This window comes from Thermobia domestica, chromosome 3 (assembly GCF_964235325.1).
Source record: "Thermobia domestica chromosome 3, izTheDome1.hap1.1, whole genome shotgun sequence".
NCBI lineage: Eukaryota > Metazoa > Arthropoda > Insecta > Zygentoma > Lepismatidae > Thermobia > Thermobia domestica.
In genome coordinates, this window is record NC_137456.1 from 341,556,332 (window position 1) to 341,686,245 (window position 129,914).

Consider the following 129,914-nt stretch of genomic DNA (forward strand, 5'->3'; position numbering starts at 1 on the left):
CCTAAAAGGGAACGAGGTGGACCACCCAAATTTATAGTATTATATATTAGGGTCCAGTACTATTATACCAAATGTTTAAATTGGGCAATTTCTAAAACTTAAGGGGTGGGCCAAGGTACCATTCCCAAAAATTTCAAGGGGTGCATCAATATACCTATGTCTTATGATAGGGAATGAACACCTATACATTACCATATAAGGTAATAGGACCTCATCCAAAGGAATAAATTAGGTAAAAAACGAAACACGTGGTACAACGTATTGTTTACGTTTATATTTTGGCAATTTTGTACCCTAAAAGGGAACGAAGTGAACCACCCAAATTTATCATGATACATATTAGAGTCCAGTAGTATATGCTTAAACTGGAAAATTTCCAAAATTTAAAAGATTGGCCATAGTACTCCTCCCAAATTTTTAAAGGGGTGCATAAATGTACCTATGTCTTATAATAGGAAATGGACATCTGTATACGTCCATATAACTATATAAGGTAATAGGACCTCATCCAAGGTGATAAAATGAGCCAAAATACCAAATACGTGGTTGTAGTAAAATTTGGTAATTTTGTGCCCCTAAAAGGGATATAATAATACATATTAGGGTCCTATACTATTATACCAAATGTTTAAATTGGGCAATTTCCAAAATTGAAGGGGGTGGGCCAAAGTACTCCACCCAAATTTTAAAGGGTGCACAAATATACCCATATCTTATGAAAGGTAATGAACCCCTGTATACGTCCATATAACTATATAAGGTAATAGGGCCTCATCCAAGAGGATAAATTGGGCCAAAAGACCAAACACGTGGTACAACGTATTGCTTACGTTTATATTTTGGCAATTTTGTACCTCTAAAAGGGAACATGTTTTCTCCTGTTTCGTCCTACCAAATGTTTAAATTGGGCAATTTCCAAAATTTAAGGGGTGGGCCAAGGTACTCCCAAATTTTTAAAGGGGTGCACCAATATACCCATATCTTATGAAAGGGAATGGAGCCCTATACATGACCATATAACTATATAGGATAATAACACCTCATCAAAGGGGATAAAATCGACCAAAAAGCAAACACGTGGTACAACGTATTGCTTACGTTTATATTTTTGGCAATTTTGTACCCCTAGAAGGAAATGAGGTGGACCACCCAAATTTATCATAGTACATATTAGGGTCCTATACTATTATACCAAATGTTTAAATTGGGCAATTTCCAAAATTGAAGGGGGTGGGCCAAAGTACTCCACCCAAATTTTAAAGGGGTGCACAAATATACCCATATCTTATGAAAAGTAATGAACCCCTGTATACGTTCATATAACTATATAAGGTAATAGGGCCTCATCCAAGAGAATAAATTGGGCCAAAAGACCAAACACGTGGTACAACGTATTGCTTACGTTTATATTTTTGGCAATTTTGTACCCCTAAAAGGGAACGAGGTGGACCACCCTAATTTATTATAATACATATTAGGGTCCTATACTATAATACTCAATGTTGAAATTGGTCAATTTCCAAAATTTAAGGGGTGGGCCAAGGTACCCCTCCCAAATTTTTAAAGGGGTGCACAAATATACCCATATCTTATGAAAGGGAATGGACCCTATACATGACCATATAACCATATAAGGTAATAACACCTCATCAAAGGGGATAAATTGAGCCAAAAAACCAAACACGTGGTATAACGTATTGCATACGTTTATATTTTTGGCAATTTTGTACCCCTAGAAGGAAATGAGGTGGACCACCCAAATTTATCATAGTACATATTAGGGTCCTATACTATAATACCCAATGTTTAAATTGGTCAATTTCCAAAATTTAAGTGGTGGGCCAAGGTACCCCTCCCAAATTTTTCAAGGGGTGCATTAATATACCCATGTCTTATGAAAGGGAATGGACCCCTGTATACGCCCATATAACTATATAGGGTAATAAGACCTCATCCAAGGGGATAAATTAGGTCAAAAACCCCCGAAATTTGAATTTTTGGCAATTTTTTACCCATAAAAGGGAACGACATAGACACCCAATACTGATAGAGGTACATACTATGGTCCTAGGCTACCATACCAAATTTTTAGATTTGGCAATTTCCAAAATTTAAGGGGGGTGGTCCTATGTACCCCTGCCAAAATTTAGGGGGTGGGCCAAGGTACCCCTGCCAAAATTTAGAGGGGGTGGTCCTAGGTACCCCTAGGTCATTGACCCCGGGCCAGGTCATTGACCTTTCACCCCGGTCATAAAAGAGAGTGAGGATGAGTCATTCGCGCATAACGGGGTCCCTACTACTCCTATGTCTTATGATAGGGAATAGACCCCTATACATAACCATATAACCATATAAGGTAATAGAACCTCATCCAAGAGGATAAATTGGGCCAAAAGACCAAACACGTGGTACAACGTATTGCTTACGTTTATATTTTGACAATTTTGTACCCCTAAAAGGGAACGAGGTGGACCACCCAAATTTATCATAATACATGTTAGGGTCCCGTACTATAATACCAAATGTTTAAACTGGGCAATTTCCAAAATTTAAGGGGTGGGCCAAAGTACCCCTCCCAAATTTTTAAAGGAGTGCACAAATATACCCATATCTTATGAAAGGTAATGGACCCCTATACATGACCATATAACTATATAGGATAATAACATCTCATCAAAGGGGATAAAATTGTCCAAAAACCAAACACGTGGTATAACGTATTGCTTACGTTTATATTTTTGGCAATTTGGTACCCCTAGAAGGGAACGAGGTGGACCGCCCAAATTTATCATAATATATATTATGGTCCTGTACTATATTACCCAATGTTTAAATTGGTCAATTTCCAAAATTTAAGGGGTGGGCCAAGGTACCCCTCCCAAAATTTTCAATGGGTGCATTAATATACCCATATGTTATGAAAGGTAATGGACCCCTGTATACGCCCATATAACTATATAGGGTAATAATACCTCATCAAAGGGGATAAATTAGGTCAAAAACCCCCAAAATTTGAATTTTTGGCAATTTTTTACCCATGAAAGGGAACGACATAGACACCCAATACTAATAGAGGTACATACTATGGTCCTAGGCTACCATACCAAATTTTTAGATTTGGCAATTTCCAAAATTTAAGGGGGTGGTCCTATGTACCCCTGCCAAAATTTAGGGGGTGGGCCTTGGTACCCCTGCCAAAATTTAGAGGGGGTGGTCCTATGTACCCCTAGGTCATTGACCCCGGGCCAAGGTCATTGACCTTTCACCCCGGTCATAAAAGAGAGTGAGGATGAGTCATTCGCGCCAACGGGGACCCCTACTACTGAAGGTGTGAAAACCCCTTTGCAGATCAGCTATCTTGATAGGTTTTTCTTCATTCGCAGCACGCAAATATCGGAATAGTGCCTGACTTATAGGTTCTAATTAGTCTCCTTTGCAATGTCTTTAACGAAGAACCTATCCCTCTGACATCTTCGTGATCAAGTCAGAGTTGCCATAACAACCTTTATAATGTGAAATGAATCAATTAATAAATAAATGTACTTACGTCTTTTTTCTAAAGTATGGCAAATTAACTTGTTCTTTCTATTTTTCTTCCGTATTTCTCGATATCTTTGTTTTTATATTTTCGTCAGCGGAATTTACACAGTTATTGTCTCTTTTCCTTTTTAACCAATTTTCTAACACCTTCTGTGACATCTTGCAAATTGCGAAGCCACTCTTAATTCGTCAATCCACAATAAATAAATAAATAAATAACAAGTTTAAACACCACTAAGCAAATTTTTTTTGCTGCGGGTGTTCTGATAGTGAAGTTTAGCTACTACAAGTGAAGGCTCTACTGAAATGCTCAAAGATTGCTGACATGCTTATACGCTAAGTCTGTCCTGACTTTTGTTTTCTACCTCCTCCTGTTAACAAATTTTCTTCAAATATTTTTTTTTATTTGAACGAAAACGAAACAACAAAGAAAAGTGTTTATTTTTACCCCATCCTTTTGTTGGTGTTGTTGTTGTTTTGCCCAGTAGGTTGCGGAAAAACTACTACTAGTACTACCTGCTGAATATTTATGAAAATCAATCGCCACTTTCTTTTATGTCAATTGCGGCTACAAACAAGTAGTACTAATCCGAGGTTCGCTGTTATGCTTGATGGTATCGGAAACGACGGTGAAAATTTCAACTAGATCGAGGATGGGTCATACTGTTTTTGTTATTTTTGTAGGGGCCAACGATTTCTTGGCGTAAATATACCCATTTAATTTCCTCAAACTATTCAACTAAAGTAAAGACTCATTTTTTCGGAACCTCCTTCCACGACTGGAAAGGATGTGGTTCCATCCCTTTTGCCTTGCTCAAATTGTATCCAATAGGTAGACTTTCAATTTAGATCAAAGAGGGCGTGGAAACTGGTATCATTGCTTTGTCAAAACCAGAGCCCTGCAAACCCAGGCCCGAAGACGGCCCGGCCCGACCCGAATGGATCTGAATTCTGTGCCCGGCTCGACCCGGCCCGGCCCGAATCTCGAGCCGGGCTCTAACCGGGCCGGGCACATTCCGGGCCCAAACGGGCCGAGCACAAACCGGGCCGAGCCGGGCCGGCCCGAACAGTGTAAAAGGTGGATCGGAAACTAATGTTGGCAGCCTGTGTTAATCGTAATGTGTTTGGGAAATTAACTCTTTATTCAAGACTGTAAAGTACTGTACTTCTACTACTCTTATTATTACTACTACTGCTACTGCTATTATTATTATTATTATTATTATTATTATTAATATTATTATTATTATTATTATTATTATTATTATTATTATTATTATTATTATTATTATTATTATTATTATTATTATTATTGTTATTATTATTATTATTATTATTATTATTATTATTATTATTATTATTATTACTTCTACTACTACAACTGCTACGACTTCGCGTCAGAGTTGACTTGTCTGGTGGTACATACTTTACAATCTAAGTACAGAAGAAATCGGAGAAATACTAGTTATTATGGCCAGTCTGCGAAGAACAGATGCTTGACAAGGGGCAATGGTGGATCAGTAGGTAAAGCACTCATCTGGTGTTAGAGGTCGTCGGATCGATCCCTCCTCGTGTTATATGAGCTTTGTGGTGGACAAACATCGTGAGCGTGGGAGTTTTTGGATTAGCCCGTTTTCGTCCACTGTCTTCATTCCACCAATTCATCAATCATCATCCATACGTTTTGAGCCGTAATTGCCCAAAGAACATATGAGAAAGTCAAGTCCTTGACCTACTAATTAGAATTTGTTCCGCTACCATTAGACCACGGATACCGAAACCATGAACTGGCGTGTTCATAAGATTAGCGCAATTTGTAGTAATGTTCAATTAGCACGGCAGATTCCAAATCATATTACATGTTCCTGTATTCTTTATAATTCGATGCTACAATAATAATAACAAAAAACAGTGATGAAATAAATCACCCAGACCCCGGGATTGATGAAGTGTTAATGGAACGGTTCGTAACAAGTAAATAACAGAGCTATATGACGGAATGCGAGGCAGTAAATCAAAACAAAATCCACACATATCATTGTTGAACGAAAAATACGTCAAAAGTCCCCTGAATGAAAAATGTATAGATATCAGCTATCAAAAATACCTCTTAACATCACATATAATAGAAGGGATAGTTGATATTAAGAAAATGAAATTATAAGGTTTCCTAAGAAACCAATAGTGTAAAATGAACATCGCTTTACTGTATGTCCTTGTACGCATCGAATAGCACGGAAACAGTCAACAGTTTCAGGCTTAAGAGCATTTCTCCGTTCCTGAGTACTGAAAGCTCTTTCAGTAGACGCACTAGAAGCAGGGATGACGAGATACTGACGCGCTAATTTACACAATTTTTGTAATGTTTGTTCTTGTTGCTTCCACCACTGCAGTATATCTAGTTCTCTTACACATGATGACATGTTGAGGTAGATGTCTACTTCATCATCAAATTCACCAGAGACTGAATGTCTATCTTCCCAATCCATTAGTTTATTCTTCTTGGTAGGTGGTCCCAAGTTATGCTAACTAGCCTAAAGGAGACGATGGTGATGAGAAATAAATGAAATAGTGGAATAAATAAAGTGGAAGGAAACAGGAGAACGCCGCGAACCCCCCACACGGTGTTTGTGCACCACAAAGTTCACTTGGCTAGAGCTCGGATCAAACCAGGGACCCCATACACCAGAGGTGAACGCTCAACCACTGAGCCACCGTTCCAGGAACACCTAATCGACCCTGACGATTTGGTGATTTATTTGATCATTACATTTTGTTATATTTGTAGCATCATACTATAAACAATACATGAACATGTAAAACCATTCGATATTTGCCTTGCTAATTGAACATTACTACAAATTGCACTGATCTTATGAGCACGCCAGTTCATGGTTTTGCCCTCCGTGGTCCAATGGTAGCGTACCAAATTCTACTTACTAGGTCAAGTGCTTGACTTTATCATACGTTCTTTAGGTAACTACGGCTCAGGCTGTATGGATGATGATGGGATGAATTGGTGGAAAGAAAACAGTGGGAGGAAGCGGGACCACCCCAGAAACTCACACACACACGATGTTTGTCCACAACAAAGCTCACATAGCATGAGTAGAGATTGATCCGACGACGTCTAGCACCAGATGTAAGTGTTTTTTCTACTGAGCCACTGTTCTCCATCGTAGATCAAGCATCGGTTCACATTCTACGCAGATCGGCCATAATAACTAGCATTTCTCCATTTTATTCTGTACTTAGAAGGTAATTCGGTACCACCAGATATGTCAACTCTGACGCGAAGTCGTAGCACTTGTAGTAGTATTAGCAGTGGTCGTAGTAGTAATAGTAGTAGTAGAAGTAGTAATAGTAATAGTAATAGTATTACCAGTATATCGCAGTCTTGAATAAAGAATCAGTTTCCCAAACACATTACGATTAACATAGGCTGACAGTAAGACCGTACAAACACGGCAAAAATAGAGATAGTGGAGGACATTAAAAAAACAAAAAGGCGGACAACATTAATTTCCGAACCGTTTTTCAGAGTATCCGGGCCGAGCCGGGCCGGCCCGGTTAGGGCCCGGTCCAGTTTGATATTACTTGAAACGGGTCGGGCCGGGCGCGCCCGGCCCGTGCAGGGCTCTGGTCAAAACAGAACAACTTCAATGTCACCACTTGGACATACGCTCTACTCCTTACCCTCCTTACCACTCAACTCGAAACAAAAGAGTTTCTAAGAGTTTCCAAGAAAAACATTTAGAAACAGCTTTATTTTATTTTATGTTATTATAATACGAGAGGTCAGCTTTCAGAAGGTAAGGACAGAACATGTGACATCTTGAGGAAAAACCACTCCAGGTTCAGAGTAATGTTTTCCCTTATAGAAGGAATTATCAGAAAACTCAATTCCCATACCCCGAAAACGGAAACAATTTTTTAAAAATTAGACATTATTCGCGACAACAGCCCGACGATCAGCTATTTAGTTATTATTATTATTATTATTATTATTATTATTATTATTATTATTATTATTATTATTATTATTATTATTATTATTATTATTATTATTATTATTTGAAATACAGTACATGAAAAGTAGATGTTTTTTCCAATTAAGTCAGTATACTATGAATCGAATGTAGCGTATATACCCACGTACTTCCTAAATTTTAGGTGGCTATACGATAGTTTCCGAAACTTAGAGGTGGGTATACGCCGCATACCCACGTATACTCTCCATTAGATCCCTATGTGCACATTATCGCGAACTAAAATGCGGAAACAAACCGTTCCGGAACGGAGTCTAATTAGGTCACATTTTCACAGACTTTACGTATCACAACAGAACGAAAAGATAATTAAAAAAATGATTGTAATTATTACGCCGATTATATTGCAACTAAAATGTAAATTTTGCGTTATTTTGACGCAAACCGCTAAGGAATCTGGCCCCGGAGCGTGTTTCCTATGTTGATCAATTCAAATATTGTTTATTCTAGTTGAGTAATGAGTGTTTTGAAGAATGAAGTAGATTTGCTCCTCTGTGAAAGTTTGAGTTGTCTGTGACCATTGACTAAGGGGACGTGTGTGATTCGTGTGCTCGTGTCTGTCTGGTTAGTATTGTAATTAATTACAGTATTTTCAAGAATAAAATTATGTAGTATTATTGTACGTTTCGTTTACGAACTTCAATTAAAGTGGCATATTGCATTTGAAATCTTGGTAGTTGCATATATAAGTGTTTAATTTATGTCCATACTGTTGCATGTAAGGATAATGTATAGTTAACTATCCATATGATGGATGAATGAATGGTTGAAAAAATGCCCCTTGAGCAGTATTATTATAAACAAAACAAAATTTTTTGTTAATATATATCCTGATTTCATTGCAGGTGCAAAATAGTTCGTGAAATTTAAAGAAATCTTTTGTTCTACATTTCATGCTTTAAATGATTCTTTATTACGTTCTGAACTGTTATATTACGTTCTGGGATATACCCAAATTACTTGGTACTGATTGATAATATAGGTGCAAACTGATGTATTCCTCGGATGCGTCCAAACGAAGCAGGCAGTTTAGCAACGGAGGGTATACGCATAAATTAGGCTATGGCAAGATTGTACTTCAGTCATTTCGTTGAGTGAATTGATTCCTAGGAAATTGTATCGTAATAATCTTAAATATTGCCAGAATAGAAAGTCGAATAAATTAGAAAACAATAGATGGTGGTTCGCACTGTAATGTTTTCATAACGGGTTCACTCGAGCAGACGGTTATAACTGAAAATTTATAGGTAAAACACAATGTGAAACATTTCTCGTGAAGGAATGAAAATGTGAATGTAAGTAATTAATGTCAATACACAGCATATTGAAATTAATTTTGAGTGATAGTGTTCTCTCAGTACCCTTAATTATGCGTATGATACCCGTGCGCCTGCTCCCTACGGACGCACCGTCTTACTATCGCTCGGACCCCCCTTCCCTACTGCGCTCCTGCTCTGACCGGTTAGATAGCATTCGTTTTTTTTAGTGTCCACTTAGCACAAGTTGGTTCGTATTTTATGCACAGTAGTTATGTCATGCGTCCATACTGTGCTTACTGAGCTCTCCTGAAGTCAGTCTGCAAGCAGCAATGGAACTCTTCATTTAGTGCATGCTCTGCTGAAAGAACTACAAAACTCTAACCTGACTTGAAAATGTGTCAAAATTTGGTAGAACCGTCTGGTCGAGTAATGCCTCTATAACAGTTTTAAATGTCCCATGTTTCAAATGATGATAAATTTAGAACCATGCCAACTTACTATCGTAACATGCAGTTCTAAATTTATCAATACTGAAATATTCAGTGTCTAAAATAATGGTGTAGGTGTAGTTTTGGCGCACCATATTTTGGAAGATTTACGGGTAAACTTGAATGCTTTGATGAAAAGACATGAAAAAATTTCTGCAAGCGACAGAATTAAATATAAAATAACTCAGCAGTATTTTAGGTTTACATGTGCTTTACGACAGTTAAAGTCAGTACATACGAAAAATGACTGTATTAGGTGCTATATTTTAACGGCGGTGTAATTGTGCATAGTGTACAGAAGTTGTATTTTATGTTTACAAGTGGAGAGTTACTAGTATGAAACCATGACAAGTGCTATTAAAACTCGTATCTTTGCCAAAACCCACTTACACAAAACCCGAGGTTTTCAGTACCCTCGCTTATGCGTATCCCCACCATTGTTGACGTGTTGGTCCCTTCAGATGCACCCACATACTAGCCCACCAGTTTCACCATGCTCTAATTAGGTTAGATAGCATTCGTGCTTTTTTTTAGTGGATACCTAGCACAGGCTGGTTTGTGTTTTGCACTAGTTTTTATGTCATACATTCGGAAGCCGTATTTATAAGCAAATTGTAATTTTTCAGCAAATTACTTCTGGTGGCCCCTTGAATTTTATCTATGCTAAGTTAGATATTTTCATATTGCCCAAGCAAATCTTTTAGGAGACCATAAGAAGGATATTAGTGAAAGAATTATATTTTTTCAATAATTATTTCGAGTGGTGCGCCAAAATAAGCCTGCACGAAAATAACAGAAAAATTACGACATTCTTGAGCCTTCTCTAATAACTAGAGACGGATGTTTAGGCACTAAAAACCTGGAAAATAGGCACTAGAAATTTAAAAAATTGGCACTAAAATGTAACTCGAAATAATGAAGATAAATACTCAACACCATTAATAAATAGATTCAAGTCATTGATAATGTTCAAAGAATATAGAAACATACTTGTTTGTTAATATCTTATTTTATTGTATATATAAAAACGAAGCTTGTTATGCAGTCCATACATACTGGGTGAATCAGAAAGATGTGCACATACTTCGGGAGCTGATTCATGACATCAAAAGAAGACAAAAAAGTCTTGTAGCATGTTGTCAAATTCCGCTTCGTGTATGAGTGACAGGGGGTCAACTTGGAATCCAAAATCGAATCCTGACAATTGCAACGAGACATAAAGGTGTTCACATACTTCGGCAGGTGATTCGTGACATTCAAAAATTAAGAGGATTTTTTGTCTTCTTTTCATGTCACGAATCACCTCTCAAAGTATGTGCGCATCTTTCGGTTCCGTTCCAATAGTCAGGATTCAATTTTCGATTCCAAATGTGCACATATTTGAAGTTCACCATGTATATATATCGTACCACGTGCTTGTGTTTACAAATAATTAATATATGTGTATTATTTATGTTATATAAATTATATATTTTCCCAATGAAGGCTTATTTTGAAGAAAATGCAGAGAATAGGCAATATTAGGTACTAAACCAATTATTTAGGCAGTAAAGGTCAAAATAGGCAAAATAAAATTGGCTTAAATCGAAACTATAAACCCCCATATAAGCTTTAAAACGTTATTTTTGATCATATCTTTAGTAATAAAGAATAGGCATTTTGCCTAACGTCCGGTCTCTACTAATAACCATTACTTTTCCCGATTGCTAAGGGCATACACTAGCCAATAAGAAAGGAAGCAAATTATCAAGACCAAAAGAGGAAACCTATTATGTATAAATCTGGTAGTCTCCCTATTGCATCAGGTAGTCAGTAGAAATAGAGTGGTTTTACGTTGTATCGATGATAATACATATCTATATGCTTGGACCATCTGCATGCAAGACTCTAACTTTTACATTCATTTTTCTACCATTCCTTGTTTTGTTCTCTGCATGCCAGTTATTTATTTGATACATGTAATATGCATATTATTGTCTTTCTTAAACTGATGTGTAAATATATTTCCCTATAGACGTTCCTGAGTAAATTTGGAATGATATAAGCTAATTTCTGGGACGTGTGTTAATTTCCAAAACTGAATGTTTCAAATGACTATCAGTCACACGATACACAGAATTGGTGGAACAGAACTAAGGTGGAAAAAAACGATATTACCCTTTTTTTTTTAAGGAATAATTTTTTTAAGGAATAATTTTTGTTGATTTTTTAGATTTAAATCGATTATTTTTATTTAAATCAAATCTGTCTCATGTAATACAAGTCGCGAACTATAGAAAAAGCATTAGGAATTAATATTAAATGTTATTTATGCCATTTAAATGAAAGCATTGGGATTGAATTTTGAATTAATTCTCAATCGTTAGCCTGTTTCAATCCCAATGTTTCTTAAGGATTAAGGAAAAAGTACAGCAGCATTTATCAACGTGACACTTTTTTTTTTTTTTCGCAAAAGTTATTGATACTTGGTAGGGGCATATTTTTAAAAATCGGTCCTGGCTTAGAGGCACGAAATACGTAGAAAATACATAAATTTCTCCTAAAGTTATAAAATCTTTTTAAAAAAATCAAGAGGGGATCGGATCTCTTTAAATACACCGCTATTATCTGCGAACAAATAAACAGACGCGCACACAAAAGAATTTTCGTCTTAAACGTCGATGGTGATTTCCCCGTTGGTTTGTTACGAAGAGAAGAAAGCAGGATTCCCCCGTTACCCGTTCAAAACGGGATTTTCCCTAATCATCCTCTGCATGATGATACTCGTATTCATACTGCGGTTACATACATTTGAGTTTCATTGTATTATGGTAATTATCTTCCATAATCGAAATAACAGAAGAGAAGCGGGATTTTACTTATTTTCACTTTAAATTAATTTGTTTCGGAATTTGATTTAAACCAGTCTGCCCTGAACAGAACCAAGTATAAATGATGTTAGACATACCGATCTTTAATTCTATGTAAAATGCGAAGCAAAATTAGAGATAAAAATCAAACACAGTTGTCTGTGAAATAATGAGAAATAAAAGAAACGAAGGTACACAATGATTATTTCCATCTCTGCAAGAAGCATTCAAAACATGAAAATAAAATGACTTTTTTTTTTTTTTTTTTTTTTTTAACGAAGCCTTAAAGCAATCAGGAAATGAAAAATAATATGCATCCTTTAGTTTAATGTCCCACGATGATGAATCCAAGTACTGATGATCGATGAAAGTGGGGGAAGGGATAACCTCGAAAAACTCACCGTCAGAATGTTGGACCACTACTAAACTTACATCATCGGCCACTATGCCCCTACTTATGAGCAATAGAGACCGAAAATTAAACATCCTATTAATAGTTGGTGTAATCACCATGTGCTGCAATTGCGGTATACAGTTGTTTTAATATGTTCGCAACAAGTGCAGAACTGTGACGAGGTTATTGCGATAGTACTGTCGTACTTCTAGAACATGAACGTGTGATTTGATAATACTCCGCAGGGCATTGTCTGCTGTCGTAAGGGCCGGGCTTCGAGGTGGCCAAGGATAAGGGCTAGTGGATTTAGGGACTCACGTCCTATCCACCGGCCAGGGAAAAGTGCGTTCGGGTGTTCACGAACCAAGAGTTCCATCGTGTTCGTAAGCAGCCGTGTTGTTGAAGTCCAGATTCTTCAAGTGTGCAAGAAAACAGTCGTTCAGCATCTCCAGATAACTAACTTGGGTCACAGAACCCTCAAAGAAGTAGGGACCAAAGATGTATTGTTAGTCGTTCCCACACAAAGCATGACGTGCAAAGGATTATTATCAATCACTTGATAAAGACATAGGTTTTCCTTTGCTCATATGAAGACGTTCCTGTCCCGCGCACTCCGATAAATAACATATTCATCAGAGAAAAGAACGCAGGACGAGGCAGGAATGGTGGGGAAGGCCTCCAACAACCTTGCATGCTTCCTGCCGGCAGTTTATGTGATCTTTTATTTCATTGATGGCCATTGAGCAGAATGCGTGACTGGTTTCTGGTCGACTTGTAGGGTGAACGCATCACTGACGCACTGACTTCTGCACACTTTTCCTTTCGGATTGACTGGACTAAAACGAATATGCAAAACATTTCCCAGGCGAAAAGCTTTCTTCTCTTACGCGATCAGAGTCTGACGACGTGGTAGCTCCTTACCAAACCTGTCCATCACCTGCGGCATATTTTCGTTATTGTGTTTCCGTTCATGAATCCACAAATTTGCCACTAAGCGCTCCTCCAAAGTGAAGTCACTGGTATCTGCCACTGTTGTTCACTAAACATTTAAAAGCGAGACACTGAACTTGTCAATGCACAGACTTTATTCTCGTCCCTCCGTGAGCAGTTACGCGGCAATCACGTGGCAATTCACGTGAGGAGCAGTGTTGCCATATCAATAATTAGGTTGGGAAATTTAAATTTTTAAATATCTTATGCAATTTAGTTAGGGTGTAAAGAGACTTTCTGGCCACACTGTAGTTCCTATGTACATCCTTGAACCCTTTGCAATAGATACCGTAGTTTTCAAGCCAGAGTGTTTTAAAAATGTAATGTTTGGCATTTCTGCGTATAGGAGGCGTTTTCGACTTGTGTTTATTAGATTTTTTTTTCTTTTATTTGATATAAAGGTTTATCTCCCGGAAATTGGCATTAGATTTGTCAACATACTGTTCGGAACGTTTTCGTTTAGCTCTTTCACACCTGTATATTGTTATTAAATTATTTTAATGAATAACAACAGAAAATGTCCAAAAAGTAGGAGAGTCGAAATGTTACTACATAAAATAATAATTGTCTCAAACCTTTTCTTATAGACCGAAAAGAACAACTGGATGATGCCACTAGTAAAAGTGTCCACGCTTGGATTAATTTCTAATCACTGTTTTTGTACTAATTTGAGGATGAGTCCAATGGAACTATATTTTAAGCATATCCCTTTATGAGGCCACGAGGTAAATGATTTCAAGGTTGAAATCTTTGAAGTACCAGTTATGCCAATAGTGAATGTGTCCACGCTTCGATAGTTTGTAATTACCTTACGTTTTTGATATTAATTTTTAGGGTGCTAAATGCAGTGAACTGCTTTTAAACCTGTCCATGGCTTCAAACTTGGGATTTACATGTTTGCTTTATTGGATGATGAAGAGTGGCATGGGAGACCCGAGTTCGATTCCCGGCGGGAGCTGATGTGATTCGGATTCCTCGTTAATCAGTAGGCCTACGTCTCATATAGCCTCGCTTCTCAAAGAGGCGTTAAACTCAATAATCAGTCAATGGTGATCATGAAGATTGAATTCATAGAATATGTCGTACTACAAATCATATACATGTCGTACCGTCACTTAATTGCATACAAACACTTTTCTTAATAAAAAAAAAGAAAGAAAATGAAGAATGTAGTTAGAAATGTATCGAAGCGTGGTTACTTCCCCTAAATAAACGGTATTTTAAACACCCGAAATTTGAGGTCATTGTTTTTCCTGATGCGATGGACGATAACTTTAGAAATAGTTATTTTGGATTCAGGGATCTCAATTTAATATAGAAAGCGCAATTAGGAAACCCAAACATGCATAATTTTTACTAGTTGCATAGTCGGATGTTCTTAAGGTGTTTAGCTCATCACATTATAAATGTTAGGTACTCGAATTTATACACTATACGAAGGATGTTGAAAACAATTAGTCCATATAATAGATTTTGCAGATCCTATCTGGCCCACTTTGTACATTTTTTTTTTCTGGGAAGTACAGTGACTCAGTAATAGAGCGCTTATCTCTGGTGGGTGGGGTCCCAGGTTCGATCTCTGCCCAAGTATGTGGTGGACAACATCGTACACATGGGTCTTCTCGTGGGGTACTTCCATTTCCTTTCACATAGTCATTCCACCAATTCTTCCATTATCATTCCTTTGCGTTAATCAGCCGTCTGCCTTAGCCTAAAAGGGGAAGGTTCTGGAACACAGGTCCCCCTATATAATGTCACGGACGATCATCGATATCATCGTTAAACTTTGTCCGTGATTGTACTTTTAGTTCAATATTCTTCAAAGGACATTCAACGAACAGCGAAAGGAAATGATGGATATTTCAGAACTAAATTGTGATTAATTAATGAATTCTTTATCTGTAAAACTGCTATGTAATTCCGTTTTGAAATCGTTGCCAAGCACTAAAGTCAGCTAGCTAGCTTTCACAATTCAACATGTAAGATCCATGCATTGACAAATATGATGACAGAAGTGAATTTCAGAGGTTCACGTCTTTACGTATTTCACCACGAGTACAGGAAGTTCAATAACCTCGTCTCGAGTCGAGTAACAAAACTACTGGGCTTTTCCAAAGTCAGGGCAGTAGTCATAGATAACCGCAATAAGTTAGTAGCTAGGTTGGTTCCTTTCTGTAGCAAAGGTTAATATTTATTTCACATAGTATTGCCGAATGAGCGTTACGTGTGAAAGCGGGTTAGAGCCCCGCAGGGCTCGTTGATTTTTGTCTTTATTACAGCTCAATGGGAAGGGGGACCTGTGTTCTACAACTTTGCCGCCTAAAAGGCATAATCGTGGGACGTTAAGCTGAAAAAATTAACTGAAAGTTATTCACTATTTAAAAAAAGAAAAGTGTGGGTGTGCATAACGAAAAGCCTTTATGACAGGGAGGAAGTGATAGGGAATCAGCTTCTCAAAGACTCATTGTGTACACGTATAATTTCTAAGATCAAACTGTTAGACTGTTCAGCTAATGTTCTACAAATTTTTAACGTTTTTTCTTTACTTTTTACTTGTTTTGTAGGAAAGTAGAAAATGCCGCGCAACAAGGCCACGGAAGAAACCGACAAACTGACGAGAATCGCTATCGTCAACTCTGATAAATGTAAACCCAAAAGATGCAGACAGGAGTGCAAGAAGTCTTGTCCAGTAGTACGTATGGGGAAATTATGTATCGAAGTAACGCCGAATGACAAAATAGCCACTATATCAGAAGAACTTTGTATAGGATGTGGTATTTGTGTTAAGGTTAGTATAATGTCTGGAATATGTTCCTTCTGTCTTCTCTAGAAGTATGTATCTGTTCTTTCCCCTGCGACTTCATAGCTTGTCTATTCCATTAGCAGTGCACCAGCTAAACGCAAGGAACATAAAACAATCTCTTGAACTTCTCGTAGCAGCGGTTCCTCGCAGATACTGTTATTTGCATATTAAATTTTCGAATATATAAAAATTTGTACCTTTATCATTTATTGCATCTACTTCATTAATTCAAATTTAGTTACACTTTTTCATCTGATAATGCTGTTACTAGCAATAAGTGTATTTCATTTGTAAGTCTCCTTTTTGATCCACCGGTCACTACATTTTATACATAAATGCATACAGAGTGATGCAAAAATCAGTACACTCATACGCAACATTCAAATTTAATTGCAAAAGTCAGTTGCGTTGTGGACCAATAAGCAATTCACCAGCTTTAGAAATATTGTCCAAACTGTCTTTCGTTCTTTCCAAGACTTTATGTGCAAAGTCAACAACTATAGCACGAAGTGTATTATATTGTAATACAGGGTGTCCAGGGAGAAGGGCTCGTCCTTTTGGAAAGTGATAAGTGAGGTCATTCTAAGAGAGAAAAAAAAGTACTTATTGCCACGTGTCCTATCCTCAACCGCTTGAGAGCTACAAGTTCGTAACCATTTTTTTGACCTTACGCTATGTAAATGTGCTTATTACCTATCCTGTAGTTATTCTACAGAAGTGAGACAACGCATTTGAATAGTAATGAAATGAGTTTTCCAACGGTATGCAGCACGTGGCAATGGTGTCTTTGGAAGGGAAGCTATTGAGGGAAATCCTAGGCGACAGTGTTGACGTTCAGTTCCTTTGAATAATGTTTAAAAGGGAAATTTTTTATGGATGTCATTCAATTTTCCTCGATAACTTTCCTTCCAAAGGTACCACTGCCATATACTATATACCGTCGGAAATGTCGTTTCACGCCCTCTATACATGGTGTCTGTAAAGTCTGAGTACATTGTAAAAAACACAGTTTAGTCAATTTAATGTTAATGAATAATATTTTCAACATGATTTCCGTGCTGTTCAATGCATAATTTGATATGTTTTGCAAAATTAAGGTGAACTTGATGAAATAGGTCTGAATTGCCGTCGATTTCTGCACACTGACTAGTAATGCATTCTGTCTGTTGGTTTAAATTTCTAATGTTCATCGAGTAAACTTTCTCTTTCACCATGTCTCAGAAAAAGAAATCAAGGGGAGAAAGGTCTGGCGAACAAGGAGACCACACTACATGACTTGTCACATTCACACATCTGCATGCGTCTATTGGGGTCACCTTCATTTAAGTAATGTAATATCTGTAACTTCTACGGATAAAACTTCTCTGCCAGGACTTTGTGGATGGTTGACCTTGAAACACCCAATCGTGGAAATCCGACGAAGCTATTTCTTTGGGCTAGCATAAACCTTAGCGAAGACAGCCTCTTTCGGTTCGTCTGAAGTCCTGTCATCTGGAACGGGGTTAGCCCGATACACTGCCTGTTTCTTCAAACTTGATGATTAATTTCCCGACGGCTGTAAAACAAATTGCTCGGCAATGAGGGTGTCGAAGGTTAAATTCTTCCGCAATTTTACGATACGACCATCCTTCGTGTCCACTTAAGAGTTCCAACTCGACGGAAAAAACAAATACATATTATTAGGATTTCCTATGAACCTAGACTTTATAGACACACAAAGTATATTCATACAACATAGGGTCAAAAATGGTTAACAATCTATAGCTCTGAAACGGTTGAGAATAGGACACATGGCCAGAGGAACGTTTTTGCTTAGAATGACTTCCCAAAGGGACGTGGTTTCTTCCTGGTACACCCTACATGAATGTGTTTTAATTTTTAGGGGGCAGCAGGGAGTTAAAAATTGTTTTTTGTACCGCCCTGTGTATCTCGTGAACGTCGTCCATTAGTACTGTTCATGTATTGACCTATTTATCTCCCTATACAGTATCAGTATACCATTACCTCCATACTAATTATTTACAACAACTGATCAAGGCTATGTGGTAACATTATATAAAAACAGACAGAAGGAGTGGAAGTTTGATGAAGACGCAGCCAGTTGTTGAAACTGCTACGTGATTGTGTTCTTATATATCTTTATCACATAGCCTTGCTCAATGTATTGTTGTGTTTAGTTTGACAGTATGCAGGGCTTGAAAAATCCACTCGGCTGCTTGCCAGTGGTGAGTACTTCTTTACATCGGGCAAGTAAAATCCGATCGATCAAAAACGTGTTTTATTCCATACAACAAATAATGAAAAATATATATTACAATTCACTACCATGGTGAACAATCTTTTTCATTCGACTCTCAGCTTCTATACAACGCTAAATAGTTTTGTCATTTTTTTTTTTTTTTTCGCCAAAGAGTGGCGTTAGTTTTGTAGCAGTTTGGTGTCGACGCCTTTTTTTTTTATTGTAATGAACGTGCCAGTAAACAAAACAAAAAAATGTATTGATATGTTTGCTGTGTCGCAGAGTCATTTTCGTTTATTTGTATAAACACTGTGACTGCAAAATGGTCTGGATAGTAGATTTTTTGGCTGGCTAGTACTTGTAAGCAAAATTTTTCAAACCTTGATAATGTGGAAACCACGCCTGATAGAATAGTTAAATTATTTAGCTCCAATATACCTCTTGTCTTAATTAAGCATATTATTACTTAATTTCTATCAAATGACACATAATTTCTACAATTCTACGGTATTTAGCGTTTAATGAAAAAGATGTCCAAAGTTGAGACGTATCCCAATGGATAGGTCTCTCTGAGTAGATTCAAAGTGATATTCGTCAGTGTAAAATCTCATGCTCATGTGAGAAAATATATCAATCGTTAGAACTCATCCAATTTAAGAAAATGACATGGGTAAGTATATATTCTGGTGCATAGTTTCGGAGAAAATAAACGAAAACGAGGGTTTCTGGCGCTAAAAGGTACGTAATTCGTTGCCGATAATAACTTATTGTTTTATTGGAACAGACTGTACATTTATTTGTACTATATACTTAAAAAGGGGACACCATAGTCTAATGTGTTGGACTCACGTCCGCATCCTCGCCGCGAGTTCGATTCCCGGCCGGTGCTTCCCAATTTTCGGCGTCTACCCTGTATCGTGAGGCAAACTGGGGAGTCACGTGAATAAAAGACGTGACAATCACTAGGTCTTGACACCTCTTGATACGCCTGTTACAGACAGGGCGATGCAGTGCGCGGATAAAATGTTAGTAGCTAGGCTGAACGTAGTTCAGCCGATCGCTAACAGATGGCGTTGTAGAGGCTCAGGTCCACAAAGGGCTGTAACGCCAAGCGGTTTGGTGTAATTTATGAAAAAAGAAGTTGACTATCAGGTTGTGTCCTAACATTTACAAGCATATTACTTCTAACAACTTCTGCCGAACAACTCGAACATCAAGCACATTACAGCGACATTATTTCATCAATAACATTATTACTACTGTATTGCGAGCGGTGATAATAATTAGAAATAATGTAAGTAAAAGGCTAATAGTCACTAGAAATAGACATATGTTAATAGAGTATTAACATATGTCTATTTCTAGTGACAAAAAGATTTTTGCTTCGCATATTTTTAAAATCGTTTTTAAACATTTTTACCTATCCATAATTTCTCTCCTGTGGTTTAAACCCTTCTCGAAGTGTGTCTAGGCTGAAAATGAAGACGATGTTCTTCGAAAGTACTTTCTAGTGATGTGGCTTGTTTCTTGCGGTGACTATTGACCTTTTACTTACATTATTTGTTGTTACTACTATCTTTATTTTGTTCTAATTTTGGGGCTCGCGATGGCTAGTGGTAAAACGCTTGCCTCAGGAACGTGGGGTCCCTGATTCGATCCTCAGCCTAGTTAGTGTGTGGTGGACAACATCGTATTCGTGGGTATTCTCAGGGTACTCCCATTTCCTCCTACATTTTCATTCCACAGGGTGTCTATCGGTCACGAAAAAGTCAGGGAATCAGAAAGTGGTCATGAAAGTCACGAAATGTAGCTTTTGGGGCACTTTTTTTTTTTTTTTTTTTTTCAAATGTAAGTACAGATTGAAAAATTTTGTTCTATAAAACGTCAAAGTTCACCACCAAAAATGTCTATGGTCGGCTTTAGACGCTACCAAATCGCAAGCAAAGTATGTTTCTATCGCATGGATGAAAATTCGGCCTAATTCGCACTCACATTCGCTCTTGAAAATGTTAGGAAATTTTATGATTTAGTAAAGAAAAGGTCACGAAATTTAATTTTGGAATTTTAGTAAACACCCTGTTCCACGAAGTTTTCCATCGTGCACTTGCCGTGATCATCCGTCTCCCGTAGCCTACAGAACATAATCATAACACGTTAAAATGGAGGATTTCATTTAATTTCATTTTCGTTCTACTATTACATGTGTATTTCCATAATATATACGTATTCTACTACATTATACAAAGAAGAACCGAAATTGGATTCAGAAGTAAGTGAGAAGAATGCTGGCATACCTTTTGATCTTATAAATATTTATTTTTTCTTTTCTTTCAGAAATGTCCCTTTGAAGCAATTGCTATTATCAATTTGCCGAGCAACCTCGAGAAGGACACGACGCATCGATACTCTCAAAACTCTTTCAAACTTCACCGTCTTCCTATTCCTCGGCCAGGAGAAGTGCTAGGTTTAGTAGGGACAAATGGCATTGGGAAATCAACAGCGTTGAAAATTCTAGCAGGCAAACAGAAACCCAATCTAGGAAGATTCAATGTAAGTAGTTACCTTGATATAAAACAATGTTATTCTTAATACGAGTCGCATTCAGAAAGTAAGTTTTGAAAATCCCAAAATGGTACGAGTAATAGCGGAATGCAGTTACGCAGGGTGGAGGAGGAACACGTAGCCGTATTCTAGTGCGAGGAAGGTTGTGTGGAGTCAGTGGAGAAAGAGAGCTGTGGTACGCTAAACATGGATTGCGTAATCTCCCACCGAGTGCGAAGCATGCGCGATAATCATGTTTTTTCACGCTAAGAAGCTGTCGACGTCAGAGATTCACTGGCAGTTGTGTGAAGTGCATGTACTGGGTGTCATAAGTAAAGGTATGGTCAGAAGATGGAGACAGTACACAGCAGGCTGCGTCATTGTGCACGACGGAAATATTGTGGAAGTTCATGGTTATGCCTAAATTGATGGGAAGTGTGCAGCAGCGGTTCACTGTGTCCGAGCTCTGTAAATTCTCTTAGATCTTTCGTTTCCTGTTCCTATGTGATCGTTACCCTGCAACTGCAGTTTTACAAGTTATGTACACGATTGGTTCCAAAATAATTGAGAATGGAGCACACAAGAAAAAGCGCATAGACTCTGCTTTGGTCTTCCTGATGCTTTACCATCAAGAAGGTAACCAATTCGTCGATCGCATTGTCATCGGGCAGAAAACATGTATGTTCTAGGTGACTTCGCCCTACAGCCGAGCGACTTCCACCTAAAGCGATTTCTAGTCGAACGCTCGACAGCGCAGCTAAGTTGCAAAAGATTACGACATCCTGGTTGCAAGTCTTGCCGGCAGGACTCTTTGACATAGGGATTTAAAAAATAAATAAATAAATAAATGGTACCGTGTTACGATAAACCCATAAACAAGGGTGGTGCATATTTTGAAAACTAAGTTATGCATCACTAATTCTAAGGGAATAAAATCATTTTCTCTCCATGTTTGTGTCTCATTTTATAGTTCATCGGAACTTACTTTCTGAATGCACCTCGTAATATGTAAATGTCTGCATATTTAGCTTCATTCCACGTAATAGAAAAATGAAAATTTTTACCTAAAATCTTATAACTCGTAAAATAATATTAAAAAATAAATAAAACGTAGAATTAATTACTAAATGTTCTTTTTGTGCATATCTTGATATTAGTTATATTGATGTAAATTTAATTAATTGGAGTAGAATTCCTAATTTAAATTAGATTGCATTTGTGTAAATTTAATTTTAGTTTTATATATATATATATTTGTTTCCTGTTATGACGAGTGACGAGGTTTATTGCTTAGATTGCAGAGAGTAGCACAAAAATGTGGATACAAGATGGCATTTAAATCTAGGAGGTCATAATAATTATTATGTGAGTGATCAGTTATTACCTCGCAAACAAAATGATCGCAGTCCAGTCTCATACTGTTGTGTATTTGAAATTATTTCGAGCAGTTGTTTCCCCAAGACAGCCCACTGTACACAATAGGCGAAATATATGTATATACAAGATGTCTCAAAAGTCCCCTAACATAGGGTAAGTATGTTACTATCAGAGTTACAGCAAAATGTAAAAGGGGGAACCGTCTCCAAATATAATGTTTTCAATCTAACGTGAAGGATTTTTTTTAATCGAACAAGTCGTTTGTGTTGTATACTCTTTATGCGCCCAATGTTAAATGAAAATGCAACGTTGCCATTTACCTGGACCAGAACATAAGTGAACGAAATTACTGTTTAATATGAGGGCTGGCCGTCGACATGTTAGCGTAAAAGACAGTAACTTCATTCACTTAACATTGAGCGCATTAAGTGTGTACAGCCCAAATGGCTTGTCCGATTTAAAAAATTCCTTCACTTTAGATTGAAAACATATTATTTCGAAACTGTTTCCTCTCTTACATTTTGTTGTAACTGATGTCAGGGGACTTTTGAGACATCCTATACATATATATATATTAATACTCAACATTGGCTGAATTAAGTAGCAAACGCTATTGTAGATAGCGACATGTTAGCGTGAATGTTTATTATTAGGGATTACTATGACGCACAGACTGAGACGTTTGCCTTTTTGTCCTTTTCTATAGACTTGAGTGCTGTTGTCTGGGATGACAGAGCAAACTATTAAATTAGCAGTGTATGCCGAAATTTTTAGTAATATAAGTCGGAAATAGAACACAAGTAGACGAGTTCATAGATTGCTCTTCGCAAACTGTAAAAACATTTGTATAAGTGACTTTCCTGAAATCCATCTTATTATTCTCTTATTTCGTTGCCTACCCGAAGATCATTTAGCAAACCATTTAAACCAGAACCATTCTCTTAATTCCTATGTGACTCATCTCCTCACTATATTGGATTGATCTAAATATCTGAATAAATTTAGGTACTGTATGTGCATATACATGTGTGGGAGCTCTAGTTAAGGGGAATTTGGTGTTAATATATTCTTTCTCTTCCAGGACCCTCCGGATTGGACTGAAATTCTAAATCATTTTCGTGGTTCGGAATTGCAAAACTATTTCACGAAGATCCTAGAAGATGACTTAAAAGCTCTAATTAAGCCCCAATATGTGGATCAAATTCCGAAGGCAGTCAAAGGCTCTGTACAACAGTTGCTGGATAAAAAAGATGACCGCAACAACCAAGATGAAATATGTGACATGTTAGGTAGGTTTTTAGTATATGTCGCAAGTGTCTCTAAAGTTACTATGTAGGTAAGTGTCTCGTTGCAGATATTGTAGTAGCAGTGATAGCCTTATGGTTTCAAGACCTTTTGGACATGATTTCTCATAACTTTTCCTTCTAGTTTTGTGGTTTATATGTGTGTGCCTTTGGTGCATGTGATTCCAGATTCGATTCCCAGTGGCAGAGCGTTGTAAGTTCAAACACATTACGGGCGTTCAAATTCCATTTTTAAGCTGTAGGTCCATGTCTCATGTAGCCTCGTTGATTAAAAAAAAAAAAAAAAAAAAAAAAAAAAAACTTGAAGAAACAAATAAGCACATGATTTTTCGTATGCCACTTCGAGAGAGGAGCAGACGACAACTTCAAAGCCAACTCTGCTGATTTGTTTACCTCACATTCCAGTGCTTTGTCACTTTTGGGACATTTATTATAAATTTTCATCCAGATATTTTTTGTTTCCTGTCTATTGTCCAATCCAAACGTGTTTCATTGCACATTTAGGTAAATAGGTGGTTTAACCCTTACAGCAGATCGTTCCGTTGAGGATGGGTAGGGTATATAAACACTATTTGAACGGAGTAGACATGTATGGCATATAAACACAAAATCTGGACTCTGACGATACTGGATGACCGTTCTCGGTTGTGGTAAATAAACACAACCTGGACGTAGATTATGGTTGATGCACATAAACACGGAATCTGGACGTAGATGATGGGTATAATAGATAAACACTGAATCTCGACTGACAGATGTGGTAAATAAACACAAAATTTGAACCGACGGGAGTGGTATATAAACAAAATCTGGACGCAGGTGACGGTATGGTTATAAACAAAATCTGGCCCTAAATGATTGGTGTGGTATATGAAGAAAATCTGGACTGAGGGTACAGGTGTGGTTTATAAGCCTCACTTTCATTTAATTTGTCAAGTCATTCAGCCCCCAATGATAGGCGTGGATCTTTTTTAAAGCACAGCCGTCCATAAAGGGTTCCCTTTCATTCAGTATATTTTATTTTTTTCCTGTTAATGTAACAAAATCACGACACTGCGAGTCTTTCGCTAAATTACTTCATTAAATAGGGAGAGGAAGAAGTACAGAAAAAAGAAATGAAGGATGAAAGAATATTCGAAAAGTTATGAATCGTCGAGATAGGCGTCATGTTCAAATGCAGGGTCAGATGATGGTGCTACCAAGCTATAAGCGGGAGAAATTGAATGAAGGATGTGGTATTTAAACTTAATGGGATGGTTAGGTCGATTGAATTACAGGAAAGGAGCTACCGTTTCCGTTGTCCTTTGCTCCTTCCACGTACACCCAAGTGAATATGCCACTGTTTGACCATGCATCCCAACATGCGTTCACCTGGACACTTCACAGTGTTTTCTGTGTCCTTTCAATTTAATTTTTTCTCTTCTCCTCTTAATATTTGATGAAGCGTTTTAGAGAAAGTGCTCATAATGTAGTTTTTAGTGTTGTGACTATGTTTTCACTATTTTATGGTAAATAATATTGTATAAATAAATAATAATTTTATTATTTAAATGATTTTGGGAATATTCTCATGCAAAGCTCTTAACTACTGTGAAACACCCTTAAACATTAATTTTACAGACAGTTTCAAAACATATTCCTTTCTTCATCAGAGTGACTGGTTGCGTTCACAGCTAAACTAATTTCGTACTATACGGACTTATCATTGTTAAATTCTAAAAATTAAAAATAGAATAACTAATTTATCATTAATTTGTGAGAGCTTCTTCATTCTTTGGAAAATTTGTTGACGTTCGCTTTTCTCGAGCACCGTCTTCTTTGATAAGATTTTTTCGTTAATTGATACCTCATCATTGAACTTGATTTCCTATATAGGGTCCATGAGGGTAATTATGGGACACTGCCTATGGAGGGTAATTACCCATTTATCTTCAACCACTGTAAGTTAAATACAAATTAAGAGCAAGGCATTTAGTAATATCCTTCACACTTCAGTTTACTAAAGTTTGGATATACCAGTTTTTTTAAACAAACATTCAATAAAACTGTTGTGAAATTTGAAATCCTGTCATTAACTTTTATATCTACTCGTGTAGTAATCTCACTATTGTGAAAGCAATGGGTGTTGGTGAAAACCTGATAGGTCAGCAGTTACAGGTAAGTTGAATTTGTTCCTTGGGCTTTTGTTTCAGAGTTACAATTTTTGCTGTTGTTGTATCTTATTTTGCTTATATTATAACGACTCTATTGAAAAGCGTCGTTAACCTGGTTCGTCTTGTAAAATATAAGTTACGAAGCGATAATTACTTTTCTTTATGCAAAAATCAACTCAGATATTCAAAGATTATTAGTCTCACCTTTATTGCTTGATATGTCTTAAATATTCTTTTTAAGACTGTAAAATACATAAATTCACTTGACTAGGTCAACACATAACATGTACATAGTCACAACTATCCCATAATAATCTCTTACATATATTAAAAACATTCTTCTTTTCTGTTAATTTAAAATGAACATTCTACTAAGTATATTACATATTTATGAACACTTTTTGCCCAAGGTACAGGTTAATATTATACAAACTAAAGTATTTCGTTATAGAAAATGTCGCCCGAAAAAGGGACTGAATATAAAAGTCATGAGTGGGCTTGGCTTTTATATTCAAGAACCACTGGTCTGATTAGATTAATGTTCGTACATTACATATGTTCTTTATATTTTGATCACACCTCGTATATATCTTCATTACTTTTTTTTGGTTAACCCTCATATATATAAAATATTAGTTATTATCATTCACATAAATACATTTACAATAAATCTTTGATTTCATTAATATTTCTCTTTTATTACCTTATTATTTATTCTTTATCATTAAAAACATCGTCGCTTAGAAATATAATTAACGAGGGTGAAACACAAATTATCAAGATTACTAGTTTCGATCATTATTACAAACGATGATGTGACAAATAATATTTGTTCTTTTCGGGCGCATGGTATAACAAATAAGTTAGATGTTGCAATTGTAATGTATACATAGTAGCACTAAGATGTCCAAAATAAAGAAGAATTTCACTCAAGGTAGTCATTGAATAATTGATTTTATAGAATGGATCTTATTCCTAACATAATCTTTGATAATTAAACACAAATCAATCTGATATAAAATAATTTTTGCCTTTAACTAATTATAAATTGAATTATGATTCTTCACATTAATAAGAAAGAATAAAAATTAAACATAACCTACGTTTGAATAATCAAATGGAAGTAAATAAATTTATTTTACAGAAACAAAAGACACCTTTTTGTTATTAAATAAACACATTTTTCATTACTATTGTTATTTTTCATTCTTATTTATTTGATCAAGAATGTTGGGTGCTACTAACTCTTTAACTAGATGCATTTCAAATATTTATAACCATCGTTTTCATTATTAATATTAACACAAACTTTAAAACGAAAATTCACAAGAATCTATAATCAACATGGGTTTAACCTAATTTCGTTAACGGTAATCATGTTACATTCGCACTGGCATATGAATCTAATAAAGTGCATTGTACCGCACAATCGTGGTTAGGTTCTACATTAGGTTGTACATGTCTTTCATTGTGATTTGAATTTGGATACGAAGTACCATCTCGTGAACAATGATTATGTCTATACATAGGATTGGTAGCATCTCTAGGATTTCGACATGTATTTCTATTATTTTTGTGTCTACTTCGGTTGATTAGGTTAGGCGGATTCCCTACATAGCCTTGTCTATTTTGTTCATTTTGATTGCTAGAGTATACTCGTCTTAGGTTCGGTTCATTATTATTCACACTTCGGATATTCAAATTCCGAACAGGGACCAAATGATCTGAATTATTCTTATTTTTACCCATTCCTGATTGTGTTAGATTCATAGCATGGTATTGAGTCTCGTAGCATTGTACAAGCATTAATAAATGACTGAAACTCATACACTGTGTGGAAAATAAGATCTGCTGTAATTTAAATGGAAGCAAATTGCGAATCGATGCAATTATTCTTGATTCCGATTGCAAGGGATTAACAACCTTTAATTCATTATAGACATTTACAACAAACTCTACAATAGATTTGTGCAATCGAGGATTGAAATGTTGATTTCTAAGAGTGGCATCTCTGTTTGCCAGCAAAAAGTCATTTTCGTAATTCGCGATCAATGCCGCTTTAAATTCCTCATATGTACTAATGTGATCACGTATTGCCTTAAACCATAAGGAACAAGGTGGGAGTAATACATGGGGTATTAATTTCATGTATTGTGATCGGTCGATAGACATTATACTGCATTCGTCTTGGAACTTCTCTAAGAAAGAACTAGCATTTTCATTGCACTTACCACTAAATTTACTCATGGCTTTGATTTCGCTCATCTTGACACTTAACTTTACCTTTCTTTTCTCACTCCTTGTTCTTGTGGTGTGATTGTTCCGGTCCGTAGCGTGCTGTGTCATGATACCATTTATATTTCGTTCATCAGTGATCTTCGGACAGTTTTCCTCTAATATAATATCCTCTTCAGATTCCGGCGAAGGCGTATTTATATCCGGTGATTGGGGTAACTCGAAGCGATCACTGCCCAGATTATTGCGATAAATGTTATCTCTAGCCTGTAACGTTTTAATTTCATCCTGCATAGTAGCCAACTGGATCTTTTGATGTTTAACGGAAGATTCTATTAACGTTAAATCCTTTTTTACAGCGCAGATTTCATGATTTTGATGATCGTGCTTTTCTTGACACTCATCGGCTAACCTTTTTAACTTCTCTTCAAACTGCGAGGATATGTCGTTCATCACATGGACGATTGTTTGTTTCGTATCGTCTGATTTCAGTTCTATCCGTTCTATTCGTTTACTTAATTCTTCATACTGCTTGCTAGCTTCGTTAAATTTCAGTTCTATCTTCTTTTCCATGGTCTGGTTAGCTTCATAGAACTTCAGTTCTATCTTCTGTTCCATGGTCTGGTTAGCTTCATAGAACTTCTGTTCCATGGTCTTGTTAGCTTCATAGAACTTCTGTTCCATGGTCTGGTTAGCTTCATAGAACTTCTGTTCCATGTTTGTGGTAGATTCATTGAGCTTCTGTTCCATGGTTTGTTTTATCTCAGTCGTCATTTGCATAATTTGTCGCTGCACAGCTAACAAAAGTCGATCCTCAGATGACAAACTTGGTGTTGCACTAATTTCACCTGGATTACTGGTATTAGATTCCTGTTGCACTATTTCACTATCCATTTTTCTTTTGATGACCTTACCACTTCGTAATACGGTTAAGTTCGTATTCATAAATGGTAATATCCAAGTAAATTCAGCCCTACTTTCCTTCTTCGGGAACTGAATTTTCAAAAGTCCCGGGTTCGGTAAACCAAATTTTTATAACGACTCTATTGAAAAGCGTCGTTAACCTGGTTCGTCTTGTAAAATATAAGTTACGAAGCGATAATTACTTTTCTTTATGCAAAAATCAACTCAGATATTCAAAGATTATTAGTCTCACCTTTATTGCTTGATATGTCTTAAATATTCTTTTTAAGACTGTAAAATACATAAATTCACTTGACTAGGTCAACACATAACATGTACATAGTCACAACTATCCCATAATAATCTCTTACATATATTAAAAACATTCTTCTTTTCTGTTAATTTAAAATGAACATTCTACTAAGTATATTACATATTTATGAACACTTTTTGCCCAAGGTACAGGTTAATATTATACAAACTAAAGTATTTCGTTATAATATGGAGGGTAATTATGAGACGCTAAAACCTGTCTCTGTATCCGTGTATGTTAAGTTACAAAAAAGCCGTATTCTGTAGTTCAGGTAGTCCTTTAATCTTGTTTCTTAGTAATTTGCAAAGTTGTAGACGTTCACTATTTTGTTGAAAATAGCCAAGGTTGCATATCAATATACTAAAACATAAAGAAATAAAAGTAGCTGAAGTTGTTTTAGTGAAAAACCAAGACCTTGGACTAAATTTGTTTCATAAGCCTGTTTTGTAACCTGAAACCACCTAATATAGGTTTATAAGCTTGTAGGCCTCTTATAGTCAAGTCACAAAAGTGTTAGAATAACATCAGTAACTATTTCCACTTCCTTTCTTAGTTATTTTCTTGTAACTCAGACAAATATTTGTATATCTTTATAATAAACACAACAAAAATACTTTTTTGTCTCATAATTGGACTCCATCATACCCCAATATCACATACAGAAAGCTGGGACAACAGGTGTCTCATAATTACCCACTCGCTGTCTCATAATCACCCTTTTGGAGGGAAATTATGACAGCACAAATTTGACATTTACTCATCAACTTGAGATGACAAGAAATTTCCTGACAGTTAATTGTTACTCTATTGACAGCATAAATTGCTGTCTAGCTTAACTGCTTTCAAAACTAATGTAAGCTGAGTAACGTGGAAAAGTTGTGAAATCTGTCTCATACCTTACCCTCACTCACCTTATGTATTTCGTCTTCATAAATTGATGACTTGTGTACCGTTGTTTGCTGCTAATGTCCATACCAACTTCGTTCTGAGCAATCGAGTTGAGAAATACATAGATCTACCTTTAATCGAAGATAATTTTGTTCACAACCCTGACCATAGATAAATCTATTTCGAAACCTTCTCTGACTGAAAATAAGAACTACGATGCCGAAACTAATTTAGTTTGTTTTTATTAGACCCTGGTAGTTATTATTATACTAAATGGATGTTCAGCTATTGTTGTATGTGATTTTTATTGTGGTGTGTTATGTTTCAGATCTGCAGAATATTAGGGACCGTGCTATAGATGCGTTGTCCGGAGGAGAGCTGCAGAGATTCGCGTGCGCAATGGTTTGCATCCAGAATGGCGATATCTTTATGTTCGATGAACCCTCCAGTTATTTAGATGTCAAGCAAAGATTGAAAGCCGCCGTAACGATACGTTCTCTTATACATCCAGACAAGTAAGGAAATATTAACTACTATATGTATTTGTAATGTCAAAGAAAAAGCACCGTAAATCTCAGAACCAATAGTCATTGCCTAGTAGTAATGGACGCACATTAAGTAATATTAAACAACATCAGAGTTAGATAGGATGAAATTTGACAGAAAATAGGAATACCAAACGTAGTAAAGAAAAGTTACAACATTGAATTGAGATTAGGATTAGGAGTTAGATTTCTGGGCTTTCGGCGTCTATGGCCATGTTTGCCCATCACTAGGATTAGAATTAGATTTCTGGGTTTTCGGCATCTATGGCCATGTTAGCCCATCACTAGGATTAGAATTAGGAATTAGATTTCTGGGCTTTCGGCATCTATGAACATGTTAGCCCGTCACATATGAGGGCTGACGTCCCTCGGCGATCACACTGTCCGGCGAATTAGGAGGGAAGGAAGTGGCCTGGAAACATTTTGTTAGGTACCATCCTGGCATTTGCCTGGTGTGAGTGAGGGGAAACCCAGGTAAAACCTCAGTCAAGATGGCTGGCCTAAAAAAGCTGTTACACTTTTTCGACCGAGTGGCCTCACGGTGAATCGAACCCGGGGGAATTAAGATTATTTTCGTTTACATCAAGTATTACAAAATTATACATGAAAATGGATGCATGAAATATTTAACGAAATCTGTGATTGGTTAAAAAACTTCATTTTGTCAAAATCGAATACTTTTTACTTAGCGATTGGCCCTTCAACCACTTCGAAATGATACCCTTTAATTATTCAATTTTTATTTTTTTATTTGTTTAAACTACATATTCACTGTCATTTGCCAAAAAGACGTGAAGTTTCTTATCAACTTCGAATTACATTAGTTTTACTTCAGAAAAAGCTGAAATCTGTAACATTTTATTGCTCTACGTCATTCCTTCGGATTTGGCGTACAAAATGTGTTTCCGGCTTAAGTGAGTACTCTTTGTACTACTCCAAGTTTTGATCGTTTATACAACGTGTTTCATACAGAACATATGTTATGTTAAAAGTTTTAGTACAGCATTAGAAGTCGTTTTCTGCTTTTATAAATGCGCAAATTACTTATATGATCACCTAGCCATTGACTTGGTTCAAGAAATCCAGCAGTTTTTCGCTTGTACACTCATGTCAAAAATTATTGTCGCATGTCTATAAATATGTTGTTATAGGAATGTAATTTGATAACGAGTTCGCCCGGTATTTCTTACAATGTTACTATATGTGGCAAATTTCTTGTCAAAAGAACAGTAAATAAGAACAATAAAACGAAAATAAAACTTCCTTGTGCATATAGCAAACATTTTGTTTTCGTCATTTTAATTTTCGTATTTATAATTCTTTTCCTATGAAATTTATCCCAAATATACATTTCCCGATTATACATATAGTATCAGTATTGAAAGTACCATGCAAAATCATTAGCAAATTATATTCATACAAGAAGACAGTTATAGATATGCGATAATCATTTTGTACATGAGTGTACATAATAATCCATTTTCTACAAGTCACCTCATAGTACATAGTCATCCTTTTCATAATACAATTAGCTAAGCATCATGTATTTTTTTTTCATCGCAACGAGGACAATGACAATGGATTATTAAAAGTATGTGCAATTTCTCTTCATATAAAGGACGCATAAAAGTGAAAAAAGTGAATTCTCAGTTTTACGTCCCACAGGATACCGTGTAGGCTAATGGAGAGGTTGATAATAAGAGTGAATGAAATGATGGAATGGAGAAAATAGGAAGAAACAGAAGGACTCCAAGAAAAACCACGCACACGAGGTTTATCCACTACAAAGCCCACTTGGCGCGATCTGCGATGAAACCAGAGACCCCTCGTACCAAAGGTGAGCACTTTATCACTAAACCGCCGCGGCCTCCGCATAAAAGTGAGTTTTGTCAGCTGTTTGTCATCTTTGGTCCAAAGGATTATAAGTTCGATTAAAATTTGTGGTGGACATTTTTTTTCCTCTCTCTCACTCTCTTGAGAACATCATAACGAGGAACTACATAATTTATACCGTGTAGTTAACTTCGTTGGGTCATCAAGTCTAGGAGGCTCAGGTGGGCAGGTCATGTAGCTAGAATGGAAGAAAGTAAGAACGCTTTCAAAGTTTTAACTGGAAATCCAATCGAAAAACGATCATTGGAAAGACATAGACGCAGATGGGTGGACAATATTAAGATGGATCTCACAGAAATATGCAAAATAGAAAGTGGATCTAATTGGATAAGGACAGAAGTCAATGGAGAGCTTTTGTGAATGCGGCATTAAACCGCTAGGTTCCATAGGCCATAGAGTTAGTAAGTTCGAAAAAGCCTGTGTGTATATATATATATAAGTTCTCTGATATTACATAACTGAAGGAAAACATGCCCGGGCCTTTGCTTTTTGCTAATTACTTATCGTTTAGGAAGTTGAGCAGGGAATTCTCTCTCCCCAAACTCAAACGCATTTTAGAGTTCTCCTTAGATAGAAGATTAAAAAACTTTATAAAAAGGTAAAGGTATAAATGTGTATAGAAGAGTATTGTAATTCATACTTAATCCCTTTTTTCTTTCCTTTGTTGTAGGTTTATTATAGTTGTAGAACACGACTTGTCCGTGTTAGATTATCTATCTGACTTTATATGTTGTTTGTATGGAGTACCTGGAGCATATGGTGTAGTCACTATGCCCTTTTCAGTTCGTGAAGGTGAGTTTTATTCTTTTAACATTTTGTATGAAATGTACAGTCGGTTCAGAAAGTAGTTTCAATTTTAAAATATCCAAATTGTAAGCAGTCTTTTCAATTTCCTGTCAGTGTAAATTTTAATTTCATTGCTAAGTTAAATAAATAATTTAGTTTCCGTCAGCTGAGCTGATATAAACTTTTACGTGAACACGAGAAGGCTTTTGTGTGTTTCCGGTTACTTTGCAATATAACCCCTCATTGATTCAAAATCTAAAAATGTATTTTTTTAGGTGGATAACTGTAATGGCACTCATAGTTGACCAGGAGATTTACGATCACACTATCAACTGGCATGTACTTCGCAGGGTGTAGGGTAGTGCTCTTAAAATTATTCAAATAAGCTTATTTCTTATTCCGATATTCGTTTTCAATATTCGAACAATTATTCGAATAACGAATATTCAAAGAAGCCATTATTTAAATAACGAATATTCAAAGAATCCATTATTTAAATAACGAATATTCAAAGAATCCATTATTTGAATTACGAATATTCAAAGAATACATTATTTGAATAACGAATATTAGAGAATCCATTATTTGAAGAACGAATATTCAAAGAATTTATTATTTGAATAACGAATACTCAAAGAATCCATTATTTGAATAACGCACATCAAAAAATCCATTATTCAAATAACGAATTACTCAAATTTTAACAGCACTAAGTGTCTACGTGTTAGGGAATGTGTATGATATATATAAAAACATAAAAATTATTCGTAGAGGCTCGTTGGAAAGATCTTGAAACAGCGAATAACGATTACTTCAAAACATTTTCCTGTATATAATTGCGTTTCAAAGCTATTCACAGTTAAAGACTGAAATACAAATTGAAAATACACATTCTATTCACTTTAAGGCGCCATATTTAAAGACAACAATAGTGTATGACAAGAAGTCGTTATAAATAATAATTTTGAATCTATTCTGAGTGAAATGAAGCAAGAATGAAGTCTACGTTGAAATGTTGAGAAGATACGACGTTTTAAAATTTAAGGGATAAATTCTGTCGTCAGCCATCTTGATGACGTCATATCTTGGTTTCCCCAAGTGGGATTTTTTTGGGACTTTGAGTGTGTTGTTTAGAACAACAATTTGAACATCTCTACCAATTTTCAGCTTGTTATTATAAAATTCCGGGTTTGGACCATTTTTTGTCTAATTGCACTGGACTATTTGTTAAGTGAGTGTTGATCGGAATTAAGTTCCAGTTTTACTAGTTGTAAGTAGGCCTTTGAATTTGCGAAGTAGTTCTTTGTAGCAGTTGTACTTTTTTGATCTTGTGCTTTGAATGGATAAGTATTATATTGCAAGATCATAATCCTTTACGTCTTTTAAATGTTGTTTAATTCTAACTGCTACATTCCTTTTGGCCATTTCAATGTAGGTTTGTAGGCATTGATATGTCATGGAGTAAATATCTGAAAAATTTTGATTGTCTACAAATTCATTTTTGTTTTCCGTAAGGTTACTCTCCAATTTCAAAGGAGTTGTGAGTGCTATTTTGATACCATATTTATTTTCAATTTTCTGAAGTCTATACGAAAGTTCAGGTCATAATGGTATGGAGGTCCATTTTTCCAAACTACTACTAATTTTGTTAGTATCTTCAAAGTGTTGTTGTAATTTCCATCTGTCGAGCGTTACTTTAAAATAGCCAGTTAGAAGTACAAACTCTAAAGAAACTAATCAACTCTATAATTGAAACGTGTATTCTTCGCAGGTATTAACATCTTTTTGGATGGCTTTGTGCCGACAGAGAACTTGCGATTCCGCGAGGAGTCTCTAGTGTTCAAAGTAGCGGAGTCAGCAACCGAAGAGGAAGTGAAGCGAATGAACCATTATGAGTATCCACGAATGACAAAGACGATGGATTCGTTTAAACTGCAGGTGGAGCCTGGCCAGTTCACAGATTCTGAAATTCTCGTTTTGTTAGGAGAAAATGGCACAGGGAAAACGACATTCATTAGAATGTTGGCAGGGAAACTGCCAGCAGATGACGGATCAGGTAAGGTCATTGGCAGTTGATATATTGGTAAAGACTTTCCTTACCCAACTAGTATTTTTTTTCTTTTCTTTTTTTATTTGCTATTGAATTTTCGGTGGTCAAGGCAGCTACTTTTTTCCGAGTGTTTTTGCGAGGAATGGTGTAAGGATTTGATAAGTTCTACGTAAGTATTTTATAAGTGGAAGAAGTTACCAATTTTATATCACACCAACTCCTGTGAATTCAGTGATATACAAAGAGTGAAAGAAATGCACAACTAGAGCGGGATTGGAATCCAGGTCTCTTTTAGTATATGTAATATTCTGTTATTTCTTTCGGGATCAGAGCTGTTCTGTAATGTTGACTCTGTGTTGTTATTCAAACATGACAGGAATTGTGGTCTGAGTGGTCTAGCATCGATTTCCAGAGTAAAAGTAAGTATGGCTGTTCACTGCATTGGCACGATAAGCCTGAGATCCGGGTTCGAATCTTGATCGAGTCCTGCGTCGTGCACTGAAGAAGTAACATTGAGAATTTGAATGTACTGTATATTTCTGAATCTAAGGGACCCCCATGTTTGAAACAGGATTTAAACAAAAAGGCATCCACATCACATACTGGGTATACTTGCAAAATTTACGATAAAACCATATTAAAAATCAAACCAGATACAGAACTCTTTTAATCTTCCTTCTTGGAACGGTTCACCGAATCTGCGAACGTTCAGAGCCAAAGCGGTGGGCGAAAAAGGGAAGTGAAGTTAGAGAATAATGGAAGCTTGTGATTTTTCTCAGTAAAGAAGAACTTCACGTCATATGTTGCGAAAGCAAAACGATTCCGTACTTTTGAGCACCAAGTTGCGGGGGCAAAAAATCGTCTCGGATTCGGAAATATACTATATGTGCAATTCCCAGATGGGTTTTCTGTAAGTTCATAAGGGAAACCAAACATACAGCAGAGACGGCCATCTATGAATCGTGGCTCAGAGAACCTCAGACTTACACTCGCTCGAGCCTCCTATCATTAATCAGACTCGCAGAACCTTTATCTTGTGCTCATTTACGTTATTGAGCTCGGGCTCACAGTCGCTCAAACTCAGGCTCTAGCTTGCTTAGAGTTCATGATCATTTATTGAGCTTAGAGTCAACTGAGTTTAACATCTCTTACATACAGTAAAGCGAAGGTAGTAAATAAGAGAATGGTATAGAATTTTTGAAAACCTTTATTTACAAAAGAACAAAAAGTGCTCAGAGACTCTACTGAGTAAATAGTTTCTCCTTATGAAGCAATATATCCAAAAGGCATGCTCTGGAAAGAAATGAACCAAAAAAAAAAAGGTTAATATCGAAATACAGCGGTAGTAATACACACTGTCATTAATATCGAATCAGAATATGAAGACTTATTGAAAATTTAAGTAGCGGGGGGAGGGGGCATTGAAAATTTAAGTAGCGGGGGGAGGGGGCACGGTGGCTCAGTGATAGAGCGCTTACCTCAGGTGCGTTGGGTCCCTGATTCGATCCCCGGCCAAGTAAATTCGTGGTGGACAACATTGTGTCCATGGGTTTTCTTGGGGTTTTCCTTTCTTCCTACATTCTCATTCCACTAATTCTTCCATCATCATTCGCTTGCTTTATTTGTCGTCTCCCTTAGCCTAAGTTAACTGGCATAATCGTGGGACGTTAAGCTCAAAAATTTCCTTTTCAAAATTTTATTATTTTCTATCTTTACACCATTTTTGCTACATTAAAGGGATGTCGAAAAATGAACAAAAACGTGTGATAGAAAATGAAAAATGATAGAAAAAAACATCGTAAGTTCTTTATGTACGTTATCAGTTCAAAAACCTTTCAGCGGTCAGGCAACATTAGTTGTACAGTTTCCTTCTTTCGACTGGTTATATTTAAATATTCCTGTACCTCTGAAGTTAATCTACCTGGAATTTTTTGCATGTTCCGTACACACTTTTTCGTTCCGTGGCTTCGAATGTTTTGTGTCGAATGCTCAATGGGTAGCGATTAATAGATTATTGTTTTCTTCCAGGTGACATTCCCCAATTGAATATCAGCTACAAACCCCAGAAGATCAGTCCCAAATCGCAAGGTATCGTCAGACAGTTGCTTCACGAGAAGATCAGAGATGCTTACGTTCATCCGCAGGTAGCCAAATTCTATTAATATTGGAAAATATTAATTTTAATTAACAGTTGTAATTATAATATTTTTTTTTCTAATTCTTAAAAGTAGGCATCTTCTAGTAGGATTTGTTGCGACAGTAACTTCAAAATCTATCTGGTGAAAATCCCAAATCGGTACACATCCAGTGCTTACAGAAATCTGTTTCGTATTGTATTTTTGAGTTATATGTTACACGATTATCCTGTAATGATAGTGAAGTGTGTAAAGAAAAGACAATATAGTATAAAGAACGCTGAAGGTAAGGTAGTTCAACACATGTATAACATCCAACACATTTGTGTTAAGGAAGGGGGCGCGGTGGCTCAGTAGTAGAGCGTTCACCTCCGGTGCTTTGAAGTCCCTGGTTCGATCCCAGCTTGCGCCGTGTGGACTTTGTGGTGGACAAACACCGTGCTCGTGGGTTTTCTCGGGGTTCTCCCGTTTCTTCCCACTTTCTTCATTCCACCATTTCATTCATTTCTCATCATCACCGTCTCCTTTAGCCTAACCGGCATAACCGTTGGACGTAAAACTAATGATTTCATTTTCATTTAATTTTTTGTGTTAAGGAAACTGCATGAGAGGATAAGATTGTTGTTTGGTTTGAATTTAATGTCCTTTTCAGTATTGAGGTTATATGAGACATGCATTTACAGCTTAATGTGGAATCCGAACCACTTGAGCTCCCGCCGAGAATTGAACCCAGATCTCCCACGGCGGAGACCCATACGCTCTGTGGAGTCACGAGAAAGCTGCACGGATAACAAGGATATCTGCAGGTAAAAACGTTCCTTGTTATTTTTACTCTGCTATTTATTTCCTTTAGCATTCAAGAAGAGAGCTTCAGAAGAACTTGATACATGGTACGGGAGATCTTGCTCATATGGGTGGTGGGTACTTCCTGAGCAATAATGAATATAATTAAGACTTTAAAAAAGCCCAGAAAATTTTGTACAATCACAGAAATAACGTTGCAATTACTGTCTGTTATATTACTTCATGTATGTATATATATATACTTTCCTCTTATTTACTAAGGTGTATTAAGTTTTTTTGTCTGTAAATATGGTACATTTGTAAGTAATGTACACTCATGTCCAAGATGGGAGCTCATGTGGTTCGGATGCCACGTTAATCAGTAGGTCCACGTCTCATATAGCCTCGCTGCTGAAAGGGACGCTAAACTAAAATCAACTCAACTCATGTCCAAAATGATTGTCGCATATCTATAACTGTCTTCTTGTAAGAATATAATTTGATAATGATTTTGGAGAGTACTTTTAATGCTGATACTATGTGTATAATCGGGAAACCTATATTTGTTGTAAATTTCATAGGAAAAGAATTATAAATATGAAAATTAGAATGAGTAAAACAAATTGTTGCTAAATGGACAAGAAAGTTTTATTTTCGTTTTGTTGGGGGCCGCGGTGGCTCAGTGGTAGAGCGTTCACCTCTGGTGCTTGGGGTCCCGGGTTCGATCCCGGCCCCCGCCAAGTGAACTTTGTGGTGGGCAAACACCGTGTGCGTGGGTTTTCTCGGGATTCTCCCGTTTCCGCCCACTTTCTTCATTCCACCATTTCATTCATTACTCATCATCACCTTCTCCTTTAGCCTAACCGGCATATCCGTGGAACGTAAAACTCAAAAATTTCATTTCATTTTTCGTTTTGTTGTTTTTAGTTACTGCTCTTTTGAAATGAAATTTGCCACATACATGTCTTTGCCGATTATACACATACTAACGTTATAAGAAATCGGGCGAATTCGTTATCAAATTATATTCCTACAACAACGCATTTATAGACTTGCGACAATAATTTTGGACATGGGTGTACATCGTGTAGTGGACATAACAACAGGTGAATTCTTGAGAATTCACTTATTTCAGTATAACTGCGAGGAATGATCGGAAAATAAGGTTACAAAGCCAACAGATAGTACATACCTTAAATTATTTTTCGACATGGTCTCCATATTGGTTAAGGCACTTGTCGCATCCTGGGGTGTGTTTGGAGATTCTCTCCAGGTAAAAATTAGTGGTGTGCACAAAACCCGGTTTTTGGTTTTTAGAAAAAACGAAAACTGGTTTTGTAATTTTTCAAAAACCGGTTTTATTCAAAATTGGTTGTATTTCTGACCAGAATAGTGTTCCCTTGTTCTCCGGAAACCGATTCCGTTTCCACAGAAATAGTTTAATGTTTTCCAAAAGTTTTCATCGAAAGTAGTTTTGGTGAAAACCGAACCGGTTTTGAAGGAAACCGAAACCGGTTTCAGTGAAAAACCGAATCGTTTTTTTGGAGAAAACAAACCGGTTTCGGTTGGGGGAAAAACGAATCAGTTTTGGAGAGAACCGAATTTTGGATTTCGGTTTTTCTAGAAACCGGTTTCCGTTTATCCTTGCGTATTCAGCGACGTTTTCATGAAGTGTTTCACTTCCTCGTTTAAAGCGAAGTGACGGCCTCCTAAGGACTCCTTCAAGTGTGGGAACGGTGAAAGTTGCTTAGAGCGGGGTCCGGGCTGTAGGGAGGATTGTCTATGTTGGCCCAGAGAAACTGCTTCAACAGCGTGGTGGTCTTCTGGGCTGTATGCGAGCATTTTCTCTACCAGCCGCAAACTTTCAACACCATTCTGGGACATGATGAGACATTAGAGTCTGACAGTAAACCTCTACCAGCTGCCGGTGAATTTCCGCCGCGATTACATGTTTCGATTTTATTATGCGTGCCCCACGATATGAGAATATATATATATATATATATATATATATATATATATTGTAAAAAAAATATTGTGTGCGCAGTAGAAAGATATATGGAAATAGCGATATTAAGTTTCTTACCTTAACTAACGTTCAGTTGTACTTCGCAATTACATAAACAAAGGAAATGTTGAATTTCCAAAGTGATACTTCATTAACTCCTTGTAACCGAAAATGTGAAATGTTACCGTTTACGTAGCCACTGCATAATGTAATACCGAGAGTCCAAAATATTTATGCGTATATATCTGAGGAAGTAGAAGAGATGCTAGTGAAACGATTGTCAGAACAATTATAAATTAATCACAACCTAACTCCGCTTCCCTCTGTTCAAAGGGAAATAAAAGTTTGTTTAATTGTTAAAATGAATATACTTAATCATTGTGAAAGTAACAACAAATATCTAAGTTCAACTATTGTCATGAGAATTTTTAGCTCAAATTGTAATAAAATTGTTATCTGATAAGAACGTTGTGATAGTTTATTACAGACGTAATGAAACCCCTAAGAATCGACGACATCATGGACCAAGAAGTTCAGAATTTATCTGGAGGAGAATTGCAACGAGTTGCTTTGGCGTTGTGTCTCGGAAAACCTGCCGATGTATATCTCATTGACGAGCCTTCTGCATATCTCGACTCCGAACAGCGTCTTGTCGCTGCCAAGGTTATAAAAAGGTAAGCGCAGAGGGGCCATTAAAGAAATTGTCTGCGCCAGTAGAGGTGAATTCAACACCCCGAGTCCGCAATACTTTTTCAGTTTATTTAGAGTGCAATTAGAAAGTTGTTGGTAAAATAAAGATAATAATAATTCTGGTGCAGAAATACTTTGCTTTTCGCCATAATTAAATGCATTTGTATATAGAAAAAAGAAAAAAGGTTTCTTCTGGATAGATTGGCTGACTTGCTTGACTTTTGTGTTACATTCTTGGTGAGGGTAGTTGTCTTGAACAGAAACCTAAGTAGTACTTCGGATCTCACTTTAGGGAATAGGTCCCTCTCACATGTCCTCGGTGCTGAAAAAGGACGTTCAGTTCCAGTTACCGAGGCTGCTTTCGATTAAACGGAAAAGAAGATAAAATGTTTAATTTCACAGATTATCTATAAATAATAGTATAGTAGACATAAACTACAGTGCATATATCATTGTGTATTGCGAGCGGTGATTGTATTTAGAAAGAAATATAAGTAAGAAAAGAAAACGCTAGTACTCACCGCAGACCATAGTATTCTTTAAGTAGCGCTTTCGGAAAACCCGGTTTTCATTTTCAGCTTAAAACATTTCGAGGTTCCTTTCCATGTTGTAGATTCACTTCAAACTGTTTTACGCTGAAGATTGAAACCGGGTTTTCCAAAAGCGTTGCTTAAAGAATACTGTGGTTTGTGTGAGTACGTGCATTTTTACTTATATTTCTTTCTACGCTACTTATATTTTTAGAGCAACTTATTACAATGTACAGTATACATACTGTATTATAGCGCGATGTTAATATTTTCTTTTTTTTTCTTTCTTTTCTTTTCTTTCTTCACAGTGTTAGTCATTTAAGCCAATTATGTGTATCGATTTCATTTTTTAAGTGAAATCGCCTCAGTCTGATCTCTGATTACTCAATAGCTTTGTATAGGAACAAACTTTTTTGTATTTTTAGCATTTTTTTTTTCCAGTCAAATACTTGGACTGAAGCAAGTCCAGTGGATATCTTAAGAACAATAAAATCATCTAAACTGGTTAGGAAGAGTAAAGTGTGTTTAAAATACTATATTACATTCATAACCCAATAAAACTCATTGCCCGCATTTGTTGGCTGTTGTTGTTCAGGCTCTTGCCCACATTTGTGGACGTCCCATCATTGTATCACAGATGAAGTAATTTCGGTAAAAACATTAGTTCTTAAAGTGTACAACAATGTAATTGCCTTGAAAGCTGCACCGGAAACCGATTTCCGTGTGTTAGCTGTTGAATCGTCTTTTTCTTGGGGAGTCAGGGGGAGAAGCTTAGATTATACTGAAATTCGGATTATTGAGTTTACTGCATACTCGGGGGCACGGTGACTTGATGTGAAGAGTCCCTGGTTCGATCCCAGTTCGTGTGAGTTTGGATGTTTTCGGTATTCTCCCGGTCCCTTTCACATTCTCATTTCACCAATTCTTTCATAACAATTTCAGTTTCAATGTTGTCCGTCTTCTTTGGCCTATAGGACATATTCGTGGAACGGTAAACTAGAAATTCCGTGTCATTTGCAATTCATATTGTAATATTCTCCCCATGTGCTCATCGTAAACATCAACAACGCAGACAAGATCCGACGACAAGGCTCCAACGTCAGCATTATCAGCACGTAATCCGAATTCAACAGCAGCGACACCATCCACGATGGCAGACAAGGGTAGCCGGACTTCCAGGATAAAAAGAGCCTCAGAACACCAGTCGGTGACAGTCTGCTGTTGGTACTGGTCATTTTCTCCTCATCTTCGGCTGCTGTGGGCTAGACAGATTCCTATACCATTCTCGGCTGCCATGAACTGAGAATTATCGTACTTTCTCCGGCTGCTGTGGGCTAGACAGATTCCTATACCATTCTCAGCTGCCGTGAACTGAGAATTATCGTACTTTCTCCGGCTGCTGTGGGCTAAACAGATTCCTCTACCATTTTCGGCTGCCGTGAACTGAGAATTATCGTACTTTCTCCTGCTGCTGTGGGCTAGACAGATTCCTATACCATTCTCGGCTGCCGTGAACTGAGAATTATCGTACTTTCTCCGGCTGCTGTGGGCTAGACAAATTCCTATACCATTCTCCGGCTGCTGTGGGCTACGGTTCTCAGCTGTTGTGGGCTGAGAATCCTTGTTCCAGCTGAAGTTGGCAGAGATAATCCTCTCCAAATACTTCTCACCTCACTACAATTATATTAAAAGATACTTATAAATTTGTGATCTCATTCTGTAAGAACACTGTATTATAGTGTGCATACCTTTTATAAATTTTGTAATAAAAAGGGTGAGGGAAAACTAAAACTTATGTATCATTTGGCTCTACCGAATCTTGGTACATACAATATTACAATATTCCTATTTTTACTGCTGTTTTGAGGCACGGTAGTTCAAATAATAGAGAGCTTACCTCTGGTGTGGTGTCCCTGGTTCGATTCTCGACCAAATAAATTTGTGGTGGACAACATCGTGTCCATGGGTTTTCTCGGGGTATTCCCGTTTCCTCCCAGCATGGGGCGCAGTGGCTCAGTGGTAGAGCGTTCACCTCCGGTGCTTGGAATACTTGGTTCGATCGCAGCTCGCGTCGTGTAGACTTTGTGGTGAACAAACACCGTGCTCGTGGCTTTTCTCGGGGTTCTCCCGTTTCTTCCCACTTTCTTCATTCCACCCTTTCTCTTATCATCACCGTCTCCTTTAGCGTAACCGGCATATCTGTGGGACGTAAAACTTAAAATATTTAATTTCATTTTTCCGTTTCCTCCCACATTATCATTTCACTATTTCTTCCATGATTATTCACTTACCTTAATTTAGTCTCCCTTACCCTAAAGAGCATAAGCATGTGACGTAAAACTGGAAGATTTAATTTCATTTTACTGCTGTTTTGTTCTTGTGGCGTCAAATAATTAGAACACAGTTTAGGCTTGCTCATCCTTCTATCCGCATTTCTTCTGGGTTGGACTACGAGCTTTTCAGCAGACCCTCGTATGTTAAAAATGTATTCTTTACGCAGTATCCTTGTTTCGTTGTAGATTCATTTTGCACGCGAAGAAGACTGGCTTCGTAGTAGAGCACGACTTTATCATGGCCACCTACTTAGCTGACCGAGTGATTGTGTTCGAGGGTGAACCGTCAGTAAGCACAAAGGCCCATACGCCGCAGACGCTTTTGGCTGGAATGAATCGATTCTTGGAACTTCTAGGCATCACATTCCGAAGGGATCCTAACAACTTTCGTCCACGTATCAACAAAAACAATTCTGTTAAGGTAAGTATCGTTAAAGCTTAAGGGCATTTTTTCCCATTACGTAAAAATGTAACTTATTTTTATATGTCTATCTGTGTTTGTCTTTTGAAAGGTGTACGGTGTAACACGAGAGACATTGTCTTGAAAATTTATACTTGCTTGATCGTTGTTTGTAGAGAGCATAAAAAACATGAAAGAAATAATTGAGATCACTTTTAAATGTGCACACTAACTATAGTAAATACGAAGGGAAATCAGAAAGTAAGGTTCCCGCCTTAGGTGTATTATTGATACCAGATATAAAGAGAAATATTTAGACGTGGAAAGATGATATGTCGTACCACTATTTTTTTGACGTAGTCACCTAGGTGAAGAATCCATTTGTCAAAACCCTGCCAATAGAAGACGGGATCTTGACCACGAAACCATGTTTGGACCACATACTTGACCTCATCATATGATGTGAATCATTGCTTTGCAGACGTTCCTTCATTTGGGTGAAAATACTAGGCCGGATCCGGGTTGTATGATGGGTGCGAAAGAATTTGCCAGCTCGATCGTTGTAAGAGATCCGCTGTCGCATGAGTTGTATGCAGGTGCGCATTTTCGTCGAGCAAGTGTATCGACTTGCTAATAATTGAAGCCCTCTGCGTTAAACAGATCACTTCAGTTTCTGGAGTGCTCTCTGATACACTGCATCATTCACTGGGCACAAAAATCTATCAGAAACACATCATAGATATCCAAAAGACCGTTGTTATCACTTTGCCAGTGCTGGGTGATGTCCTGAACTTTTGACTGTTTGAAATCCTGGATTCGTCCATGGTATGGATTGCGCTTTTGATTCAGGGCAATACATGTTCACCCACGTTTTGTCCTTAATAATAATTTGGCTTTGGAAATCCTCCCTATATTCATTAAAGCTGAGATGGGGGAGGTGTAACCATGCTAGTTTTCTTGTGGTCGTCTGTCAGTTGTCATGGAATCCACCTGCTTCAGACTTTTCTGTATCCTATATACGCTGTTGGACAGTGTCCCACATTGTGCCATGTGGCAGATTAAACTGTTCTTGAACTCTGCCAATAATACTCAACGATTCATCCATGCAGGCTCTTCAATTGCTGGGAAAAACTCTGTTGTCACACGAGGATGCCCGCTCTTTTGTTAATCTTCCACACTCGCGCGGCAATCACTGAATTTGCGACATCATTTACGCATATACTGCACTGTCGTCACATTTGCGTCATGCATTTGTTGCAATTCCATATGAATTGCGCGCCAATGTTTACCATAAAAAACAACCACCTGTTCATGTGTCGTAGATAACTTATCTTAGGATCTCAAATATGAAAGTGTGGGCTGGTCAGGAAGCGGAGTGAGTTGGGGAAATTCAGTCCATCGGCACAATATCTGAGAAACAGGTTCGATTCTGTGTCTAGTCTCTTAATTTGTTACCCTTCAGATCAGATGAGATAACTGATTGCTGAAACTACTACGTGTGTGTTTCCTTTTGTTTCAGGATGTGGAGCAGAAGAGAGCCGGTCAATACTTCTTCCTGGAGGATTGAACTGTTGCTGACAGGAATTCTTCGTGCACCCGGAACTTCATTCCAGAGAGAGAGACAGTTGAGCACGCAAAGCGCCTGTACAATCAATTTTATAACAACATTGATCAGCATAATAAGGAGCGTGTTCTTCCATGTCGACTCGTTGGTGATCGAGGTCTCCGGTATGAATCAGTGGACGAATGAATCACTGATTCTTGTTGTATAGACACGAAAGAATGACTCAGGTCCTTTTGGCTACCTGTCTTTTCAAATATTTATAATGGAAACAACTAAATAAAGATGTGCAATGAGCTGGGAATTCTCTGTTCCTTTAATTACTATTCCTTTGGTGTCTTTTAGAAAAGATATTTCAAACTTTAACAAAATTATTTATTGTGTCTTCCAAACATTACTATTTCTTTCTTTTTTTCTGAAAGTACAATTTTTAGATCCTATTTTGAGATTTATAATGTAACCAGCCAGTTATAAACTTTTTATTTGTGTTGTACTTCGGTTTCAAATTTAATTTTTAAAAATAAACAAAACAAGGAAAAGATTCCTTTACTTAAATTTAAATCAAAAATCTATAATAAAATGCTAAAAATTATTATATAATTTGTCAGTGAATTTGTTTTATGTGCTGAAAACAGTTTGACTTACATAATGAACTTCCTCATTATGTAAATCTTGCGTTGACAGATTTCTTTATCTAAACCAAATTCTAAGTTGTACATAAACCCGGTTTTCTGGGTCATGGCGTGGTTCTACGTCACTTAGGGTAACAACCTCAGAAAAGAAAAAAATAGGATATAATCTCACAATATTTCCAAAATAGAAAAAAAGGTAACCAAACATTATATCATCGACAAGTTTCAATATAACTGGTATATTAAAAACACCTCTTGTCTTAAAACTTCAAACATCATAGTCTACATCAAATAAAGTTTAAAAAAGTTATTGTTTTGTCAATAAGGACTTAAGCTAAAATTGGACCTCGAGTAACAGTCGTAAACAATATGTTCAACGAAAAATCAGGTATGTGCTTAAATATTCTGTCAACTGCCTAAAATGTCTCTACACATAAACCAATTCACAAACACAACATAACTAAATCGAAGCATTAAAAACAATCACACATTTAAGGCTTGTATCTTTTATTCACGCCTAAAATTTCCTAAATTTAATTAATAAGTATCTCTTCTATCAAAAGTATAGGAGGGAGTTGGTTATGTTTAAAACACAAAACCTCTCGCAATGTACCCCAATTAAAATAAACCTTAAACATAACCACAATAAGTTTCTGAATGATCTTTTTTTTATTATTTAAAGATAATTTATTTGCTTTTATTAAATAATAATAAGCATCAAATTAGGATTACAGTAAAGAAAGATAATTAATTATTTTAGTTTTGTAGATGTATTTATCTGAAAAGATAATAAATTCCACATGAAATCTAGAAAACTATGTAATAATATCTTATATATACATTTCAAATCGGCATATCGTTTAAAAATTTAAGCAAACATCAGAAGATCCCTTTGAAATGGCTTTTCTTTTTTGTGAAAAAGAAATGCAGAATTAAAAAATAAAATATCTGAAATAAACTGTCCGGAAAGATAAAAGGAATTAACCCCTGCAAAATAAAAAAATTGGATTAGTTTACCGTATTTAAATCTATAAACGATAATGTGAAAACTTTGTATGAGTCGCTTTAAAAAACGCTCGTTATACCAGGCAAAAATGTGGAGAAACATTACGTGGATATAGGAGTTATTTTAGAATAGTTAACAATCCAGTGAGTTTGTCAAGTTTTGTGCTTCTCTAAGGGAACGTATATTAGAGACCAAAATAACATTTGATTTAACGTCCCTTTCGACAGCTAGACTATATTGTACAGCTTAACGTGGGGTCTGAACCGCTTGAGCTCCCGCCGGGAATCGAACCCGGGCCTCCCACGTTAAAGGCACATAACGCTAACCGCTTAACCAAGATTGAACTCGGGACCACAATAAGAAACACACTAACCAGAGTTAAAGAACTTACAAAAGGTACAAAACGGAACATTCGATTTCTGAACTGCTACATTTAAAATACAATAATTTGGATTATATTCCAAACAAAAGTTCTATTCAATTCCAATAATAAACTAGACAGATTGAGTCATTAAATATTAAAATTAGAAACCTGAGATTAAATTTGGACAGAGGTCAGCTGAACAATGCTAAATCATAATTGTAGACATGGTTCCTGATGCTTTAAAACGAGTAGGAGAGAAGAGGACGCTGTTATCTATCATCCTTTGTGAAAAGGCCAACTGGATTGAACACGTGCAGAAAAACGGCCTTCAGGATTCCATAGAAGGTAAGGTAAAAGGAAAGCAAAGAGCAGGAAGTAAACGATCACAACTTATTGATGATTTGGAAAAATAGAAGAAAATATTGGGAATTAAAGAAGGAAGCTGAAGATCGAGAAACGTGGAGGGAACATTAGCAGACTAAGCTAAAAGGTGAGAGGTTCTATTAGTCCCAGATCCTGCCAACAGGCAGAATACTTAATAATAAATCCTAATGTAGGAGACGCGATATCAGTTCCGAATCTGGTAATTATCGAGTCAGGTAGCGTGTCCATATCAGTATGATAGAGGAACCAAGAAGACGAATAGTCACGGGGATTTGGCGTTTCTGAGAATCTTACGCATGGGATAGATTTATGCAAGTTTCTTTTTAACACTATAGGTATGTCTATCCATCTGTCTTCAGAGAGAGAAAAAAATGAACGCCTTAAAAGCCATCCATATGTATGATTTAGTAGTCAATGCTATTTGACAAAACAAACAAGGCTTATAAACCACACCCGTCCTTGGGTATTGAATGCGTTATTTAACAAACACAAACGAGGCTTATAACCACACCCGTCCTTGGGGCCGCGGTGGCTCAGTGGTAGAGCGTTCCCCTATGGTGCTTGGGGTCTCGGGTTCGATCCCAGCCCCCGCCAAGTGAACTTTGTGGTGGACAAACACCGTGTGCGTGGGTTTTCCCGGGGTTCTCCCGTTTCCTCCCACTTCATTCCACCATTTCATTCATTGCTCATCATCACCGTTTCCTTTAGCCTAACCGGCATAACCGTGGGACGTAAAACTCAAAGGTTTCACACCCGTCCTTGGGTATTGAGTGCAAACGAGGCTTATAAACACACCCATCCTTGGGTATTGAATACGTTATTTCACAAACACAAACGAGGCTTATAAACCACACCCTTCCTTGGGTATTAAGTGCCTTATTTAATAAATGCAAACGAGGCTTATAAACCACACCCGTCCTTGGGTATTGAGTGCCTTATTTGACAAACAAAAGAGGCTTATAAACCACACCCGTCCTTGGGTATTGAATGCATTATTTCACAAACACAAATGAGGCTTATAAACCACACCCGTCCTTGAGTATTGAATGCATTATTTCACAAACAAAACGAGGCTTATAAACCACACCCGTCCTTGAGTATTGAATGCATTATTTCACAAACACAAACGAGGCTTATAAACCACACCCGTCCTTGAGTATTGAATGCCTTATTTCACAAACACAAACGAGGCTTATAACCACACCCGTCCTTGAGTATTGAGTGCCTTATTTGACAAACAAACGAGGTTTATAAACCACACTCGTTCTTAGGTATTGAATGCGTTATTTGACAAAACACAAACGAGGCTTATAAACCACACCTGTCCTTACGTATTGCATGCCTTATTCGATAAACTAGGTTTCAACTACACCTGTTCTATCCTCCAGATGTATTTATATACCTGCCCTAATGAACTATGGATTGTGTTTATATGCCATGCTGGTCTCGAAAGGTTTAATGAATTCCACTTCCTTCTCCCTATTTCTTCTTCAGGAATCTGAACATGAATTCTACGAAAGTTAGAGACGTAGGAACATAAGTCCACTTTTGTGTAGCATACTTGAAATGCGTTGCTATTGTGTTAACGAGAAAGCAGTAAAGTGTGTATCTGATGCATCTTTTAGAAAATGTACACATCTATGTTGCACCAGAAAATATTAATTTCTTAAGGTATTTCGAGAATCCACGGCCCCCTCCACCTCTCAAAAATAAGAAAGAATAAAATAGATATCAGCGAATTCAAGCCACTCAAATTTGAGTTTCATGTTAATCTCATTCAATTGTAGATAGCAATACTGTTCTACACTGTTTTTGCTCAGAAGTATCACACGTGTAGAACAATTATTGTTTTTTGCTAGGACTTGGCAATAATTTGTATTGTTCAGTTTCAGGCATAATTTATATTCTGTTTTCAGTGAATGTGTAAGCATATTAATTAGTTTATTCTGTTCATTGTAAATACTGTAGTGATACATTCTTTTCAGTTTATTAAAGAATAAGCACAATGTTTGTCATTTACGAGTAATAACTAGCCAGTGTGTGTAAACTGTCTCAAAACTCGTTATTATTATTATTATTATTATTATTTAAGAATGGGCCTGTATTCATAGCTTTCTAATTTTGAAAGTTAGGTATTAAAATGTAACAAATTTTGGAAAAGACAATTTTAAGTCAAGATTGAATCGAGAGAAATTAATTGAAATACAGATAGAATATATGGCCCTGTTTACTTTATATCTTCTATTGAGAAGGGAATAAGTCTCAGTTCCCTTCGAAGTCTTCCTGTTTAGAAATCTGAGCAAATGACTCGTGTCACTGTTTAGAAAAGCATGGCGGTATTGAGATGGGATAAATCACACAATGCCCACCTTGTGTTGTATCTGAGATTTTCACGATCGAAGTAATCCTATGCACATTAAGACTAAAAAGTTAGTCAAGTGTAGGCGCCAGTAAATTGCAATGCGTGTTTTTATTAATTATTTTTGAGCCAAATGTCCGTTCTAGGAAAACTTATATTAATGGGCTCATTCGTAGCTATATATGGTTAGCGAACGCGCCCTTGGCGCCGGGATCGATTCTCAGTGGGAGCTCATGTGGTTCGGATCCCATTTTAAGGTGTAGGTCCACGTCTTATGTAGTCTCGGTAATCAAAGTGATGCTGAACTCTAATTCAGTCATTTTACGTAAGTAATTTTATTTTATGTCATTTTTATAGGGTAAATCCATATCAAGTGGTCCAGTCATGTTCGACAATTTTTTTTTAAAAAATAAAATTTTCTCTGAGGTATGGTACCATGTTGTTAGTTCAAACCAATAATTAGCTTAATTGTAGTGACCGTATATTTCGAGTCACTGCCATTTATATATATATATATATATATATATATATATATATATATATATATATATACTAGCAGCGTTCACCCCGCTTCGCTGCGGTCACCCCGGAACGCAATAAACTTTGTTACTTAGATAATTTTTACTTTTTCGCTTTCAAGTGATATGATAAAAACCATAGAAGATTGCAGTAAATCTTAACATTATATCGCCTGTCATTTATGTTAACCCGCCCCGCTTCGCTGCGGTCATCCCGGTGCTGGCATATTGTAAAAGTGTCTGTAAAAATAAGCAAATCAATTAAAAAATTTTAAACAGAAGATTCAAGCTATTTTCCGCTGTATATCGCCTGTCATTTATGTTAACCCGCCGAGTGACACGGTCATGCGGGTTGCATATAAATACGTTTATTTTTACCTATGATGAACTAATAACAAAGGATTTGTACGTTATGGACACTTGAATGGTCAATTATCTCAAGACACTGGTAATTAAAAATTAAAGTGATATGATAAAAACCATCTAGGGTCCAAATCCTAATAACCCCCCAAAAATGAAAGAAATTGGTTCAGCCGTATTAGCGTGATGAGCGGACAAAGGATTTTGTACGTTCTCTTTTATATATATAGATATATGTCGAAAATATGCCATTTTTTGATGATGGGAAAAATACTGGCGAATCTAACCTTTCGCAGGCCCTTATTATCCGATCGATGCGGAATAAAAACTAAAATGTTCAGCAAATTATAAGCTATAAGACTAAATATTAACTATTGTCATTCGAAAGAAAATATGAAAGGGTGAAATACAGGTTTGAAAAAGTTGACGAAAAAAGTCCAGACTTTGCTCAGTTGATTTTTGCAAGAAGGTAAATGATGGTCAGGAAATGTGTTCTTTTTTCTGAATTAAGACAACGTAGATGTGCTCATGCATCAAATGTTATGCCCTGCCCCCTTGTTTCGTAGGATTTTGTGAAAATTCAGGAAAATTAGGACAAACGCATATTTCACTGACAGATATATCTAGTGAGGGACCTGATTAAAATCAGTGATGTGCCGTAAACTATAATTTTACGTCTACGCGATTGTCTACTGTAATCTATACGTAATCTACATTACACCTTTAACCGTGTAAACTATGTAGACAACCACTATCAAATGTACGGAAGAATTTCGTTGCTCGTTTGTTCATATTTCCTCGTTCAGTTGTTTTGCTTCGGTGCAGCGAAAGATTAGAGAAACGACTAACATATAAAAAGTAGAGGGAATTATCTAATCTGTATACATATAAAAAGTAGAGGAATTATTTAATCTGTGTGTTTACTCTGCTCTGCACATACCACTTCCTTAGATTTTCCACTTCGAGCACTGCTTTTATAATGAAACTTACAAAACTAATTCTCACCTGTGGATTTTCAGTATTTGCCAATTTTTTTCTTGCATATTTTACAAAATGCATAATATTTTTAATTTTCCTTCATCAAGACGAAACTAAGTATTCGAAAGTTACTATTCGCTGGTCTAGGCATTTTATTTTGTATACAATTTCGCAAGGTAACGACAAAAGAAAGCTCCTTTATTGTCCACGACGCCATATTAAATTACGTGTTGTTGACATATTCTACATAGTCTACGTTGTTTACGTTGTCTACGCATAGTTGACGCGTAAACGTAAACTATCGTTTTTTACGCGTAGACGCAGATCTCTGATTAAAATATATCTATTCATCTCTATAAACAACTTTGTAAATTTTAGGTTTCTAAAAATGTGAGTTCCTGATTTCAATATAAGTATCTTTATTATGAACACACACACACACACACACACACATATATATATATATATATATATATATATATATATATATATATATATATATATATATATATATATATTAGCGGATCCAGGATATGATCAACGGAGGGGCTAAACCACAGTTTGCAGTTTTATCCAGTGTAAAGCAGGGATGAAGCCGATTTTATCCTGTGTATACCTGAGCGTCAAGATATATTATTTAATCAGGTCCTCCACCTGTAAAACAAGGGAGTCACGCAATAGAAGTGAATTATAGTGCGAGCACATCTACGTCAGAAGTCTTAATGCAGAAAAGCTCAATTTTCTGACCATTTCTTTGCAATAATCATTACAAAGGCAGGATTTTTTTTTTTCGTCAACGACGCACTTTTTCAAACTTCAATTTCACCCTTTCGTATTGCTTGAGTGGCTGGGTAATACACAGTTATAGTTACAACTTACAGTTTGCTGAACATTTTTTATTTTATTCCAGAACGATCGGATAATTAGAAACTTCAGATTCGGTCATTTTTTTCCGACATCACAAAATAAAGCATATTTTTGAGAACGAACATGGCCGCCACACGAAACCTACCGTAAATACATTTAAACTAATGATGGTTTTAAACTAACAAAATGGTAAGGACCTGCACAGAAAATTTTATTTAAAAAGAATGTCGGAACAACGTGATCGGACCACTTGACATGGATTTACCGCATACACATGGAATTACATTAGAAAGTATGGCCTGATTATTGCCTTGAATTTTTATACTATTTGGCACGTTTCATCACATAGTAGCCCCCTTTTTTATGAGTACGTGTAAATCATTGACTTGATGTAAAAAGAAAATATCACCATCACAAAGTAGAGAAAATTAAACTAGAAAAAGGACGAACAATGAGGATGGGCGCCCGAAGAAAATTTTCTAGGAGGCATCTTCCTAGTTGCTGTATTATGCTTGATTCTTTTTGTATTAAAAAAGTATTACGAAATTTAATTCGTTTTCGTGATCCAGGGGGAATGGGTCCATCTGCCCCCACTTCGGATGCTCATGGCAGAGACGTATACAGGGATGGTCCCGAACCCCTCTAAATCCCGCTTTTCCTGTAAGTTTAACCCGATTTTAGGGGTTATTTTTCAAATTTTAGTATAATTTATCCTCATCGAATTTGGACTCCTCCAAAACAATTTCCTGAATAAGGGCGTGGTAGCGTAAGTTCTCAAGAGCACGGTTTAGTAATTGAAAAGATGGATGCCTATTTGCATCTTTAATTGCTTAACCTTGAAGGGAACCGTGAATTCTCGAGGTATACGTGTTTTAAGCAGTGGTGTTATTCTAACTTTTTTAAACAACTGCTTCTGTCTAGTGTATATGTATATAGGAAGAGAAAGAGAAAGAGCTGGTAAATGGATAGGTAGATAGATAGATATTACTCTCTTAGGAAACAAACCATACAAGGTAGATAAAAGCAAATTTTGCTACAGAGCATCCTAATACAAGGTGGTGTAGCGAAATTAGCTAGCACCGCGAATATCTTACAAACGGATTGTTCAAGAAAGATGGTTGTCAAAAAGTATTGGAAAGACCCTCATCCAGCAATGGATTGACTATTGTAGATAATGGTATGTATGCATTTCAAATATAAATAACCCTCTCCACTACACTCATGTAATCCCAGTTCTCATTCTTGATATCTGAGCATTTGAGATTAAGAAATAATGTTTTTACATGCAGAGTCGTTTTGACGTATGATTAGAGTCATACTAAAAGTCTGACTACTTTAGTGAGTCGAACTCTTTAGTATGGCACTAATAACGCGTCAGAACGACCCGGCATAAGGCCCCATATGCTTAAGCCTGTAGCCGTGAGAATTTCTAAAAACAGAGGTAACTTAAACTAAATTCTACTTGTTTCTGGATATAACTGGGTAAAAGTTACTGTTATATTAAGGTATAACAAACGGTTCTGCGAACTGCGAAACCTTATGCAGAGTCGTTTTGACGCGTGATTAGCGCCATACTAAAGAGATCGACTAATATACCGGTACCTTTCTCGCAGTACTCAGGCCTTTAGTATGACGTTAATCATGTCAAAACGACTCTATATAAGTCGAAAAATATTTAACAACCGATTCTAAGGAACCGTCTGAATAGCACCACTGATTTTAAGATTAAAAGAAAAACATTGGTACATTCTTAAGTTACTGAAAAGGCTTGGCAAATATTTAATATGAAATAGTATTGTACATGGCAGAGAATTGAGGAAAAGCTAGAAACACAACAGGAGGTGTTTGAAATGTGTGTCTGAAGGAGAATGAGTAAAATTAGGTGCTGGATTTGTGTTCCATCCAAGCAAATAACAGTCCAAACAGTGGATTCAGAAGAACTTGCAAAAAAAAAAAAAAAAAAGAATTTTTTGGTAAAGTAATGGCAACGATGATTCGGGTTTCCATGTCATTGTTTAGATCGATACTTGGAAACGGGTAAGTAATCACAAGTCAGTGCTACGCCTTCTTATTAAATCGTTTTCACAAAGAACGGATGCAAAAACGTTAATAAAGAAATACCCTGGCTCACATCTCTGCAATTGTCATCCTAAAAACTGCCGAAATACCTTACAAACTTCTATCATTCACTATATTCTTCAGATTTGATCCCCTTCAACTTTCCCCTTTACACTCATAGATTTTGCAGTGTTTGACAAAACGTAATGTTTTAAAGTCATAAAAATTTTGGAAAAACCTCAAAGTGAATCGATATTAGAGACTCATTTCGTAATGGTTTGCATAGACACGGTGAAGTAAAACCTAAATTTTGTGTTGTGTTGACGCAAACTGATACTGCACTTCGTCATTCCGTATCAGTCTTCTTAAAATTGTTGGATTGCAGCGTATTACAAAATATGCGTTCCTAAAAATTTCTAATGCTGAATTTATTAAATTGTGGACGGTAGATTACTTCGAAATACAAAATTTGCGTTTCAGTGGCATATTTCATAATGGTCATCGCAAAGTTTGTGGATTAAAACATAAAAAAAATATGAAAAAGTTGTAACTGTTTTTCTGATTAACGCAAATTTTACAATACAAAACCTCTACAAAATTGAGGTTACTGAGGTAATAATGTAAGAACTATATGACATCAAAACGCAAATTTTGTTTTGCTTTAATCCTAACTAATATACGTGTATATATATACAAATAAACAATACAAAACGCTAATAAGTAAAGGATCTTATTCCCTACAATCCTTTGGAAAATTTGCGGAGCGTAATGAAACTCAAAAGTGGCAAAAATAAATTATAACTGGTATACCTATTACAGCAGGGTTTGTGTTTCGTCCACGCAAACCACTACGTAAAATGGCCCAATAAGAACAGTTACAATTCTGAGAGGTCTGAAACATCCAATGTTGCGTCTTCACTGTCACTGTCGAAGAACAGCTGATATGATAAATTTTCAATTTTGAGGCGAATTTAAATCTGGGACAATTTATATTTTTATAAGTATTTTTATGTTATATAGTGGAATCAAGAACTAGAGAATATAGAGATGAGCATGGCTAATATACCATTATTCCCAAGTTTAACTCCAAAGATAACGGATCCACTATGGTTCAGTGTGGATAGACCTTGTGACGATGAAAGTGAAATACAGCAACTTGAACAAGAACATCAAACTTGGGTAAGATACTGTCAGTAATAACAAACTGTTTATTAATTGGAGCTTAAAACATCTAGATGTAGTTTGAAGAGAATGGTTAAGTTTATGAACTTGTGTAGAGTGTTTGGAAAATCAAAATACACTGAGACCATTTCAATTTACGTATTTTTTGGATATAGTATACAACAGGTCCTTATCATTTTCCGAGGACTCACGAAGTTCAGTTTTTTACGGATTATTCATTGAGGATCTAGGAACTTGAAAATGGGGTAACAAAGCGACTTTCATTTACTTATCGACTAAAACTTGTACATGACATACCACCACACTTTGTGCAGAATAAGTGATTTTGGATATCTTTCAGTTTCTCCCTGAATTTTGCAAATATAAGACCTGCAGTGTTATTTTACAAAACAGCTGAGCGAGCAAATGGGGTTCAGAAGGCGCACAGGGCTCGTTTAATATTGGTTCCTATGAACTGTACATAGTGCACTCTTATTGTTGTGTTATTATTAAAACATCGCAAATAATGTCTGGCAAGAATGAAGAATAACGCATTTTTAAAATTTACTTAGTTCATGTATTTTTAAAATTTATAAGTGGAGTTTTCCTCAGATTTTAGCGATAGATATAGGCTACACTTCCGCTGATGTCGGCCCCGGATAAGATCCATATGAACCTTGTTTTCAACGTTGTATTAATACTTCTCTGTACTTACTTTATTATCTCTTGCCTACAATTCCCTCTCTTTCATTTCAGGCCTTCCCTGTTCACTGTTTATCACAAACATTTATTATTTTTTCTTTCCACTAGTAACTTGTTTTTGTCTAAGTTGTGATAAAGGCAGAAGTACAAGGGCCCTGGGGGCGTCTAACTCCCTTCGCGAGCTGTCCCTACCTCAGCTATATTTTGTAAAGTAAGTAACACACTGTAAATCTTATACAGTATGTGCAAGATTGGGGGAGATACTAAATATCAGCCCAGACTACGTACTACTCAGGAATTACTAAGTATTACGTGAATGAACTTTTTTCATAGGCGTTTCGAGATGCGGTCCCCATCAACGACAGGTTGCTAGGATATTAAAAGTTATAAAACGCATATGATAATATTTCTTTCATGTTTGCTAGCAATTCAACGGCCGAGTACTTACATTCGCAATAATTGAACTTCTTTCAGCATTACATATACTCTTACTGCCTTAGAGAGTATTTCTTAAAGGAGGAACTCCATTAATAGGTGCAGATTGACTTCACGAGGGCTGAGAAGTGAACTGAAATTTTTGAGTTTTACGTCCCACTATAATGCCGTGCAGGCTAAAGGAGATGATGAGAAGTAAGTGAAATGGTGGAATAAAGAAAGTGGAAGGAAACGGGAGAACCCTGAGGGAACTTACGTACTTCAGGAGGATTAAGTATAAATACAGTGTGTGCGTGTATAGCATAAGAACTACACCGCATTAGCCACAAACAAACTTATGCTAGGTGGTCACTAAAAAGCACGAATTCTATCTAACCTAGTCAGATCAGGAGCGCATCATAGGGGCCCGAGCGGCAGCAAAGGGATTCATCTGTAAGGAGCAGATGCGTCAGCGACAGTAGGTGTACGCATAAATAAGAATTGCGGAAAATCACTTTATATGGTATGAAACAAATGGATTGTGTGTCATTAAGCTTTTCGACACTTGCGTTTTCAGACACTGCTTTCACATAGCACTTCCTTTCATCATGGATATAAATGGATACAAGCTTAACCGATATGGATATAAATAGTATGTACGAACATACGTCGTATAAATTACAGTGCAAAGCATAACAACCGACCTGTTGTAGGTTAGTGGTACAAACCACTTATCTAAGCGCGTTGACGAAGGTGGGCGGCCCGCGCGTGGACCCGACGATAGGAAGCAGGCATATCAGCGATAGTGTGTATGCGCATAAGCTAGGATGTTAGTAATGTTGAATTTAAAAGTTCCGTGGTGAACCACAAAAAACAATGTAATATCCGAAACCGTTTCACTACTGTTAACCTGTAATATTTTCAGTGGCACTACTTCCCCAGATGGTTTTATCTATTCTGGCCGAAATAATTCAAATGTTCTCACTTTTTTTCTATTTTGGTTAGCCTACATTCACTAAGATTAGGTTAGGTATCATTATTAATTGCTAATGTTAGATTAAGTTACTTCCGTTTCAGTTTGCTGAAAGATCATACAAATACCTAATTCTACCTGTAAATTTTGTATTTGGTAGAACCGTCTGTTGAAGTAAAACCTTTCCAATTTTTGTGCACTTGTTTCATAGGCCTACGTACGGAATAAAACCCTTTAGGGAAAATAAGTAGTTCTTTCTGCAAAATAAGGGTGAAATTTGGAATTGGGTCATCTGCATCCCTTTTCTCTACACAAGTTAAAAATGTGGATTGAAATGTAATGTATTTTTTGTAAACCTCATCTCGTAATGCTTGCACATTAATATTCAGCTTCCACTTAGATATATAAAGGCTTGGGTTGCACAGACCGGTAAAAGCTCATAGGGAGGTGCTTTGAAATTACTAGCGTACACATTAACTATACGTAATCATCAACTAAATTCACATTTCGTGAAAATACTATTGTAATATCATTTTTAACACTTCTATTGTTATTGACGCATGCTCGTATAGCTCACTTAAGGCTAGTGGGAGTAAGGGACGCCACCAGATTTGGTTTGGATTTGAATGTAGCGTCGCGTTCAACAGTGAGGTTATATGAGACGGGTCCTAAAGCTTGGCATGAGGTCTGAACCAGATGAATTTCCGTCGGAATTCACCGTGAGTCTCCCGAGCCACCGAAAAGAAATCTTCAAAAACAAATTTATTCATTGTGTCAAAAGAAAATCCCAGAAATGAAAAAAAAAAAAAAACGCTGCAAGCTAAGTAACCAGTGCGGGCTATCTTTGTATCTATTCTGATTCAGAGCCATCGCCTCTGGTCTAGTGACTAGTGTGTGTTCCTTTACATTTTCCGGGTTTGATTCTAGGGTGTCTACAGATCAAGGAAAAGTAAAAAAATCGAACATTAGGTCAGGAATGTCAAGAAATGGCACTGTAGCAGGGTTGGCAAAAACCATGGTTTTTATTAAAAAAACCAAAAAAACCGTTTTTTTTTGGTTTAAACCAGGTTTTTTTGGTTTAAACCAGGTTTTTATGGTTTAAATGATTTGCTCTATATATTCATATCATATATGGACAGAAATAAGTTTGTTTCGCCTTGATGTTATTATGCAACAACCGGGTTATGCTGGAAGGGGTCACATAAGCTTAAAGCGGAATAAAAACCGCTTCTCGAGTTACATCCGAGAGAAATTGTCCTCCATTTGAACTCAATCAGGACTAATTGGCCACAAATGCGATACGTCTGCCGACTCACTCACGAAGGAATCCTGATAAAAAAAAATACGTTATACTGATCTTTACATACTTCTTAATATAACTATCAAGAGTCATTTCAGAAGGATAAAAAGATAAACAGTTGCATAAGTGAAACCATTACACAGAATTACATCTGAACAATTTCAAAGTACTACGGAGTACAGAAGAACTAATTTAGTTCAAGTTAGTTAACAACGACTTTTATTGGTCCAAATTAAAGAAATACACCGACTTAATCTGCATATCAATAAGAAAAGTGAATAAAGATACGAATTATTTGAGTCCACTTTGGCTCAAACTCATATATACATAAATAGATACCAAAGATACTTATTTCACTAAATGCCTCTCGTGGGGTTTGTATGACCCCCCCCCCCCACACACACACACAAAAAAATACGCCATTTTCGATGTATTTTATCAATAGTAAACATTGAAACGAAACAATATTTAGAATTTTTCTTCGATTGCAATTACATAACAATAATAACAACTACAAAAAAATCACAAAATAAACTTGTAAAAAGAAGTTGCTTTTGTAGTATAATCTTTTTGAGTAATGAATGGGGAATTTGGGTCTGAATATAATACGAATAATATACGGGAGTGAAACGTGATAACCCACAAATGTGTGTTCATCAAGATTTTACAAACACTTACACTTTTACGAACATTTTTTGTTTTTTGGTTTAAACCAGTTGGTATTTTTAAAAAAACCAGCTGGTTTAAACCTTGGTTTAAACCAGCCAACCCTGCACTGTAGGTCAAGAATTTTTGTTTTATATCCTGATAATGATCAGCTACTTGGTGATACACAGCATAAGCGATTTAGCATAGATACTGAGAGATATTAAAATGCTTAGCCGAAATACTGATGGATATTAAAGTCTGCTGTGCAGTATTGCAACCAGATTCATTCACAAAAATGTCATAAATGGAATAAACAACCACCAGAAAGCTCACTACGATTCGTCAAATTGACAAATTTGTCCAATATCAAGACGACTCAGGATTTAAATGTTGGTTTTGATGCTTCTGTTGTTTGCAAACGTTTGAAAGATCTAGAGACATTGTCATTTCAGAACCAGTGCAGAGTATTTTTGATCACTCTGTTCAAGAAACTGGTTGAAAAGTGCCCATTGGCCTGCAGAATTGTTAAAGGACCCTCTGTTGTCTTTCACCAGATTTAATGGCGAATAGCTCATTACTAGTGTCTCGTATAATCCTTGCCTTTGAAGAGTTTGTATCTAAGGAGCATGTATCTCCATTAATGGCCGATTTTGTGAAACGGGACTACCTTCAACTTTGCGATTTCCCGTGTTTTAAGAAAGTAGTTAAATCATTTGATAGGAAGACACACAAACTGGATGTGTTTCTTTCTAACGTTCTTCGTGACATAGGTGTGAATAGTGTTTCGACAACTAAGTTTTTTCACCAGTGTCTGACCTTGTTTTACGGCAGTGCTGCTGTGGAAAGAGGTTTCTAAGTTAGTAAAGAGTGTCTGGTGAAAAAAACTTGACAAAAGAGTCGTTTTGTGTGTACGGAACAGTTACAGCTGCTGGAATGATCTCTAACGTTGAGATAAGAGAAGCAATGATTTTGGCAGTTAGAAACTCGTCATCTGGAAGACAGAAAGCTATAAAGGATAAGAAAAGCAAAGAAAAGGAAGTGGCTAAAAGTAAGATAAAGGCTGCACAAGAATTAAGTCTTTTAGAAATGGAGGAGAAGAAACTTATGCAGCAAACACATGAAGAAGTTGATTCTTTGGACAGAAGAATTACCAGTGGCGGATCCAGGGGAGGTGATGCCCCTCCTCCTCCCAGAAGAAGACACTTTTTTTTTTTAATTTTATATATAAATAAAACCCATCCTAGAGTTTGGAGCTCTTAAAAGTAGCTCTAAGTAGCAGTATTACAACCCACCGCCTCCCCCCCTCCCTGGGAATTACAAGACTAAAAAAGAAAATGAGTATATTGTATTTGTTACTGCTTTAATTTTTACTTAGTAATGTGTATTTTTTCGTTACTTAACAAGCTGTTTATGAGATAAATGAAGATGCAAGTACAAATGTGCAACTTACCATTTGTGTTGTGGTGACTGACTTTTTTTTGTGTCACGGTAGTGAATATTTGTACTTATTAGAATGTCATAAATCACGTGTAATCTCTGTCATTTAGTAGTAGTGTATTCACAGAGAAAGTATATTAATTATAACACAGTAATAAATAAAGCCAAAGCCATACCCCATTCAGTGTGAAAGTTAAAGTGTATTCTAAGAGATAACACTGAGGTGATATAATTAGGTAAATTAGATGTGCAGTCTTTATTAATTACAAGTTGTTAAGACGAAAGTGTAAAATACCTTTAGCTTTTGTCTTAAACGGCCATTGGTAGGGACTTTAAAAAAAAAATTGTAAAATTTGTAAAATCGTCAAGAAATATGGATTCTCGAAACTTGTAGACACCCTGGATTCCCAATGAGAGAATACAAAAAAATTAATTTCATAATCATTCACGTTCATTAATCATCCTTCTGTTTAACCTAATAAGCATGACTTAAAACATTAAAATTAAATAAAAAAGAAAAGGAAAATCGCTGTTCAGAACAGAAGCATTCTTGGGAGCAGGCGCGTGAGCGACGGTGGGTAACCATAAATAAATGAAAGTGCATAGAATTGAAGCAACCTGTGCTGCACTAGGTGTCACTACGAGTTAGTTTTGTGTTATAATTACATAAATCACTTCCCTAAACATTAGGCTTCCCTTAGGAATTAACATTTTTATCTTACTTGTAAGTTTTCAAGAAAAAGGACCCTTTAATCTTTTTAAATGCATTGTCATCGGGCATTATAATACAGTAAGAAAGTACACGTGAGGTGTTCATGAGTATTTCTCTTACGAAGAGGGTGTTAGATACATTCACGTTCTTATTATTCCAACCTTATTGCTTTAGTTACAGTTACGACACCTATATAAGTAAGTTTTTTTGATTTAAGTCTTGTTGGTGAATTACTAGATTTCACTCGAAAGTTTTGGAGTGCGAACTGAGTTATTAATAGTGAAAAATGGACGACTGGGTCGAGAATAAAACCCTGGTCTTCCAGTTCCCGTGGCGATGTAGTAACAGCTACGATAGTACTCTTAAAGTTGGTTGTTTTTAAACCTCATAAAATGTTCCACATATTTCAAGATTTTTGCATAACATAATGAATGTATTCTGTATATTCTGACAGGTATTTCAGATACACTCCTTATTATGTAGTTAATACACTATTTCGTCTTTCTTGTTGCAGCTGAGTAATATCATACAGAAGAACAGAGACTTGCTTCCCATTGGAAAAACTGCATCTGAGGTAGGTAGCATCTCTGTAGCAAATTGTTTCGTATGTTCTGGCCGAAACGATCAGCAAGTATGACGTATTTTTTGTCAGTATTTTTTTTTTCCGACATCGTTTGTTTCTATGGGTTCAACAGAAACGTGCTATGTATGAGACTTAACAATGAATGGGTAAAATATAACTTATTTGCATCAATACTTCATCATTTGTTTCCTGTGGGTCGGTATTCGTTTCCGGTAGGTTCCAAAGAAATGTGCTGTATATGGAATCTAATCTAATATAAATAAAATAAAGAGTTTGTTTGTGTGTTTGTCTGTCTGTCTGTGTGCGGCCTGGGGACCAGACGAGTGGACCGAGAGTTATCAAATTTTGGTCAGGGGTACCTTGGCCCAGGCCCCAGATCAAGACGAAGCCTTTTTTTTTTAAATTTCGAACCAGGGGGGTCTAAGGGGGGTGCGTTTACCGGAACCGCCTTGGGAACCAGACAAATTGACCGAGATACCAAATTTCAGTCACGAATACCGTTGTCCAGGCTCCAGACCAGAGTTAAACGTTTTTTCAAAATTTGAACCAGGGAGGCGTTTACCGGAACATGTAAAAGTAGTAGAAAATGACCGATATTAGTGTCGAATTCATAGTTTTCGCGGTCGCTGAAATCAATGGTGAAACTCCGATCGCATTAACTTCCAAGTTCACGCTATTCGGATCTGGGGTCACCGGGGGAAGGGGGGGATACCGAGAAATTAAAAGTAATCAAAAATGATCGATATTATTGTCAAATCCATAGTTTTTGCGGTCGCTGAAATCAATGGTGGCACTTTCATTAGCGATGACTTGCAAATTTAGTTACAGTTGAATGCGGGCCGGGAGTCAGTGGAGGGGGGGATACCGAAACGGAAAAAATAGCCCAAAATGACCGATATTACTATCAAATCCATAGTTTTCGCGGTCGCTGAGATCAATGGTGATACTTCCACAGGCGTTGACTTACAAATACAGCCCCCATGCGAAGCATGGGTATATTCAACTAGTTTACAATAGATGGGTCAATCATGAAGTACTTTAAACAAAATAAAATTTACTTTACCTTTGAATGGGTTATGTTTTGGCATCACCAACTCGTGGTACCATCCTGTGGACCAATTAAATGCTGCGTGGAATCATGTTCGTATTTTCTTCTTACTCTAACCATGTCAATAACAGCTTAAAAAAAAAAAAATAATAATAATAATAATGAGTCCTACAAGGGTCGTTCAAAGTTGACCGGGACTTTTATTTCTTTAGAGGGAACCGATAGCACAAGAAGCACCAAACTGTCAGTTTTTCAAAGTTTTGTCCGTGCGCGTCGAGACATCGTTGCCATTGTTGTGGCAGCTCTCTGACTCCTTTCGCGTAGAAAGAACTTGGTTGTTGTCGTAGCCACTGGAGGACATCGTTCCGCATTGTTTCATCTGTCGTGAATTTCTTCCCTCCCAGATGGTCTTTAAGAGGTGCAAACAAATGGTAATCACTGGGGGCATCACCTTCGGCTTGAAACCGATTCAGAAGCTGTTCACAAACTGTCATTCGTGTCCCCTTCTGATCAAATGTCAACTGGTAGGAAACCCATCTTGCACAGATTTTGCGGAAGCGTAAGTGGTCGTGAATGATTGTCTCAACACTCTCACACGGATATTCACCTCGGCAGCAATATCCCGCACTGTTACTCGCCGGTTATCAAGAATCATTTACTCAACATGTGCGATATTCACCGGTGTGACTGCAGTCAGGCGAATGTGTCCATGCGCTTCATTTGTCACCAGCTCCCGTCCTTCACGAAACTGTTCACACCATTCGTACACTCTTATCCGTGACATCGTTTGTTCACCATACTGTCCTTGCTATCTTCTGAAAATGTCAGCTGGTTTAACTTCTTCACATGAAATTTGATTACACACCGCTGCTCCAGAGACACACTGCTTGCCGCCATGTTCGCTGCAGCTGCTGCGCATACGCTAAATACGTCATGCTGGGCGCTAGTTTGGAGAAGGAATATATTACGTCATCCGCAAGTTTCATCATGATCCGGCTATTCATCGATTATTTATGTACGAAAATCCTGGTCAACCTTGAACGACCCTTGTATTTCTGGTCTATAATGCTGGCTGGACATTGACCAGAGACAAGATTATTACCTTCCGATTGGCAATAACAATCGGATGTTTACTGTAATTTAGACTAAGAATTGGAATTTTACTGTAGACGAATTTTAAGGTAGGTTTCTTGTGTTTTGGTTATTTAATACTCATTAAGTGTATAGTATAGGTTTGTTGTTTATGTTTAATATTTTTTTTCTGTAATTTTATACATTAATTTTGGTTTGTGGTGTATTCTTGAATGTTAGGTAGTTAGTTTTTTAATAGTAAAGTGTTTCATCAGGTATATGCAGTTAGATAGGAGTTTGTTCAGACGTATTTTGTTCCCAAAATGTATTTCGAAGTAGGATCTTCCACTCTATACTAATCTGAAAGTAAATTGTAGATTTTCGAGTTGAGACAGCAAATAATTTTATTTTCATTAAAAAAAAAAAAAAAAAAAAATCGGCATCTTGGCTTCTTTTTTTTATCTTCATACTATATTTCCTTTATAACATATCCATCCAATCATCAATTATTTCTTAGAAGGGTTCAGACAGGTGGATCCTTTCGATTGGAAGTTAGGAATCTTCAAACAGAGGTGGATTCCTCTGATTCGTAAATACTTACCCATAGTTCTCTGGTTAGGAGACACATTATTACAACTGCCCGTCAAACAAGAAGAAGCTGTAACATGTTGATCTGTCAAAATTTAAGAAATTTCGTTTGAGCTCTAGGGAAAACGCTACTATATGAACGTTTGTTTGAAAAGACTGGACGAATGCGTTGCGTTGTGTTGAGATTTGCGCGAATTGCTTAGACTCTTAGAAAGGACTGAAAACATCACACAGCAGTCGTCGTTCAATTTCAAAGTATAAAACCATGCTTGACGCCATATTTGTGTTGGTCAGGATACAATAATGACAGTGGATACCAATCTTCAATTCAAGAACAATTTGCAAAACTTTTTTGCATGGTATCCGGAATATACTTGCAGATATTTGTCAGCTTGTTAAAAATCAGTGAGTCGCAACATGATGATTGGCAAAGGAGGTTTACAATTCGTTAAGGACAGTGAATCACAACAGGATACTGGTAAAAGAGGTTTGTAATTTGTTACAGAAAGTATCTTGGTATATAGCTACCCATCAGAAAAGCAAGTAAGTTCATCTTTTAGGTAAACTGTGAAAAAAAAAAAAAAAAAAAAAAAAAAAACTAGAAGACACCATCAAGGACGTCGATAAGATTGAAAATGTATTCAATTTTATTTGGCAATAACAATAACATGTACTTCTCCGTTGAAATTCAGAACACGTGCACGATAGTCGTGTAGGTGTCCGTTCCCTGTCGGAACCAGCGTTTGCTGATTTTTATCATATAGTCGTGACATACAAATTTTCCTGTTGGGAGGGGGAATGGGTTCGTAACACATTAACATTCGCCTGTCATAATATTCTATAATGTAGCACGTGCTATCCTCTAGAAAGTAAAATTTTGTCTTATAGAAATTGATATTGCCAAATAAAATTGAATATATTTTCAGTCTTATCGACTTCCTCGATGATGATGACTAGTATTTTTTTTTTTTTAACGCAATGTAGAAGTTTTGTTTCGATTCGTTTGGTTTGTCACTGGAAGTCCGCAGCATCGTTATTCGTTTGTTACTGAGGTGACTAACTGGCTGTTTTATTTATAATTGGAAAAGAAAATGTAGTACCTGGATATAAAGTAGTTTTCACAATGTAAACAGCCCATTGTCTCCTTGGTTGGGACTTGGCGAAAATCATGCTGCGTTTCATCATTATTATTATTATTATTATTATTATTATTTTTAAGTAAAAGAGAGAGAAATTTTTTTTATAGTGAAATAAGTATTGAGTAGGATATTGTTTTCGTACAGTATAAAAAACAGTTTACTGCATTAGCAATTCTGATATTCTTTATTTTGGTAAATGCTTCGTGGAGGAAAATATACACGTGAAATACGTGAAGAATAATTTAGTAGTAGTGTGAACGTCAGTGCATATTTGTTTTCGCATGTTTTATTAGTGTATACTTATATATATATATATTAGATTTAAGATTTAGTATATTAGTTGGTCCCAAAAGTGATAAGTGTACTTGTGTTTAGGTAAATAACATGAATATTGCATGACAAGTGGGACGTAAATACAGACACTGACAATGTACTATTCATCTGCATTAAAACCTCTTATTGATAGGAAGTCGTTGTACTTGAGAAGATAATTTGTGTGCTATGACTTGTGTAAGCTGTAATTTCTGTGAAAACTAATAAGAAAAAGAGAATAATTGTATTTTAGGGACTGATGAGTTATTACAAGGTAGTATTTGGAAAATAATAATTTCAGAAGTTTCAGTAAATCAAATTTCTAATTGGAACCGTTCATTAGTAGATACAGATGCTGATGTCATACGCTGTTTACATAGTTTTCTTACAATAAATTATCTAATGAATACTGAGTCTCATTTTCAAAATTAAATAAACAGAGGGGGCGCGGTGGCTCAGTGGTAGAGCGTTCACCTCCGGTGCTTGGGGTCACTGGTTCGATCCCAGCTCGCGCCGTGTGGACTTTGTGGTGGACAAACACCGTGCTCGTGGGTTTTCTCGGGGCTCTCCCGTTTCCTCCCACTTTCTTCATTCCACCATTTTCACTCATCTCTCATTATCACCGTCTCCTTTAGCCTAACCGGCATAACCGTGGGACGTAAAACTTAAAGATTTCATTTTTTTAAATAAACAGATTCTAGAAAATGTTAATATATCTATATTAGCTTCTAAGTGTGAGGACTAAAATCTCCGAAGTGCAAGAGATTATACTAGAGAAAGAGTGAGCGTATGTAAACAAAGTTAATTTTATGATGTGAAGTTGTGACTGCTTCCGAGGTGCCACGTTCTAGGAACTAAAATTTTAGAAACATTTGGACTAGAAATTCATTAGATTTTTTTTAATCTTTATTTTTCATTGAGCACTTACCTAACCTAGGAAGTTGAAGTGCTCGCCTTTCGTGTTCATGCCTGGCACTTGATTGGGTTATCAAACTGCAGTCAAAGGTCTGAGGCATGCATACGAGCCGTGAGAGTCAGCGACCGAGGTTAAGTCAAGGCTTTGTACCAAGTTCGAATCCAGGCTCGTATTTGAGTCTTCCACTCCATATTGCACTGGAATGGCATGTACACGAAGGGCTTGTTCTGTGAACGGGTATAGGTCTAACCTAGTACAGAGGACTGGCCCCTTCAAGCAACTGCTTGTCCATGGTAGTATGGAAAGGTGACATCATCATCCGTATCATCATCTAGTTGCGCAATACAGTAAAAAAATAGTGGTAGTAACAAAAGTCAGAGTAGTAGCTATGATAATTTAAGTAGTTAACAGTTCTCGTTTAACAAGCTATATGAGAAATAAAAATTCAATCAAATCATAATTTTTTAATTTTTTTTTTTTTATGAAACTAAAAAAATAGTCAAGCCAAGATAAAAGGATGTAGGAAAGAATGTGGAGAGAGTACCTTGAGTGCATGGGACGCGTGTCTCAATCAGAACGTTGTTGAGTCTTTTGTGTAGTATGTTCTCGAGTTAATAAGCAGTATGAATCTTTATTGCATTGCCTCCCCGCCCCTACTAGACCTCAATTCGGCTGTCATATTCTCTGGTCAAGGTGCTGCTTTCCTAATTGTAAAATTCAACACAAATATGATGTGAAATTTAATGTGGTGCACCCTTATTATCATACACATTTTATTGTTATTTTTCGTATTTATGTTGAAGTTGATGGTTATAGGCCAGAAATAGGTATTTTTAGTGCTTCCATAGCTATTCTTGACTGAACATTGTTCAAGTAACAAGAAAATAGAAATGTCAATTCTACGTAACAACTTGGTTAGCTTCTACTTTACTCGGCCCAGAAAATGGCATCGTGACTTGACGATGCCGAAACATAAGTCTGAAATACAGTTCATTGCATTAAGACGTAGAGTATATTTCAGTTTCGTTATACGTTATACAATCTGCGCTGACGTAAAATGATAAAATCAGTAAGAGAATTGTACTTTTTGTGTAAATTCTAGAAAGGAGAAGCTTTTAAAGAATACGTGAATTTAAGAAAAAGGCAGTGAAAAAATGTATTTACATAAAAATAAAGTGAAACAGAACATGCCCATGCTTCTTTCTTTTACCTGCAAGGACATATTGTTTGGAACCGAAAATGGACATTTGGAAACTTGCACTTTCGTTGACAGCGGGAGTGATAAAATCATTTGTTTCATTCATTCAAATTTTAAGAACTTGATGTAGGTTCGGTTCGGTTCCCGGTGGGAGCTCCGGATTCCACATTAATCATAGGTTTTGTCTCATATAGCCTCGCTGCTGGAAGGGGCGTTAAACTCAAAAGCAAATTAACTCATTAAGAAATTGATAATTCTCCTTGTACTAAATTTCGGTGGTAAATTTTGTTTCATTATTTTATGGATTTTTAACAACTTTTTATATGTTCCACCACAGATAAGAATCAAGCCTGGTCATTTTGAAAATACTGGTGCGATACTGACTTGTATATGAAGAACAACATCAAATTTTGGAAAGGACAGGTTCCTTGTACGCCCCCATTTCTACAAGGAGACCTTCCTACTGCTTTCTCCTCATATATTTGCGATAAAATGCATCCTCGTCTAATTTTATTTATTTATTTATAAGCACCTCTCAAGAATTTTAGCTTTCGTTTTGTGTCAAGCATACAAAAAAAAAAAAAAAAAAAAATGCTTCAGTCGGTTCTGGAATCCGTAAATTTTATAAAGAAGAAGAATTTACACAATATCAATGAACATCGCAGAAATTAACATAACGTAGCCAAGCTACTAGTTACTTCACTGTTATAATACAGCAAGATTTGAATTACTACACAAAGACTAGAGCAAATACGCGTTTAATTACTGTCCAGTCAAAAGCAAAATATAGATGGTTCCGGGGAGAAAGCTTAAACTTAAGATACAGTCCAGAACTCCTTTACAGGTTTTCCGAACCACCAATTTAGAGATTTTCCTACTATAATTACTCGCTTCAGTCCACCAATTTTCTTTATATGTCTCCTTTAGCTTATAGAAGGACCTCGGTGGCTCAGTGATGAAGTGCCCACCTCTGCTCCGTGGAATCCCTAGTTCGATTCCAGCTCGTGCCAAGTGGACTTTGTAGTGTAGTGGATAAACACCGTGTGCGTGAGTTCTGGGGGTTCTCTCGCTTTCTTTATTGTTTCATTCATTATCGTCATCGTCTCTCTTAACCTTGGTAAATAACGTGGGAACTTAAACCAGAGATTTCATCGAGCCTACAGAGTAAAAGCGTGGGATGTTAAAACTACGGGTATAGGCTAGTGGTCAACGTACTTGTAGTCAAAAGGTCTCAGGTTTCAATCCGGCACCATCCTGACTTTTTAAGTTCTCAATTCTGCCAGGGAACTCACAGGCTGTACCTGGAAGTTGGTTAAATAAGAGAAACAAAGATTTCTTTCATTGGTAAAATGGTCCCTCAAATTTCCAATTTAAAATTTAGAATTGTTGTTATTATTCGTAGAATTTGTATCTGTAGTATACGATTTTGTAGCGAAAGCACATTCTCAAAAGAGCAATTTCGGAAGAGATTCCGTTAAATACTTACGTCTGAACAGTAGATACGATTTTACCACTTTTACGTGTGAGCGAAGGACAGCTATTTTAAACAAATTTATTTATTGAAAAATAGGCGCGTGATAAATGACCAAACATTAGTTGAAAACAGGAAATTGTCCAGAGCATATCTATTTGGAAATATTTTAATAAAGGTTCCTTGTTTTACGATAAACATAACAATTACCATAGGTCTATTTTAGATAGGTTGTTATGAATGCATATAATAAAATAAATTATTTACCTGTATGTCTTTATTATTATTATTATTATTATTATTATTATTATTATTATTATTATTATTATTATTATTATTATTATTATTATTATTATTATTATATTCGAAAAGTGTAAATAAGGAAGCGAACATTTTCCTATCTCTATACTCTGAAAGTGTTTGTAACTATAGTATCCCAAATAAAATATTATTATTTTCAGCCTGTGGAGGATGACGAAGAAGATGAGGAAGAGGACGACAACGATGATGATGATACTGATAGCCATGATGATGAGGACGATGAAGAATTAGATATGGAAATGACATACGAACGAGATTCGCCAGTTGACGTCAGTGGATAGGTAGGTATGTCATCCGTCTGTACTCAAAGAAATACGGTCTGCGTAAAACGGAAATGATAACCCTTCAGAAAATGCGTAGTTTTATGGTTGTTGTAAATCTCTTGCAGTGACTGTTCGTATAGTAGCAAGCAGTGGCGTATTTAGGATATTCTTTCGGGGGGGGACATGCACAACACACAGGGAAACAGGGATGACAATTGCTCCTGACCTGAGTTTGAGAATTAAATATATTTTAATCGATTCTCTACTAATATACTAGGAAAAAACGTGAAACTTATATGTTAGTAGAGGATCTTACCCGCCCCCTCCCCAGGCAAATCTGAAATGACGCTCCTGCACACACAGACACGTTGAGTATTTGTAATCTCATTTCAACTTAACTGATTTCATTTTTGTAAAAAATGGAAATAATTCAGTTTTATCTGTGTACGTTTTTGCCTGAAAGAAAATGTTGAGACAAGTTGAAGCTGAAATATACTGATTCAAGTTTTAATGGCAAGGGTTGAAGGCTGGTGAATCTTATGTGATATGATACACAAAAATTTAGTAGTGGATTTAACCTATTATTCTATTCATAGAAGAAAAAGGAAACGTCCTCTTTACCTACCTAATTTACCGGGCTATTTATCCCACCCCCTCTCTTGATTTTCTTTAATTCAAACATTTATCTTCCTTTATAACTAAACACTGTAAACATTGCTTTGCTATAATAACAAAAGTCCCGTTATGTTGATATACGTGCACGTTGGTGTGGAACACCAGTTTCGCTTATCAGCTCCTCTTAGTTTTGGTGTTACTGACGACGGCCAACTTGAATCACAACTAACAATATGAAAGGAGAAACGAAAGAAAGTAACAACTAAGAAAAAGAAACAAGAGTAGAATGGACGAAAGAAAGAAAAAAGAACGCAGTTCTTATATGGAATGAAATTTGACAAATTCAGTAGTATTTCTGAACAAAGAGCATAAGAAAATGGTAAGTCAATGAAATTCTTAGAAGTGGTAAGAAGGATTATTGTTGTACGTGGAATACGAAAAACTAACAAATTTATTTGGGGTGGAGTTGTGCCCCTTAAATACGCCACTGGCGACGAGGATTGCATATGAATGTTGAAGGAAGCACCATGGCTCTGGTAGAGCTCTCACCTCTGGTATAGGAGGGCCCTGATTCGAGCCCAGGCAAGGAATTTGTGCCTGATAACACTGTATTCGTAAGTTTTGGCAATCTTGTCTCTCGTTTCCTCCCATATTCATTCCATCAGTTGTTTCGAAACCATTCATTAACATTAGTCATATGTCTGCTTTATTTTAAAACGTTATAGTATTGCGAAGGTAAATCAAAAGGAGCAATTTTTCTAGTTTGTTTTACGAATGCTAAATTACTTTTCCCCATTCGAGTTGTTAAAAGACTGAGCGATGTACAGGATGCGTACCAGTCAGTTAACTCATACACAAAATTCTAATTTAATTGCAGAAGTCATGTAACGCACTCTACACTGTCCGACAAGCTGAGTCTTGTTGTCAAAGCCACACGACAGTGTGACCAACCCTATCGCTCAAACGTATTACTTAACACGAAGTATAATTGCATCACATATATAAATATTATTATTTGGTTAAACTGACTGTCTCACCCTGTAGACTTAATTACTGCAATACAAATGTTTATCATTGTACTTTACAAATGTGGCTCTGCTGTTCCAAGAATAATTATGATCATCTTTGTGACCGTTTCTGTCATTTTTAGTATGTCGGAATTTGTTAGATACATGTTTTTCCTTTAATATGTCCATATCAACATACGTAAATTTTTTTTACTCCTTCTTGAGTACTGCTTTGGTTAAGTGTATTTCTGATAATTTCATTCCTTATTGATCTTTCTTGTCTTTCCGAGAATGCTTAATTCGGATGATGAAGTTAAAAAGATTAACTGGAAACATGGAATATGTTATTGTACTTCGTCTGAATGTAATTCTGTAATCAAATGAATAATTAGCTTTGTATATAACATGGTGGTGCCGTAGGCAAATGTAAATACCAAGTCACCAGGAGAATTTACTTCTACATCATTGGCAGGTTTTCCTTTAATATTGGATACAGTTCCTCTTTATCTGTTATACGTGGCACGGTGGCTCAGTGGTAGAGCGCTTACCTTTGGTGCGTAGTGTCCCTGGTTCGATCCCTTGCCAAGTTAGTTAAGTGGACAACATCTTGTCTGTGCGTTTTCTCGGCGTTCTCCCACTTTCTCATTCCACCAATTCTTCCATCACTCACTCACTTTTTAATGATTGTCTCCCTTAGCCTAAAATGAGTATAATCGTGGGACGTTAAACTGAAAGATTATTTCTTTCTTCCTTACGCTTTCCAAATTACTTCCGTATAGATTAGAAACGTTATTGCTTGCAGAAATACACGAGAAAGAAATTAAGGATAATTTTAAAGTTAAAAAAATACGGTTTATTGCAATATAAAGTGGAAGACGTTTTACATGTTTTGTGTGTGTTTATGAAAAAAAAAATAATTGTTTCCTACGATTTGTTTATTATGGTCATCTTATGTAAGGTTTGCAGATTGGTAGTGGACGTTTGTTCAGGGTAAAAGAATCATGGCATTAAGGTTCGTGTAAAGGGACAAGTATTGCCGATAGATATCACTACAGTCTTCGTATCTCTCTCATGTATTTTTTACATTTCACGAAAATTTACAATTTCTCTTACAAATTTCAACCTAGAGACTTCAAATTTTCAGAGAAGAACTTCATAACCTATTAAAGGGAACAATCCGTGCCGATTTTTTATTTAGAAGATTCTTCATTGTTAAAACAGTTCTATTGTTAAAGGTTTTGATAATTATTTTAAAATTAAGCCATTTCAACAATGAAGAAAATTCTAAATTAAAAAAGTCGGCACGGATTATTGCCTTCGATAGATTATGAAGTTCCTTTGCTAAAAATTTGAAGTCTGTAGGTTCAAATTGGTAAGAGAAATAGTGAATTTTCGTGAAAAGTAAAAAATACATGGGAGAGATACGAAGACTGTAGTGCCGTCCATCGGCAAAACTTGTCCCTTTAAACCAACCTTAAAGACAAGTACGAGAAAATATGTAATAGTTTGGTGTTTGTGTTCAGTGTCCTGCAACACTGAATTTATTAAAAAGTGGACCTATTAGTAACCCACTATCGACGCTTCAATCTCTGCAGTTGACGAGTGCATAGAGCATCCTGCAAGATAACCCTCACTAGTGAGGTACTCAAAGGGGGAGTTCGGGTTTAACCCCACCCACCCTTTCAGCAGAATATCGAAAAGTGAGTAATTACCATATTAGGATACACAAATATCACATTTGTTGAAGAAGGAAATAAAATAGTGAATAACCTCCCCCTTTGACTAAATGATGTCGTTCCCTGCCACAGTATTTTCCCTTCGCTCTATAGCTGGATTATTTATGTAAGAAAATATATAAGATTGTATTAAACCAAGGTAAAGTGTTAGTGAAAGTTGTGGAAGTTCCATAACGTATTGATCAGCTTAACATGAGATTTCTAATTACTCATCCCTTGGTCTATTGATTTATTACAGTTTTCTCCTTTATAGATATAGTTTCGTATTTTCTACTAAATACTTATGAAATGACTTTTTAGTCTACCGTCCCACGATTATATGCCCTTTAGGCTAAAGGGGGTAGGTGATTAATGAAAGTGAATGATCGTGAAATTATTTTTTAAACTGTCGCACCAGGAATCGAACCCAGGACCACTTGTACCAAAGGTACACACGCTAGCCACTAGACCATCATGGTGCCAAGGTCAGTCTTATCCAGTCTACCAGACTTTCTTTCGATCTATGTGAGACGTAGAACTCCAGTTAAACGTGAGATATGAGCTTCTGCCGGGAGTCGAATCAGGGTCTCCCACATTGAAAGCTAATCATAGATCATCAGATTTGTCAGTTATTCCAATGTATTCTTTACTTGTCTCCCTTATGGCTATATGGTTAGTATACGCGTTTTCGGCTCGAGAAACTCTGGTCCGATTCCCGGCGGAAACTCCGGTGGTTCGGATTCTAAATTAAGCCTTAGGTCCACGTCCCATATGATCTCAGCATTGAACGGGATGCCAAACTTTAATCAAATGAAGCATCTTTTTATTTCTCATAGTATGCTAATATCACCTCAATTTTTTTTTTTCTTTTCAGATCTCTGCTAATAAATATTTTACTGTGTGCGCTGTGTCGTCTACCCACCAATGTGACATTCGTAAGTACAAATCTTGACCATTCATGGACAATAGTGAAAGATGTTTGCTCAAAATTCGTGTTTTGAGAGTTGTCGGAAGTGTAACGAATTGCAATGGATACTGGGAATGCACTGGGAAAATGAGAAAAGCAAAAAGAAAGAAGCAGTATCCCAAAATTGACAAAATTCGTTTAACGTTCATTTGCTTTGGGATTTTGTGCTGACTTTCCAGTATTAATTTTTATTTCATTGTGTTCATGTACATAACTTGCCAAGAATTTAAATTTTGCATCCTATGTATGTGTAATAATTTATTATGTAAATAAAATGTTATATGTTGACTTCTGTTACACTGTAGCATGTATATTTTTAAAAAAATAAACAGCTGGAATTACTGGCTTGATTATTTCAACAATAAAATGTTACCGAACTAAAGATGTTTTTTATTTACGTAATGTCTGTAGACGGGAGACTGATTCAGAAACACAGTACTAAAAATAAGTGTTACTACTCGTAACATCGCTCAAAAGGGATAGTATTAAAGGAAATGATGATACTATAAAATTGACAAGTTTGCGTTTCAAATAAAAACTAATGATAGCAATTGGGATGTTGGTAGGGCTAAAGATGGTAGAGCTGAGAACAGCAATTTAACTTAAGAACAGTCTCACCAAGATGGTTCTTCCATGCCTCCCCCCCCCCCCTTCTCTAGCTGGAGCTGCTGAACAATGTCGAAATCCAAAGGCCTCGAAGAGCTAGGCGTCCTTCGAAAGTTCTTCCGATCAAATGGCGTTCATCGAAGCAGAATGACCAAATCTGAATCGCAAATAACCAAGATCATGTTCTCTCAATTGCTTTTAATCCGACTGTACCTCTGACATCATAGGCGTAAGACGGAAGAAAACCCCATGTAGACCTACGTCACACAAAGATGGCAAATAGCCCCAAATTGAAGAAGACAAAGTCCTTATTGCATTCTTCAGCTGACCCAACACAAAGGGCCCATGCTTAGGAACCAAGCTGCTAGCGTTGATAAATGTCGCATTCCAGAATCCAGGAGGAAGAACACACGGATGTCAAAGTTCTTGTTTACATCTATCAATACTTCTTTGTCGCTGCGACGAGTAATAGGTAAACGATCGAAAGAGAACATTGGATGTTGACATACAGTATGACTGCGAGGGCCAAATTCATTGAGAAAGCGCCTAATCTCGTCACAAACTTAAAAGAAGCACACGGGGGGGGGGGGGGTCAGTGGTAGAGCGTTCACCTCCAGTGCTTGGGGTACCTGGTTCGATCCCAGCTCGCACCGTGTGGACTTTGTGTTGAACAAACCGTGCTTGTGGGTTTTCTCGGGGTTTTCCCGTTTCCTCCCACTTTCTTCATTCCACCATTTCATTCATTTCTCATCTTCACCGTCTCCTTTAGCCTAATCGGCATAATCGTGGGACGTTAAACTTAAAGATTTCATTTCATCACAAACTTAGAAGAAGCACGTGTAGACTTTGTAGACATGAATCATAGCAGAAGCTGAGGACAGGGATGAAAGGTTAGAGAAACTGCTTCCACAGTTTATTATAAAAAAGCTTTAAAAATACAAAGATTTCCTTGTAAGCAGCAAACAATGAGTAGGAAACGAACTTGTTTCCTAGATGTTAGAACGTAGCTCTCAGCTGGGGACGTCAAGGCGAATGGCCATGTTGTTGACCGTCCAGGCGTTGAACTCAATCTCGGAGATGAATGAAAACTGCTTGGCTCTCGGTGCTAGACAACTGCTTTTCAAAAATGAGTAAAGGTCAGTGGGTCCCTAAATCACATCCTGTTAATAGAAGTTTCTTCAGAGATCTGCTTGATTCTGCAGGTATTGATGAAGTTTCGTGTTCATGCCAGGTCACTTTATAAGCATGACGAAAGGAAAATACACACCATACTGAAACAACGTAGTCGACAGCAGCGTAGCGTGAGTAGTGCATGAAACGAGTGTTGCCAGTCAGTAGTCACAGAGAATAAATCATTGTTAACAAACACAGTGCTAATAACCATAGAAGTTAACTCTCCACTGTAGACTAGTTTTGTAATTTCAGTCGTCAATTCTTTTGCAAAAATAGAGCAATCGCTTTGATATTGAAAGTCGTAGCAGAAGCAGAAACGAACCACAGCTTCAAGTGTTTTGTTAGCCACATCAAGCAGTCGATGAAGGCGTACAAAGAAAGGTGCGGGGGACTAGCTCTCCGCTTTCATGGCAACTTGGGATTTTCTTGTCCAGCTGAGCGGTAATAGGACCTCCTTTGAGTACACATGTTTTGAACCGCGACAGACCTATGTAATCACAGTCGGCAAAGTCTTCTATCGGCTTTATTTTTACCCATAATTTATGGCTTGGCTACAATTTATAAGAAGGATGTTCTTTTAAGACTTATTATATAGGTGCAATGCCATTTTATATACAATTTCGTTGAGTTTAAACGTTATTGCTACACATTACCTTAACAGCAATCACGAAGAACAACAGCAGATTAGTATTTTGAGTAAGGCTAAGCATATTAAAATGGCTTCAATAGACGTAGTTAATATGTAACCGTCTATCTCTAACATTCATCTTGTACAGTCAACGACAAAAGTTCTTACCGTCAGATGAAATTAGTTTCGTAAATAACTTCAGAATAGAAAAAGTAATTTAAGTACAGTTTTCAGTAAATTAAAAAGAATATAATTTTCTATAAGTTTCAGCCATACTACAGTTGTATAGTCATGTCCAAAATGATTGTCGCATATCTATAACTGTCTTCTTGTAAGAATATAATTTGATAATGATTTTGCAGGATACTTTTAATACTGATACTATGTGTATAATCGGGAAATGTATATTTGTAGTAAATTTCATAGGAAAAGAATTATAGATACGAAAATTAGAATGAGTAAAATAAAATGTTGCTAAATGGACAAGAAAGTTTTATTTTCGTTTTATTGTTCTTATTTACTGCTCTTTTGACATGAAATTTACCACATACATGTTTTTGCCGATTATACACATACTAACATTATAAGAAATACCGGTCGAATTCGTTATCAAATTATATTCGTACAACAACATATTTATAGACATGTGGCAATAATTTTGGACATGAGTGTACATTCCAGCCATACCACTGTTACTCCCAAAATAACTTTTACCAAACAGAAAGAATTTTTGTCGCTGACTGTACCTTAAGAAATTTAATACATATGATACTCAGGTTTTTGAAATGCTATTTACCATATAATATTTTTTCCTTCAAAGAGAATATTTTCCACCAAATAGAAGGTTTAGCCAAGAGTAACGTTTTATCTCCTTTCTTAGCCAATTTAATTCTCCATATCTTTGAACGTGAGAATCTGAAAGAACGGAAACTAGGCGGAGTGCTACTTTATAGCTATGCTGACGATGTACTTTCTTTGTATAAGGAAAGTTCACAATTGGAACTTTTACTAAGCAAATTACATCAGATTCATATTTATTTATTTATTACTTCCCTGATTTTATTATTGTGTGTCCTATTTTTAACCTCCGTGACCAAGGCTCCGGGGGACACCCGAAATTTAGGAAATGCAAGGTATTTTCAAGATTTATAGTTAACCTGGAAGTAAAATAATTGTAAGAATTCTTGAGCGTATTAGTATATTGTCTAATTCTATTTTATTTTATTTTAATGTTACAGCCGAGAACACCGGTTACATAAATGCCACGTTCCTGTTATTCGGGATGCCAAATCCAACAATACCTCAACTTTTCAGGCCTTTCATACACCTGAAACATATAAAACATAACATTAATAAAAGGAAATTAATAAAAAAAAAACAAGTTATCATCATTCATAGAAAGACAGGTATACAACACTTTTTCCATTTGAACGAGGGGGGTCAAAATTAAATTCGGACATGGGTACTTTGAACAAAAGTTGGTACATGATCATTGATACTTTCACTGATGTCAACAATAACTAAAGAATAACAAGATATTTTTATCAATGGCTGTAAAATTTTAATTCACATACATTTTATCCCCACCTTTTCTTACTTCAGTCTTGACAGTGCTAATACAGGGTGTCTATCGGTCACGAAATCAGAAAACGGTTATGAAAGTCACGAAAAAGTCACGAAATTTAGCTTTTGGGTCACGATTTTTTTTTTTTAACTGTACAGTCCGCAGCAAAAAACCTGCAACATGAGCATGTAAGTTTATTGTGAAACGACGAAGTCTTTTGCTTCAAAATAAGTGTGCAGTTGAGGACACCGAAGTTTCTCCTGGCGTGATTCGTGCCACTTAGCGTTATGTTGATTCCTTGCTCTGTTAGGCGTAGTTTCGCAATAAACTTACATGCTCATGTTGCAGTTTTTTTTTTTTTTTTTTTTCTGCGGGCTGTACAAATGTAAGTACAGATTGGAAAATTTTGTTCTGTGAAACGTCAAAATTCACCACCGAAAGTGTCTATGGCCGGCTTTAGACGCTACCGAATCGCAAGCAAAGTAGGTTTCTATCGCATGGATGAAAATTCGACCTAATTCGCTCTTGAAAATGTTAGGAAATTTTATGATCTGGTAAAGAAAAGGTCACGAAATTTCATTTTGGAATTTTAGTAGACAGCCTGTAATAGCTGTCAGCGAAAATTCGACGTTTAATATGATTTGGTAAACAATCTACGATTGGAAACGCAAGCAAGTATCTTTTGAGTTTGTTGCCTTTTCCATTGGCTGGTGTGGTCAATACATTGACGTTATTTGCAACTTTTGACTCTAGCAGCTTGCTTCTTTAAACTTTACATATATCATAATTGCTTTATCATTCTGTCTCAACGCTATGAAAGTTACTCACTTCAAGACTACTTACGTGAAATTGGAGGAAATACAGTGCTACAAAGAGGTATATATATAAAGAAGTTATCAGAAATTAGAAGAAAATATTTAACAACAAATGGAGAAAACATCATACACACTATTATACGGTTAACGAAAGCTGACGTCTGACAGATAGCTGCACGTGATGTAACAAAATGAAAGGGAATGTTGTTCACCAATCACTGTGGTATTCTTTAACATTGTTTCTAGGCAGTGAAGGTTATTGACCGCGCTGTTGCCGATAGTTGAATCTTGTGTAAAATATTTCAAGTACTTTTTCTAGTAATTTTGTTATTTGAACATTGTACGTTATAAACTACCCTGTCATATTATTACGGTTATATAGTTTGTGACAGAACATAACCAATTTTTTCCTCGAAGGGTTTACTTGTCCCTACCATAAACCCTTCTTTGTAACTAGATTCCGGCGTTGCAGCTCCAATTAAGATAAAATTGTATCCAGCTCTCAGTATGGCTAATCCCATTACGGTTATCGTAATAGCATCGTACAGTTTTTGTTCCGTCTAGCATCCATAGCTTTTACATTAATATAGGATTGTGTTAGCGTGATTGAAGGACGTACATTTCGGTTGCTAGGCTTTGCAGTCAGCCCACTTCATTTGACAATATATGAAAATTATTTTATTCTACTTTGCTCAGCTTAAAATACAAATTACTTTGATGTAAATTATGTCGGAGAGCATGTATATGTTATCGAATTGGACAAAACTCCCGATCCAAGCCTTTGCATTATGTTTTCTCCATAAGTGACGTAAAGGCAATGTTCTAAATAGAAGAGACAGAGTATGAGGGGCATACTTCTTTAGGTCTTCCGCTTCGAGCACTGCGTAAAGGAATAGCAACACAGTTTAAAAGCCGAGATTTTCCTATCTTGAATATTTTCAGCGCGTAGCTGATGGTGGTTGTATTGCGCCATTGTTTCAGGCACAGGGCCTCCTGGGCCGTAGCTCCAGGGAATCAATTTAGTATTTCTGTGTATTTCTTAGCTAATTTTTCCTCACTGTTTCAATATACATTTATTATTTTATTATTAACGCCCAAGCCACACTGGAATATCACTCCCCCTGAAATCAGTTAAGTCAAGCAGTGCCGGGTCTGGTCAGAGGAGAGATGGATGTGACTATTTGTACTCACCAGACGGCATCCATCCAGCGTCATGAGGGCAATTGGGAAGCTACTTGGAAGGAAAAAGTAGCGAACTGCAGTCTAGGAAGCCAGCATTAACGGCGAGGATATCCGATCTGCTGAAAACACATCACCCCACAGGAATGAGTGCCATAAATCCAGGCCTCCTAAGGGTTGTTGCGCCAGGAATTTAGTTTTTATCATTATTATTATTGCTAATAATAATAATAATACTAGCAGTAGGCTTAAAGATTCTGCCAGTTTGCTCTGCTCTGCTCGTAAGTACATTATTTCTCACTTTATGATATAGTTAGGCAGGTCAATAATTGGTCTGTTTCTTTCTAATGTGATCCATCACTTGTATAAAAACTAAACAAATTGCGAATTAGGATACTACACACAGGAAATTAGTAATGGTAGCTTTATTACCCAGATATTAACCTGCATACATTAATAAATATGAGGAACTTTGTTTTTAGTAGAATGCTTTTTACACCATTTCTTTCTTTAAAAAAGTTTTAAATTGTCATTATAGACAGATGGCTATCGAATAATAATAATAATAATAATAATAATAATAATAATAATAATAATAATAGTTGATGTTGTTGTTGTTTAAGTTACCCCAGAATACGCCACTGGTATAGTTATTAATTAAACTAATATTAAGGTAATTATGCAAGTTGTGTTTTCATGGATATATAATGATCAGATGTGACTTCAGTATAATAAAATATTCCAATTAAAAACTTAAAATACTTCTAACATGATGTTTTAAAGAATGAAGTTGGGAATATGAATTTCCCACTTGTTCAAAGACTACACAGAAGCACATATGTCAATTTGGGTATGTCGTCTCATGTGGATATCTATTAATATTATTATATTAATAGGAGAAAAAAATACTTCGTTGAATGACCTGTCTGTACGTATTTTATTCCTATTTTGAATTGTTATTCTTGTTTTACTTATCTGCCTATTGGTTTGCAACGCTAAGTACGAAGACTGATTCCAATCTTTATTGTTTACCCTGGCGACAGGGAAGGCGGCTAACCTTTTGTTATACTGGCAACATCCAACTGATTGACAAACGTACGTGACCGCTAATATCTTTTCGACAGTTTTACTGCTGATAAGAAAGCTTGTTTAGCTTTGGAAACAACTATATATGGTTATATAATTATGAGAGTTAAAGTTTTCAATTTGTCGCCAAAGATGTCTCTGATGCATCTAGCCTAGTGGATTTGGTGGTCGACTACACCCTCTGTGTGAATTTTCTCTGTGTTCTCTCGTTTCCTTCTATTTTCTTCGTTCCACCATAATGAATAAAGAAAGTAGGCGGAACGAGTGCGTCTGACTTTGAAATTTTGCGCTCTGCCAAAGAGCTTACGCTGACGAGCCGGAATTTCATTGTTTGATGTGTGGTCAGCACGTAGCTCATCCCATCACCTTTCCTGCTGGTTTTGTTGACCGGAGTTTGCCATCTCTTTCTTTCAAATAGCTTATCCGTACGACAGTGGGTGAAAGCCATACTATTAACGTGGTTTACTCCAGTAACTACTCAGGCTGTGGTGGCTCAGTGGTAGAGCGGTCACCTCTGGTACATGTGATCCCGGGTTCAAACCCTGCTCCCGCCAAGTGAACTTTGTAGTGGACAAACACTGAGTGCGTGGGTTTCCTCGGGGTTCTCTCGTTTCCTCCTACTTTCTTCATTCTACCTCCGGTGCTTGGGGTCCCTGGCTTGATCCCAGCTCGCGCCGCGTGGACTTTGTGGTGGATAAACACCGTGCTCGTGGGTTTTCTTGGGGTCCTCCCGTTTCCTCCCACTTTCTTCATTCCACCATTTCATTCATTTCTCATCATCACCGTCTTCTTTAGCCTAACCAGCATAATCGTGGGACGTAAAACTCAAAAATTTCATTTAATTTTTTTCGGTTGTAGACGTGTTTTTGAAAATTTTGAAGAAATTGTAGAAGTGGGAAGAATGGTTCTCAACAAGGAATTTTCATAGCGATTCAAGATGATCCAACAGTATAGTTATCTGTACAATGGAGAAAACAGATCAAAATATGAAGTTCTAAGGGGTAGGTATTTCTTCAAAAGCACGTCTACAACCGAGCAAATGTTAATAAAATAGTGATCTTTATTAAGCACATCAAGACGATTACAAGGAGTCATTGAAATGTAGCGTCAATTGGTCCATCACAATTTGAATGTTTCAGTAGGTATATTTTATTTTTAATAATTAAAAAAAAAATGTTTTATCTCAGAACTTCTCAAACGACACAGAAACGATTAATGTAAGGGATATTACAGTCTTTAAAAGATTCTCTTCTGAGAAATAGTAGTCAGTTGCATTGTCTGGTTCATTTGTCATTATCGATTGAGAGGCTTTAACAGCTGTTTCAGGAAGACGGCCACTAATTTATGGAGAAGCTTGCATCCTTGTCAAGAGTTTGTTAGGTGTTTCGTAAAGGTCAGGGAGTGTAGTCCAAAGGATTGGCGTCAGCAGTACATAAACTTTGGAGGGAGACAGACATTATCAGGAGGAATGTGGTATATGGAATATTCTCAAGGAATGCAGGGGGATCCTTCCCCGGAAAATTAAAAAAAAAATCTTTGTACATTGCATTTTTGACTTAAAAAGCAAACAGAAACTTTAAAATATTTTGTGTTTTATTTTTACCTGTGATAGTCTAGCTTTTTTTAATGTACTAGAAAAACACACTTTACAGTTTTTTCGTTTATTGAAACAATAAAATTCAACCTTGTTTTACAATTTTAGTTAAATGACACTAAATGTATGTCAAAAATAAAATAATGATAAAAGATAATGTGGATATTCAGAAACAATAAAGTTTTGAAAACGGGTTTTAGGCCTACAAGCCTACAACTAATGTAAATAAGGCTCAACAATGTATAGTTTAAAAAAAAAAAAAAAGTTGAAAATTATTTTGTTTTCTTTTCTTTTTAGCTAAAATAAAACCGTTTTGCTGTTCAGTATCTAAACAAAAATAGTTTATCACTTTAAAGTTTACTCCATCTTCACCTTCATAGGGCCAAAAACTGTCTGCCTTTCTTCACAATTGGAAAAAATTTTTGTGCTACTTTGTCTAACATTGTTTTGTGAACGTAGCAAACTGCTACATGGTTGAGCTTCTTTTCGGTCATAGTTGACCTAAGTTACTTGAAATATTGGGGGGGGGGGGACGAGAACCATTTTACAAATATTGAGGTGGGGCGTTCCCGGTAGGATTGACACCCATGGTTCAAAGTCTGTTGAACAACTTACTTAGATATATATATATATATATATATATTTAAAGTTCAGAGTTAATACTGAATTGAAGTAGAATCAACAACTCTATAAAAAATGAAAACTGACACACTTTATTTTCTTGCATTTTATGAGAAGTTTGCAGAACTATAATTAAAACTACCATTGACCATTGGAAAAACAGTTTATCATAACCTAGTGAAACATTGCTTAACTTCCACAACCTTTTTCTTTAGTTCCACTATTAATTAGAGACTTGGTTTCTGATGAGTGGCAGATACTAGAAAGTGAAGTCCCACTTTTCTTTCCTATTATCACGATTGTTAGAAAAAACAAAGAAAAATCCTCAAATCAGGAGGAAGTACATATACTTCCAGACCTGTAACGTAACCTCTGGGCAAACATAATTATAATCATTATGCAAATTACGAAACCACCGCACATTTATTCATATTTATTCAAGAGTCCAGATGCGTAAACATATCTAGAAAGGATATATACTAGATCTTACTTACATTGTTGGACCAAAACTCCGTAGTTTTTATCATTAAAAGTCGATTCAGTCTGCTGTTAGGTATTTCGCTTAATACTTCATCAGATAGGGAGGTGAAGAAGTTAGAGCGGAAAAGTATTAATGAAATTTCCTTTCCTTTTCCAGGTTTCGTATTTATTAATAAACCAAAATAAAATATTTACTTCACTACGTCTTCGTTTCTTGTATTATAGGAAAACAATAGTGGTTTACGATCAGGTTCATCATAATTCTAGCCTTTTTATTATTATTATTATTATTATTATTATTATTATTTGTATCAAATATTATAGAATTGGAGAACTCGATAGTCTAGTACTAAAGGGGAAGGGGGCGGTGGCTCAGTGGCAGAGTGTTCACCTCCGGTGCTTGGGGTCCCTGGTTCGATCCCAGCTCGCGCCGCGTGGACTTTGTGATGGACAAACACCGCGCTCGTGGGTTTTCTCGTCCGTTTCCTCCTACTTTCTTCATTCCACTATTTCATTCATTTCTCTTAATCAGCTTCTCCTTTAGCCCAACCGGCATAACGTGGGACGTAAAACTTAAAGATTTCATTTCATCTTTTCTAGTACTAAAGGAAAAAGTCTAAACAAAAGGACGTGCAAACGAGTAATTTTGGAAAACAATTTGAAGGGGAAAAACTGCAGTAATGTAACAATTATTTCCCCCTCTTTAAAAATAACGGATAATAGTTATCGAAAATTTGATGTAAAAAATAGTTGTGAATGCGCAAGGGTACTGCCAAAACGAACTTAAAAGAATTAATTTTTCTTATTAACTTCTACAGGCTTTATACCAATTGTTCTATGTACTTTATTATTATACTCATTATAAACAATTCTTGCAATATATCTATCCATTTATAATTTCCTTGAGCACTAAATTTTTTCCACATGTTTTGTTTAAGAGTTCTGTTAAAACGTTCTACGATATGTTGTTTTACGGACATATGCTCAAAATGGAGGGCTTAAAATTGAAAATTTCGCAAAATATCATCTCTATGTCTTACGATTCCCGAGATATGGCTCCATAAATCTCCCAAAATCTGAACTTTTTATGCCAGTATCTGAGGAACAGTGGCCACCGGTTACTATTTGGTACCAAAATGTTCACCATCCTCTTAGATATTAAGCAACACTAATATGATCTCTCTATGACTTACGGTTCCCGAGATATGGCTCCATAAATCTCCCAAAATCTGAACTTTTTATGCCAGTATCTGAGGAACAGTGGCCACCGGTTACTATTTGGTACCAAAATGTTCACCATCCTCTTAGATATTAAGCAACACTAATATGATCTCTCTATGACTTACGGTTCCCGAGATATGGCTCCATAAATCTCCCAAAATCTGAACTTTTTATGCCAGTATCTGAGGAACAGTGGCCACCGGTTACTATTTGGTAACAAAATGTTCACCATCCTCTTAGATATTAAGCAACACTAATATGATCTCTCTATGGCTTACGGTTCCCAAGATATGGCTCTATAAATATCCCAAAATCTGAACTTTTTATGCCAGTATCTGAGAAACAGTGGCCACCGGTTACTATTTGGTACCAAAATGTTCACCATCCTCTTAGATATTAAGCAACACTAATATGATCTCTCTATGGCTTACGGTTCCCAAGATATGGCTCCATAAATCTCCCAAAATCTGAACTTTTTATGCCAGTATCTGAGGAACAGTGGCCACCGGTTACTATTTGGTACCAAAATGTTCACCATCCTCTTAGATATTAAGCAACACTAATATGATCTCTCTATGACTTACGGTTCCCAAGATATGGCTCCATAAATCTCCCAAAATCTGAACTTTTTATGCCAGTATCTGAGGAACAGTGGCCACCGGTTACTATTTGGTACCAAAATGTTCACCATCCTCTTAGATATTAAGCAACACTAATATTATCTCTCTATGACTTACGGTTCCCAAGATATGGCTCTATAAATCTCCCAAAATCTGAACTTTTTATGCCAGTATCTGAGAAACAGTGGCCACCGGTTACTATTTGGTACCAAAATGTTCACCATCCTCTTAGATATTAAGCAACACTAATATGATCTCTCTATGGCTTACGGTTCCCAAGATATGGCTCCATAAATCTCCCAAAATCTGAACTTTTTATGCCAGTATCTGAGGAACAGTGGCCACCGGTTACTATTTGGTACCAAAATGTTCACCATCCTCTTAGATATTAAGCAACACTAATATGATCTCTCTATGACTTACGGTTCCCGAGATATGGCTCCATAAATCTCCCAAAATCTGAACTTTTTATGCCAGTATCTGAGGAACCGTGGCCACCGGTTACTATTTGGTACCAAAATGTTCACCATCCTCTTAGATATTAAGCAACACTAATATGATCTCTCTATGGCTTACGGTTCCCAAGATATGGCTCTATAAATCTCCCAAAATCTGAACTTTTTATGCCAGTATCTGAGGAACAGTGGCCATCGGTTACTATTTGGTACCAAAATGTTCAGCATCCTCTTAGATATTAAGCAACACTAATATGATCTCTCTATGGCTTACGGTTCTCAAGATATGGCTCCATAAATCTCCCAAAATCTGAACTTTTTATGCCAGTATCTGAGGAACAGTGGCCACCGGTTACTATTTGGTACCAAAATGTTCACCATCCTCTTAGATATTAAGCAACACTAATATGATCTCTCTATGACTTACGGTTACCGAGATATGGCTCCATAAATCTCCCAAAATCTAAACTTTTTATGCCAGTATCTGAGGAACAGTGGCCACCGGTTACTATTTGGTACCAAAATGTTCACCATCCTCTTAGATATTAAGCAACATTAATATGATCTCTCTATGACTTACGGTTCCCGAGATATGGCTCCATAAATCTCCCAAAATCTGAACTTTTTATGCCAGTATCTGAGGAACAGTGGCCACCGGTTACTATTTGGTACCAAAATGTTCACCATCCTCTTAGATATTAAGCAACACTAATATGATCTCTCTATGGCTTACGGTTCCCAAGATATGGCTCCATAAATCTCCCAAAATCTGAACTTTTTATGCCAGTATCTGAGGAACAGTGGCCACCGGTTACTATTTGGTACCAAAATGTTCACCATCCTCTTAGATATTAAGCAACACTAATATGATCTCTCTATGACTTACGGTTCCCGAGATATGGCTCCATAAATCTCCCAAAATCTGAACTTTTTATGCCAGTATCTGAGGAACAGTGGCCACCGGTTACTATTTGGTAACAAAATGTTCACCATTCTCTTAGATATTAAGCAACACTAATATGATCTCTCTATGGCTTACGGTTCCCAAGATATGGCTCCATAAATCTCCCAAAATCTGAACTTTTTATGCCAGTATCTGAGGAACAGTGGCCACCGGTTACTATTTGGTACCAAAATGTTCACCATCCTCTTAGATATTAAGCAACACTAATATGATCTCTCTATGGCTTACGGTTCCCAAGATATGGCTCCATAAATCTCCCAAAATCTGAACTTTTTATGCCAGTATCTGAGGAACAGGTGCCACCGGTTTCTATTTGGTACCAAAATGTTCACCATCCTCTTAGATATTATGCAACACTAATATGATCTCTCTATGACTTACGGTTCCCGAGATATAGCTCCTGAAATCCCCGGAAATCGGGCATTTTTTGCCCAATATCTTGAGAATGACGGCCAATATCGGTGAGAGTGACGCGAAAAATTCCATCTAGTCTTTCAGATAGTTTTTGATGCTCTATCGAATGGAGAGCTCAAAATTGAAAAAGTTGCAAATAACAGACACACACATAGACATAGAAAATTTAGTAACTTTTAAGTTCCTTAAAAAAAATTGCTTGCTAAGGTATTTTATTTTGCTCTAATATTATACATTAATGTAAAAATACATAAACAAATGAATACGTTAACATTTTAGACGTTTCATATCTACTTTTGTATTCTTCATTTCTCTTTTATTCCGGGGACGCTGTGGCTCTGTGGTAGAGCGTTCACCTCCGGTGCTTGGGATTCCTAGGTCGATCCCAGCTCGCACCGTGTGGACTTCGTGGTGGACAAACACCGTGCTCGTGGGTTTTCTCGGGGTTCTCCCGTTTCCTCCCACTTTCTTCATTCCACCATTTCACTCATCTCTCATCACCACCGTCTCCTTTAGCCTTACTGGCATAATCGTGGAACGTAAAACTTAAAAAGATTTCATTTCATTTATTTTCTCTTTTATTCCCTTCTCTCTCTGATAGTATTTAGCAAAAGTACTTCTATTAGTGTTGTAATACTGTACGTGACATTCGAAATGTTGTGCAACCTTATGGAGTTTTCATTTTTTGTCTTCTTAGGTTTTGGAAAGTACAATAGCTATCTAATTTAAGTAGCAATTGGGTAGGTCATCTAACAGCGTATATACTGACTCTCCAGAAAGTTTTTGTGCACTGAAATTAACACCATTTTGACATGTTTTGTATAAAAGACGTTAAAAACGGACCTCTTGAGAGTACCAATATCTTTGCACGTTAGTGTAGCGGAGATGTTAGGATGTACACTAATGTCCAAAATTATTGTCGCATGTCTATAAATATGTTGTTGTAGGAATATAATTTGATAACGAATTCGCCCAGTATTTCTTATGATGTTAGTATGTGTATAATCGGCAAAGACATGTATGTGGCAAACTTCATGTCAAAAGAGCAGTAAATAAGAACAATAAAACGAAAAAAACTTTCGTGTTCATTTAGCAACATTTTATTTTTCTCATTCTAATTTTCGTATTTATAATTCTTTTCCTATGAAATTTACCACAAATAATTTATACATTTCTCGATTATACACATAGTATCAGTATTAAAAGTACCCTGCAAAATAATTATTAAATTATATTCTTACAAGAAGACAGTTATAGATATGCGACAATCATTTTGGACATGAATGTACGTACAGGTGGTTATCAAAATAATAGGAAAACCTGAAAATTGTGCAACTTACGAGATTAATATGGCGTCGTATCAACTTTCTCTCTCAGAACAGCTCTTATACGATGTGAAATGGAGACATAGAGGTCGTGAATGGAAGCAAGTGGGGCCAGATTTTTGTCTCTAAAATGGAGCATAGATGTTTAATTATGTTCAGATTTGAGGACTAGGCGGAAGTGTTCAAATTAATCCCAATGTTCCTTAGGAGCTCGAGCTGTGAATAACTCCCTAAAATGGCGACATAATCATGTGCAGTGATGCGACCGTAAGCGTCAGCACAGGGTCCACTGACCAGCAACACAACGTACTGTATATTTCTCATCAGCTTCGCGCTTTATAACGGAGGCCACCAGTTCAGTAATGTTTTCTTCAAAACATTAGTTTAAAACGGTATCTGTATACTTTTTATATATAAAAGAAAGATTTCCGAATCTTATTTGGTTTCGAATTTTTAACAGCTTCTAAAATAGGGGAGATCTTAATGCCGCACCCTTTATTATCACACAATGGTAAAGAAGGGAAATGATAATCTTTCGTGGAATGCTTCATCAGATAGGGCTAGGAGGATGGAAGGAAAAGATTAAAGATCATGACTAGCTATGAAGTAAAATTGATGAATTCCCTTTTTTCTTCTCTTTTTTTCAGACGGTGCTTTTTAAGAGATTTAAGTAAAACGGGTTATGTGAAATTCGGCAGAACCATTACTAATGACAGACAAAATCAGTTTTAAGGGAGGAGGTAAATTTTCCCGAAACAACCCTTGAAATACCTACAAATTGTAAACGTACTGTAAGTGTTTCGCTTTGTTCGGTTTGATATTAATTTTTTTCTTGGCTAGTGTGGTCCCGCGTAGCGTGGTCGTTAATGCTCTCGCCTTTGCTGCAAGCGATTCTCGAATCGATTCCCGGTGAGAACACTCAGTTGAAAAGATGTAACAGCTTTATCGAGCTATTCATCCAGATTAAGTATTTTCTGGGTTTCTCTCATTCACACCAGACAAATGCCGGGGTGGTATCTAGTATACAGATTCCAGGCCGCTTCCTTCTTCCCCCTTCCCCGGATAGCTCGCCGAGGGTTGTAGTTGCCGATGATGGCCAGAAATGTGTATAAATGAAGGAAATCGGGATCCTTCTGTTTCCTGTCCCTTCCTTCATTCCACCATTTCATTTATTCTCACCATCACCGTCTCCTTTAGTTTGTGCGACATAATCGTGGGACGTAAAACTGAAAGACTTCATTTCAACAGTTTGGTTATACTGTGAACGGAGTAATATTTTGAATACACTAACAATGAATTATAACTTTTCAACGTTAAAAAACTGAAGTTAAGAAATGGAGTGAAAAGAAGTTGTACTTATGTGACTTTGCATTTCACATGGATCTTGTTCCTTGCTTCTTTATAACTTCTCTGTAAATAAAAGAAGAACGGGGAAACCGTCAAATGATTCAGTTGTACCGTTTCTTCCAGGCATGCATTCTACAGTTCCCTGGAGTTGACCTACTTAATTCCCCTTCCCACCACCACCGGAACTAAGGTATATAAAGTTACGATTACATTTAACTCTTTTGTAGGGTGCGTCCTTAGGAAAATAGTGTTCCAGTGCAGCCCTCTCACACTTTGATTTGCTCGCTTTCCCGGACTTTCAGTTACATGCTGGGAATATTACTGAAACAGGAGAGGCGCCAGGAATTTTGAAAACTGGTAACTATAGAAAATTATTTATTTATTTGTTTATTGTCAACAGGCACGTAGTCAGGATTTCGTGAAGGGGGGGGGGGATCCGTAACATGAAATACTGTGGTCATCACATCAGGGGCTCGATCATTCTAAACTATTTTACTGGAACATATATTGGTTCGTTTAGCCAGGATTTCGTAACGGGGCGGGGGGAAGGGGGAAGGAGGCGTGACATGAAATCTTGAAGGCCCAGGAGCTCGATCAATGTAAACTACTTTACTATCAACATATATTGGTTTGTTAGGACAATAAAATGAGGATATGTTGGTAAGTATTTTAAATTAAAAACTATGAAGAAATCTCGAGTAAGATACAGTAATTAAAAAAATATTGAAAAAGATTTTACAATATTTACGCCCTTTCTCTGTTTATTCAAATATAACAATTTTCCTTTCATTATGACCTCAACTATTATAAAAACTACTGTCGGCTCTAAATGACAGGATAAAGGAGCAGTAGAAAATTATTCTTGAAATAATATGTTTGATACTGCAAGGATGCGATGACGAAAAATTATAATGAAAATTATAATGTCTACGCTGTAACACAACGGCACTGTGCTTTCGGAAGCTTAAAATCTCCCTGACTAGTAGCAGGAATTCTGAGAATTCCGTAGAAATTTCAAATTCCCTGACTCTTCCAGGATATCTCGCTTATCTTGCCAGTAATACAAATCTCCCCATAAGAAAGAGTAACCAAAAGCTTCCTGTAGTTTTTTTTTTAATTTTATTTTTAACGCTGGTCCTTCTTTTTATTATTTCATTTTGTTTCATCCTTCCTTATTTATTTCATTTCTGGTCTCGAAGGGGGGGGAAGGTGTCCGGACACCCCCTTGGCTACGTGCCTGATTGTCAATACAACAGGTTATGGCCCAATTGCAGGTTGAAAATTACATAATTACATATTCATAACCGGATTTCTAAAGGCGACATATATATATCCAATCCATTGTTATTTACATATACATTATACTATACAAAGCTGTTGTATATACTCCAGATTGGTGATTTCATCAATATATTAGTGTTTGATTTTTTACAGTAATAGAGGCCAGTGTTTTTACGTGTTTTTAATGAAGGAACATGGAAATTCAATGAAGAAACTAAATCAGGACAGTCCAAATTATTTTGAGCTACTTTCTGAATGAATAATAAATCAATCATATGACGTCTTTGTTCTAGTGTTGGAAGATGAAAGTTCTCAGGGATGGTTTTATAGCTGTCGTAAGTAGGATAAATGTGAGTTCCTTTGTAGGTTAAAGATTTCAAAAAATTTTGCCTGTATTCTTTTCAATTGCTTAAGATTTTTAAATTGAGACGGATTCCAAATAGTAGAAGCATACTCTAGCTTCGAGCGAACATATACATTGTACTACTTCTGTAATGTTGAACAGTTCTTAAATTCTTTTCCCGTTCTAATTACAAATCCTAATAGCTTGAATGCTTGACTTGTTATATTTCCAATGTGACTATCAAACGTTAACTTAGCATCAAACATAACACCAAGATCCTTAAGTGAATTATACATCTTTACTACATATTTATTAATTACATAATCAAAGTGACGAGGTGATTCGCTCCTAGTGAATGATAACATTTTGCATTTGCTTGCATTAGTTGATTAGAAGAGCACCAGTTATCAATTTGATCTAGACCCTGCTGCAGTTTTGTATTATTGTTCAGAGAATCGATTTCAGCATACATTACAAAATTACAATTTTTCATTTTTTCTGAACACTAATTTGATGCCTTACGAAATATATATTATTATGGGGTCTCTAATAGTGGACGTTTTACTGAAACGGGCCCAGTCGTATTTTCGTGTTTTTTTAAACCTATTTATACATGCTTTATTTACAAGGTTTTATCTTGAATTGGACTCTCTCAATCTGTGGGAAGTTTAAATGGAAGGGTAGTTGCTCTCACAAATTACGGCATTGGTTTTAATCCTAGAAGTACCAAGGGAGTCGATTTTGCCCGAAGCGTTCCAATTTTCTTTTCTTTCCTTTTAGTTTAACGACAGGGGAGTTCCATTGGGTCCAGACCGCACTCCTTACAAAATTTCATAACTCGACTAATATTTGACGACTTTCTTAATAGAACTATACTTGTTTAACAGAGAAATTATTGATCTGGGCTAAAGATTTGATTTTACGCCTCATCTGTACTCTTTCTTTTCTTTAGTTCTATCATTTTGAATCCTGAGAGTTGCTTTGTGTACAATTACAATGTCAACCTGTTCGAGATACAATTTGAAAATAAATCGTTGTGATGATGCACTACAGTGTTCAAAAAAGAACTGTAATAAACTGTTTCATATATCGTGTTATAATATATCGGTGGAAATATATAGTGACCTGAAACAATCAGGAATCATTAGAGAGTGGCTTTGTAATGAGTGCAAAAATTATGTCATAACCTAAAGTACTGAGGCTACATCTGTCAGTAATGCAGCCTTAATTGGAGGTAAAGTTTCTTCTATTTCAAAGTCAACTAGTAATCCTCTTACTAAAATTACAGACATAACAATAAAACTTGATGAATCGTGTGATCAGATTGCACATGTCACAACAAGTGTCCAGTTCATGTACAATAAATATGATGAATTACTATTTTAAAAAAAAGGAGGTAGAAAATAGGGAAAGTATTAAATGGGACAAAGAAATCACAAATCTAAAAGCGGAAAATATAATGTTGAAAAATCAAATAGAACAACAGGCCATAGAGTTGAATGATCTTAACCAACCACGGGCGTAACAGAAACATTGAAATGTCCCGGGTTCGATTCCCGGTGGGGTCACTCGGTCGAAAAAGTGTAAAACGCTTTTTCAGGCCAGCCACCCTGAATGAGGTTTTCCTGGGTTTTCCTCATTCACACCAGGCAAATGCCGGGGTGATACCTAACTTATAGGTCCCAGGCCGCTTCCTTCCTTCCCTTTCCCCAAATACGTGTGCTCGCCGAGGGACATCATCCCTCAAATCGTGAAGGGCTAAATGGCCCTAGATGCCGAAAGCCCACAAATCTAAATCCTAAATCCTAAACATTGAAATTAATGGAATTCAAGGGCTTGTTAGTGAGAACAAGGATATAGTAATTGATTTGGCAGGGAAATTGTAAGGAACAAGATATTGGTACTGTACATCGAATATCAAATGGCAGTGGTAAAAATAGAAAAAAAGCAATAATTTTACAGTTCAGGACACAATATGTGTGAGGGATAGTTAGCTAGGTAGAAGGAATTCAGGATTAGTTAGTAACAACGTCGTTTCTGGAATTGACAATCAAAAGATTTTTATAAATATTAACTTATCCACCTAAAAATAGGCAACTCTTCTGGAAAACGCGAAATGCGGCGAGAAATCAACATAAGTATTGCTTACGGTTGATGCTAACGGTCAATGCTAAATTTTAATTAGAAAAAATGAAAATTGTCCGCTAATGGTTATAAAATCTGAGGAGGACATACCATTGTGTTGAAAACAGATTTAATGAGAAAAAAGATGGTATAGATACACACTAAAGGGTGATATTCAAATAATATACACTTTCAGTGGGGGAATGTGTTGAAAACAGATTTAATGAGAGAGAAAAAAGGAACCATTAATATGTTTTTTTGGTTATAACGACTTGTCCTAAGGGACAATGGATATAGAAGGTAATGAGACTTTTTAATTGCAAAAGATCATCAAGTCTTTAATGTGAAGTTAAAAGACTGATAAAATTGGGTAATATAATGGGATTCAGGCTGACAGAGAGGGAGAAAAGAAAAAAAATCACGGAGGCAGCCGAAACGTCAAGAGTGATTTTGAGTTAGCCATGTGGAAAGTAAGAAATCACGGACTTTGGGTGAGAGGTTTCCACATTTACCTGTAACTTTAACAATCTCTTCTAGTAAAAAACTCAGCTAAAAAAGACAATCTGAGCCATCGTAGTTGGTTTCCTAGCGAAAATCATATTAGTAACTTGTAACTTGGATATTGTGCAAATAATCGCATTATGTACATGGTGTAAATAAAATTGTAACTAACCATCTTGAGGTAAATTAGGGTTCTTTTACTTTACTTCTATAAAGAAGAGATTAGAACCTACCTCTCATGCTCTAATACGATAGCGTAGGATACGGTTTCTGAAATCATCTGCCAAACCTAACTCTAGATATTTAATTAACCATTTTTATTAATCACCATGTTTTCGTAACTCTCTGACTGAAGGAAGCAGCGACTCACTTATTAATGAATTGGTAAATTTGGATATTGCTGCAAAAATGGTTGATATATAAATTAAATATACATATTTCGTTATATATTTGATGTGAAATGTATTGGAAAATTACATATATATATATATATATATATATATATATATATATATATATATATATATATATATATATATATATATATAACTGTGAAGACAACCGCATTTGTATTCAAAGGACAAATATAATTGTATGAGTAAAAAAAAAAATATTATATAGTATAATAATGAGTTCAGTAACTAGTTTGAAAATAGTTTACAGTAATATTTATTATTTATGTTACAAATTGTTTAGGAATAATGTTAGTAGTTAACAACATGTTTCATATTTTTTTTTATCAAAATGTTAACAGTTTAAAAACCAAAGTTAATGATTTTTTTAAGCTCAATTACGTATGATTTTAATTGTATGGCTATTACTGAATCCTGCCTAAAAATGAAATATTTAGTTCTGAATTATTTGATGAAAGATATAAAATTTTCAGGAAGGATAGAAACTTGGAACGTTGTAGAATGGATGATGGGGGCGGTATACTCTTAGCCATTAAAAATAAATATATTGCAGAGAGAATAAATAAATTTGAGTTACCGCACTATGAAGATTTGTGGGTTAGGATTGAGTTATCAGGATCAACCTATATATATACATTTGTGTAATGTATTTTCCTCCGTACAGTAAAGAGGAACATTATTTGGAATTTCTTAAGAACATTGAAAGATTCAAAGAATTATCACTATCCCAAAATGTTTTAATAATAGATGATTTCAATCTTGGATTGCTAACAGAATATATGAATGGAAATTATTCTGTAACATTAACTACTGTAGAAATTAATGTCTTGTATAAATTAAACTTCCTAATTTTTCACAGTTAAATATGTTAAACGGCAGAATTATGGATGTTGTATTGAGTAATTTATCAAATGTTGAAGTATTTGAATCGGGCATTTATTTTGTTCAACAAGATAGATATCACCCGTGTTTGAATATTAGTATACAATCCCTTAAAAATTGCAAAATATAGAGGAAACGCGGTGATGCGATTTATGATTTTAACAAATGTGATTTTCTAAAGTTATATCAGCTTTTGAAGATTAAAAAATGGGATTCGTTATATGTAATTAAAGATGTAGATGAAGATGTTATTTACTTTTATTCCGAATTAAATAAAGTACTTGATGAAAGTGCACCTAAAAAGTTAAAGAGTAAACATTTATACCCGCCTTGGTTTACTGTTGATATAATTAAAAACTTAAAAAGAAAAAAAGATCGTCTTAGACGCACATTTAACAAATCTAAACGCTATTCTGATTATATACGTCTCATTGATATTAGGAAACAAGTCTAGTATTGAACTAGCTTATAAAAATTATAATCAGAAAATAGAGAAGAACATCATTAAAAAACCTAAATACATAAATAATAGAAATTCTGGTAATAGAAGATGTCCAATTTTAATTAAGAAACACTCTATTCTTGAGTACAACAACGATAAAATTATCAATAATAAATTAAAATGTGAAGCCTTTGCTACACATTTTCAATCCGTAGTTTATAGTTCAGAACAATCTAATATAGATTTATCTGAAATATATATTGAATTAAAATACCTTCATCTGCAGATATAATGGTTTTAGATAAGATATACGAATTTGAAGTTGAAGAAGCAATAAATAAAATAAAAAGATCATTTGGTCATGATAATATACTATTTTATATTTTTAAGAGTTGTAAAGAATTCCTCATCAAACCATTGACTTATTTGTGCAATTTGTCTTTGTATCAAGGTAAATTTCCAGCAAAATTTAAATTTTCAACGGTATGCCCAGTTCCTAAAGTTAATCCAGTAAGACTGATAGAAGATCATAGACCAATTAATCTTATACCTTCTCCTGCTAAAAATATTTGAAACAGTTATTTATAGACATCTATTCAATCATGTTTCTACATATTTGTCTAACTCTCAATATGATTTTAGGTATAGTCGATCAACTACTTCGAATTTATTGATTATGACTCAAGTAATTAATGACTCTTTTAATAGGGGGACACAAGTAGATGTAATATATACAGACTTTAAATGAGCTCTTGATTTGGTTAACCATGGGGTACTTCTTGGAAAGCTGAGAATGTTTGGTATATCGAGGGATTTAATTAAATTATTTTATTCATATTTAACTGAAAGAATGCAATATGTTATCTTTAATAATATCATATTTAAGCAGTATATTCAGGGGTACCTCAAGGATCAAATTTAGGTCTTTTACTTTTTCTGATAATCATTACTGATCTACCAGAAGCTTTTAAACATACATCATGCCTGATATTTGCAGATGATACCAAATTATATAATGAGATCCAAACAGAGAGGGATTGTAATACATTACAGTCGGATATAAATAGACTAAATGAGTAGTGTATGAAAAACAAATTCCAACTAAATATTTTTAAATGTTATGTAATGACTTATACACTCAATATAAAACAAATTTTGTTTGAATATACTATAGGAAATCAGAGATTAAAAAGAAAGAAAATTATAAGAGGCCTAGGGGTTTGTTTTGACATCAATTCGAAATTCAAACATCATATACAGTAAATATAATAACTAATGAAGCTGTTAAAATGCTCGGTTTTATAAAGAGGTCAAGTCATTATTTTAAAAACACTAGAACTATATTATTGTTATATAATGCATTTGTACAGTCAAAATTAGAATATGCATCTATAGTTTGGAATCCTTTTTATCAGTGTCAAATACAATAAATAGAGAAAGTTCAAAATAAATTCTTGAAATATACTGCCTATAAAATGTTTGGTATGCAAACACAATTTATTTCTTACGTAGTACTTCTAAAAAAAATGTAAATTGTTGTCACTAGAAAATAGGAGGTTCATACAAATAGTGTTATATCTTTAAAAAACTCATTGATAATAGTGACGATAATATGTTTTTATTAGGCAATTACCCTTTTATTGTCCTCGACAAAATCTAAGAGGAAGACATACTTTTTACATGCCTCATAATAGAATAAATACTAATAAAATTTTTCTCCAGTATATAAATTATGTGATGCGGGTAATAGAATTGGCACTATGGGTTTAGATATATTTCAGTACAAATTTAAGACTTCCAAGCGAAAGTGTTTTGAGGTGTTAATTGATAAATTGTAGATTTGTTTTTTGTATGTTATAAGTTATAACTTGAAGAAGAAGAAAAGGGTATACTTATTGTAATTTCATGTTTAAATGCTAACTATATGTATGTTTGGTGTTGCATATCTTTCGATGATTGGGGGGCGCGGTGGCTCAGTGGTAGAGCGTTCACTTCCAGTGCTTGGGGTCCCTGGTTCGATCCCAGCTCGCGCCGTGTGGACTTTGTGGTGGACAAACACCGTGCTCGTGGGTTTTCCCGTTTCCTCCCACTTTCTTCATTCCACCATTTCATTCATCTCTCATCATCACCGTCTCCTTTAGCCTAACCGGCATAACCTTGGGACTTAAAATTTAAAGATTTCATTTCATTTTTTTTCCTTTGATGATTATATATAAAAATTGTACTTTGTAATTGCCTTTGGGTGCTAAGTACAATAAATTATTATTATTATTATTATTATTATTATTATTATTATTATTATTATTATTATTATTATTATTATTATTATTATTATTATTATATTTTTCTAAAAATATAGGTGGCACTATTATTTAATTTTAATAGCTGTATGTTAAAACTATTTTGTTTATTACAAACTAAATACAATTATTATTTTTAAAAAAATAGTTCACAGAATTCCAAGACAACATGATACGTAATCAAATGCAGTTGAGTTCGTTCCTTTAGTCGCTGTCTTAACTTAGCTTTTGGGGGAACTGTTAGTCTGGCAACACTGTAATTTCTATGGATGGCAACACTGAAAATTCTTCAGGTTTATATTTTCTGTTGTAGAATACCTAACAATATCTATGATTGTGGTAAGTTGCATTTCATTATCTCCTTTCATTTATAAAAAAACAAACAAAAAGAAAGATGGTAAATTTTGTATTATTTTTAGTATGGCAGGCTTTTAATTACTTGTCTTTTCGGGTGCAGAGATAAACAGATGCAATATTATATAGAGGTACTGGACACCTCCCAGCAAACATTTCTAGATGCGAGCCTGTATAACGAAAGTATTTTCTAGAAGTTCTTGATTTTTCTTTGTTCGTTTGAATGTACTGTTCACTGTCTTGTTAGTTTTATTCAGTAATATCGTATATTTAATTTTTGTGAAATAATAATAAATTTTGGTGCGGGCTGATTTCAACACCCTCCCTTGATACTAAGTTTAAATTATCTTTATTTTCGCCATTTTTCTTTTTTGTCCATAACCTACATTTTTAAAGTGGTACTTCAGTCTCTTTTATAAACACTGAATCTTACAAGAGCATTTTCTAGTGCTACTGATATTAATAGTTTGTTCTTTCTTGGATTTTATTTTCATGTACACGGTGTTTGAAAACAACACCGACAAAATATGGGAGGTGATTCCTGACACTTGTATAAAACAAAAAAATATAGACCAACCTGAGTACACAAATGCTCCTTTTGGGGGTTATAGGCTGCTGAAAATGTCAAAAAATTAGCTTTAAAGGACCATAGCTCCAAAACTATGGGACCTACTGTAGTCAGGTCAAGACTCCACTTAGGAACTAGTATGTTCCCTATCTAAATTTCCATGTTTCAGAATCCTGCGGTACTTCCGCAACAATTTTTATAGAGACAGTTGGTGAGTACTTTAAATTATATGCCCGTAGCCAAAGTTCCTCTATAAAAAATTGTTGCCTGATTCTGAAACATGTATTTTTGGATATCGCACATATTAGTTCCTAAGTGAAGTGTTGACCCGACTACGGTAGGTCTCATAGTTTTGGAGCTGTGGACCATTAAATTTCATTTTTTCGGCAGCGTATAACTCCGAAAGGAAGCACTTGTGCACCCAAGTTGGTCTATACTTTTTGTCTTATCTTGGTGTCAGAAAACACCTCCCGAACGTTGTCGATGTTGTTTTGAAACACCCTGTATACATGAATGACGTCTTGCGTTACGTCGTATATGTAACCATTTGCAATTAATGTAAAGTAGAACTACTTCAAACGTTTCTGTTATTAGTTTCGTTTAAAATATTAACTTAAATTCAATAGATGTGCTGTAGTGTAACAATCACTTGAAAACAGCGCGGGCAAATTTAACTCAACTCCCCCTCCCCCATTCTTTGGTAATAGCTTACACGTAAAAATATGGGCATTGTACTTCTAGGATTAATACAATGGCAGTTGTTTGATAAAGTTTGGAGTATCTTTTCACCCCCGATACTTGTAACGATAACTTGTAGAAATATGTATATGTTATTAAGGATAATGGTCCGTATCTTATGATATGATTTCCTGTGGTCTGTATCGTATGGTATCATTTCCTTCTTTTGTGGCCAAACGTGTAGAAACTTGTTTTATAATATAAAGTTGATAAACATTTATATTCCACCCAAAACAAAAGTTAACAACTTATTTTGGAAATCTTTATTACAAAACCAGCAAGAATTTGATTACATTTGTAGCGATCTAAATGTATCGCATATCATATGGGGATCAAATAGAACAGACTCAGAAGGACGCAGATTTCTTAAGATTCTTACAGAATCTCCATGCACTTTTATAAACAACGGAGCTCCAACTAGAGTCCAGAATAACTCATTCAGTGTTCCAGACCTAACTCTAACCAAAAGAGATCATTACGTCGAAAGAGAATGGTCTACATACTTTCATACGTGTAACAGTGATCATTATCCTATTATCTTCAAAACCCACATAATAAAACAGATACCGGACAATTCTCATAATTCCAAGGCACCGTTTGAATCTAAACTTCAGCATGTGGTAAAGGAAATTAATTGGCCAGCATTTAGTAGTATAATTCAAGAAAACATTGAAAATTTAACCAGAGAACAAGACTTGTTTAAATTAATTAAAATAGCTGCCTCCAGATTATCAGAGAGACAAAAACAGGAGCGGACCAAAATTAAAAATTCCAAACAGAATACATACAACAAACCAATATGGTGGAACGTAGAATGTCAAAAAAGTGTCAACAAATGTATACTCGCCTTCAAACAATTCATAACTGTAAAATCTCCTGATAATTTTATCAATTACACTAGTTAACAAAGGTTTTGTTACATAAAAGGAAATACCTGTTCTTAAAGGAATTTTTTGCGCTGAATTCGAATATGCACTCGGTTTTTCTCCATCACGTACGATTTTCCCGTAACAGAGGGATTTTCGGGAAAATCCCTCAAAAATTTCCCTTTTCGTTTATTTTACACCCCAAGATCTTGTCCCCTTGCATATAATAACATAGAAATTATACCTAAGTATACTTTGATTCATATTTAACAAACCCTCCAAGTTTCGTAATAATCGCTTTATTCTTTCTAGAGAAATAAATATGTTTGTATGTATACTGTGTGTACTGTTTATTGCACCTTATAGTAATGCTTTCAGATCTCTTAAGTTGAGGTAAAATGTTTTGCTTTATTATCACAAACACATATATAAAATATAATACAATATAATTTACAAGTGTGACAATTTACAATAAACAATAATACAAATGTACCAAAAGGTCATGAAAAGACAATCAAAACTATCACAATATATGAAACTTCCATTAGGTTACAAAAACGTACACTACTTCCTTCTTTTGTAAGAAATGTTGCATTCTCTAACAAGACCCCAACAATAGTCCCCCATCATTGAAGGATCCCATCGTCCCTGGTACCTTTTCTCCATTGCCATTATATCTTGATGGTATCTTTCTCCCTGTTCGTCGCTGAGAGCACCTAGGTTAGCAGGAAAGAAGCTGAGGTGGGAGTGCAAAAAGTGGATTTTTAAAGACATCCTACAACCCAACTCTTTGTATTTCTGTATCATGTCCTGTACGATTTCTGTGTAACTCTCAGCTTTGTTATTGCCCAGAAAGTTGCGCACAACACACTTAAATGCTGTTCAGGCAGCTAGCTCAGCACTGTTTAACTTGCTGTCAAAGCTATCATCAAGCAATAATTTCCTAATTTGGGGACCAATAAACACTCCCGCTGAAATCTTAGCATCACTCAGGTTAGGGAACTTATGTCGCAAATACTTGAAACCTTCACCAGATGTGTCCATGGCTTTGACAAAGTTTTTCATAAGTCCTAACTTGATATGAAGTGGCGGTAGTAATATCTTATTAGGATCTACCAAAGAAGCGTATTTGACGTTGCATTCTCCAGGTACGTAATTCACTCTAGGTTCCCATTCCTTCACTTCATAATGTTTGTCATCAGCTCGGCTATCCCATAAACATAAAAAACATTGGTACTTCGTGTAACCGCACTGCAGTCCTAATAAAATACCAACTACCTTGAGATCACAACATATTTGCCAACAATGGTCCTTGTAATTTATAAGATTTAGCAAAGTTGACATGGTGTCATAGGATTCCTTAATCTTCACTGAGTGCGCAAGTGGTATAGAAGGTTTTTTATTTCCATTATGTAAAAGGACAGCTTTAAGGCTGACCTTTGACGCGTCGATAAATAACCTCCATTCTTCTGGAACGTAAGGAATTCCTAGCTCCGCCATCAACCCATTTATATCCGTACATACGCACACATTATCTTGCATTGAGAAATAGCTTGAAAATTGAACATGCCTTTTCCTGTACACTGATATGTTCGTTTCTGCATCCAATAAGTTCCACTGCTGGAGCCTTGATCCCAGAAGTTCCGCCTCTTGTTTTGTCAGGTGCAAATCACGGACTAGGTCATTAAGTTAACATTGCCGGATGAAATGTGGCTCGCGAACACAGTCAGGGATGAACGTTGGATCCTTGGATGTACATGTTGATGTCGATGGTTCATCAAGGTCATGATCATCATCAGAGTCTTTTGGCCATATCTCTTCCCAGTTGGTAGGGGGCTCGGGAAGTGGAAGTTCATCCCCGTGCGGAATAGGTCTAATTGCGGATTTAACGTTGGGATAACTTATTGTGTATTTGCTTTTTTTAGAATGTCCCTTAACTACTATGAGACAAAAATAACAATCATCCAGATGGTTGGTGGGTTCTCTCCACACCATTGGTACAGCAAATTTCATGAACCTCCGTTTCCCTTTGGCCCATGCAAGTAAAGTGACGTAGCACGACGCACAAATTATGTTGGGTGCCCAAGTTTTGTCCTGATCTCCCACACGACATCCGAAATATATATGATATGCTAGTTTCACCGATGGCGTAATGGATCTACACTGTCCTTTAACTACAAACTGGCCACACACATAACAAAAACTATTTGGTGAGTTAACACACGAACGCCGTCCTCTTGACGCCATTGTACTGATCACGAACTAAACTTCTGGTCTTAGTTGGGTATAATGCCGTTAAGATCAAACATGAAAGCAATCTTAGCAGCAAAGACAACTTTGAAAGTGAAGTAGTGTTAAACCACACGTCAATATAAAAATGTACAAAACTCCCTCACCAGGTGTCAAGAACACAAGAAAGAAAGAAATGCGCGGGGGGGGGGGAAACGATACCATAGTGGAAAATTCAGACTGCATTAGTTCATTGTTGTCAACAATGAGTCTGTATTCCATTCTTTCTTTCTTTTGCATTCTGTTACATTTGATAACAAATATTGATAACCATTTCATGAACAAAACGAAAAAACTTGGAGAATTGTATATATATGTATTAAGATATACATATACTGTACGTTTAAAAAAAATATACGTTGGAAGTACATTCTATTCTTATACACGTTTCTAATTTACAGAGAGCAATACAAGTGTGTTGTTGACTATTGTAAATATTCATTTTTATGTCTGTGTTTGTAGTAATAAAGCAAATCGTTTTTACCCCAACTCAGGAGATCTGAAAGCATTACTATCAGGTGCAATAAACAGTGCACACAGTATACATACAAATATATTTATTTCTCTAGAAAGAACAAAGCGATTTTTACGAAACTTTTAGGGTTTATTAAATATAAATCAAGGTATACTTAGATATAATTTCTATGTTACTATATGTAAGGGGACAGGAGCTAGGGGAATAAAATATCTGAAAAAGGGAAATTTTTGAGGGGATTTCCCGAAAATCCCTCTGTTACGGGAAAACTGTACGTGATGTAGAGAAACCGAGTGCATATTCGAATTCAGCGCAAAAAGTTTCTTTAAGATCAGGTGATTTTTCTCATGTAACAAACAAAAAGTTTAAATTTGTTAACTAGTGTTATCAATAAAAGAAAGCCCTAACTAAAACCACAATCAATCATACAAAAAGACAATACTGGCAAAATTTCTGTAATTCCTTATCAGATCACACGTCAACATATAATATAGAATATGGAACTTTTGGAAGAAATTTAGAAATTATTATACTAACAATGCAAACCCGATTACAATTAATGACTTCACTTGGATTGAAACCTTCCATTGCAAACTAACACCATGTTCAGTCAACAACGACAGAATGCTACTAAGCACTTATTTATTTAACAACCCAAATCCTCAATTAGACAGACTTTACAATAAAAGAACTGGAAATAGTTCTCAACAGTATACATAAAAACTCATCTCCAGGTATTGACGGCATTGGATTTAAACATTATAGAAATCTTCCACCAGAAGGTCTCCAGATCTTGTTAAACTACTATAATAATATTTGGAACTCTGGTATTATACCATCAACATGGAAGAAAATCTGTGACTCCAATACCAAAAATTAAACAACAGAATGATACTTCAAACAACTTTCGTCCCATAGCGCTACTAAATTGCTCTATGAAAATATTTGAAAACCTTTTACTGAATCGTCTCATGTGGTTTATAGAACATTTTCAAATTCTTCCTCCTAACACAACCGGCTTCAAGAAAAATTCTTCAACTCAAGACGCTTTGTCTTTACTGTTAACAGATGTTTACAAATCTTTTTATTTAAGGCGTTCATTACTAGCAATATCCCTTGACATTAAAGGCGCATATGATAATGTTATATTAGATAGTCTCATCAAAAAAATGTATGAACTAAAAAAAAATACCAGGAAAAATGAGAAGAATTATACACAACTCCTTAATTAATAGGAAACTGTACATTAAATGGAATAATTCATATTCCCTTCCTAGGGAAACTTCATTGGGTTTATTGCAAGGTAGTAAATTAAGTCCTATTCTTTTTAACATATACATTTCGGATTTAATGAAATTCAATTTACATCCATGTCAATTGATAGGCTTTGCAGATGATGTCTTGATAAGCATGCAAACCAACAATATCGAAAGAAGTCTTCCTATATTAGAAAGGAATTTAGACAAAATAAACAATTTGATGAATCAGAACGGATTAGAACTTAATGAAAGAAAAACTAAATTCATCGTCTTTAATAGAAAGAGGAATAATTAACAATATAACATAAATATGAAAAACAACCAGATCAATCCTGTGAGTGAAATGAAATATTTAGGAATGTATCTTGACAGAAAATTAACATGGAGAAAACACATTCAATACTTAACGTCTGAATTTATAAAATATCAGAATCTACTCAGTTGCCTTGCATCAAAAAAATGGGGCATTAATCCTATATCACTTGTTACAATACTTAATCAAGGTTTTATATCAAAGGTATTTTACGGCATCATATTTATGTATTACATCCAGTCACATATCTACAAACTGAAAAAAAAATGTTTTATTCGCTAGCAAGATTAATTTTTTCACAACCGGCATTCTGCCCAAAAAGAGGTTTACTAACAGAAATTAGTTGTAATCCAAGTCACATAATTATTTTGAAATATGCTCACAAATACATTTTAAATGTTCTTGGAAAATCCAATTCTCCAATCTCAAATAAACTGCAACAAATAGACTTAATACTGCAGAAAAGAAATATTCCTTATTCAAAAAACAGACCATGGTTCATTCAAGCATATCTGAACTTTAAAAAATATCAATTCATATATTCAGAAAGTTCCCACGTTTAGCTATTATGTCTGGAATTATCAAGTAAATACTACGCAGATTAACCCAGTAATACCGAATTATATAAAAATTTATCACGAAGAACTCAAACAATCAATTTACCAGAATATTTGGAAAGACATCATTCAAACCTTTGACAAAGATTCTATATTTATTTATACTGATGCTTCAAAATGCCCAAATTCAAAAGTCGGAGCAGCAATATTTATTCCCAAAAAATCTAAAACTATTAAATACAGACTACCACAATATACATCCATATTTGAAGGAGAAGCTTTTGCGATACGTCAAGCTCTACTATACATAAAAAGAAATAAAATACTAAAGACAGTAATATGTTCTGACTCTTTAAGTGTACTAATGTCTCTCAACTCAACACACTGGTATAAAAAGTCTACTTGGATCATATTAAATATCAAATACCTTTATGCAATTATGTCAAAAAATAAATATCAAATATCATTTGTATTCAGTAAAGCACATGTAAACTTAGATCCAAATTCAACAATCATTGATCTAGCAGCTAAAAGTGCATGTCAAGAAGGCCAAAATATAAATATCAAACTAGCACCACAAAATTTCAAACATATAATATCAGAGTATGGAAAAGCAGAAATCAAACAATGGAGATCTAAGAACCCTTCACTACCTGGAAAACTTTATTGGGGAATTTATGGAAATAAAACTACAAGCTTCTCTAAAAATTTATCTTCCTGGAATAGACAAGAAGTGATATTTTATCGCATATTATTTAACACTGCACTAACTCCGTCCAAGTTATTTCAAATAAAAAGAAAGGACACTTACCATTGTTGGTGCGATAAAGTCATCGGCACTCTGAATCCCTTAATATTTGAATGCGAACTATTTAAATCACATCGAAATAATTTACTTCAACAACTGAACTCCTCTTTGGGACATGGACCTCTCGTACGAATGTATTTTGGCATCTAATAACTGGAAAGGAATAAAAGCAATTATACAATATATAGTGAAATCAGGAATTGATATTTAAAAAAATAATTTTTACTATCTTCTTTTGAACATACTCTCAATTCAAATTAACTGATACAAGGAAGTAATATGTAAATTGAAAAAAAAAATATCAATAACAACCTTACAGCAAACTTGTATTAACCAACTGAAGACACAAGGAAAATAAATCTAATATATTACTTCCAAGAAAAACTCAAATACTCAGAAGTAAAAATATATGAAAAAAAAATATTATCAACCTTTGTTGCACAACAATAGGAGGGTGCATAAGAAATGAAACACCTTTACATGGTGAAGAAGAAAGAAAGAAGAAGAAGCCATAATGGATGTATGTAAGTTCGTTTATAAATAAGATTAATTATAAAAATAATAAGTTAAATGCAGAAAATCCACGAAAAATACAGTAGTTCAAATAAATGGATTCTTGTGTTATCATTTGAACAGTTGATGAATTATTTTTGAAATATTTCCATAATTTTAATATAACGAACTCAGGGCTATTATATAACCTAAAACGTGACATACTATATGAAATGTGAACCTTTAAGGTGGATCACTAGGTGTTCTCGGTGCTATACTAAATGCTGCTTGAATAGTGCGGCGTTGCCAGTTTGTATCGAGTATTTACTGGTGCCAGATAATAAACGGAGTAATCATGGAATTCTGCGTGGATACTTAATGGAGAAATTAGTTTTCCACTCTTACTGCAATCTCGCTTCTCGAACTGCAACGCTAGAACCCAGGAATTTTCTTATTGTGACTACTACAGTAAACGTACAAATTTGGGAACAACGCATTATGGCGTTCTGCGCAAGTTTCGTCTCAAAATCTATTTTCTTAAATGTAAATTAATATTTAAATAAAATGTGAAACGTAACATGAGAAACGGTCAAACAATATATCTATTTCGTAATAAGATCGTTAGTTTAAAATATTTGACACATACAAATAAACATTTCATAAAACGGAGCACTTCTAGTAAGATCTAACAGTAAGTGCCATCTTGTGTGCTCATTGTAAAACGAATCTAATATTTTCTTTTATTTGTTTCATTTTTCCATATCAGTAGACAGAACCAAATGAATCAGTGTCTTGTGCTGTAGCTGAAACATTACTCTATCTTAAAGTACAATAGTTATAATATGTAACGTTTCATTGCGCAGTAGTTAAGGGAACAAGCTAAAACATGTACTGACTTCTGGGTAGTGATCCACCTTAATTTAAGCTGGATCCGTGTCACCATAATGCGTTCAGCGTTCTTCCACGATAAATCGAACCTGAGGCCACGTACAGTACAGGTGGCGCGCTAGTTGCTAGACGAGCGGGGAGGACTTTCATAGAGCGAACCATAATAATAGGTTTTTTTTTTTTTTTTAAGACAGTAGGAGATAAGTTCTGTAAACAAATAGTAAATTTGCTTCGATTATGTGTAAATGGCTCTAAGGTGTTCAGCTGCAAGGCCAGAAACGTTCATAAACCCAAATTTAAAAAAAAAAGTAAATGATTGCAAATATGGTGTAACAATTACAGAGGTTCATATTTGCCCTGTAGGTGGAGCGCATGTGACATTTTTATCGTCAGACTAACCTTGCAAATTCTTATAATACGTATGTAGCTACGACATCTACATACCTGCTCTGAAAATTTATCTTTACAACGAACGTAAACGTAGTTACATATGATATCACACAACGTACTATTTATAAGAAACATCATTTGTCCGCCGACCTTTTGAGAAAGAGATTTATCAGGCATTGAACCTTCTTTTTAACTCCTACTATCTGATTCGCCTTTTTATTTCTCCTGCAATTTGGTTATGGACCCATGTTTTGGAAAGCATAAGTTAATTATCATCTGTTCGCAGCTTTCACTTTTATCGAAATAAAAATGAAAAAGAAAAATATTTACTCTGTGTATATAAGACAGCGTTACTTCTCTTTGAGGAGCAATAACAGGTAAATAACTCAACCAGATAAGCTGACAAAGAACTGCTTAATTTCACGATTTTCGTTTGTTCCTTTATCGCTAATGACTGCTGACCTCTGCCGTGAATCAATGAAACTCGCAGAAAAATTATCAAACAAAACTGTTTCTTCTTTCTTTCACGAGTTCCATTCAGAGAAAACAGCATTCTGTTGATTTCTTATTAAACATGTTTGTATGAAAATAATAATGACTTATACACATTGTACTCTCGCCTTCGATGTGAGCGGTCCCGGGTTCGATTCCCGGTGGGGGCACTCGGTCGAAAAAGTGTAAAAAGCCTTTTCAGGTCAGCCACCCTGAATGGGGGTTTCCTATGTTTTCCTCATTCACACAAGGCAAATGCCGAGATGGTACCTAACTTATAGGTCCCAGGTCGCTTCCTTCCTTTCCTTTCCCCGGGTAGTGTGCTCGCCGAGGGACGTCATCCCTCAAACGTGACGGGCTAAATGGCCTTAGATGCCGAAAGCCCACAAATCTAAATCCTGATCTTTATACACATTGTAATACATATAGCTAGCCTATATAAATGAAAATGAAATAGCCCATCTGTTTGGTACCTTACCACAGACAAATCATTGAATGTATTTTTATGATTTTTGCAATGCTTTTACTCCAAAACATACTAGCTGCGTTGCTGTTTGGTAAGCGCCATCTTGAATTTGCTGCTCCCTAGCGGAACAAGGAGTGTATGTTAAAACGTGTAGGGAAGAAACAAAAATGTTTTGAGTTAATGCATTTCCTCACATCTTATTTTCTAATCAATCGAAATCACAAGTGTGTTTTTATGGACATGGTGTATAGTGAACTAAATTTTTACAATATCAGTTACGGAAATATTAAGTTACTTTCCTTGGAAATTAAACATTCCAAAAATAGGGGTCTATTAACATTAATAACGCATCCTCGTTTTCCTAAACACCTGTCCGAACTTTTTTTAGGGCCCGAAATAGAGGGTATGTTCGGGTAAAAGAGGACATCTTGTTCCTTAATACTAACTAGATCTCTGAAATGCTGTACAAATACGTAAACCCAATTTCAATGCAATATTTTCACATGTTTATTCGCTCTAACTTAACGTTTTACTGCAAAATTAATTAATTATAAGTGAATTTATATTACGTATACGGGTAGGCAACGTCAGTGGATTAAATGTTACTTCAATGGATGGCAGAGTATTTCAGTCCTGAAAATGAAAATTGAAATAGTACATTTGTTTGGTACTTTATCACAGACAAACCATTGAATGTATTTTTGATTTTTACAATGCTTTTTTAAAGGTTACTTTTATTATAATGCTTTAATTTTTATTACAAAATTTTATTAGATTGCTTTATTACAATGCTTCTATTTTTATTACAATGATTTCAATGCTGATTTGAGTCTTTTGTGTGGCACCTTTTGCAAAAATAAATAAATAAATAAATAAAATAAAATAAAATAAAAGTGAGTATTGTAAAATGTTCAATTTTAACAATAATAAAACAATGTGTGTATATGTGTTTACCATAGAATGGAGTCATCAGCTTTTCCTATAGAATACAGTCCCACACAGAGGCATCAATAATTCTACAGAGATAGATCTTCACAAGGTCTAAGCGGGTATGAACCCGTTTCTTTCGATGTTCGGCTCGAGGGGATTTACGGGAGGTGAGAATGTATGCACGTTTCTAGAGGTTTTTTTAAAGACTACCTTGCATATATGCAACCCACGTTACATGCTGGATGTGTGGGCTTACATAACAGCACAAAATAAATGCCCGAGCAATGGACATTCTTTGTATCCAGGTTCAGAATTACGATCTGGTAACGAAAGGTGCTTACAGCCACTAATAATATATAAAAGAATGTGTGTCTATAATCAGAAAACAGTCGCCTAGAGCCAATAATTTTATACAGAGATCAGGGGTAAGAGTGAGGAGGAACGCAGGGGACGTCGTTCTCCCACTTCCAAAAATATCTATGGCGTGCCTCCACTTCCTAGGAAAAATAAATTGGCCAAAGATAGCCACGGGGACCGGCGTGACGTCACGTGTCCCCATATCTTTTCAGATCTACTTTTACCCCTGATACAAATAGACATTCACGAAATCTAATTGCGTACGATGCCTTTTCTCGATTTTTCGACTCAAAGGAGAATCAAAATTTAAAGTAGTATATGTATATGTATTTTTCCCGTGCGAAGAACGAGCACTTCTGTTAGTATAAAATAAAATATTAAAGTCATATATTGAGATCATGTAATACTTTCAACTTAATGTAGTTGTAAGTAAATGAATGATTGCGGAATATTAAAGAGTAAATAATTACTTTAAAAATATCTTTACATAAAATGCACTGAAAAAGTACTTTTTATGTAAGGTAAAAAGAAATGGGATGAATACTGAAAGCATTGCATGAGATTTAATGTTTCATCTTACCCCTCAATCCTAGATTCATCTGTAAAATCTTACCCCTCAATCCTAGATAAAGCACCCAATGCTTTTAGTCATATTTCCTTTTAGAAAAAGCGCCCAATGCTTTTAGTCTTATGTCCTTCAGAGAAAGCGCCCAACCTTTTTAGTCTTATTTCCTTTAGAAAAAGCATCCAGTGCTTTTATTCTTATTTCCTTTTAGGAAACGCATCCAATGCTTTTAGTTTTGTTTCTTTTAGAAAAAGCGTCCAATACTTTTAGCATTACTCTTACTTCCTTTAGAAAAATCACCCCATGTTTTTAGTCTTATTTCCTTTAGAAAAAGCGCTCAATGCTTTTAGTTTTATTTCCTTTAGAACAAGCGCCCAATGCTTTTAGTCAGCCTTATTTCCTTTTGGAAAAGACACCCAATGCTTTTAGTCTCATTTCTTTTAGAAAAGCGCCCAATACTTTTAGTCTTAGTCTTATTTCTTTTAGAAAAAGCACCCAATGCTTTTAGTCTTAGTCTTATTTCCTTTGGAAAAATCGCCCAATGCTTTTAGTCTTGGTCATTTCTTTTAGAAAAAGCGCCCAATGCTTTTAGTCTTAGTCATTTATATTGAGAAAAGCGCCCAATGTTTTTAGTCTTATTTCTTTTAGAAAAAGCACCTAATGCTTTTAGTCTTAGTCTTATTTCCTTTGGAAAAAGCGCCCAATGCTTTTAGTCTTAGTCTTATTTCTTTTACAAAAAGCGCCAAATGCTTTTAGTCTTAGTCTTATTTCCTTTAGAAAAAGCGCCCAATGATTTTAGTCTTAGTCTTATTTATTTTAGAAAAAGCACCAAATGCTTTTAATCTTAGTATTATTTCTTTTGGAAAAAACGCCCAATGCTTTTAGTCGTAGTCTTATTTCTTTTGGAAAAAGCGCCCAATGCTTTGTCTTTTTTTTTTTTTTTTTTTTTTTTTTAGAAAAAGCGCCCAAAGCTTTTAGCTTTACAAGGTACATTCGCGAAGTGTCCTTGCGGGGTTCGTGTAAAGTTGATTCAGTTGCAAATTTCTCCGCATCCCAATGTGTATTGTACTAATTTTAGCGGTTCATACTGGTATTTTGCATATTTATGGGCCTTTATATATCCGGAATTCTATCATACACTAGTATAACGCTCGGACGCGAACTCGTTTTTAGTTTCTTTAGATGTAACTGTACGTGAATGTGGGCGTATGCAAAATTGGATCAAGTACTGCTTCTCTGACACATGTTACCCACCCCGGCCACCATCTTGAAGCCGCCATATTGGATTCAACTTTCGTTTTTTTCAAAAGGGAATAAGTGCAAGTGATATATCAAGTTCATGTACAATTTTCTCGGAAATTCATTGGTGTAGAGAATTTTAACGTAGCTTGTACTGTTTGGAAAATATTGCATGTTAAATGTCAGGGACTTCACGAATATTGACCCAAATAGAAAGTTGTGTAGGGCCCCGTGTGTATATGTAATGTTTTACGTGATTTATCGTTGACTAGATATTCTCTGAACGTACATACATGCAGACACACAGACGCCGATACGGAAATCGTAGGTTTTCAGCCAAATCTGGTCATATGTGGATTTATATTAGGAATTTTGGAATTAATACAATACTTCCTTGTTATAGTGTAACATGGAAGTAATAACAATCACTCAAAGAAAGGTAGTAAGATTATTATACCAATGTCGTAAAGCTTGTTTATATCTACAGTATTTTTCAGTTAGAAATTGTTTTGTCAACATCAAAAACGAAAGCGTAACTGATATTACTGCGCAATATCTATTCACAAAATGCCTGGAGGGCTTTAACATGCAATAGCTTCCAAACGGTACAAGCTACTGTAGAATTTACTACACCAGTAAATTTCCGAGAAAATTGTACATGAATTTGATGTATTACATGCACCTATTCCCATTTGAAAAACCTAAAGTTGAATCCAATATGGCGGATCCAAGATGGCAACCGGGCTGAGTAACATGTATCAGTGAAGCAGTACTTGATCCAATTTGTTTTGCATATACCCACATTCATGTCCAGTTGCATCTAAAGAAACTAAAAGCAATTTTGTCCGAGCGTTATAGTAGTGTATGATTGAATTCCGGATACATGAAAGGCAGGCCCGTAGCCAGCCTCCAAATTTAGGGGGGGCTAAATGTAAATTAGGGTGGGCACACACACAGAGAGAGACAGACATTATATATATATCTCCGTGTGTGATGATGAGTAATTTCTTATGCTCTTAAAACTAAAACTACAGCGTGAAGGAATTATTATTAAAGTTTTCCCCTATAGCGTTAGTACAACTGTACCTGAAAGCTAGAATACTATGTGTTTCCTTTTTATTTATTTGTTATGGCAACATTTTTTTTTTGTTTTCTCATCTTCTAGGAAATAAAAACAATATTGTTTTTTTTTTTTTTTTTTAAAAAAAAAAGTAGTTGGCTGAACGAACCAATCATTAAAATTTCCAAAGAATTAGTACTGGAAATACGTTTTTCAATTTTTGATCGACTGAAAAAATATTTGTGAAACTTGAAAACATCTAGAGAGTAATGAGATTTAATACTATCTTCAAAGAGATTCTACGGAGAAGGGTCTCAAAATCTTAAATCAATATTTTGAAATACATGTGGCCTAAACAAATATATGCATATTGGAAAAATGAAATTAACATCTTATCTGTATTATTATTTACATCTCCTTAAATATGAAACTTTATATTTCTTCAAATATCACGCGCTTTATTTTACACTTGTACTTCTAAACATTTTTTGATCAGTTTTTTATGGTGATGTTCGAAAGAAATAATGATTTGTTTATGGGTTTTTGCTATCTACAAATTTATAAATTTCGTAAGATTAAGAAACACGAACACAACACGCATATATACATTCCTCATGTTGGCACACTATAGTAGAAACAAGTTGAACATTTGAACAATCACTAACAACACAATCACAGTATAAGTCTTCTTGTTTTGGATGCTGCCAATCTTAGAACAATTGTGTCCAGATCGAAGTTTCTGGTGATGTCCTTGTAACTCAGCCAAACAAGATCGGCACGGTGCAGTTAATGTACAACTCCATTTGAAAAAATGCCCTAACAAAGAAGGAATTCCTCTAACCTGAAGTAGTTCTATATAAAGGTTGACCGGCTTCAGAGCAGAAATTTAGTAAAGAAAATATTCAAATTTAGAAACGTATAATTTCTAATTGCTTTCTTTTTGTAACTGAAAAAATACTTTTTGCATAAAAGCTGTGAGTTCCATTTTATCACAACACATTTCAACTTTTAGACGTCGTGGACCCCGTAGCCAGGTCACGCGGACCCCTGGGGTCCGCGGACTCCAGTTTGAGAACCACTGTTCTAGACTCTTTGGAACATACTATCAACAATCATTTAGGATGACTGCTACTAAAGTCATGTTTAAGTAAAAATAATCTGTTATGATCTGGTACTCGAGCATTCAAATAAGAAATAACTCCAAAAAAGTTCCCTGTTCTAGCGCAGTTACCTTCTTTCTCGAAACGAAATTGATAAGAGAAGTAACAGTTCATTAAATTTTCTTTGTATAGTACAATTCATATCAAAGTATACATGAAATTCTTCTTTACATTGTACAAATAAGAATTCGAGATCAGTTGCTTTCGTAGGCACTAAAAAAGTTTAAGTTAAGAACTAATGATTTAAACAGCTATTTACTTATTTCTATTGAAGATGTCTCTTCTTCAAAATGAAACTACATTACCAAATTGTTACTTTTGTGGGCTACCTCGTAGCCTCATGGGTACAGCGCTCGCCTTCGGCGCGTCTGGTTTCGGGTTCAAACCGTACTGGTAGTCCTCGGAGTCAAACCGATAGTGATTTGGATGTTACTTTAAGCTATAAGTCCCGTGGCTATATAGCCTCCCTGCTGAAGAGAGACGCTAAACTCCTTAACGCACTCTGTTTTGAGTCAAAGGTCAAATTTCAAATTTATAAAGAATTATGCATATTATCATCCAATAAGGTTCAATTTTTAATTGAAAATTCTGTTTTTCGTATAAGTGCAACTACTACCTCCGTTTAGTCCGCTGCATTTTTTGTTTACATACCAGAAAATTTCAAGGTATTCTTTTACAAAATAGTAACTTTGGATGATTAGGCTTACATCTGATGATCTGCATGAACATTTGATTCTGGCACCAAAGATTGGCAGCAATTAATTAATTATTTTAATATAAGTATCTAATAATTCATCCCCGATAAAGATTAAGTGAATCGAACTTATCTTTAGTTTAAAGATATATTAACAATATTGCTTACTTATTCCAACTTATTTAACAAATAATCAAGTTGCTGCTACACTACAATTCTCATTCTTCAATTCAACTTCGGTGCATCTTCAGAAACCAGCATCTATCAACTTTCAATTACAACCATGTTCAACTCAACAGAACAAGAGTAAATACAATTCAGAAAAGGATACTTTTCTTACTCCGTTATCACGTGACATAAAACCTAGTCAAAATCGCCTGTGTGATTTAGAGCGAAACAGTTGCGACCCCTGTTGAGGGATGCTGTCTTTTCAATCTCTCGCATATTGACCGAAAGCCAATGACTCACAGCAAAAGGATGTTTTCAGTTGCAAATTCCAAAAAAGGACAGGAAAAAGTAAACTCTTAAAGGTAAGATTAAGGTAAAAGTATGTTGTTTCTGAACACAAATGCATGTTTGCCGATAGAATAACCATATATTATTTTTCCCTTGCAGCGAGGGTCGTTTGCACATGAAGCATTAAAAAAAAAAAAAAAGTATCACGCTCAAAGAAATAGCAATTCAAAGAAGCGTAGCGCATAAATACGCCAATACTTTAAATGAGGATAATAAAAGTAAATTTTAATTTAGCACTCTAAAGTACATTTGGAAATACAATTTCTTCCAACATTTCAGTCAGTGTTCGAATTAAACTTTCGAACGAGAGGGGGATGCTTATGTATTGTTGCTGTAAATGTAGAAGGCGAAAATTTATCACAGACAGGGATGTTATATTACTTCTGTGATACGAGCTGGACATAAATTTTTATCGAAGGGGAATTTCCCCGGCATCCCCCGTTAATTCGAACCATGATTTTAGTTAGGGGGCTGCAAAAAATTTAGGGGGCTGAGCCCGCCCTAGCCCCCCTGACTACGGGCCTGACGTCCATAAATATGCATATTACCCGTATGGGCCGATAAAATTAGTACAATACACACCGGGGTGCGGAGAACTTTGCATTTGAATGAATTTTAGATGAATTCCGACGGGACACTTCGCAAATGTACCTTTTTAGTGTTATTTATTTTAGAAAAAGAACTCAATGCTTTTAGTATTAGTCTTATTTCTTCATTTTGCTACTAGAAAAATTTAGATTTAGTTTGTTTAATAAAAGCATTATTTTTTATTCTTTTTCAGACTGTCCATATTTCGTTGGTTTGGCCCGCCGACCCGTAGAATGTATTTTGTACACGGGTACTCCCAACGGTGGCTGGGGATCTGGCAACCTTACATGCTAGTATAATATTTTCTCTTTACATGTCGATAGTTATTGTAGCCTTGTGCATTTTAGTTAGCAACACTGTTCACAATGACCCAATTTCTTTGAAATGTATGATCCTACAATTCCACTCTCCACCCTGCGTGTTCTCCTTTTTAGCATTTGTTCTAGTCAAAAAATTTCATGATCAGTTTGTTTCTTATCTTTTGTTTGTAGGTAAAGAATTCTCAAACGAGTGTGAAATTTTGTGATTCGTGAAAGTGTTTTCGAGACGATCCACTAATTCCCCGAGCAGCACGCCTTGACTTCTAAACAAATGATTCAATGTCATGAAGTTGACCTTTGACAACCGCTGTTGCTTTCTCTTATTCTCTCCCAAAGAACTTATCCCAAAATACGACTTGGCTTCAAATTTTCCGATCGGAACGTAATAAAAAAAAAAAAGTATACTTAAAAGAATTGTGCATTTTTTACGCAAAAAAAAAGAGTTTGTGTTGAAAGTTTCGCGTTCTTTTCATGTGTGAGAGTCGCAAATCCAGTAGTGTAGTGTTTCCTAAACTATGGTCCACAGACTACCAGTGGTCCTCAAAGTTTAACCTTTTAGATTAAACAGTTCAAAAAAGAAAAAAAAAGGGGCCGCGGTGGCTCAGTGATACAGCATTCAATTCTGGTGCGTGGGGACCCTGGTTCAATCCCAGCCCACAGCAATTACCATTGTGGTGGACAAACACCGTGAGTTTTCTCGGCGATTCTCCCGTTCCTCCCACTTCCTTCATAACGTCATTATCATTCATCTCATCATTACCATGTCCCTTAGCCGGTGGGGCGTCTTCCTAGAAAAGCAAGTTAATTGCGTATTTTACAGTATATTTCAGAATCTGAAACAGGTATAGGTTATGTGGACTAGTTGTTCCCGTAAAGCCTCTGAATCTCTGTATAGTTTACGTTAAAACCGTTCTTAATTAAAAATTGTAATTGTTTACCTTTAAGTTCTTTATTCACTTTGCTCACCAATTAACTTATAGCTGCATAAATATTAATGGCCAGTGGCGGATCTAACTCGGAGCCGAGGAGCCTAGTCCCCAAGGGCGCCGATTTCTCTGTAAATTTGGGGGGGGGGGCATTCAGATGCAGAAAGCATATATGAGGAATTTAAGACAAATTGCATTCAAATTGTGCCAAATATTGTAAATTTATAAATACAATGAGGGGGCACACACGAGCTTTTGGGGGGAGCTGGGCCCCCAGGATTGGCGCCCTTGCTAGCCCCCCCCCCAGATTTTTGAGTGAGAAAAATAATCTAAGCTTTTATTTATATATTTTTGAAAGTTTATAGTAAACTCATGATATACCTATCGTAGTCCGTGTTCTGGCTGCCCACCCCAGTTTTCACCTTCTAGATTCGCCACTGTTAATGATCAACTCTAAATGTGGTTACGGACCTTGTCTTAATAATAAACAGAAAAGCACATTCACTAATCATTTTCAAATAAATATATTGAAACAATGTGGCTTTTAAGTTCAACTTTTAAGCAATTAAAGCATCTTAAGAATTAGATCTGCAAGTTCCCTATACACTAGCGCCATCTATTGACATCAGATGGGGAGCAGTCAACGAAGCGGCAAATGTTAGGATTTAGCGTTACTCACTGACTGTGACGTTTTCCGTTTGTAATGAGGATAATAGATTGTACAATTTATCAAGGTAAAAGTTATACAGATTCCAATAGGTTATATAGTTGCATTATTCTAAAATATTTCTGATAACCTTCAGTTAGTAAAATAACTAATACCTATTTTTTATTAATACCAATCCCGGGTTCAATTCCCGGTGGGACACTCTGTCCAAAATAAGTAACAGCTTTCTCAGCCCAGCCATCCTGAGTGAGGTTTTTCTAGGGTTTTCCTTATTCACACCAGGCAAATGTCGGGATGGTACCTAACAATATTCCCAGGCCTCTTCCTTCTTCCTTTCCAATTCCCCTGGCAATGTGATTTAAGAGGAATGTCATTATTCTTGTGTGTAACGAGCTAACATGGCCATAGATGCCGAAAGCCCATGATTCTAATTTCTAATTCTAATTCTAGTGATGGGCTAACATGACCATAGATGCCGAAAGCCCAGGAATCTAATTTCCAATTCTAATTCTAGTGATGGGCTAACATTATCATAGACTCCGAAAGCCCAGAAATCTAATTCCTAATCCTAATCCTAGTGATGAGCTAACATGGCCATTAGATGCCGAAAGCCCAGAAATCTAATTCCTAATCCTAATCCTAGTGATGGGCTAACATGGCCATAGATGCCGAAAGCTCAGAGATCTAATTCCTAATTCTAATCCTAGTGGTGGGGTAACGTGGCCATAGATGCCGAAAGCCCAGAAATCTAATTCCTTATCCTAATCCTAGTGATGGGCTAACATGGCCATAGATGTCGAAAGCCCAGAAATCTAATTCCTAATCCTAATCCTAGTGATGGGCTAACATGGCCATAGATGTCGAAAGCCCAGAAATCTAATTCCTAATCCTAATCCTAGTGATGGGCTAACATGGCCATAGATGTCGAAAGCCCAGAAATCTAATTCCTAATCCTAATCCTAGTGATGGGCTAACATGGCCATAGATGTCGAAAGCCCAGAAATCTAATTCCTAATCCTAATCCTAGTGATGGGCTAACATGGCCATAGATGTCGAAAGCCCATAAATCTAATTCCTAATCCTAATCCTAGTGATGGGCTAACATGGCCATAGATGCCGAAAGCTCAGAGATCTAATTCCTAAATCTAATCCTAGTGGTGGGGTAACATGGCCATAGATGCCGAAAGCCCAGAAATCTAATTCCTAATCCTAATCCTAGTGACGGGCTAACATGGCCATAGATGTCGAAAGCCCAGAAATCTAATTCCTATCCTAATCCTAGTGATGGGCTAACATGGTCATAGATGCCGAAAGCCCAGGAATCTAATTCCTATTTTAATCCAAATGTTTTATTAATATCAATGTAAAACTAAGGTTTTTTTTTCATTAATTATGATTGTGATTTCAGTCTAGTATTCCTATCAGCAAGAGCATCTGAATTTGGAAATACAGAAGTCTAGGCCTACAGCTTAACGTAAGATCGGAATTACATGAGTTTCCGCCGGGAATCGAACCCAGGTCTCCCGCGCCAAAGGTATGTACGCTAACGGAGACCCAACAAAAATTTCTGGATGCGCGCCTGCTTCCACCAATCCAGTTATTGTGTTGCATAGTGAGTACTAGGGCCTATTATTACCGACCATAACATTTATATATAATTTGATTCTTATTTCTCCTAAATTCTTTGCGAATTTATGATTTGCAGAAAAAGATATACAGGAACAAAAACGTGTATTCGTAAGCCACGAAAACGAACTTTATGCTAAGTTCAATAAACCTAAGTTCTGCTCTTCAATACAGTATGTTGCCAACGTTAACTTTACTCCCACGCCTTCTCCCATATTTTTTTTCTTGTTTCTAACTTATCAATATATCGCAGCTACGCATCGGAGGTCTGACATCTGATAAGCGATATGCGTGCTCGCGTTCAGCTACAAAATTGCTCATCCAATTGCTGGTCGTCGCAAAATTTACCACAAAAAGCTTTTTAAGAAGGAAAAATCTGCAAATATGACCATGTTAACCATGAATTTGCAGAATCTGAAAAGAAAATCAATAAAATGTTAGAAAAAATTAGAAAGGGCTTTGAAGAATATGGGATGAAAATAAATGTTAGAAAGACAAAAGCCATGGTGATTGGAACGAAGGGGTCTGTGTCAAATATAAAAGTAGGAGGGGAGAAAATAGAACAAGTGAATAGTTTTCGATACCTGGGTAATATTCTTAGTAATGGCATGAAGTGCGAACGTGAAATAAAAGCAAGGATAGGAATGGCGAAAGAAGTCTTTAGGAGGAAGAAAAGTTTGTTTTGTGGGACCTTCAATAAAGAGTTGAGAAAAAGACTCATAAAATGCTTCGTGTGGAGTGTTGTACTGTATAGGGCGGAAACGTGGACATTACGTAAAAGTGATGAAAATCGACTGGAAGCCTTCGAAATGTGGGTGTGGAGAAGAATGGAAAGAATTAGTTGGGTAGAACGGAAAACGAATCAGAGAGTGTTAGAAATTGTGGGTGAGAAAAGAACACTTTTAGATATTATTAGGAAGAGGAAGAGAAACTGGTTGGGACATTGCCTAAGAAGAGATTGTATCATGAGGGACGTCCTAGAGGGTATGGTGGCGGGAAAGAGAGGGAGGGGGTGAAGGAGACTACAATTAATGGATGATATTAAAACAGAAAAATCATACGCAAAGACGAAGAGGTTAGCGGAGGACCGTGGAGCATGGAAGCTTCTCAGCTGCGGCAAGTGACCTGCCAATAAAGGCAGAATACCTATGATGATGATGATAACCATGAATTTTGAGTTATTTCAGAGACCATTCATATTTTTTACAAGCTGAAGAAATAATAAAATGTAGTTGAATTCGTTATCCAATCAGGTACGCCTCCAGAAATTTTCGTTGGGAGGGGTGCTAGCTTCGCGGCAGGGGGGGGGGCTTCCAGTACTACAAGCCACTACATCTATATAGAATTAAAGGGTATTATTATGCACCTGAAGAGACGAGAGTAATTTTAAAGTACTTCACCTATTTTTTCAGAAAAAAGAAATACCAAACAAATGAGACGAGAAAGAAGTCTCCGAGAATCGAGGCCACAGTTCTACAAAATTTATGGCTCGTCTCGTCTCGTGGATAACACTTCTTGTGAATTTTCTGTACAGGCACGAAAGTTTCGTCACACTAGTATGCCACGCCAAACCGTTTGGGAACACTGATCTTGCTATATATCTCTAATCGAAGCTTTCCCCCATCCTGGATTCCTAGCAAGGGTACTATGACTCTTTGTATTCAGATTATGGTTGCTAGGTTGAGATGAAGGTAAGCCCAGAGATCAGCACCAATCAGGACCGTAACTTGTGGGGGATAGAGGACAACTGCCCCCCAAGGGAAGCTCCCCGCTGTCCGAGGGGGCTCATTTTAAGACAAAATTTTCTTGCTCCATATACGATAGGAACATGAAATTATAAATGAAGCATCAAACAGGTTCACTACATTACATAAACAAAACAGCACACAAAAGGTAAATAAAACAAAAATAAGTCGTGGGCCTACTTCAGTAAAAAATTGTCGTTTATTAGGGGCCCTAGAAATAATATTTATGGCTTTGAGATTTGTCAATATTGTCCCCTTAATTAATTTGTCATGTATGGAACAGGCCCAGGGGCGTAACAAACGGCCTCGCAGACCTTGCCGTGCGAGAGGGCCCACAGGCTCTGAGGAGCCCATAAAGAGTAAGAGAAAGATACAAAGAGGGAGCCAAGAATTAGAAAACTTTTTCTAGGGGGTGCGGAAGCTCATGTAGTTCGGATTCCACGTTAATCAGTAGGCCCACGTCTCATATAACCTCGCTGCTGAAAAGGGGCGTTAAACTCAAAATCAACTCAACTCATCAATTTTTCTAGGGGGGGCCAAATACACGTATTAATGCTTGCCCTCCCAAAAAGAAAATCTAAGTTACGGCGTTGGCACCTATTGTGTAATTGGGGACCCAAAGTTGAGACTGAAAACCTTTTCCTGTTATGATGTGCATGACTTTTAACACTTATAACAACTGTTACTAACTACTAAGAAAATGTATACTGTACCGAATTCTATGAAAGCAACACAAAACATCAGTGATTATAGACACCTATCTTATTTACTATTCATATATTTGGGGAGGGAGGTGAAATGAAATTAAAGTAAATCTTTTAGTTTAACGTCCCACGATTATATCTTTTAGGCTAAGGAAGGCGAATAATAACCAACAGGTTCCACCATATATTTTGGGACTCCGCGCACTATCAAGGAGAGTCCTGTTTTCCAGAAATCTGGACACTTTCAGTATTACAAGTTCCGTTGATATTCTACGACTATCAGAAGCTGAATTGACAGTTTTTAAAAATGGATGAAGTTCATAAAATCTAAACAACAAAAGATCTCAACATCACAGGTCCTAAAATTTGGGCTCAAGCTCTAAATTTTGCGTCTTTTGTCGTTCAGGACTTTTAGGTCTTCTGCCGTTTAAGACTTTCGCCCTTTAGGGATTCTGCCTGTTTTATTCACTTGCTTTAACTTAGTTCTAAAATTTTCCACCATTACAAAAAAAGTGCAACAGTAGCTAATTCCAACGATAACAACTATATTACTAATACTTAAAATATTTTTGTTATTATTATTGTGCAAGAAACACTTTCAAAGTTTTTACTGGAAATCCAACGAGAAAAGGGCCATTAGGAAGACTAGGCGGAGATGGGAAGATAACATCAAGAACGATCTCGCAGAAATACGAATACAAAGTAGAAACTGGATCCAGTTGGCTAAGGACAGAAGTCATTGGAGAGATGTTATAAACGCGGCATTGAACCTCCGGGTCCTATCGGCCATTTTAACTTTTAGTTCCATTGTTATGTCGGCTAGGCTAATGGAGACGATGATGAATGAAATTGTGGAATGAAGAAAGTGGGAGGAAATGGGAGAACCTCGAGAAAACCCACGCACACGGTGTTTGTCCATCATAAAGTTCACTTGGCGCAAGTTGGGATCGAACTAAGAACCCAAGGCACTATACGTGAACGCTCTACCACAGCGGCCCCTATAGGGCATAGTGCTTAGTTAGTTAGTTACTTTGCAGTTATACATCAATTATGTAAAATAATTGTAAGCATGAGTTAAGACAGTTATTTTTCTGCATATAAGTAACCTTAAAACATAAATTTCGTCAATGAAATAAGCACTTCGTTTGTAAAGAGGTAGTCAAAACCTTACCAAGAGAAGGATATATTTTCATAAATAAGATTTATTTGTTAATGGGCGGTACAGTCAGAATTACACATTTCTTTATCAGGAAATGGCATTTTTCATGCTGTACTGAACTCATAGAAAATATTAGTAGTAATTATTACCGCAATACTTATTTTAGATGAAGTATACTCTCTTCATTCTGGTATAAATTTGTACTTTCAATTGTTAGAAAGCTATGCTCTTCATTAATTAATTGTGAACAGTTCCATACAGAATCACTTTATTCGGTTGTTCCTCAGTGCTGTGTATTGTAAAATGACCTTCATAAGGTAGTAGAGCAACTTAGGACGTGAGATTCTGTTTTCTCCTACAACATTTTTATTATAAAATTTCTGTTATATACAGTATAAAACAAAGTCACTATGAGTGTGGTACTAACACCAATACTAAAGTTCTTTATGTAGTTTGGGTAAATAGGTATCCCTAGGCCTAGACAGCCAATGGAAGCATTCCACATAGCTCTAGGTAAGTTAAGTTGAAGTGTTTTAGAAATTTTCAGTGCTCCAAGCAAGCAAAGAGAGCTTTATGTCCCTCAGAGCTCCAGGCAAGCTAATTGGGCAAGTAAAATGCAGAGCTCCAGGCAAGCTAGGTGGTTGCGGTTAGAATCTCTCAAGCTTAGAGAGAGGATTTGATCAGCCGAAACTGATGTCGATAGAAACCTTACATTGTGTTTTATATCTTCTTCTAGACAGCGGAGGCTCTAGTGTTCCTCTTCTGTTACATGACCTGATAGTGATGAAGATTCTTGTCTGCTTCTTGTAGTAATTGTAGTAGGAGGCCATGTGGTTTTGTTTATAAATCAGAAACACGTATTTGTGTTTACAAATATACATCACATGGAGGATATTACAATATGAAGATCTCATCCTAAAATGATGTGTGAGGGCTGATCTTGCGGATGGTCTGTATACCCCAACTGCACCGAATTCAATCCTCTGTCGTCGTGGTTCGAAGCCCACTTAGGACTAGATCTGGTTCTTTCTAAACACGAGGTTGCATAAGGACCAGAACACAGCAACTCAAAAGAACCCAGACTCAGCTATCGCTTATAAATTGATTGAATGGCTTGTACTTCAATACCTCCTTTCCAATCCGAGATGCACTCTTGATTACAAAGTATTCTTCTAGTATTATGAATACTTCCTTTAAATGTTTTATCTCTCATTAGTTTCAATTATATTTCTTTTAGAAGATCCCTAAATATTTTAATGCCGCACTGTGCGTTATAGCCCCCCATTCACCCCCTTTAGATACCCCTGCTACAAACTACAAACTTAAATATTTGATAACCCATGACGATATTCGCTAGCAACACGTACTACTTCTACAGAAGTACAGTATTCTTGGCATGAACACGATGGTAGCACCACAAGATACTTTTAGGATTTGCACTGCTTAGGGCTTATACTGTTTCCTGTTTGGGACTTGTGCCGTTCAGTACCGGTGCCGTATGCACCTTTTATTTCTTATTTTTTTGTTTAACGTCCTGCGATTATGTACCGAAGCAAAGAAATACGGTGATGAAGATAATGAATGAAATAGTAGAATAAAGAGAGTGGGAGAAAACCGGGAAAACTAGCACGCTCTGTGTTTGCCCACCACAAAGTTCACTTGGCACGAGCTGCGACCGAACCATGGTCCATACGCACCAAAGATGAGCGCTCCACCACTGAGCCACCGCTGTGCCCCGTTCATATTGTAATATCCTATGTGATGTCGTAAACAAGCAATTCCACGCATCAATGTTTACAAACACCACCACATGATTCCTCAAGAGGATCTCCCACCAGAGGGACCTATAATCACATGCAGACGACGGCTTCTGGCCCCTCCCACGGAGCAGAAGACGACATCGGAGCAGCAGCGCCACCGCCACCCAAAGGACCCTATAAATTGGATGGACGAAGGCAACTCAACACTAGTTTTCTGGTGACCCTCCTACTGTCTGCTACGATGGGACTCTTGGAGTAACCTAACCCCAGGCCTCTAGTCTGCTACGGGACTACGCATATCCTATTTCCTGGCTTAGCCTGCTTCGGGGCTCTGACTGGGAATCGTAACCTCACCCGCTCAGCCTGCTTCGGGGCTCTGTTAGCCATCTAACCTAGCCACTGCTTGCTTCGGAGCTTTGGGCACCTAATTCCACTCCTCTTAGCCTGCTTCGGGGCTCTGTTGGAGATCCTGTCTGCGACCTTACGGTCAAAGACCACCTATAACTCACCTCGATTCTAGAGAGATCGATTTGTATAGTATTTTGTGAAAATATTTTTTATAAAGGAAACTTTTTATAATAAAATACTGGTAGTGGGAGTAAATTCCGAACGCTTTTTTTAACTGCTCTACCCAAAATCCTATATGAGACAAAGTTTCACAATATTCTATTTCTATCATTTGACCATAAAGTTTGCATTACACTAAACACTCGTTCGACATGTGTATTACTTTATCATTTTATATGACTGGTGTAGCGACAATATACTGTGCTACTTTGGCACTTTTGGTCAATCTACTAATTTGAAAAACGTGCTTCATATAATTAACAAAAGGTGCAGAACTAGAAAAAAAATTAAAACCTAATCTTTCGCTACAATAAAGACATAATTTCTTTAAATAATTAATATTTTTCTAACCAAAGTATGCGCTTTATTAAAAATAAATTATTTCTTAACAATTTCCATAACGTTACGTTACACTGTTGCCACAGTCCTAGCTCTGGAGTGGGCTGAAAAATAGTACCAAATTGAAACAAAAAGGGCTGAATTCATTATTTTATACCAGTGCAATATATGGCTCTATAACACGAAACTAAAAGAAGTAAAGTTCTAGAAGACTCTCCCCCCCCCCCCTTCCAAGAATCCAAATTAAGAAACTGCTTTTTTAAAAAAATTACTTTTTAAAAACATTCAAATAGGAGGACCCCAAAGAACCGTGAAAGTAGATCAAACTTTTCTCGCACGTAGGAAGTATAACAAAGGCTGCAAATTAAAAGGGAAAAAAGTTGTCATCTTCAGTATATATATTGCAACGAAACCAAACATGCCTCTATTTTAAAGTGAGCAATAAACCAAAACGGTATTTTGGGCATATATGAAAAATATATAAAACCAGAAACAAATCAATCATCTCCGAGTTCGTGTGTAAACAGTACGTTATAATAAAATATTAAAATATAAATTATTGCACCTTATTCTCGCTTGTTTCACGACCGAAGGGGGATAATAGACTGTAGGAAGAATATAAGGTAAGTAAACTGACATTTGTTAATAATGTGAAACAGGTCCAGTGTCCGGTTCTTATTGACACTTTTGAAAATGTGACAAGTATTTGTTAAATGGTGCTGAACTGGGTAGAATTGTACCAACTTTTTCATAAAAGGGGCTGAAAATGCCAGCGTGGTACCAACGGGCCGATGAAGCACAAAAAGGGCTGAATTTGGTACAATTGTACCAAGTGTGGCAACAGTGTTACGTTATAAAAACTGTTACGAATTTTTATTTTTAATAAAAAGTGCATACTCTGGTCAAAAAAATATTAATGATTTAAATAATAATTCCTTACATGGAGGAACTTATGTAAATCCTTGTAAATAACTAATAACAAGAAAGCGCAATATATATAAGGCACAAACGGCATAATTTAATATTTAAATCCGTAATTTTGTTCGTTGGGCCGAAGACCCGTAGAATATATTTCGAACCCGGGCACTACGACAGGCGATTGGAGATCTGACAACTGGTAGCCCTAATTCAGATCCAGCTATTAATCATGGGAGGAATCCCTGACATAATTAGGCAATTTGAATGAAAAGGTATCCTGTGAGACTAACATGCCTCGATTATCGTGTTGAATAATTTATTTCACGTAACTCAGAATAATTAATAAGAAACAAAATAAATTTGCATTTCAGTCTTCATTGTTCTAAAAAGGAAAAAAATACGTCCTGTAATCTGTGTTCGTGTAACACCAAAGAAGGTTGCTTCTACGCACGAGAGAAATTAACAACATCTGCCATAATTAATGAAATACGTTCAAAGATCTCATTTATAGGCTTAAAACCAGAGAACATGCTCTTATACTGGAGGTATCTTCAAACACTCACGCAAAATGATTCCAGCAGAACCAACAACAAAATGGCTACCACGTACCTCATT

At 36.1% G+C, this 129,914-nt stretch overlaps 2 protein-coding genes across 3 annotated transcripts; both read left to right on the top strand.

Annotated features, from left to right (window-relative positions):
• Positions 1 to 8,022: 8,022 nt before the first annotated feature.
• On the top strand, positions 8,023 to 46,343 carry pix (ATP-binding cassette sub-family E member 1 pix). Its single transcript, XM_081752845.1, has 11 exons — positions 8,023 to 8,153; positions 16,134 to 16,357; positions 20,946 to 21,161; positions 23,611 to 23,818; positions 30,654 to 30,840; positions 33,434 to 33,555; positions 35,321 to 35,605; positions 37,628 to 37,743; positions 41,003 to 41,199; positions 44,265 to 44,499; positions 45,998 to 46,343. Exons 2-11 carry the CDS (start codon positions 16,145 to 16,147, stop codon positions 46,043 to 46,045), a joined length of 1,827 nt encoding a protein of 608 aa, XP_081608971.1. The 5' UTR covers positions 8,023 to 8,153; positions 16,134 to 16,144; the 3' UTR covers positions 46,046 to 46,343.
• A 10,099-nt stretch (positions 46,344 to 56,442) lies between these two features.
• On the top strand, positions 56,443 to 76,508 carry LOC145681266 (anaphase-promoting complex subunit 15). 2 transcript variants are annotated; one of them, XM_081752847.1, is made up of 4 exons: positions 56,443 to 56,744; positions 63,427 to 63,486; positions 71,700 to 71,844; positions 76,034 to 76,508. In XM_081752847.1, exons 1-3 carry the CDS (start codon positions 56,613 to 56,615, stop codon positions 71,838 to 71,840), a joined length of 333 nt encoding a protein of 110 aa, XP_081608973.1. In that variant the 5' UTR covers positions 56,443 to 56,612; the 3' UTR covers positions 71,841 to 71,844; positions 76,034 to 76,508. The 2 variants fall into 2 exon arrangements, with proteins under 2 accessions (XP_081608973.1, XP_081608972.1); XM_081752846.1 differs by having other exon boundaries at positions 56,449 to 56,744; positions 71,700 to 71,840.
• The last annotated feature ends 53,406 nt before the right edge of the window (positions 76,509 to 129,914 follow it).

Excerpts from the sequence above, each read along its gene's own strand:
- pix (XM_081752845.1), top strand. The coding sequence starts at position 16,145 with ATGCCGCGCAACAAGGCCACGGAAGAAACCGACAAACTGACGAGAATC. Across the intron at positions 16,358-20,945 it reads GATGTGGTATTTGTGTTAAG|AAATGTCCCTTTGAAGCAAT; the intron begins GTTAGTATAATG and ends CTTTTCTTTCAG. Across the intron at positions 41,200-44,264 it reads GCTGCCAAGGTTATAAAAAG|ATTCATTTTGCACGCGAAGA; the intron begins GTAAGCGCAGAG and ends GTTTCGTTGTAG.
- LOC145681266 (XM_081752847.1), top strand. The coding sequence starts at position 56,613 with ATGAGCATGGCTAATATACCATTATTCCCAAGTTTAACTCCAAAGATA. Across the intron at positions 56,745-63,426 it reads AACAAGAACATCAAACTTGG|CTGAGTAATATCATACAGAA; the intron begins GTAAGATACTGT and ends TTCTTGTTGCAG. Across the intron at positions 63,487-71,699 it reads TTGGAAAAACTGCATCTGAG|CCTGTGGAGGATGACGAAGA; the intron begins GTAGGTAGCATC and ends TATTATTTTCAG.